At 38.3% G+C, this 144179-nt stretch overlaps 1 protein-coding gene across 1 annotated transcript; it reads right to left on the bottom strand.

Moving 5' to 3' along the window:
* Positions 1–33582: 33582 nt before the first annotated feature.
* SIM1 (SIM bHLH transcription factor 1) lies at positions 33583–127116 on the bottom strand. The gene is made up of 11 exons (XM_063441311.1): positions 126942–127116; positions 92054–92136; positions 90381–90470; positions 89602–89710; positions 89283–89368; positions 87778–87977; positions 86710–86816; positions 84498–84645; positions 63755–63917; positions 41612–42017; positions 33583–34620 (listed from the first exon to the last, which is right to left on the bottom strand). The coding sequence occupies exons 1-11, from the start codon at positions 127114–127116 to the stop codon at positions 33896–33898; spliced, it is 2292 nt and encodes a 763-aa protein (XP_063297381.1). The 3' UTR covers positions 33583–33895.
* Between the last annotated feature and the right edge of the window lie 17063 nt (positions 127117–144179).

The following is a 144179-nucleotide window of genomic DNA, read 5'->3' as shown; positions in this document are numbered from 1 at the left end:
TTGCAGCTTATGATTGTTTGGAGTATAAACTCCATGGGTTACAGTTCCATGAACTGTTCATCAACTATTCATAATAGCAGTTAATAATAATGGTTCATGAGAATAATGCAGTGGCTAGGTAAATCATATGTTTAAAAAAAATCATATGTGCTTGGGGTGTGGCTAGTGGGGAAAATGAATATCCACTGAGCTCCGAACCAAAACTGCTGAAATCAACAAAATTTAACGCTTTACGGTTACCGCGGGTCGGATATCGCCTAACCCCCAACAGAAATCAATAACATTTTCGCCCTCCAGAGATCCCAAGAATACCCGATATCAGGCTCTCTTTCGAGAGACCAGAGGTGGCAGCTCCTTCCAAACAGGGCCGGCCTTAGGGGTGTGCGAGCTGTGCGGCCGCACAGGGCGCCATTGAGCAGGGGGCGCCGTGCGGCCGCACAGCCGGCCGGGATTAAAAAAAATAAAAAATAAAAAAATTATTTTTTTTTTCTTCCAAATTTGCAGCGGGGGCGGAGCTTACCGTGCGGCGGGGGCGGAGCTAAAAGCGCCGGAAAACTGCTGCAGGGGAAGCAGGAAGGAGTCCCTGCTTCCCCACCAAACAGTCACCAGGAGCTGCACTGCCTCAACAATGAACTCCACAGGTAACTGTGGGATTGTCAGGTGAGTGTGACTCTCTGCCTGTGTGTATTACTGTCTGTGTGTGTATGACTGTCTGCCTCTGTGTGTGTGTTTATGACTGTCTGCCTGTGTGTGTCTGTGTGTATGACTGTCTGCCTCTGTGTGTGACTGTGTGTGTCTGTGTGTGTGTATGACTGCCACTGTGTGTCTGTGTGTATGACTGTCTGCCTCTGTGTGTGACTGTGTGTGTCTGTGTGTGTGTATGACTGCCACTGTGTGTCTGTGTGTATTACTGTCTGCCTCTGTGTGTCTGTGTGTATTACTGTCCGCCTCTGTGTGTGTGTATTACTGTCTGTGTGTGTATGACTGTCTGCCTCTGTGTGTGTGTTTATGACTGTCTGCCTGTGTGTGTCTGTGTGTATGACTGTCTGCCTCTGTGTGTGACTGTGTGTGTCTGTGTGTGTGTATGACTGCCACTGTGTGTCTGTGTGTATTACTGTCTGCCTCTGTGTGTGTGTCTGTGTGTATTACTGTCCGCCTCTGTGTGTGTGTATTACTGTCTGTGTCTGTGTGTATGACTGACTGTCTGCCTGTGTGTGTGTGAGACTGTCTGCCTTTGTGTGTCTGTGTGTGTGTGTATGACTGTCTTCCTGTGTGTGTGTATGGCCGTCTGACTCTGTGTGTGTGTGTCACATACAACCAATACACGCATATCACACACTGTTAATACACCCATTACAAATATCACACATAGCATACATATCACACACCGTCATCACACCTACTATCACATACACAGACAACACAAACATTACAGCATACATGGATGACGGGGGGGGGGCGCTGTGAAGATTTTTCGCACAGGGCGTCTAAATGCCTAAGGCCGGCCCTGCTTCCAAAATAGCGTCCGCGGCTCACAGCAAGGGGGAGGCCTCAGAGACAAGCCTCACAAGAACCGGGAGAGCTTTACACAAACTCCGACTTTGATACCGACTCCGCACCAGTCACCAGAGGCGACATAAAACACCTCCTACAAGATATCAGCAAGGTCTTGAAGTTGGACCTCAGAGAGGCCCAAGCTGAGATAAGGGATCTCAGACAGAGATAGACTCCAGAGACCTTACCCGGGAGAACCAAATCCAAGCCACCCAAAGCCAGGTGGATGGCCGGGTCCAACAAGTACAGAAGCTCACTTGCTCTGTAACCATGCTAGAGTCCTGGCAGAGATGGCAGAACATTCGGGTGAGGGGAGTTCCGGAAAGCATTGATGGTGAAAAATTGCTACCCTTTATCCAGCCCTGGTGGCCTCGTTGGGCCTAAAAGGAACTGACACCAAAGAGATAATACTAGCAGCATTCCGTGTACGCAAAGCAGCAACTGCCCCGCATGGAGCAACTAGAGACATGATAGCGGTCACCACATTGTGGTTCAATCTGCCATCATGGCAAGAACCAGGGAGCTGGGCAGAACTCGATTTGAAAACTGCACCGTGTAATTCTACAGGGACTTACCATTTTCAGTGCTGACAGCGAAGAAGCAACTGGCTCCAATAGCTAAGACCCTCAGAAAGGCAGCGATCCAATGCCGCTGAGGGGAAAATGGGACACTCATAGTCCCACAAGGGGCCGAGACCCTCACTCTGCCACCAATGGAATAGACTGTAAGTTTGTTTGAGCAGGGTCCTCTTCAACCTATCGTTCCTGTAAGTTTTCTTGTAATTGTCCTTTTTATAGCTAAATTCCCCCTCTTATAATATTGAGTCAGGGCCGGACTGGGGATACAAAGCAGCCCTGGAAAAAAAAGTAGAGAAAATAGGAAACTTGCCTGAGCTCACCTCCATAGTGCTGATTATTATGCTTTGCTAATTTCCTATAAGGTGCTTTATATTTCCCTAGTAAATTCAGAATCATGTCATGGTAACTGGTGTGACAATCGGATTCTAGTGTATCAGACTCAGATCGAATATGAGTTGGGTTAATAAGTTCCTCTCTTTGCATCGTGCTGGCTTTCAAATATGCTCTAAGGATAGACTGGGATGGATAAGCCTTCTTCATAAATCATTGGCAAACCGAGAGGGATTCTCTCTCGTAGTCGACCAGAAGGGAGCAGTTGTGACGTAACCTAATGAATTGCCCAAGGGGTACGTTGGAGATTAGTTAAGGATTTGTGGACCTTGGGGAGATAGTAAAAAATGCGAATATAACGTGGGGCAGATAAAAAATAACCATTTTTTTATCCAAGGATTCATTATTATAGGCCAAATCAATTAGATCTCGTAATTCTTTGTCAAACTTTTTTGTGGTGTCAGCGTTCAGAACCTGATAGTACTCAACATTCCTCAAGATGTTAAATGCCTCCTTTAAATAATCTTCTTTGTTAAGTATAACAATCCCCCCTCCCTTGTCTGCCCCTTTAATAACTAAGTTATTATTGTTCTTTAGGCTTTTGATGGCTTCTAACTCATTACGATTTAGAGTCTGAGATCCATATCTATTACCTTTACCTTTAACCGAATTGTTACAAAGAATTATTGAGTTTCTGAGGAGCAGCTCATAGAAGGTCTGTATAAAGTGTCGCTTATCTGATTGTGGATAGTAGGCTGAGGGTGATTTCAGTCCTGATGAGATATTAGCATTTATTGCATTGTATGCATCTATTGTATGCATCTATTGTTTGTCCTGTTCATCTAATAAAGAAATTAGGTTCTGGAAAATAATTTTATCCTGGGGATAGATGAAAATATTGGGGTGGTTGTCGTTACCATTTGCATCCTTAATATTAAAAGCTCTAATCACAGTGAGTTTTTCTTACAAAATTATTTAGATCTTTAAAGCAATCAAAAATATTTGGTTTCTTGTCAGGGGCAAAACCTAATCCTTTATTTAATAAGGATATTTTGCCAGGTTTTAGCTTATATTAAAAGAGGTTAAAACACCCATGGTTAAACACATCTCAATTTGGATGGGGTGTTTACCTCATCCTCTTTTTCCCCTGTGGGTGCACCTCTCTTTCTGTTGATCATCTTCGTAAAGAGTGGGAATGTATTGGAAGTTAGGGCTGCCCCTAAAACATATTTGTTTTCTTCCAGTGCATGGTCGTTCCTAGGTTTTCTTGATTTAGGTCTGGCGCCAAGTTTTGAATAGGATTCATCCACATCATAGTCTGTTGAATCCTGTTCTCTAGTTTCTCTCCATCCTCTAGATTTATGTATAGGGACAAGGATAGGATTGCCCCTGGCATTCCTGTGGGAACGAATCCTTAAAGGTCTTCTATCTCTATCATCTCTGTTGGAGTAGGCACTATGTTAGCGTTCGACCTAGTGCGATGAGATATGTTCTTTTCGTGATCTAAAGGTCTTCTCCTTGGAAAATGCTGCTCCTTTTGTTGAACTGGGGATGAACAGTTATAAATATATACAGTGTTCTTTCTAGATGGCTTATAGCCTTTCTTTCGTTGCCAATTCCTAATAGTCCCAGCTTGATAATCCGCCTTATCGCTTTGGAATTTGGCATTTTTATTGGTCACCAACTATTTTTCAATTTTGATTAATGGCACCATCCAATTTAGGAATTACTTCTAGCTCATTACATGAACCAATTTGCCTATGTAGTTAATCTATTTTGCTCTCAGTAGACTGGATTCTCGATTCTCTGTATTTAACTAGAATCTTCATTAGAATGAAAGAACAATTATCAAGAGCTCCAAGCCATTCCTGTTCCACTAGCATGTTATAATCGAAGAATGTTTTTTATCGAATCTCAAACCCCGTGGGATAAACTTATTTTCCAGATATTTATTAAGAAGGATACTATCCCACCAATCCCTCATGTCCAATATTAGGTTTTTCTCCAAACCTCCTTTGTGGATATTTATGTCCAATTAGTAGCCTGAGGGGGCTTCCTCCATTAGGAAGTTGTTCCTTCTTTCAATTCTATCTTTGACACTGTTCAAACTCATGATCACTATCTATATAAGTAAAATAATATATATATATATATATATATATATATATATATATATATATATATATATAAATTCCTAGAAGAAATAATAAAAATACTAAAAAAACAGAAGAAATAAATATTATGAATAAGCAAACATACACAAAAAAATGAAAAAATCAAGGTTACCCAATTTGCGCTTATATAAAAGATGCATGCTGAATAAGAAAAAATGGTAACCGATAAAGACAATAAAAAATGGGCAGCTACATACAAGTAGGCAATTTTAAGCAAATAGATATATTTATATACATATATATATATATAGTGTAGTATAAAATAAAATAATAAAATAAAAGACGTTTCTATAAATAAAAAGAAGATATACCTTTAAAAAAATAACAACTCAAATACTGAATAAGTACTTTCCCTTAAATATAAATATAACCTCTAAATAGGGGTATGCAGTACACGAATGTATCAATTTCCTATAGAAATTGTAACATAAACTTCCCAAATAGGGAAAAAACTGCAACAAATTCAGTTAATACAGAAGCAGCGTGTTGCAGCCCAAAATGGAAAGTTTAGTTAAAGCACAGAAGAGGTCAGAAAACTAAATGTTGCAAATATGTAGGTAGTCTCATTATAAAAGAGTCGATGATATGTGACCCTGATGGTAAACAAGGCCAAACACTGTATGTGTCCCCTCTTAGAGAGAAAAATACATCTGAAAATCATATATACAGAAAAAATATACTAATAAAAAAACAAAAAAAAATGAGCACCGAGCATGGGAAATAAATCTCAAATGAGCCTCACTAATACATCGCTGATACACCAAAGCAGAAAGTACCTGACCTCAGGGGGCCCCAAAAAACGAGGTATACCTCCAGAAGATGAAGAATCGACAATAGCTCTGATGACCAAGTCTCACAGTGCACTGTGTGGTATACAGGTAGATGATTGATGAACTTGCGTTGGACCTCACTGAGTGGGTATGCTGTAGAAATAATACAGTACTGGCACTTATGTAAAGTCTGAGTAAAATATGCACTTTAAAATGTGTAATATAAGGTATTTATGGAATAGATAAAAATCTATTTCTCCTAGTTCAGTCATCTCCCCTCTCAGGTAGAATGTATTATGTTTTTAATGTATTTTGTATTTTCTTTTGTATGATGAGAAAAATTGAAATAAAGAATATTTAAATAAGGAATACAAACCTGTATTAATAACACTCCTACTGCCAGATTTATTTTAGGATCCCTCACCTAGCTTTTTACTTATTGTTGATGTTCACTCCAATGAGCCTAATCGAGGAGCATTGGGGACTGATACGCATGCACAGAATGTGCTTCGCGTATCCAAATGTTTCACACAGGAAAGCACTTAAATCAATGCTACATTAACCCCTTAAAACCGGAGGGCGTACTATAACGCCCTATTCTAAGCAGCTCTAAACGCCGCAGGGCGTAATAGTACGCCCTCCTTTTTTTTTTACTTACCTTACTTATCGCGGTTGGGGGGGACTCACCTGGGATCCCAGGGAGTTCCCCGCGGCAGATCCTTCCTTCTCCGGCCCCCCCAGCCATGTGAGAGTGAAGTCCTTGCGAGGACCTCACAATCACATGGCCGGGTTAGCTGGCTGCTGCATTGCCAGCAGGGGGACTACCTGTAATGACAGTTAGTCCCCCTGCTGGCTGGAAATCAAATAAAATAAAGTAAAAATAAGTGTAAAAAAATTATATACTTAGATCATATATATATTATATATATATGATCTAAGTATATATATACACACATATACATACACACACATACACTGTCTAGGTGTATTTTACTATTAATATATATATATATATATATATATATATATATATTAATATCAAATTACACGTAGACTGATACTAATTAAATATATATTTATTAAAAGAAATATGTAAATACGTTAAAAAATAAAATTTAAAAAATAATTAAAAATAATTAATTAAAAAATATATAGATGTGTGTTATTTCGTTCTGATGTGGAATTATTAAAAATTACTATTGTACTTGTATTGAATTATCGTACTAACTCCATTTTAACCTTATACTGTGACTTCCTCCTCCATTTTGTCCCCCTAACCTGACTCTTTCAATCCTCCATTTTGTCCTCATGACTTAACTTGTTCATTTTAAAACTACATTACGTGACTGAACTTCTCAACCCAATTAGTACAGTAGACAAAGACTGTGTTTTCCTACAAGGACAAATACCAGGAGGTGCTGGTTACTCCTTAAGACTTGCCGGCTACTCCTTAGAATTTGTAAGATAGTATAGTTTGAAGGCCACGAGAACACAGTAGTAATGAAATGTTCTATTCATAAGAGACCTTGCACCTGGACATGAAGCCTGATATCATTGACCGTGTAAAATGACGTTTAGGACCCCCTTATCCCCACCCGTGTCCAGAATAATCCCACCTCTGATGGGTGGGCACGGGACTAACCTTTTTATTTTTGAACCAATAGGTAAGACACTAACACCGACACTTAACAATTAATCCAATTGATGGTGTTTATTTGCTGATATTCTAATAATCAATGATGACGCAAAATGCCTCTTAAAAGGGCCTGCGCGCCCGCTTTTTCTTCACTTGCCAATAAACTTTCTCGAAGTTATTTTAACCTGAACCTTGTGTGTCAGACTTAATTACTTCAGCGTATATACGCAATTTAATTTTACTGATTTGGACAGGAACAGATAGACATTTGAACATTTTGGTTTACTTTCAAAAAGTACCATAACAACTTGGCGCCCAACGTGGGGCATCGGGCTATGTCCGGCCGGTGAGCCGTCCTAAGGAAGACAAGGGTGGACGGAGGAATCCGGGGGGAAGGAAAGGAGACTGATCACCTCCAGGTACACGGTAGAGACTTCTGCAGAGCCACCGGTATGTTCCGGCCCCTTTGATTGACCCGTCCACGTGTCTGTGACTGCTTCCCGGGAGGACATCAAAGACAGGTAATATCTTGCCCGGTGCCTCGTTACTCACTTGTTTACCTGCATTTTAGTCTATCTGTTGCCTGGGTGTGTTTGAATTGTTTGCCTGTTTCCCCATTTTGAGATAAAGGGGGGGTGGACCTGCAGGGGATTTGCCTGGGGTTCTGTCTTGCTTGTTTTCCCCTTTTTGGGATAAAGGGGGGTGGACCTGAGGGGACTTGCCTGGGTCTTCAGAGTGTGTGTCTATCTGTTTGTATTTTACCTCTTTTGGGATAAAGGGGGGTGAACCTGCGGATTCGTTCCTGGGGGTCTTCTGTTGCCTGTTTTACCTCTTTTAGGAACCACGGTGTTGTGGTTGTAAGGAAAAAGGGGGGTTGACCTGCGGATGCGTTCCTGGGGGTCTTCTTTGCCTGTTTACCTCTTTTAGGAGCCTCGTGGCTGTGGCTGTAAGGAAAAAGGGGGGTGACCTGCGGATGCGTTCCTGGGGGTCTCTGTTGCCTGTTTACCTCTTTTAGGAACCACGGTGTTGTGGTTGTAAGGAAAAGGAGGGGTTGACCTGCGGATGCGTTCCTGGGGGTCTTCTTTACCTGTTTACCTCTTTTAGGAGCCTCGTGGCTGTGGCTGTAAGGAAAAAGGGGGGTGTTGGAACTGTGGATTTTGTGTAGACTCATAATTTCCTGTGATCCTTCTTGTGTCACTTTGAGAGCCTAGCTAGCTTCTTTGTGCACATGGTATTTCTGTTTATTTGTGAGGGGGCTTAGTCTTGTGGCAGAGGACTTTGTTTCCTGGGGGGATTCAAGTAGGCATTGCTTGTTTTCCGCATCACGTGGTAGTGAGACTTATAAGTGGGTTTTATAGGGGCACTACGGGAGTGAGGATAGAGGTGGCCACATTCTTGTGGACTGCTGTGTAGAGGGAGGCTGACGGAACTCGGACCGGTGTCAGTTGTTTTCCGTGGCCGCTGGTAGTGAGACTTACGAAAGTCGTTCTCCGAGCAGAGACACTACGGGGTTGAGGGAGGTGACTTTGGAGTAAGCACACGAGTAAAGGAAAGGGATTATTGTTGATTTCATTTGAACTGTGATGCATGCACTGTATTTCAATTGTATTGTTGTCTTGTTTGTCTAATTAGGAGTCTCATGAACTCCTGTGTCTGTCTCTAAGGATTTTCCTTGCCTTTCATCTTTTCTATACTTCCTATATTATTATACTATCCACTCCCATTCCTCTTAAAAGAGAAGTGATTGGTCACACACTTCTCACCTCGCTCCAATCCGTGTCTACCACCCCGGGTAGGCGGATTCAGTGACTAGTCTACGTTTTGGGAAGACGCACCTGAGAAAGTCCCACGGTTCTCGGGTGGCAGTCGAGCATTGTAGACGTTCTTGTTCAGTCTTCTCTCTCTCTCTCTATATCCAGGACGCTGGTATAGGGGTAAAGGGATTATGGGACAGGATTTAAACAAGCCCAGTAAGGGCTGGTTAGCATGTGATTTGGTAGAAAACAGAGAAGGTGAGGAGATGGTTAAAGGTGTTGAAAAGATTGCAAAAGTATGTAAAATTATTATACCAACGGGTGGAAGATTGCAACCAGAAAGTTGGCGCAAGTTACTGGCAGAAATGAAAGGCAAGCTTACAGATAATGGCTTATTAAAGACTGCTGAAGCATGGTACAGAGTAGCGAAGGCTATTCAGCTAGAAGGTTGGGTTGAGGAAGAGATAAATCACAAAGGTGTGAAATTGTTTGTGTATCATAATAACTGTGTTGCTGGGGTTTACCCTCAGCCAGCGCCCCAAAGTGGCGCCCAGGGGACGTCTATCCCCAAGGTTCAGTCAGCAGTAGGTGATAGCCAGCTGACTATGTTCCCCACTCCCAATCCTCCTAACACCCATCCCGTCACCTCCCCTGTCTGCCCGGTCCTGAATTCTGATGGATCTTTCTTTTCCCCCTCCCCGTCTCTAACATTCCCATCATCCTCATCCATCCCTACGCTACCTGCTGTACCTCCCCCTAAAATTTCACCTGCCATTCCTTCCCTACACTCTCTCTCCGTTAATGATCCCCTCCCCTCTTCCTCCGCCCAACTAACCACCTCCTCCACCCTTGCCCCGGCTCCTCCCTCTACACCCACCCCTACCAATCCCTCTACGTTCCCTCCCATCTCCACCCCAGTTCAATACCCCACCTCCTTCCCCTCCCCAGCCTGGCCCTACCCCTTCCCATATCCCATGGCCCTGCCCTATCCCGGATATCCACTACCCATTCCCCAAGCCACTCCCCAAGTTCCGGTCATGCCCAGTCCGGCACAGTCTGCCCCGGATGTGCCCACATCCAACATGGCCGCCACTTCTTCCCTTAACCCTATTACAGTACCCTTTCCAGCCACCAGTATGGCGGCCCCCAGTACAGCCCTGATGCCGGTAATTCCCGGTGACTACCTATCCCCCGGTTATGACTCGCTAGCCACCCCCGCATCTGGGACCCCCGCTCATCCTCCGGTCCTGTCACCTTACCCAGGCCCTGCACGAAAGAAAGCTCAGATCATAGAATTAGATGAGAGAGATGAGGATAGTTCATCCCAGGACTCGTCGGAGGCTGCAGGAGCCGCTGCAGGAGCCTCAACTCATCGTTCCATCGATGATCCCTTTGGACACAAGGGCCGGGGTGAACGGACCCCTCCCAAATATGTTGCCTTTAACCCCACTCAAGCTAGCGCATTAATGAAATCACTCCCTGACCCAGAAAAACAGCCTATGCCTTTTTACCGAGGGATAGTTCAAATTCAAAAGACTTATTCCGCCGCATGGCGTGACTTACTGAGCATTTGTGCTATTAAAGCGGGGGATGCATATTGGCCGAGCATGGCCCGTCACCTCAGTACAGATCTGCTTTCCAGTGATGTTGATTACCCTTCCGGGGTAACCTTTTGCACCCAATTAAGAAAATGGGCTAAGGATAAACTTGCAGATCAGGCTGCTGGCCTTACTGATGTTATTCAAGATAAAGGAGAATCAGTGGAAAGGTTTCATGCAAGACTGTATCAAATGTTCACAGACTTGGGATTTGATCTTACTGACAAAATTCATTCACAAATGCTGTCAGGTGCGTTTGTCCAAGGCGTTAAAGACTCTATACGCAAGGGAATCATTGCCGCACGCCCTGAATATAAGGTTGTTCCCCTGGATACCCTGCTTTTAGTTGCTAGAGGTTTGGAATCTGTTCAGACCCCAAGAAGACCTACTTCAGCTCCTCTCATGGTATCCCACTCCGCTCCAGCCCCAAGAGGTCCCAGACCGGAGGAGGGGGGACATTGCTTTAATTGTGGAGCAAAGGGACACTTTAGAAATGACTGTCCAGAACCTAAAAGGGAGCAAAGGGAACCCAGAAAACCACCCAAGCCTGCCCCGGCTCCCAAAGCCACCAAACAGGTTCCAATAGTTGAGGAGCCCGATGAATAGGAAACTGGCAAGCCTGTGTCTGTAACCCCTGTAATGGCAGTGTCTACAGGGGATAAAGGGGGGCCACTTGCCACAGTGACTTTGCCCATTGAAGGCCACCCCACCACATTTCTTGTTGACACAGGTGCAGCCCGTAGTGTTCTGCGAGAACAAGACTTGCCAGATCCATCTTTTCTGTCAAATATTGATGTCTCTTGTGTTGGAGTGGATGGCCAACCGAGACATAGCCCTCTAACAACTCCACTACGAGTTGGTTCTAGCCTGCTCGCTCGCTTTGTAGTATCCTCCACATGCCCAATTAACCTGTTAGGTGCTGATGTTCTCTCACGCCTGCAAGCATCCATCACTTTTACCCCAGATGGGCAGGTAGAAATGTTTACACCTCTATCTGTATCAGACACTTCAGCCCTGTGCTCCTTGCCTCTGATGCTGCATTTAGAAAAGCCCCGTGAGGAAGCAGCAGAATTAAGGTCCAATTTCCCAGAAGAATTAAAAACACAGGTGCCCGCCAAGTTGTGGTCCTCAGGCCCAGAGGACATAGGTCACCTAAATGTTCCCCCTGTGGTGGTAAAGCTTATTCCAGGGGCTAAGTTACCAAGAAAACCACAATATCCATTAAAACCAGCACAGTCTGCTGCAATTTCTGTCCACATCAAGGCACTCTTGGAGAAGGGTGCCCTGGTAAAATGTAAATCTGAATGCAACACCCCGTTATTTCCTGTGAAAAAGAAAACTCCAAAGGGTGAGCCAGAGAAGTACAGGATGGTTCAGGATCTCCGTGCTGTCAATGAAGCTACCGTCCTGGACACCCCTCTTGTACCAAATCCCCATACTCTGCTCTCTGGAGTCCCACCATCTGCGAAATTCTTCACAGTCATTGACCTGGCCAATGCCTTTTTCAGTGTCCCACTGGACCCGTCCTGTCAATACCTGTTTGCTTTCACTCATGAGATGCAACAGTATACCTGGACTGTCATGCCCCAAGGGGCACAAAATTCTCCAAGTCAATTTGCAAAGGCCATGGGCACCATCCTTGACCCATGGCAAGCTGAGCACCCAGAAGTTGTCTTGCTCCAGTATGTGGATGATTTACTGCTCTGTGGAGATGATATACCCACTACTGAAAGGTGTTCAATTAGTCTTCTTTCCTATTTGGCAGAACAAGGGTGCAAAGCTTCACTCACCAAGTTGCAATTCTGCCAATCTTCAGTGATTTTTCTTGGACATTGCCTATCTCAAGGTACCAGACATCTTACTCGGGACCGGGTAAGAGCTGTTCTGGACATTCCACCTCCGAGGACTTCAAAGTCTCTTCATGCCTTCCTAGGCCTAATTTCCTACTGCAGAGCATGGATCCCAGAAGCCTCTCTGCTTATGCAACCTCTCTATGATGCTCTTAAGTCTGACCCGTTCTGTCTGACCAATGAAGCTCTGGACAATTTCGGTGCTTTAAAACGGGCCATTGCTTCTGCTCCTGCCTTGGGCCTACCTGACTACTCCAAACCCTTCAAATTATTTGTCTCTGAAAGACAAGGCCACGCAACAGGAGTTCTCACCCAAACAAATGACTTAAGAGGCCGCCAGAGGCCTATTGGATATTTCTCATGTCAACTAGACATTGTGGCCAGAGGGACTCCTTCCTGTCTCAGGGCTGTTTTTGCCGCAAGAGAGCTCATTGAAAGAACCTCGGACCTGGTCCTTGGCCACCCTCTGGTTGTTTTGGCCCCTCATGACATTTCTGCTATTATCAACCAAGTCCAGCTCAAGCACGTGTCTCCAGCCAGACACCTGCGCCTACAGTGTCACCTTCTTTTGCCTGACAACATTTCCATCCAAAGATGTCAAGTGCTTAATCCGTCCACTCTTCTTCCACTCCCTGAGGGGGGTATCTATTATGGATTTATCACAGATGAAACCTACATCTACCTGCTCTGTGGATGTATCAAGAAAGTCATGCATCCACATTTGTCATTTTATGAAGATGAGACACCTCTTTGTGAAGGCCCGGATTACGCCTTCTGTACCATGTGGTACAAGCCAAACATTACTCCCGAACCTTGCTATGAAGATGAGCTTTACCACCGGACCGATGTAAAGCTCACTGCACAAGACTTCTATTGTGACTCTGAAGGTAATAGCATGGTCTTGGTCCAGCTACCTCAACAACTTAACTACCTCTACCGCCATTGGGATACCGCTATCCCACATATTCCTGTTACCAAGTTGAAGACAAGGTCATGGAATGATCTTGGGCCCATGGCAAAACTATGGGCCACCATGAATGAAGAACAGCTACAGGAAAATGGTATTGCCAAATACCCAACAACTGACCTTCTGGAAGCATGGCCACGCCATTTCCTGGAAAAGGAATTTCAAGACCTGGTCATAAAGAATGATTATGACCCAGAAACACCTCATGACTGTTTTGAACAGATGAAAATGGAAACAGTGCACTTACCAACTGTGCATGAGAATCCATTACCAGATCCGGATTTTACCCTGTTTGTGGATGGATCAAGATATGCCGATGAAGGAGGAACATATCACACAGGATATGCCGTAACCACAACAGACGAAGTCATCAAATCATCATCCTTACCGCCAGCAATGTCTGCGCAAGAAGCTGAATTACAGGCTCTGACTTCAGCATGCAAAATTTCCGAAGGAAAACGTGCCAACATCTATACAGATTCAAGATATGCTCTGGGTGTGGCACATGACTTCGGCCTAATTTGGAAGACAAGAGGATTTCTTACCACCGCCGGTACACCAGTCAAACACAGCACTGCAATCAAGGAGCTAATGGATGCCCTCCTACTTCCCGAAGAAGTGGCCGTTTTGAAAGTCAAGGCCCATGGGAAATTGGATACAGATGAAGCAAAGGGCAACCATTTGGCTGATCAGGCTGCTAAGTTAGCGGCCAGGGATCTGCAGGAAGTGGATGAAGAAGTGTCCGGACAAGAAGAAGAAGAAGTCCCTATTTTTGCTCTGCAAACTCTTCCTACTGATTTGCGAATTTTACAAGAACAGCAAGCTGCAGTCACTCCTGAAGAAATCCAGAAATGGAAAAAGAAAGGAGCTGTCCAAAAGGACGGAATATATTACAACAACTTCAAATTTTGTCTTCCCAGAAATTTGTATCCAGCAGTTGTCCAATGGGCACATGGGCCTGCACACCTGTCAAAAGAATTGATGGCCGCCCTCATACAGAAGTATTATGAAGCACCTGGAATCACAACATTGATCAATAGCTTCTGCAAGGCCTGTGTCATTTGTGCAAAATGCAATCCAGGAAGACCAGTTAAAGTACCTGCGAAACACCTGGCAAAGCCCATGTACCCCTTCCAGCGGATTCAAATTGACCACATCCAAATGCCCAAGAGTGGGCCCCATGAATATGCACTAGTAATAGTGGACATGTTCTCAGGCTGGCCAGAAGCCTACCCAGTGGCCAATATCACTGCAAAAACAACCGCAAGGCGCCTACTTACAGATATTGTATGTAGGTTCGGACTCCCAGAAGTCATTGAGAGTGATCAAGGCCCAGCCTTTACAGCAACTGTGACTAAAGAAATTTGGACTGCCCTAGGGGTGACTCTAGCCTTCCATACCCCTTACCACCCACAAAGTAGTGGTAAAGTGGAGCGCATGAATGGCACCCTAAAAACCAGAATGTTAAAAATGTCACAAGAAACAAAGATGCCCTGGCCAGAAAGCCTACCAATAGCTTTATTTAGTGTTAGGCACACACCTAGAGGGAAGCATTCACTGTCCCCATATGAGGTTCTATTTGGGACAGCACCCAGGCTAGGTTGTTATTATCCGCAGCAGTTACAACTCCAATCAGATGTTTTAGTAGACTATGTAACTGAACTTGCAAGTGTCCTAAACAAAATACATGCCCAAGTTTTCTCTTCAATTCCAGATCCCGAATTGGATACAGGTTCCCATAACCTACTTCCCGGAGATTGGGTCCTGGTCAAGAAGTTTGTGCGGAAAAATACCCTAGAACCAAGATTTGACGGTCCATTCCAAGTTCTCCTGATTACCGCAACCTCCGTCAAATTGGCCGGTAGGCCAAATTGGGTCCACGCTTCCCACTGCAAGAAATCTCCCGCTCCAGAGGAAGCGAATATCGCACAAACATGTATCTCTGGTACATCTTCTCCTTAATTAGCCTTATGAAGGCCCAGCAAGTAGCCATTACCAAAGACACTAGTGGGTACACTTTCTGGTATAATTCATCGTGCACCCAGGTGGCTACTTATACCTTTGACTACTGTGATATTGTAGAATGCCCATTTCCCACACCACAAATCCAGAGCATCTATAGAGATATCCCTCATTCGAAAGACCCATATGTTTGTGTAGTTGACAGGCAATGGGGGCACAATTGTGACCATTGGGGGGCGGCGGGATGGAATGCCGGGCCTGCCTGGGGTTACAAACCAAAAAGTGCCGTATCTAAAGTAGATGATCATGGTAGATCCCTCCTCCAGAGGATGACTTTGAGAAAGCCTGGGGGGAGTACACCAATGAAATTAATTCTTAACATTGAGCATCCAAGCCCAACAGATGCAGACCAGTATGTGATGGGAATGTATTGGAAAAAGGGTTCCTATAAAAAGCTAGGGCATTTCTACCTCAAAGATATGTGCAACTCTTCTGAGTGGCAAGGGGCCACCCATATGGTCCCTAACCCATTAAAACCTCATATCCAGACCTTTCAAGACATGATGGCCATTGCTAACCCCACTTTTGAAGATACCATGGCCGCTGAAACAGGTTTTAATGATGTAAATTTATGGTTAGAATGGATGAAATATAATGCTAATAAGCATAATAGAACTGCATGTTATGTGTGTGGCGGTGCCCGGCCTCACCTGGGTACCGTGCCTTTAATCCTACCAGTAGATATAGAAGAATGTGTTTTAAGCCTTTTTGCCTATCACTATAATTTTAACAGGTCCATATGTATTGCATGGACAAAGGAGTATCCTCTCCTAACCCAGGATGTCAAACCCCCAGATGGTATTACCGTGTATAAAGGTAATTACACTTGTTATGCTAATTACGATGGAATAGGTAAATTCTTGGGTAACTTTTCCAAGGGGTATTGTGCTACCTACAGAAATGTCTCTATGGACTTGTTGCAGTTTCACACCAGGTCATTAGGGGATATTTATTGGTTGTGTGGGGATTTACAGCTAAGATCCAGAATGGACAAACAGTGGTGGGGGGAGTGTACTTTGGCTAAAGCTATTATGCCTATACATATCATCTCTGACACACACCTCGTCACCCATGGGTCCAAACACACTAAGGTTAAGCGTGACGCCCCAGTGAAAGGAAGTTTTGATCCTCATGTGTATATTGATGCCATTGGAGTGCCTAGGGGGGTGCCCAATGAGTTTAAAGCAAGGGATGAAGTTGCCGCAGGATTTGAATCAATTTTTACCATAGTTACCGCAAACAAGAATTTAAATTGGATAAATTACATTTATTATAATCAACAGCGTTTTGTTAATTACACCAGAGACGCCCTCCAGGGGTTGGCCGAACAGCTGCAGGCCACATCCCAAATGGCTTTCCAGAATAGAATGGCCCTAGATATGATCTTAGCCGAAAAAGGAGGGGTTTGTAAAATTTTGCCCGACACCATGACATGTTGTACATATATCCCAGAAAACACAGGCCCTAATGGTAAAGTTACATTAGCCATAGAAAAATTAAATGACCTGTCTGAAGAGTTAAAAAGGAATTCTGGGATAAAAGATCCCTGGGAAAGATGGTTTGGTTGGATGACAGGATGGCAAAAGGCTTTAATGCAGATTGGTATGGCTATACAAATTTTTCTTTTTATCTTTGCTCTTCTCTTTTGTTGTATCCTCCCATGTCTGAGAAAATCCCTCATGAAGACTGTTGACCAAGCGGCACCCACTTTCACCCATCTCGAAGTTGATGACCAAGAATCCCAAGACATCAATTCACCCTGTCTGCCGCTGCAAACATTCCCTTTTGTTGATAAAGTGCAGGAATTCTAGGAAGGGACTAGCTTAGGGACAGCATCTGTCAGTGAATGGTAAAGGCCCCGTGTTGGAGAAGTGGTGGATTAGCTGCCATGGGATACCCATGGGTGTGAAGTGTTCGAGAGCCATACTGATGGATGAGTTAGCCTATTAGGGTCAGCTCTAGGGACAGACTTGCACTTTGCATTAACACCTAGCTAGCGGCCACGGGGTTTCTGTGCCTTTGGGTTAACACGTCTTCTCATACTAACATAATAAAGTTTTTATCTCTTAGAATCTAACATTTCATAGGGGGGACTGATGTGGAATTATTAAAAATTACTATTGTACTTGTATTGAATTATCGTACTAACTCCATTTTAACCTTATACTGTGACTTCCTCCTCCATTTTGTCCCCCTAACCTGACTCTTTCAATCCTCCATTTTGTCCTCATGACTTAACTTGTTCATTTTAAAACTACATTACGTGACTGAACTTCTCAACCCAATTAGTACAGTAGACAAAGACTGTGTTTTCCTACAAGGACAAATACCAGGAGGTGCTGGTTACTCCTTAAGACTTGCCGGCTACTCCTTAGAATTTGTAAGATAGTATAGTTTGAAGGCCACGAGAACACAGTAGTAATGAAATGTTCTATTCATAAGAGACCTTGCACCTGGACATGAAGCCTGATATCATTGACCGTGTAAAATGACGTTTAGGACCCCCTTATCCCCACCCGTGTCCAGAATAATCCCACCTCTGATGGGTGGGCACGGGACTAACCTTTTTATTTTTGAACCAATAGGTAAGACACTAACACCGACACTTAACAATTAATCCAATTGATGGTGTTTATTTGCTGATATTCTAATAATCAATGATGACGCAAAATGCCTCTTAAAAGGGCCTGCGCGCCCGCTTTTTCTTCACTTGCCAATAAACTTTCTCGAAGTTATTTTAACCTGAACCTTGTGTGTCAGACTTAATTACTTCAGCGTATATACGCAATTTAATTTTACTGATTTGGACAGGAACAGATAGACATTTGAACATTTTGGTTTACTTTCAAAAAGTACCATAACAGTTCTAACTGTATTGTGATATTAATATATATATATTTATATCAAAATACACGTAGAACGAAATAGTATATATATCTATATACATAAATATATACGTATATATCACTATATATACCTATATACAAATAAAAATATTTGTAAAAAATTATATATATATATATATATATATATACATATATACACATACATATATATATATATATATATATATATATATATACACATATATTAATTCTACATATATATTTATGTAAATTTTTTACATAATTAGGTATCTTAATTAATTACAACTAGTGGGACCTGCCTGACAACCCATGCCGAAAGTATAGGGAATTTAATTTGCTAGCACTGTATTTAACCCTGTAACTTTCCAAGACACCATAAAACCTGTACATGGGGGGTACTGTTCTTTTCGGGAGACTTCGCTGAACACAAATATTAGTGTTTCAAAACAGTAAAATGTATTACAACGATTATATCGCCAGTAAAAATTAAGTTTTTTGCATTTCTCACGCACAAACAGCACTTACACAAACGATATTATTGCTGTGATACTTTTTACTGTTTTGAAACACAAATATTTGTGTTCAGCGAAGTCTCCCGAGTACAACAGTACCCCTCATGTACAGGTTTTATGGTGTTTTCAAAAGTTACAGCGTCAAATATAAGGCTTGTGTTTCCTTTTTTTCACATTAAAATTCGCCAGATTGGTACGTTGCCTTTGAGACCCTATGGTAGCCCAAGAATGAAAATTAACCCTATGATGGCATACCATTTGCAATAGTAGATAACCCAAGGTATTGCAAATAGGGTATGTCCAGTCTTTTTTAGTAGCCACTTAGTCACAAACACTGGGCAAAATTGGTGTTTTTTGCATTTTACACACACAAACAAATACTAACGCTAACTGTGGCCAGTGTTTGTGACCAAATGGCTACTAAAAAAGACTGGACATTCCCCATTTGCAATACCTTGGGTTGTCTACTATTGCAAATGGTATGCCATTATGGGTGTAAATTGAATTCCTGGGCTACTATACAGTCTCAAAGGCAACGTAACCAATCTAGCGAATTTCAATTTCAAATGTAACATGCTATATTTGACCCTGTAACTTCCCAAAATACCATAGAACCTGTACATAGGGGGTACTGTTTTACACGTGAGACTTTGCTGAATACAAATATGTGTATTTTATTGCAGTAAAAGCAAACAGTATTATGACAGTTAAAATGTCATGTAGAACTAAAAAAATAACACAATTTCTTATCTGCTCCCATTTTTTTCATATTAAATTATGTTTCATAGCTATTTGATATTAAATGAAAGCCCCGTTTCCCCTGAATAAAATGATATATAATAAGGGTGGGTACATTTAATATGAAAGAGGTGAATTATGGTTGGACAGACAGATGCCAGGTTTTGTTTATGTTTTGTTTTGTTCACAACGTGTACATTTGGCTCAGTCCTTAACCCCTTAAGGACCAAACTTCTGGAATAAAAGGGAATCCTGACATGTCACACATGTCATGTGTCCTTAAGGGGTTAAGGGGTTAAAAGACAGCCACTTCATGTTTGTTTAACCCTGTAATGTAAACATTGCAGTTTCTACAAAATTCCAGTGTTTTACATTGCAGAGTTAAAATTACGGGGCAACTTCACTGTCCCTTTAGGAGATTTATTTGATTTGGAATATTGTTCTCCATGTAACCTGAGCTACTGTGCTTGTATTGAAAGCAGTTACCTAGAAAATAAATATATGACTTCAAACAGATGACATTCAGTAGGCTAAAGACCAAATTCAGTGAATACAGAGATTGCTTTATGAAATTAATATTAATACAGTTTCACTTGTTTAGTAACATTAATTCACTTAATCTCAGTGAAAACGCATCCATATGGTCACTTGCAGTAAAATACCCATCTGTTTAATTTACCATAATAAATCAATATATATATATATATATTGAAAAGAGTAGTAGGTGCACTCGTGGGTCTTTTTCAAGGTGAATCTTTTATTATGATTGCATTTACATTTAAAAAGTCCCGATCAACGTTTCGACCCCTATAGGATCTTTTTATGTCTGTATATATATATGTATGCAAATATAAAACTAATAAATAAAACAAAATTAATTTGCTTTGTATTGAATGTATTTTTAGGAAAAACAATTATAACAATTCTGAACTTTTTATACCATATTTTAAAAATGCTAATAAAATAATAATTAGGGATTTCCATTCACTTTCACTATACCGGGGCTACTTGAATATATGTTTCAGTTTAGAACGTGAATTAATTATAAATTTGCAATGAGTGAAAAAAATATTCTCAAAAGCTGTCCTTTATTCGTGCACATGCATATTAATAGGATCAGGTAGCTGATCTCAGACAGCTGTAGCATCAATCCATTCAGTCTAGAATCCAATCTTTAGCAAAGTTCTTTTTCATGTAAAATAAATCCTACTATCCAATTTGAACAGTAATTTTGATAAGTAATTGAAGATGGAAGACTATTTCCTCTCTTACCAATGCTAAAATATTGCAACAAACTTCCTAAATGTTCAGTTTAATCCCCACAACAATTTAAATGCTTTGGTATTAATTAGGTAGAGGAAATAACACAAAATATATCTGTAAATTTCAAATCACAATAGTAAGAGTAGCATGCATTATACAATGTAAAATATGTGAATAGTACTCTGGACATTACATAGTGATATAAGTTGCAAAAAAAGGCTAAAGTTTAACCTCTCACACAGCACTAATACCGCTGTTGCTCCAAAAATCGGCAAAATATTTGAAGTAAAAATTAGAAGCACCATAAGAATCTATGTGAGCACGTGATGGCCACTAAATCCTCGACTGGGTGGACAGCTCCTAGAGCTCTCGGCCCCAATGAAAACCTTAGGGTCAAAAGACCCTTTTAAGGTTGGAATGGGCCTTATCCATGGTCGTCAAAGTCTTAATAGTGGACCCAAGGTCCTTCACAAAGGAATCCCCGAACAGCATGCCCTTAGCTGCGGGACCTGGTTTCTTAACCGACAAACTAACCTGCATTGGCTCAAACTGCAATACAAAATTGCCCGACGGCGTTCCATGGACAGTGCTGTGATAGCGCCGCCTAGGAGACATATAATACTCTGTACCAAACCAATGCCAGCATCAAACGGATTCCAGAAGCTCATAAAAGGCCAGTAAATCATGGCTAGGCGGACCCGGCACACGTGGCGGTAGTATCAAAGATGTAGTGACTGCCGCAGTGTCGGGTCGGCAAAGGGAACAGTCGTGGCCGCAGCACACGCGGCCGTGGAGGGCATGAGGGAGGGGGAAAACATAGCCAGCCAAGGCCGAAATCCCGAGCCTGTGCTCCCCAAAGGACACAGCACAGGCAGGGAGAGACGACCCGAACCAACGAGGACACAAAGCAGTGGAAAAAAGTCCACTGTCAGCCACATAGAGGGAAAACCCAATACAAATAATACAAATTAGAACTATATAAGTATATATATATATCTATATCTATATAGATATAGATATATATATAAAACGCTAATCTATGCAATTAATCAACAGAAGGAAACTGAATATACTTAGCTGGTCTGAAGGAGCAGCAAAGAAAGAGGAAGTGGAATGCTAGCTCAGACCTTTTATAGACTGTTCCTGTATCCTGATTGGCTGCCCTGTCCCTAGGCAGATTCGTTATATTTATTATTTTATTCATATTATTCAAGTTTATATATGTATTTTCTCTTTGCTGCTGAGGGAAAATAAAGAAAGAGATAGCATAATAGGAGCCTCCATGTCAATAAAATTTCAAGGTTGATCCCTTTTTAAATATGGAAAAAAGTGAGTCTGGTATACCTAATGTAACACACAGAGGAGAGGGAGTAGGACTAGTACTAGGTAGCTGCAAGCTGGAACAATAGGGATTCACTAAAACCTATATAGAAAACTGCCAGGAAGAAAAACACTCGGAAGGATAGTGCAAAGAATCCAGAAGCTAGATAGTATCAATGGCTCAGAATTGAGGTAGATAGTAAAATGGGTATTAATACGGTGCTATTTTAAACTGGTACTGCGCCTTTAAAAATTGAATGTGAATAAAAATGTATATCTGTACTAAGTCTTTAAAAGTAAATAAATAATAAATCAATGATAAAAATAAATGAGATGAAAAAAGACAATAATATTAGAACAAAAAATAGAATATAAGTAGTCAACCAGAGTGTAATAAATAACTGGAAAGGGCACTTATAGACTATCCCTGTTATGATACAGGGTAGCAAATAGTTGCACCAAAATGCTCTACTTTGTATAAAACAAAGATACAAGTAATAATGTAGCACTACAGTATATGGAACTGTATACTATAGCAATAGATATCGCTAAAAGATGCAGGCAATGGTAATAAATTATAAATAAAAGTTAAGTAAATCGTAAGAACCAAATTATTATACAAATGAATAAAAGTTAAAAATTAAAAATAAAAATTTAAAATACACATCAGTCCATAATCAGATATATGTTACCAGTCTAGTGAAGTTCAAAAAAACATTCAAGGACCCTCGGATTGAGCCAGGATGGTGATGGATTGAGCTGGCAGTTTGCATTCTGGAATCCAACTGCCGGTGAGGACGGCTTGCAGATCGGTGCGTCCCAACACAGACCTCACTTCGGGGGATGTGCACAACTGACGATCTCGGTTCACAGGTTAACCAAAGGTCCTGGACGGATAGATACTTCTGCTGGTAGCTACTGCCAGGATCTGTATCTTGATTGTGATGTCTTACGCGTTTCGTGGGGAAATAGCCCCACTTCTTCAGAGACAGGATGAAGACCATTGCTACAACTTTGCTTTAAATACACATTGTGCTAATTGGCAATTGAAAAGTACAAAATATCTTTAAGTTTGGCAACTTAAATTCAGATCTCGATATATAGAAGTACATAGGTTCATAATACATATTGTTACATATGAGCATGCTATCACACATAAAGATTATTGCACACAAAATATAAATACTAATTTCCATGAAAATATGATCGGCATAAAGGATTTGTAAGCATATATTCTGACTAGTGATGTCCCGAACGGTTCGCTGGCGAAAAGTTCCTGGCGAACATAGCTTGTTCGCGTTCGCCACGGATGGCGAACATATGCGATGTTCGGTCCGCCCCCTATTCATCATCATTGAGTAAACTTTGAACCTGTACCTCACAGTCAGCAGACACATTCCACCAATCAGCAGCAGACCCTCCCTCTCAGACCCTCCCACCTCCTAGACAGCATACAATTTAGATTAATTCTGAAGCTGCATTCTTTTTTTTTTGTATTCTTTTTTTTTGTGTGTTTGTGTTTATTATACATTATCCTCCATAGCCAGTAACCTAATAGCAGTCAGTTTCCTTCACACGTGTGCGTTTCAGGGCCTGCCAGGGCACAGTGTCACACCAGTGCAACTCATATCTGGTGTAACAGTAGTGTACATTAAAAAAAACTAGAAATTTGACTGTGAAATAATAGCAGTCAGTTTCCTTCACACGTGTGCGTTTCAGGGCCTGCCAGGGCACAGTGTCACACCAGTGCAACTCATATCTGGTGTAACAGTAGTGTACATTTTAAAAAAAAAAATACAGGGGGCTTGTTGTCACCTTTCAGGGACCCTTGGTGTTGTACGTGACTGGGTGGAGGAAGAGACCTTCAATGACATCAGTGAGGACAAGGAACGGGACATGGCTAGCTTGGTATCCAACCTTGTGCAAATGGGAGTTTGCGGTTGTGCAAATGGACTGTTTGCGGTTGTTTGCGGTGCGTTAAATGGGGAGTTTGGTCTGTCACTGTGAAGCGGGCGTAACCCTTACACTACCTGATCGATACAACATCATACCTGATCTTTTAAAGCACGTTATTCCAAACAATTTAGGAATGTTAGGTGATTTATGCCCTTTATGGATTAAAACCAGACTCTGCATCAACTATGTAATTTTCCATGGGAGTTTTGCCATGGATCCCCCTCCGGCATGCCACAGTCCAGGTGTTAATCCCCTTGAAACAACTTTTCCATCACTATTGTGGCCAGAAAGAGTCCATGTGGGTTTTAAAATTTGCCTGCCTATTGAAGTCTATGGCGGTTCGCCGGGTTCGCCCGTTCGCGAACATTTGCGGAAGTTCGCGTTCGTTGTTCGCGAACGGAAAATTTTATGTTCGCGACATCACTAATTCTGACTTAAAATATTTTGACATAGGTTCATAGTTATTGTATTAATAAATACATAATGTTACATATGAGTATGTTGTTACACATAAAAATCATTGCACACAAAAATAATAGTGTACATGGAAATATGATTGGCATAAAGGATTTATCAGCATATATTTTGACTTAAAATATTTAATAACCTTATGGAAGTATAAAAAAGCTGGAACAATATGAGTAAATAAAAATAAAGTTAAAATAAAATAAAAATTTAAATTAATTAATTAATTAATTAATGAAAAAAATGGGAAAAAATTGAAAATGTTAAAAAGTTAATTAATATATAGTGTTCATTTTCAAATATTTAAACAGAATACATATACTATAAAAGTAAATTCTGTATGGTATCCATGAACATACTCTAGATGCTAACAATCTCTAAAAAAATAATATAATATAACTGCCCCGTAAATCGGATGCATTGCGCAGAAAGGGAACAGAAATAAACTCCTTATGTATCGACGTGTGGTGTAAATAGTGACCTATAATAGTGATAGTGTAAATTTATATGTGGAAGTATGTATAAAAGAGACTCCCATCTAGATGTGTTAACTTAATTTCTAATAACAGGTAATACATGTAAAATATGCTATATGTCTAACAATTGGTTAATAAATTTAAAGGCACAGTACCAGTTTGAAATAGCACCTTATTAATACCCATTTTACTATTACCTCAATTCTGAGCTATTGATACTATCTAGCTCCTGGATTATTTGCACTATCCTTCTGAGTGTTTTTCTCCCTTTTTAAATATGTTTCCTTTTCTCTAGTCCAATTTAGAATGTGTTACAGCTTTAAAAAATGTTAATACTAAAATTTCCCATTAATGAGTGCACAAAAGCTAATTTTCATGAGAAACGAGAATGATTACAAATAACGTTAATTTTCCTTATTTTACAGCAAAAGCACACATTTACTGTTCTGTGTCTTTATTTGTAGTTTTGCTACTACATATATTGTTTAATATTGTATAGAGTATTTTTTAACTTGGTACAATATAGTATTACAATTTTCAGCAATTCTTCATATGAAATTTAGTAATATATGTTTAAGATTTAATATGTTTAACAATATTTACTATTTAAAGAAATTATATAGACAGGTATTTTGTGTAAATCACTTTCCCATGTTCAGAGTTTTTAAATTAATTCATGCCTTAGACCATGGTGTGTGTAATTGTACTCAGAACAAAATAAAAAAAGATGAGCATTTGATTATGAATAGCAAAACACTGATAAAATACAAGTTAGACTGAATACAGAAACTGAAAATAGGAGGAAATTAAAACTAGAGATAAATTGCATTGATATTCATGAATGATGTCCACCTTTTCATCTTATCTAAAATACAATCTAAACCAGTGGATATTCACTATGCCTTCAAGCAACACTTTTCCCAAAGACAACATCGAAATGGATCGGTCCTCCGGGTCCTTCACAGAACTTGTAGTGTGTACAAACAGTTCATTTTCCTCTTGTTATCAGGATAGGTCCTCCATACATTGAATTTCTGTATAATTTATTCCTGAACCTCTTTTGTACAGTTGTGTATCTAGCATAGCTTATTAAATTACAAAATAGAATCTATTGATTCAAAGAGTCACAGGGAGCTGAGAGACAAGATGTAGACACTTGCTAGGGGTGTAGCAAAAAGAACCATAACAAGAGATGTATGGAAGAGGATGACAAATAGGAAAACTGAAAGACGAAGAGAAGGGTGAGAAATACAGTGGAACTCAGAAACTAAACAAGATGTAAAAAAGTCAGTCTCTTGGACAAAACTACTACATTGAAAATTTGAGAAAAAAATATATTTTTAAGACATTTAAAAAGTCATATAAGCATGTTAGAATTTTAAAAAATATATAAAATCTGATTTTAATCTATTGGTCGATTTAATCTATTAAAATAAAACATTAAAATAAATGCTCTTAACTATACTTCACTATTAAAACAAATGAAGTACAACCCCTAAGGCTGGAAGTCACATTCAGTTTGTTTGGGCAGACTAACTACCATAAAAAATTTATATTTTACTCCGACTATCTTTTTCAAGCCCTATTCATCCATTCATTCATCCATCAAGCCCTATTCACCCATGATGATAACTTCCCCCTTCATTGTCATTTTAGCTATTTCCTCAACTAGTAGATTATCTAACTCTTTTATTTGTCCTGGGAGCTATAAATCACACCTACACGAGTTACTGTGCAATTACCAAACGGACTCTCTGTTCAATAACTTTTATTATGCTAGATTTTATGCTATCCTTCACATACAGGGCCGCCCCTCCACCTTTCTTGCCTTCCCTGTCTTTTCTATATAAAGAGTAACCTGGTATTGCTATGTCCCCGTCATTTTTCTCATTATACCATGTCTCAGTAACAACTAAATCTACATTATCAGTTGCCATTATTGTCACAAGTTCATGGATCTTATTCCCTAAACTGCGAGCATTTGTCGACATGACACTAAGTTTATAATTTTTTAACACACTTGCTTCAGGCACTTTCTGTCCTGGTTTCAGGGGGCAATTGGATTGATGTTTTATCACCCTTTTGTCACCCGCACCCTCCTCCCCACCTTAGTTTAAATACGTCCTAGCAAACCTTTGATCTGCTCACTGAGAACATTTGTTTCTCTTTGAGAAAGATGCAAACCTACTTTTTTGTACAGTTTATTTCCATTCCAAACAGAGCTACCATGAGAAATCAAGCCAAATCCTTGCTCCCGGCACCATTCACCAAGCCACAAGTTAAAGTCCCTAATACACATCCACCTGTCGTTCTGATTGTTATGCACAGGAAGAACTTCAGAGAATGAGTGTAGAAGCAACCTGCTGTATATCATTGACAAAAACACTAAACACTTCCTTTACTTTGTAAACCTTACTGCAAGACAAGTCATTTGTCCCTAAATAGACAAGTACATCAAACTCCCCGTCCTGCTTTGCTAGCTTAACAATATTACAAATACGTCCCCTATCTCTGTGAGCAGTAGCTCCAGGAAGACATCTCACAAGGCCACTATTGAACTGCTCAACACCTCTTATGATAGAATCCCCCAACAATAACTGCTTTCTATCAGGCCTCATCTTATCCTTTTTTGTCATTGGCTGCAGTCTTGCATAACTTTGACATAGAGGATGGTGGTTCCACAAACTCAGTGCCTGAGCCTGTCTCCATAACACTATTACACTCAGTGCCTGAGCTTGTCTCCGTAACACCACTTCACTCGGTAAATTAAACAAACTTTGCATTTTTTTTTCTTCTGTATACTTCAGATTACAGAAAACAACAATCAATAGCAAACACCTAGCTAATCAAATCAAATGCCTTAACATTTAGAAAATCTTTGAAAATTCTTAGACAGTTGAAGAATCAGTGAAACTCTCCAGAATATCTCCAAGCACCCACCTTGAAGCAGCAGCCAAGCTAATGACCACAACCCCTATATAACTCCTAAAAGCACCACCCACTAGGAATGTTTAACACCAAATACCTACCAATTACCAACAGGAAATGAAACCTTGTGCAATCAGTAACCTTTTCCTATAGATGACTCTTACCCGTAACAGTAAAAAGAAATCTTAGACAGTTGAAGAATCTGTAAAACTCTCCAGAATATCTCCAAGCACACACTTTGAAGCAGCAAGCTATATTAGCAACATACATAGGAAGCAACTGCAATTTTTTTTCACTTGTGTGATATACAAAGAACAGGACTATAAAACTTTAATGAGATAATATATTACCCACTCGAAACTTCCCCAAATTAAAATCTTTTATAACAACAGATACTGGAGGGTATGCTGTCAAGCTGGAACCTACTTCCACGCATGGTGTACATGCTCCCAGAAGAACCACATAGGTCACAAGTTGCATGTTGGTTATCAGCCTTAAATAGACCTATCCCTTCCGAACCATGGACATTTTTACTTCCGCGATCTAACATAGAATGCAGAAAGTAGCATTTTGCACTAAAGGGGCTTTGGCCAGTAAAGTGAACCAAGCGTCATTGCCTCCTCAGCTTGAAATCTATTGCATCCTCACAAAAGTAGGAGACATTGAGGAATTCAACACCCAACGTCATGACTCTCTCCACCTTTCCAATAATGTCTGGACTTCATGGCTAAATCACCTCACTTTACCTTGAATGAATAAATGGACCTCTCAGGACTTTCTCTCCCTGCCCTCACCTCTCTGTTTTCTTTTTTTTTACTTCTTTCTCACCTCCCTCTACCCTCTGTACTTTGTTTTGGGATGTTTTTTTTAAAAAAAAAAAATATATATTCATGTGTACAGATGCTACAATGATTTATCTATTTATACATTCTGGTTTTTTTTTTATGGGTTCCCTGTTTGGTTGCATTTGTGTGAATTAAGAAAAAAGCTTTAGAAATGAAAAAAAAATTACAAAATAACCAAAACAATATTATAAAAACACGTCAGGCAAGTTTAAGTCATTTTGGTGACTTGTGAAATTGTACTATAATTAATAATTGACTCAACACAGAGATTCAGACAAAATTCAGATTCGTTTGTAACTATATTTTAAAACCAAAGAAAAATCTTCACATAATAATAAATACATTTTATGCACAGTTAACTCAAAATTGACCTCCGAAAGCTATTTACAATATAAATAATTATAAATGGGAACACTTTGCAAGATATTATTGACATCGTGTAGTTTTGTTTTCTACATTACATTCCAAAGGAAAACTTTAACTTACAGATAATATGCTCCAATGTCACTAGAAATATACATTGCAAATGCATGGCAGTTTAGATATTTGCGGCTGTGCTGATCTCATAAATATTTCAATGTGTCTTAAGAGAACAATTATCAAAGCAAACATCGAAAGTTCTGAAACACCCTCATTTGTTACTGTCAATCAGACACCATTTTGTCCCAAACGTAAACACACCTTTGATATTAAAGTGCAGTTAGTCTTCAACTGTGTCCAATGTTCAAATTGTAAATATTTTAGGAAGGGTTATGCAGGCAAGTTTATGCAAAATATTTCGGTCTTACACACTCAGAATTAATTAATTTCATGTCATGTTGTTTATTTGATGCTTTCTTCAAAATTTCAAAATAAAAAGAAAACCATTAATATTTTTCTAGACTAGACATTTAATAACAAAGTTCTAACAAAATCTTACTGTTCCACTACAGATAATTTCACACAGAATTTTCAAAGTGCTTTATTTCAAATGTATAATGATTTATTTAAGGGATTTTTTTTTATCATATTGGGTACATTTATTATTTTTGTTTCTTATTTGTAAATTCAAGTAAAGCTTTAATCTTTCATATTGTGCAGACAGGCACTGTTTAGCCAATTGGTACAAATGGCGCAGCCCTAAGGAGATTTGGTACAAAGATTCATAACAAGAAGAGTGCTTGCTGGCCTAGCCTGTTCAGCATTTACAAAAATAAGTTTCCCAAAACACAGAAGTGATTGTTGAAAATGTGTGAACATTCTGATTTTAATGCACGGTTCCGTATGTGGCATTCCAATAGAAGTGGCTAGTAAAATTCTTGAATTAGATTGTTTGCCATCTGCTCCTTCCCAAATATCAAATTAGCTACTGTAATGTGAATAAGAATGAAATGCAGATACTGTGGATGTATTTCTTTTCAAGCAATACTTTGAAAAATGCACATTAATTTCATGTCTGCCTGAGAGAAAAGGGACTAATAGGCTGATTGCTTTACCTGGGAATGATTTATACACTAATCTAAACACGAATGGCTAACGAAACAAGGAACCAAAAAAAAAAATCATGGTTTCTGATAGATTTGTTTATATATTTGGAGAGGCACAGAAGACCATCTTAAGAAATTTTTTAGATAACCTCAATGTGAATAATTGGGGTATAATTCATTAGTTTTCTTGGATCAAGAGGATGCTCATAAATTATTGCCAACAGGCAAATTAGACTGCTTCTAGTATTAATACTGCTAGTGCATAGTGTTTTTATTAATTGCCATAGATAGACAATATCGGGTACTTAATCTATTGTGTACAAATAAGCATACAAAAATGGATAGACCATTATCATATTGTAAAATAAGCTATTGCAATAATAATTGCATACACGTTCAAGTTAAATTAGGTCAATTACAAGTACAGTGTGTTTTCAGATCTTAAATTAGTCTCCGTCACGAACTTACACAATAAGGCTCCACAAATCTGACTGATATTAAAGGGTAACTACCATGGACATTCCTACAGTTTTTGAAGCAAAAGTACAACATTGGTTATGTTTCCCAATGTTTTTGCCATATGGCTGCCATTTGGAGCAAGGGTAAGTCAGGGGATGTGGTGAAATTGGTATGTGCTTATATTTTATGCATTACAAAATAATACACAATAATAAGATATTATAACAGGTTTTCTTTAAAATACCTGGCTCTAATCAGGAATATGTGATAAAACAATATTTTATTTAAATAGCCCCGAACAACCAAATATTCTTTCAGCATTTATCACTAATCAGACAATATGTACTAAAAGGACAGTAATGTATTGTGTCTGCTAGTTTTGCCAGGTTTGTCCTAGAAGGAACAAGAATATTAAGCTGACATGACTAAAACTCACAACTGCTCTAAAACAGCTCTTCTTATTATAGTAAGGAATTCAATAAGAGCCCAATTGATCATTTAGATGGCAAGTGTGGGGAAACAATTAAAATAAACTGTACAACGAAAACATTTTTTTTCTATTGTACTTTATGCCACATAAAAAAAAAATGTAAAAGATGTAAAAAAAAATAATGGAATATTGAGATAGTTTTATCATTTTATTGGAATAACATAATTTTGGAATAACGAGCATTTTGGGATATGATATCTTGCTGTTAGTTCAACTATTGAATGAATTATTTCCATTGATCAACAGCATTCCATTATTTTGTCTCTGCATTGTGCAACAAATCTGTCTTCATACAATAACTAAGTCTTACAACATATGAAAACACTTTTTTCATGGTAGAGTCTCTTTAAATATATTGTTACCAAGGTGTATATCAATCAGTCATTCCTCAAATGTTCATTTACTAATCTGTAATAAAATTGAATTTAGCAATATTTATCTGCTGCTTATGCAATAATGAAATTAAAAGTGTTTGTGAAATCAGTCTAGAAAACAGTCCCTGTTCAGTCATTGTGGTAAGGTGATTTTATATTGGATAACCCCCAGCTTTCTTGCACCATTATCATGTATCCCTATATCCAAATTAATTATTCTCTATTGCAGCAGGTAGATGGTACATACAAGATAAAGCAAGGTAGAGATCAACAATTTTGCCAGAACTTCTGCAAACAAAATTTAGAGATAATTTTAGATTCTACCGTCAAAGGTTGTTTAAGAGAAAAGATGCCTTTTCATTTCCATTTCAATATCAGTGAATTTCAAAAACATGTTTATGTCTTTTTTCATACGTCAGCTTGTACATAGAACTTCTATTTCTATGACAACTGCATTTCACATTATGATATACAAAGAAATACTTGCAAAGTAAAACAACTTTTACAGTAATCATGGAGGTGTTTCAAACAAACATCACTTGCTATGTTTTAAAAGCTGCCAAAGCTTAACTCGCCCGAAGCTCTTTAACAAACTCAAGCTATAAATGTGGCACATACTAGTCTTTATGTCTAAACATGTTGAAGGTCCAATATGTTTTAATTGCTTTGATAATGTGATAATGTTGTTTTTTCATTTTTTTTAAATGCAAAATAAATAGCATTATCCTTAGAATTTGCAAATATTAGTCGTGGGTTATAATTATGTATGTTAAGGAGTGTTTGTGAAATTTGTTTTGTCCTTTGAAAACAAGGTCAAACCTAGCATCACAAGTTCAGGATCTAGAATTGCCTATATTTACTGCAAAGATGGAAAAACTACAAATAAAATTAGTAGAAACACAGTTTTTTTTTCTATTGCAATAGTTTCAGTAACATAATTAAAGACCGAATGACAGAAAAATTGTCATAACAAACTAAACCTTAAAGAACGAACCTACTTCAAAATATATCTCACTAATTTAACAGTGACGGGGCTGTATGAATTAACAAATGCTAAATTAGCAGCAGGACATTTCATATTAGAATAGGGTTGTTAAAGACAAAATTGTGTTGATGTAAAATGTTATTAAGGTGTTAATATTTTTTACACATAGAAATTTGGTATTCAAATATGAAATCCATAAAAATAAAAAAAGTTTCCATTTCCTTGCTTCAACCCTCTTCTCTATTTGTTTGAAGTTATAGCAATTATAATTACCTCCCATAGCCAAGCATCGATAGCTTGTGGTTATAGTATGAGATGTGAAGATAAAATCTCCAAACCAGGAATAAATCAGAAACTTGTTGATTATTCAGCGTGTATTTGCATCTATACCCAGTGCAAATCATTGACAAATACTCACAAAAAGTACTGTCTCTAAAATACTTTTTAGATCATACTTCTAGGCAATAACAAACAAATAAGTATTCATGAATGTTCTGGATTTAAATGAGATAATCTCTCAATGTATTGAACTTTTATGTCGATAATATAAATTATGTTGTGTTTTTTTTAGTTAGTTCTTACAAGGGTCCTTTCTATAATTCCCCCAATCAATGAAGTTAGAGTGATATTGTGTATTTTAAATGTTGTTCCTAAAATAATGCACGTTAACTTTCTTTGCCATACATTGTGTGATTTTTTTTTTTATCTGAGCACATATTTCCCATCAATTTAAATTAGTAATTATATTTTAAATATTTAGTTGAATGACCAGTATCCCGACACTATATCATACGAATTTAAAACCAATATCATAAGACTGTGGTGTAAACAAAATGAATAGAAATCCAAACCAAACAGGATAAAATATATCAGGATTATTTGTGCGCTGGCATAAATAACATGTTGAGTGCAGACTTTTAAAATAATTAAATATAAAATGTATATTAGTCAAGTAAGTATATTAAAATATAGTTAGGTGGAAAGTTAAAATAAAATAAAAACGGAATTGGGCAAGGCATTTTCTTATTTAACCTTCTGCTTCCGTTTAGTTTCCTCCGAAATGTTCTTTCATTCTTTTTGTACCATAAATCAAACTGAATAAAACAGAATGTGTTACTGGATATAAACATACAAGTATTATGACTTTTCTAATGTATATACAGAAAGGTGTACATTCCACATTGCTGTAAGACCTGGATGCATAGTTTGCCTGTTTCTGTTTGATTATTTTTTTGTTTTGTTTTGTTATGTTTTTGTTTTTGCTTAATGGGTATTTAGTCTACATGCAAATTATATTCATCACCATTACATAATACTTTAAGAACACATACAATCTTAGACCTTCTCATTGACTGCACAACGTTGTTGTAAATGGCCTAAAATCCGAGTCCATTGCAAGTCCCATCGTAACATCCTTTCTAGTGCACTGTAATTTATCGGATGCTGGTAACGTCATTAAAAATGTTCATTTCAATTTCACTTGATAGAGTGTTTGGTGCAATATTTGAAATAAAACCATCAACTTCCATTAGTCATTATCACCGATGTGCCCTTGTGGACTTGAGCAGGATCTTGCTGCATCCTTATGTGAGACGTAACATCAATGTGTGATCCATTGCAACCCAATGAATAGTTTCTTATAGTTTCAGTGTCATATAAGTGTTCAAGGGCATATCCAGTGAATGTGTAAGCATGTTTATCAAAATATTGCCTGTGAGAACTGTAATAGTTTGGAGATGCAGGATGGTCCAGAGCTTGCTGAGGGGAAAGGGTGTTATGCAAATAGTCTTTTGATATAGTAACACTGGTTTTTAAGATTCTGTCTGAATTTGGACTGCTCATTCTGGACAAAGTTGTGGGGCTGTTTTCATATTCATTGTCACGCGGGCTCAATATTTTTCCATCCCTGTGCTGAATGTGATCACAAGGAGATGTATTAGTAAGTGATGGTCCACGACATACAACACCTGTTAACTGGGGCTGTTGATAGTTGGGAAAACAAACCGAGTTTCGTTTCCCGACTCCATTACTAGTAGTTAGTTGGTCAGGACTTGATTTGCGAAGTTGCAACCTATTTTCTTCCTCTTTAATCATTTGCTGTGTAGCTCGTATGAGTGTTTCAATTTTGCTGGGTTCATGGTGGGTATTTTGATATTGCTCAGCACGGTAGCGGTCTCCGGATTCACTTGCAGAGCCTGGATCCGGGGAACTAACAACACTGTCTTCATCCCAATGGTTTCTCCCTGCATATGACAAGAATTAGATAGTATATCATCAGTATCTCATATGACACCATTTGTTGATTTTTTTTTAAATTCATATAAACTCAAAGCACAGTTTGTATAATCTCTTATGTATGTAGGAGATAAGGAATAGGAAACCAAATCTAATAGTTTTAAGTTAGAGTTAAGTTTGGTGTTGGAATTGAGCTTATTCACATATTTACTATTAATGTTAACGTTATAGTTAGATAAGGTTAATGCTTGGTGTTTACAAAAACAACCTTTAAGATACTCTCAGGCTGACATTCGTAATGTATATGGAAACATTGCAGTGAACCCTCAAATCTGTGGGGTTAATCCATTTTAATGTTTTGTGTGAGGAAGTGGTTTGGTTGTTGCAGCAAAACTTACAATCCATTTCTTATGCCAGTAGAATATATGGTCACATTGTTTGGAGTTTTCATCTAATTAAACCATTAAAGGAACACTATACACATCAAAACAACTTTAGCTTTATGTAGCAGTTTTAGTGTATGGATCAAGTCCCTGCAGCTTCACTGCTCAATTCTCTGCCATTTAAGAGTGAAATCCCTTTTGTTTCTGTTCGTGACACACTAGCCACACTGGTTGTGACTCACACAGCCTGCATGAAAAAAATGGTTTCATTTTCCACTAGATCTTAACTTACTTTAGAAGGGTTTATCTACTGCTCTGTAAAGTAAACGTGTTTTACACACAGAAGGCTCATGCAGGGTCTAGCAAACTTAACAGTGCAGAATACAATAAATTTTAACCCATTCAAAAATAAAGTTTGAACATTAGATCTTTCTTTACAGTAAATGATTCCGAAGGATGTGTGAGTCACATTCAGGAAGGTGTGACTAGGGCTGCATAAACAAAATAGTTTTACTCCTAAATGGCAGAACATTGAGCAATAAGACTGCAGGGGCATGATCTATACGCCAAAACTGCATCATTAAGCTAGCTAAAGTTATTTTGGCACTTATGTCCTTTTAACTCCCTAATCGAATGCCAAAAAATATCTTGTCATTAAATCTACTGAAACAGCTCATAAGACAGCACTGTGCAATAACAATTATACTTGTTTTATTTTTAAATACATCAAATGAACAGGAACAATTCTAGAGTCGTTTCACATATCACACAATACATTACAGGATGGCAAGTAGAAGAGTAGAAATAATTAAATAAAAATAAGTATAATTAGCAGTAAGTGATGGTTATCTACCTTGTTTCCTTGTATTATGAATCCATAGAGGTACAATAACTATTTAAAGAAAATATTTACTGTAACAATAGCTGTTAAGTAACGTCTATTCAGGATACCTGTTCAGCTCAGTTAAATGTAAAGAGTAAAAGCATGTCATCTTTATTAGCAATCCATAATAAGTGTCGAACATGTACCATATTCTATGTAGATTAGTGAAATAAAAAGAGAGAAAAAGAAAGTATTTTTAAAAATTAGATGTATACATATATATATATATATATTAAGTATGTATTTTATATATATATATATATATATATCAAAATATATAAGCAATGCAGGTTGTAAAAAAATATATAAGCAATAAAAGCTACAAACAAAAAGAACTGTAGAGAGTAAGGTAATCCAGGGTTCAAACATTATTCCCGCACATTTCGGGTTAACAGCCTTTCGCAAAAATTCTGACACATTGGAGGATTCATATTGGTTAGACCCAGTCTCGTCCTTTTTTTGTTTTGACAATTCTCATTTGCTACTATTTTATGGGTATGTGGAAAACATATGGTGCATGTTGTATAACCTTTACAGATTCTCATGTAACAAAAAACTTTTGTTTCCTCTTTATCGAATTTCGGCCATTTGCTCATTAGTTTTCAGACAAACTTTGGTGATTATTTTTATTTTGGAGTTTCATTCAGACAAATGAAATTCTGATTCGTGCCATGGCTGCATCTTGCAGCTGTTTAGTAAATGTGTACCCATGAGGGATTGCAATATTTAAGGGTACCAAATAAGGGAGCTGTTTAGTAATTAGCTCCTTTTTGGTATCATTATGGCAATCCCACAAGGATTGGGGAGCTTTCTACTAAGGCAAAAATTACAAAGAGCAGGTTGGTGCTCTAAAAATAATAAGAGGGGACACAGTGTAGTGGTGTTCCTAATAACAAGGGTGGTGGAACTATTGACCTAACCCCCAGGCCTACCCATATAATGTATTCCCACAATAGTTTATTTGAATTTATAGTTTAGTATATCTAATAAAAGATAAACACACAAGCTTATACAAGCATGGTCCTTGTTAAAATCTTGTTTCTGCTAACATTTGAAGTAGCTTGCATGTATTGTTATATTTCCAACATTAAAACTGTAAAGTTTTGCACAATATCCTGGTGCTATGTAAACAGCAATAATGGTAATAATAAGATCAGGGCCGCCATCACATTGTGACAACCGACAAAGAATATATTTTATTGAAGGATAGTGATAATATGAAGCCATTTATGATCACATCGTTTTTTGGCTCCTTTTTAAATCAGAATGATGAAAGAAATCACCCAAATGGCCCTGATCAAAAGTTTACATACCCTTGAATGTTTAGCCTTATTACAGACACACAAGGTGGCACACATAGGTTAAGATGGCAATACAATTTAATTTCCAATACCTTTTTAAACTGCAATTAGAGTTTGTGTATAAATAGTCAATGAGTTTGTTAGCTCTCACGTGGATGCACTGAGCAGGCTAGATATTGAGTCATGGGAAGCAGAAAAAAACTGTCAAAAGACCTGCATAACAAGGAAATGGAAATTTATAAATATGGAAAAGGATATAAAAAGATATCAAAAGCCTTGAAAATACCAGTCAGGGTATGGCTTTCGAGTGCACCGGAGCGGATGCCATTCCTCAGAGCTTCGAGCCACAAGTACCTAAAATTCACGATACTGGCTCCATCGACACCTCACTGACATCGGGAAGGGCAGATGAGCATCAGGACGCCCTGCTGCACACGCTGATGCCTTTCTTTCTCACCCCCCACATGGGCAGACAGAACAAGGAGCTAGAGGGCATATACGAGGAGTGGAGTGCCGTGGTGACATTGGACCAACACATAGAAAGCCACACTGCTGTAGAAATGGGTAGAAAGTCGCAAAAACCGACTGCCCTCACACCAAGGGCCCACAGAGACATAGGCCTCATGCTACAGCCACCCATAACTTCCCAGGTGCCGGCCTCCAGGAAGGCTTCACCATCCATGCTGTCTGGGGAAGAACTCCCACACAGCCCGACACAGCCTGCACCAGACCGAGTGACCCTACAGACGATGGAGAACTCTTCACCAGCCACTAAGCAGGATATCCAAACCATGCTAAATGGCCTGCAACAGCAAACGTGGAAGGCAGACTTGGCGTTAATGGCTATGGAAGTACAAGCTGTGACAGAATGTACCCGAGCCACAGAGGAAGATGTCATGGAGCTTAAACAGGGACTGCAATCATTTGGCAACAAGGTGCAAAAAATACAAATGGCACACACTGCCATCACAAGGCAAGTTAATACCCTTGATGATAGAGGCAGGAGCAAGAATGTAAAGATCAGAGGGGTCCCTGAGTCAGTGTCCCTACAAGAACTTCCCCACTTTATCAGACAACTGGTAGCCACCATTCTGCCAACGAGACAAGCTAAACATTTCTACTTTGATGGGGTATACTGCATTGTTAAATCACCCAAGCTCCTGCAACGTCATCCCGGGATATCATATTGAGATGCCAAACCCTGTCTGATAAAATTGCCTTAATGGCAACCCTTAAAGGAAAGACTCCCTTCGAATTTGAAGCATGTACTATTTCCCTCTTTCAGGACTTAAGCCGAGCCACACTGCTGTGGCGCAAGTCTATGCAGCCCATTACGACAGCCATACAAAAAGCAGGACTTCCCTACAGATGGGCAACCCCGGGTTCTCTCCTGGCTACTAAGGATGGGAAAACGTATAAGGCAGCTGATCCCAAAGAAGACCCACTACTAATAGCCTTGGGTCTGGCTGACCACAACGCTCCCTCGACAGATCTGCCTCGGACCCACCAGTGGAATTTGGCAGACATACCACCATTTGTCCCCTGAAACCGTCAAAGTTTTGCAACCTGGTGCTGCAGTGACATAACCAAACGTTTCTAAAATATCGTGTCTTTTTTATGTTTTTATATCTTCAGTTAATGTCCTTTTGGTTTGTTTATGGTAGCTTTTAGGGGTTTAGAACCCTGCTCTACCTGGTGCCCATACACAGGCGAAGCCCTCAAAGGCCATAACTAGTGACATCATATTCAACTCCGATGACATAACCTCCCTGCCCCTCCCTCCTCCCCACACTGTCCCGTGTTATAGGGGCACTACCCACTTTGAAGCCTTAACTTAACCACCCACACAATATAGAAAATCACTCTGTACCAGACAGACCAGACCAGGTATACCTAGCGCTAACGACCTCGCTTCAGCTCCTAGCACACTAACCTAACCACCATGTTTTTAATCCAAAATAGCCTCTAAGCTTAGCACTCTTAGGGACAGGGGACCTATGTAGGCCTCATCAACACGGCCCGGATAGTTCAACAACACCCCAAACGAAACGATAAACCCTATTAGGCACTGATGTGTTTCTCGCAAAGCTTATACCATATGTTAATACTTGTCTAGTAGTTATAAGACATTATCAAGTCTTGACAACAAGGTTTGTATTGGTCCATGAGTGGACAACCCCATCTGTAGACAGATATGCTCTTTGATATGCCTACACTACACATCATATACAAGTTTAGTAGAACCGTGTTTCCTTATATACCTAGTCAGCACAGTATCTCTTGCCTCACAAAGGCCCAAACCAATGGGCAATCCCTCCTACATACAGGTCTCCATCATTGTAATTAAATTATACACAATAGGCTTGTTTAAAAGTAAAAGGTGTACTAACAGGACTAGTCACTACAATCGGTAGTATTTCACGATGACCCAAGCAGGTTAACAATCCCTCCTGCATACAGAAGTGCCCTTAGACACATTCGAATCAAGTGCTGCATTTGCCTAGGAATAATTGATGTTATAAACAGGACAGCTAGTAACTATTGTCTAGACAGCTACCAAAAGAAAATGTGCAATGTTCATTAATGTCACACCTCATGCAGCTAAGACAATTGTCTGCCAACTTATATTTGCCGCTGTGGCTTTTTTTTGTGGCAAAATTGTCATGACTTGCACCAAAAATAAAGAATTATAAAAAAAATAAAACAGTCAGTACTTTTAAATCACTTATTAAGAAGTGGAAAATTCAGGGATCTCTTGATACCAAGCCAAGGTCAGGTAGACCAAGAAAGATTTCAGCCACAACTGCAAAAGAATTGTTCGGGATACAAATAAAAACCCACAGGTAACCTCAAGAGAAATACAGGCTGCTCTGGAAAAACACAGTGTGGTTGTTTCAAGGAGCACAATATGACGATACTTGGACAAAAATAAGCTGCACAGATGAGTTGCCAGAAAGAAGCCTTTACTGCGACCAATGCCACAAATATGCCCAACAACACCTTGACACTCCGCACAGCTGGCACACTGTAATTTGGAGTGATGAGACCAAAATAGAGCTTTATGGTCACAACCATAAGCGCTATGTTTGGAGAGTGGTCAACAAGGCCTATAGTGAAAAAAACACGGTGGTGGGGTGGTGGCTCACTGATGTTTTAGGGGGTGTGAGCTCTGATGGCACAGGTAATCTTGTGAAAATTGATGGCAAGATGAATGCCGCATGTTATCAGAAAATACTGGAAGACAATTTGCATTTTTCTGCATGAAGGTTGCGCATAGGACGCGCTTGGACTTTCCAGCTTGACAATGACCCTAAGCCCAAGACCAAGTTCACCCTCCAGTGGTTACAGCACAAAAAGGTGAAGGTTATTGAGTGGCCATCACAGTCCTCCTGACCTTAATATCATCGAGCCACTCTGGAGAGATCTCAAACGTGCGGTTCATGCAAGACGACCAAGATTTTGCATGACCTGGAGCATTTTGCCAAGACGAATTGGCAGCTATACTACCTGCAAGAATTGGAGACCTCATAGACAACTATTACAAAAGACTTCACACTGTCATTGATGCTAAAGAGGGCAATACACAGTCTAAGAACTAAGGGTATGCAGACTTTTGAACAGGGTCATTTAATTTATTTCTGTGTTGACATGTTTTGTTTTATGATTGTACCATTCTGTTATAACTTTTAGTTGAATATAAATCCCATAAGAAATAAAAGAAATGTGTTTTGCCTGCTCACTCGTGTTTTCTTTAAAAATGTTACATATATTACCAATTCTCCAAGGGTATGCAAACATTTGAGCACAACTGCATGTATATATCCCTGCAGGTCCTGTTGTCTTCAATAAAGAAGAGGGGGCAGGGATACTCTAAGTTCCTCCTTTGGCAGTGTCCTCTCATCAGCTGTGGCTGGCAGAGCGTTGCCTCAGCTTGCCATGACAATGCTCCCCATGCCACGCAACACATGCCATGCTTGCAACATAAGGAGAGAACTGACTGCTGGAGGTGGAAGATGACACTCCTGGGTCCACTATTCACTGTACAAGCATACTGTGCATATGGACCATCAGGGAATCTAGTGTCCCCCTCTCCCTGGCAAAAGGTAAGAAATGAAAAAAAGAAATCAAAAACATCTCCCCCCTTCTCCACTAAACACATGCTGCATCCATGTTAGACACGCACACACTGCATCCACTCTACACACATTGAATCCACTCTACACACACTGCATTCACTTTTATCCCACATATTTCCTGCATCCACTATACACAAACATACACACCTTTCATCCACCACCACATCACCTATGCAAACACTATAAACACACACTACATCAACTTGTGAGCGGACTCAGGGGCCCAGGCCTTGAGCTGTGTAAGGGGCCCCAACAATTCTGATTGCAGCCCTATATACACTTGTGTTTTTTCTTACCATGTACTCTGTGAACTGAAGCAATATGTGGCATGCTGTTCTCATATCCATCTCTGCTTTCTGGAGATGATTTTGGCAAAGGCAATGTTGATCGTGGACCCCACCATTGCTCTCTCCCAGTTTGAGGACTTCCAAGAAAGTATCTTCCAGCTTCACATCTTCCTCCTTCACAAGACTGACTATGCTGGTGTCTATCATCATTTAACCTGGAATGGTCAAGGGTAAATCCAAAACAAAGAGCGCCTCGGTCTGGGTACTGTCTGTATGCACAGGACATGTCATGTTGCTGGGAGCTTGGTCTTTCTATAGGATCAAGAAGTTGTGGTGAAGCAGTGTCAGTAAGGGGGCTACCACCCCATTGGCTGTCATGATCTGACTCAGATCTTTCTGTCTGAAATCCAGTGTACTGTAATAAAAATAAATGAATGATTAAAAATAAAATGTATGCATACGTGTAGCACTTTTACCATAAATTCATCATACTTTCATTTTCAGAATGATGCTTCTTACTTTTTTACCTTCCTCTCTAACACTCTGCACAATCATACTTTTCCCATCATAGTTCAAACCATATCTGCCTGTCCCTTATGCAGTCTCCATGACAGACATCGTTATGTAAAACTGTTTCTGAAACTCCCCACCACCCTATGAAGACTCAACCTTCCACAACTTCAAATAAATTTAAAAACTAGAAAATTGAAATGGAAAACTAATAAGCACGATCAATTATGTGTGAAACACCATACCTATTAATGTACCATAACTAATAAAGTGCACTGAGGTGGTTATGGTGCCACACGTTCCCTGGTGCCCACCCAAAGTAGTCAAATCATTTTGGCCTGCTCAACTTCTCCACTACAGCCAACAGAAGCTCTCTGTCTGAGCAAAGCTATAGTTTTCACTATAAACTAGTGAAAAAATGGCACCATGATAAGAATCAAAATATACTATTTGTAATATCCTGAGGTATTTAATCTTATTTAATTAATGGTAGGCCTTTGTGAGGTAGTTTGAACTAGCACATAATAAAATGCTTCAAAATTAGACATAGCTCCATTAAAGCCATCTATGAAAATTTACTCTTAGCAAGATAAAATTACCATTTCTCTTAAGTAGCACTGAAATATCACAAAATAGTACCTAATCCATACATTGCAGGTATTATTGTTGGAAGATATAGCTGAGCATAATTTGGTTGGTTTTTATCACTGTGGAACACAACAGATTTACAAAATGTCCATCAAAAATGCAACAAAAAATAAATTACCCTAAAATGAAACATAGACCTATCAAATCCATCTATGAAAATTCACACCTAAAAAGCTGAAATGGTGTGTAACAAGATTGAGCCTATGGCAAACATTGGGGTATCATTGTACTCTGAAGATATAGGTAAGCATAATTTGGGGGTTTTATCACAGTGGCACACATCAAATGTACAAAATGCCTAGCAAAAATGCAACGAGACATATGACGTACTCTGTAAATCAAGGCAGATAAATTAATTTATTTTGAAATACTTTTAAGCCACACTCATTATGCACACTTTATTATTGCCAAAACTGTGAAAACAATGTTTTTTTTTTTTCTATTTATATTATGGTTTAGTGTTGTATAAATTATCCAAGAGAAATTAACCATTGATGCAACTGTTTTGTGGCATCCTTAGACCCAAGGTTTTAATTCTACCATTCAATATTGAAATTCAAACCCAGAAATAATAACAGATATGTGAAATTATCATCAACAATGAAATTACTGTCAAAGGATAATATGAGTACTGTTTCCAATTGCTACAAAAACAATACAATTAGCAGTAGAGCATAGAAAAATATGTAATAAATTTAAACACAAATGTACAAAAGTGAATGAATAAAATATTTTTGCACGTTAACTATTTTTACATTGCGCTTGTTTCTTATTTATTTATTTTCATTATATAATTATTTTTTTTTTAAACTCAAGCATAAAACATAAGATCTCACTAAAAAATGTACTTTGTTTTATCTGGGATTATAACAACATTTTCCCTGTTAAGTTGTAGTTGAATCACAAGGGAGAATGCCACAGCCGCCTTGTACGCCGGCCAGATGGTGGCCATTAAATCACTTTTATCTTATATTTTGCTAATGTAAACCTGAAAGTTAAAATATGTTTTTTGCATTGGCTATTATCGTACAGCACAGATGGCAAAAGCCTACTTTAAAGTAACACAATATATCCATAAAAATAACGGGATCCTTGTAATATTCTTTGATTTATTTTCTATATTTTAAAAACTGTCATTAACATAAACTAAAATGAACAAATAACAATGCATATTTTGTTCTAAAGCTAAAATATTTTTTTTACTGTTGTGCGTTAATGTTAAGCATATTGCAATAATTGTTTATCCAAACAGCACATAAATATAAAGTGCTAGCAACAAAAACATAGTGTGCTTTGCATGATTATTCTGATAATAACAGTGATCACTTGGCACAGAACATGATGATTCTAAACCCCAACTATGAAAGTGTTAGGAAGTTCCCATGATTGGCACAGATGAAAATATATATGCGTGCAAATGTTTATATCAACTATTAGGCATTCATTCACACACACATCAATTAATACAAGAATAAAAGCAAAAATGTTGTCTAACACCTTGAAAGTTGGGGTCAAATGTCAGGATATGGTATAATTTTTGGTTGGTTTCTTTTTAGCTTGTTTGCTTTTAAATATAACAAGTTTTTGCTTTGTTTTTGTTTGTTATTGTTTTGTTTTTTTACTAATTTGTTTACTTATTTATGTAAACATTTCTTCATATTTTCTCATATATATAAATTATCTATGAAAACTCCAAGGAGGATATAATTTCTAACATGATTAACAGAAAAATAATAAACATAGAAAGATTTCCAAATTATTCAATAATTTTAGAAAAAAACTTTCCAAATTATTCATCTACACAAGTTCCCATATACTCTATTGGGGACTTCTGTAGATAAATACCGTATTTACTCGAGTATAAGTCGAATTTTTTAAGCACATTTTTTGTGCTGAAAAACCCCAACTCGACTTATACTCGAGTCAATTGTCTGTATTATGGCAACTTACATTGCCATAATACAGACAGGACCGCTGGGCTCATTACAAGCCCGGCGGTCCTGTTGGGGGCTGGCAGAGAACTCTACCTTACCTTCACAGCAGCTCCTGTCAGCTCCCTTCTCTCTCCTCCGGTCAGCTCCCCACTGCAAGTCTCGCGAGAGCCACGGGGTCAGAGCGTTGCCACAGGTTACCGTGGCAACGCTCCGCGCGGCAGTCACACCACGAGATTTACAGTGGGGAGCTGACCGGAGGAGAGAGAAGGGAGCTGACAGGAGCTGCAGGAAAGGTAAGTTACAGCTCTCTGCCAGCCCCCCTCCTACACAGCCCATCCACTGGACCACCAGGGAATGAGAGCCCCCCTCCCTGGCCAGCTAACAAGCAGGGAGGGGAGACGGAAAAAAAATAACATAACATTTTAAATAAAATATTAAAATATTAATAATATTTTAAAAAAATAATAATGTAAAAATAAAATATAAATAATGTAACAAATAACAAAAAATATTAAAATAATAATAATTCAAAAAAAATGCCCACCCCCTACCAAGGCTCTGCATCACACACACACTGCACTCATACACACACACACACTGCACTCATACACACACACACACTGCATTCATACACACACACACACACCGCATTCATACAAACACACTGCATTATATACACACACACACACTGCATTCATTATATACACACACTGTAAATAAATCTTCAATTAATATAATTTTGGGGGGATATAATTTTATTTAGAAATTTACCAGTAGCTGCTGCATTTCCCACCCTAGTCTTATACTTGAGTCAATAAGTTTTCCCAGTTTTTTGGGGTAAAATTAGGGGTCTCGACTTATATTCGGGTCGACTTATACTCGAGTATATACAGTAAATTGGAAAGTTTTTCTAACAATATTAAATGATTTCGAAAGCCTATTTAATTGAGGTCATGATGTTTTGTTCATAAAAGTTGCCATTGGTATGTGGTACTACTAAATGAACCCTACATACCTGTTATCAAGCAGGGAATTGTACAGCTAATGCAAAAAATTATATAATTATACATACACGTCTAACTACTCAGTTGAATGTTACTTGCAGTGAATGATCTGGGCAAATCGATGTAGTATTGGCTTTAACAGTCCCACTTCTTGTAAAGGGGCGGAAGGGGAGCTCCCACCTCTAGCAGTTGTTGGGGGCTAAGCAAAAAACAAAGCAACTCCTAAAATGGGAAGAAATGATCTACTTAAAGAGTCCAGAATAAAAGTTATAAATGCTAAGTAGCACCCCCTGTCCATTAATTAAATTGACCCAAGAGCTTCCTATAAATTAGTCTTATGTGATGTCATTACAGGTATCATGCACTTTAATACGTTTCTATAAGGGCTTTCTCCTAACACTCTCTATTTTTTTTTATAAGCGAGCACATGTGGCCACAATCACTTCATATAATAGCCACATGCAAGATAAAAGAAAAACATAATAGATAATAGGAAAACATTGTGACTTTTATAGCCTTGTCCATATATATTTTGGTCTAATTCTTGAATTACGACCTCAAACAGATTTTGAGTTAAGCGAATTATCTCATCCACAGATGAACTACAATGTCTGTATAACCCTAATGTGGAAGGAGGTATAGGCTGTGCAAAAATTCTCTTTAGGAAACTATGGGTGAAGCAGAGTTTTTCAGCCACCTCGAAGACAGCTGAAGAAACTGCATTTCATAGAGATTAAATAAATGCAGGGATCTCAATTATCCTTTTTTTTTATTATTATTTTTCAATTTTTATTACTATAAAATTTGTACTCCATATTGCACACTTAAAAGTCAACTTCGTCCTGGCATTTCATGTGCTACCTCTGTGGTCTGGTGAATTGCTGCTAAACCAAAAGACTGTTGGAACATTCTCAGACATGCCAATCCTACAATAAACTACTAAAACACTTAGTTGTATTAATAAAGGCTTCAGGAGAGGTTTAACATAGTGTGCTGTTCTAAAAAGTATTAAAAGTCAGGCAATCGCCATGGAAACCACTGGAATCAGCTGACACGTTGGAGTCTCCTCTTCCCTTTATATTTTCACTTCTTGGAACAGAACACTTTTATGCATTTCCTCCACTAGATCGTATTCAAGGCAAACCAAGAGCAATTTTAAGACAAAGTTCTAAATGTACAGCATTTAGCTGAATGACTGCATTAGTTCTCATGGTCATTCGTCTAAAAGCACATAATCCAGAATTATTCCATTTTGAGAAGCACTCTCTCTAGTACTGGGAAATAAAGGTATGAACTGGTTCTTAGACAGTCCTCTACCCTATCCACTCAGTTGCAATACTATTTGGATACATTGGAATAGTATTCAAAAAGAAATCTCTCTTATAACTATGACTTAGGATTCAAAAATGTTTGAAATGTATTGGCTATTACTTTATTTATTTTTTAACTGGATTAGGTTTTTAAATGTCTATTCTGCGATGTGATATTTCCATTATATATTTGTATTATTGTGGGTGGAAAACCCTCTGCCCTTCTTTTTTTTTTTTACTCGGAACCCCTTCCCTTTGTTATTGTTCAAAAAGTTTGAAGAAGTTTAATAAAACATTTTTGAAAGTGTTGCAACTGGAGAAATCACAATGGTAACCACAAAGGATCCTCACTGCTTCATATTTACATTTTCCCCATAATTGCTTTTACTAAAAGAAGCCTACCATGATACAGACCATATATCTCTCTGCAGAATGCAAGGACAAACCAAATAAAATCAGAGCAAACGTTTTGTAAAATACAAATATCGCTAATTAGATATCCCATATATTCTAAATGTACAATTATTATCTATCTGTACACGTAGTTTTCTGTGTGAGCTAAAAATGTAGTAAAATGTTACAGCATTCTCTGTGCCTATATTAAAAGAGGATATATTTACAAAATAACCACATAAAACCAGTAATTCCCAATCGTTTATAACAAGTGAACACTAGATGGTACATGATTATATATAACTGGTTCCTAGAATGTTTTTTATTTCATAATAAAAATAAATCAGTAAAAAATGAATACCAAAATTAAAGTTTAACTATATCATTTAATACTAAATTAGTTGTTTTTTTTTTAAATCACAGAAAAAAATACTCACAATGAAAAACAAGCAAACTCAACTTTAGGCAAAAAATAGTAATAATGAGGATTTCACATACATGCTAATTGATTACAGAAACTAAATGATTTATTGCAGGATTTATGCATGTTTTAACTTACAAGTATATAAACATATCCTGGTATGCGTGTTCTGTATACTTATTATATTATTCTCATACCACTGGGGATAGATGGCACTTTTCTTCCAGGAGAGCAAACTGACTGGAGTGATTGAGATTCTTTTCTACAGAAATACCTTAATCTTCCGGACACCAAATTTGGAACACATTGCTTAAAAGGGATCTATAGTCCAGAAAATAACATTGTAATATAAAATAGTTTTTTAAGGACTATAGGTTCCGTGTAGCACTGTCCACCCCTTTTGTGCCGTGTATTTAAAGTTAAATTAAATTAACTCACATTGTTTCCAGCAATGAGACTCTGCCGCTGTAGCAGCCAACTCTGCCTCCATCGCCTGCTGACTTCTTATATGAACTCATCCAAACCAGTGCTTTAAAGCATTGAATTTTAGATATACATGTGCACACCTCCAATCAAATGCTGCTATCAGCAGCATTTGATTATAAAACCTAGTTTGACTCGGTTCTGGAGAAGAAAGCGCCTCTTGTGGCTGTCAGAAAGACATACACTAAAGGTGTATTTAATCCGATTTCTACAAGACAGTAATATATTACATTAAAGGGTTAGAACTACAAGGCCAGTGCAGCCAGACCACTTAATTAGCAATGGTCTGGGTGACTTTAGTGGTCTTTATATTACTGAAATGTCCGTCTCAAAAAACAAAATAATAATAAAGAAAAAAAGTATATTTTAAATGTAAAGAATTACATGTGCATTTGCATCCCGTTTCAGAGAAAACCTGGTTAATAGTACATTTACTTTAGAATCGCATGCACTGATTAACTCTAGCAACTGTAGCTATCTCTACCAGGGTAACTGTCTCAACTGTACTATTGAACCAAAACAGCTACAAGAATGGGCCTTTTGAACTTAACCTAGAGGCATAGATATACTGTCCCCTTCATAATTTATGGATGAATGTAATGTATGAAAATATTATGGCAGTTCAAAGAAACTGGTTTGAAAAGACATTTGTGACACATAGAAGGTCTTAACATAAGGCTAAATCCTTTAGAATTTACATCCCATAAAATATGTGTTTAAAGTTGATGTAAAGATGAGCATTTATCAAAGGTTTCTGCTCAAGTTTAAAAGGTATTTATTAATCACTCTTTGATATAAATCCTTCAACATGAATGCAAATGTGACGGGAACAGGCCAAGTTTAAACCATCTGATATAGGTTACGGGTGGAATTTAGAAACTGAAATGTTAGTCCAGTCCGTCACCAGGATCTCACAAAACATGTGGAGTTATTTTTTTATTTTTTTTACTAACCATATTTTAAGCTTTGGATTTAAAACTTGTATGCACAACTGATAATAAAGAAACTATTTAAAAACTATGCAGTGACTTCATAATAAATATGTATTTCATATCTATGATTAGTAATTATTATCTCTAGATCAAATCACTATATACATTTTGGTGAATTAATAAATAATAAAAATTGTTTGCACAGCAGGTATGTTTGAAGAGCAAAAGGTAATTGTAATACAATAACATTTTAAAATTACTATACAGCAAAGGTATTACATGTTGCAGGTTAAAACTAGACAGTGATTTTCGAATATTACTTCTAGAAAACAAAAATACAAAAATGTAATAAACCGTAATACTGCACTAATGAACTTATTGTAGCAAATAATTAATACACAAATGTAACAAACTAGCGATCTACAGGTATTTGACTTGGAAATTCGAGCTTTGTTAGTCTTTTAGGTGGGGCATTTCAGTTCAGCTGCTCCTGATGTCCTATCTTAAAGAACGCTACAATGAAAAATCACAAGTAGGAGTCATCAAAACCCCTACCAAACATCAAACCAATGTTCAAAGGAATGGACAGTCAGAAGAAAAACAAATGGGTTTCATGTCCCTCTAATTAGGGGTTTCATGTCATATAATGTTCCTATTCTATACTACTTGCACAGTAGGGTGTAGGTTAATGATAATACACATTAGACTAAGCTGATACCCCCAACTCCTTTTCCATTTTGTGGGTTGTTTGGGTATACTTAGGGCCCCTTAGTGTTCTAAGGAGGTCTGAACTATAATCACCATATTAAAAAGATTATACTGTATCCAATGCCCCGGTACTCTATAACAGGTCACTCTTCTGGAAAGGAATTCTGTCAATGATACTAAACCATGTCCACCTGCCTTTCACTTGTCCACACAAAAATCTAATTCAGTTAGGTAGAAAGTCCCAGTAGATACATATAGACAAAAGAGGGAAATCGTAAAAAGGCCAAATAGTATATGCGTTTAAAAGAATATTAATTTTCAAAAGTATAAGGCACTCTACTATTTGTCCTACTGAAAATCACAGTGCTTGGATAATCCAAGATCAAGATAATGGACACCCCACTCTTGTCTATCCATCCACATTTTTTATACCAAAATAGCAAACAAAAAACAGAAGCAGCATGAACACCTGTTGTTATATTAGCACTCATACTCAGCTGGAAACAAAGGACACGGAAATCTGTGCAGTATAGAGTATGCATCTTATAAGAGAGGAATATGGAGAAGTTAAATCCGCACACCCATGCTCCAAAGATCAAAATGTAAAATGAACTTTTGTAAAAAAAAAGGAACCAAAAAATAATTACACGTGTCACTTTAAGGGGCACTTAGTCATAGGCTTAAGTATTCCGCGTGAGAGGTTATGCCAACTTTTCTGTAGTGGAAGCCTTTTTTGCCTCTCATATTCCTTTTACTATCCGCATGGTTGCCAAAGAAGGGGGGTGCTTGTAAAATCTATTTTGGGGTATATACAAAACTACATAACAATAATGTTGTACTATTTGCATTCATTTGTATTTTTACCCCACTTCAATTAAGTTATTTCTCATTTCTATGGATATTTAAGTATTTTTTTTCAAATTTACAGAGTATATTGCAGTTCAAAATATATCATAGCTTCTTTTACTTTACTTCACATTCTTTCATTTTATTGCGCATTTGTTGCTTGCATCCCGTTTTTAATTATTTGTTTGTTTACTCATTTAATGATTTACGTTTGAGCTTTGTTCTTTATGTGTCACAAGGAGAAGGCTTATCAGTTTATTTATGTTCTCTACACATGTGGCTGCAGGATTTCCACAAATATCACAACTGGTGTTATGGTTACCATATGTTTGCCACTGCAAGTTTCTTCTTTCTTCTAATGTAATGATCTGATACAAGTAGAGTTCTACTAATACTATCGACAGTAATATTTATTTCCTAAAAAAAATATATTCTACAGAACACCACAGTTGGGAGCAAGTTATATCATACCAAGTATAAAAAACAGCTAACAGACTATGCAAAAATGTGCCACTGCACAATATAATATATAGAAAGACAAAATGAAGATTTAAAAAGTACCTTTTGGTCTTGTCACATTTGCTCTAAAATACAGCACTGCAGAGTTGTGCACTGAAGAGGGTGTGAAATCACTGGGTTGGTGGTAAACAGTAGCCCATCTACCTGCTAAAAAGATGCAGGACCCATCAGCTCCGGCTTCATAATTAAAGCAGGGGCTGATTAAAAAAAAACTGTAAAGCAACATTAAAAAACTTAAAAGCAGTACTGTTATACTTACAGAATAACTATATCAGTCAGATTGCTTAGCCCTTTAGGAACCAGCACAACAATATGGATTCCCCTTCTCATGTATTATTGGTATCTCTACATATCCTTACTGTTACAATGTGTAAAGCATTCTATTTAAGATCATATTGTTACAACAGCACAGATTACCATTGGTCCTTTGGAGGTTAATACTTAAAGGACCACTATAGTGCCAGAAAAACATACTCGTTTTCCTGGCTCTATAGGGTCCTTGGGTCCCCCTCACCCTCTGGGTCTCTCCCACCCCTTTATTGATTTTTTTCTTTGCAAACTTTCTTTTTCTCTGACCTTTTCACAGTTCTTGCTTTAAAGTGAATTCATTCCTGAAACAGTTTTTCAGAAAGTATTTGTAGAGTGAGCTCTCTCAGACCAATTCAATCTTTGTAATAAAGTCATGGTTGGATTTTTACACTATGCAATCTAGTCTAGCATGACAGAGAGGGTTTTCTGCAGCTGAAACACACTTTTTTAAGGTTTTTTTTATTCAGATAATATATATGCAGTCTAGAATTATGTGTAACCTGTACGGATTGCAGAAAAAGATTTTGACAGATCAAAGCAACTGTGAAATCCACAAAAATATGTGGATGACAAAGTCAACATCAGGCAAGTACACACACAATGTATACATTGTACAAAGTCATTCTTTCCCCAAAATGTCTCTTCATGGGGGGAGGTGGGGGCTGAACATGACGTTAAGTAACAATCTATACATTTTCCAACTGTTTGGCTAATATGCTTAAAGTGGGCTTCACTACATCAGTTGGAGCCACGAAGAACAACTATTAAAGCTTCTTGTTGCACAATTGTAGAGGTGTAGATGACACCTACTCAGCATATTGTATGGTAGTTACGTGTGGTAGCTGTGGGAGGGAAGAAGAAAGGCGTGGCTAGTGCTGATTTTGGGCATCCTAGCAGACTTGCTCATTTAAATGTAGAATCAGCTCAGGAGTGGCTGTACTGGAGAATTCTGTTCTTTAACAGCTGGTGGAGCACCCCTATAATATGGGTGGGACTGAGAATGTAAGAAAGGTTTTACAGGTTGCGGTGATAGGAGACTCTATTACTCAAAGTGTAGACATATAGACAGATAACCTCAACTGGACAGTTTGTCTCCCAGGTACTTGGGTCCAGCATATTGCTGACAGTGTGGATGGGTTATTGGGAGAAGATGTCCCAGCTGTCAATGTACATATAGGCATTAATGGCAAAGTCAGAGGAAGATGGAAAGTCCTAAAGAAGGATTCAGATAATTATCAAATAAACTGAAGAAAATTACCTCAAAGGTAGTATTTTAAGAGATATTACCTGTGCCACGTGCTACAGGGGAAAGTCTTGGAGCTGAATGCATGGCTGAAGTCGGGATGTAGGAAGAAGGGTTTTAGTATTTTATACACTTGTTTCTTTTTGTGCTTAGGAACAATGTCTGTAGCCGTGATGGATTGCACCTAAACGGAAAAGGGTCTGTTGTGCTGGGGAACAGAATGGCCAGAAAGTTGGAGGGCATCTGTTCTACGTAAGGATATTAATAAGGAACTGGGAAAAGGGATATGGAAGATCTTAATTGTGAAGAAAGGCTAAAAAAATCTGTTTAGTTTAGAAAAATGGCACATGAGGATGAATATAATAACATTATACAAATATATTTGCGGCCTATACAAAACATTGTCTGGAAATCTATTAATTCATAGGACTATAATAGGACACACGATCATTCATTTAGACTGGAAAAAAGAGTTTTAATCCAAGGCAGAGGAAAGGGTTCTTTACAGTAAGAACAATAAGGATGTAGAATTATATGCCTGAAGATGTGGTTTTATCTAATTCTGTACATATTTTTAAGCAACTGGACACATTCTTGCAAAAACATCAATCAGGGATATAATATTGAAAATGTGGGGTACAGTTTCTCAATTCAAGGAGAGATCTGACAGCCATTCTGGGGTGGAGAAGATATTTATTCCTAGTTGTTGCAAAATTGCAAACAGTTTTTTGCCTTTTTTTGGATTAACAGAAGAAACACATGTGATCAACACAAACCTTTTCAGCCTATGTAATTATGTGATCACTGGTGTCAAGTATCACAATATCACTCTTTTTATCCACATTCTTCACAGGTATGTGGTCATCTTGTTCAAGCATTATAAAGGACTTTCTAGATAAAGATCTAGCTATTCAAGTAAAAGTGAAACAAGTAAAAGTTGGTAAATGTGAGAGAGGGAGGTGAGAGGGACTTGATATTACAATGTAAATGGTCTCTAGTTTTGCTTATTGTGCCAAATATCTACAATCAGGGCCAGCACTATTGCTTAGGGCACACCATTCCAGGGGTGCAATGTCCACCAGTCACTCTCTGTAGCGTGGCCTTTGCGGACTCCGGTAGAGAATCTTCTTTATCCTCTACCTGGTTTGCGTTGAAGCTGCTCACTGTGAGCAGCAAGCAGATTCTCTACTGCAGTCCACAAGGTCAAGCTACAGCTGGAGGTCAGACCCAAAATAGAAGGAAAAGGGGAGTAGGATAGACTCAGAGAGGAGGGTCTATGAGACACGCAAAGGATGGGTGGGAAAGGAAAAAGGGGGAGTTTAAGAGACAGACAGGTGAAAATGAATTGTAAGGGGATGGCAAAATGCATCTTCACCTGTGCAGCCAAAAATCATTGCACCAGCCCTGCCTATACTATACAAATCAAATCAAAGAGAATACTGAGAATAGATAACAAGTCAAACAGTGGGTTCTCACTCAGATCTCAAGCTAGTTTTGCTCAACTTGTACCATCGCAAAGAGAATCTGACAAATCTGTATACCAGACCAATCCCACAAAAAGGACAGCCCAGATGTGAAATTTTGACAGACTCTATCTGCACCACCTGCCCCAGATGATTATTTTGGCTTGGTTGGTTCTCATCAGGGAGCTGTGGTTGATATCCCTGTAGGCCTGTAGGCACAGTGAACAAGAGGTTCCATATCCAGATTACCATTTGGGTAGGAACAGTCTGATATGCAAATGAAAGGTTCTCTCTGTAATGGCACAAGTAAGTAAAACTAGCTTGAGACCAGAGCAGGGTACCACACAGGGCACATTATCTGAGTTGTAGTCCATTCTTAATTTTCTCTTGATCTTTTATTTTTTAACAAACTTTATTTTTAGTTTTGAGTTTTGTACCGACATGTAGAAAAGAGAGTACAGTACAGGTAATGAAAAAGTGATATTCAATAAACACATTTTGGTTAGTGATGTCGTGAACATGAAATTTGCCGTCGCGAACGGCGAATGCGAACTTCCGCAAATGTTCGCGAACGGGCGAACCCGGCGAACCGCCATAGACTTCAATAGGCAGACGAATTTTAAAACCCACAGGGACTCTTTCTAGCCACAATAGTGATGGGCCCCCACCCACCGCTCATTGGTGGGGGCCGGGGGGAGGACAATAGGTCCCCCCCTATTGGTATTTAGGGCCCCCACCTGCCGCTCATGGGTGGGGGCCGGGAGGAGGACAATAGGTCCGCCCCATTGGTATTTAGGACCCCCACCCGCCGATCAGGGGTGGGGGCCGGGGGGGAGGACAATAGGTCCCCCCCCCCTTATTTATAAGCCTTGACCTGCCCTGCGGAGCTCAGTACGCGGCGTGCCCTCGAAGGGTGAAGAAGGATTAATTTTTTTTGCGCTCGTTTTTTTTTGTTTTTTTTTAAAGTGCGACGGTTATATTGGCTTTTTATTTGGCCTTTTTGAGTGCTGAAGAAAGAAGATTTTAGAAAAATTAAGACATCTAATGGTAAGTTTATTTTTATTTCTTTACAGGTTTTTAGCTTTATTGACTCTCCCCTCATTATTTTTAGGGTGAGGGGGGTAGGTAGGGGGACCATTTTTTTTGGGGGGGGGAGGGGGTGACTAGGGGTTTGGGGACCCCTAGTCACCTGAGGGGGACATTTTTTTTAGAGCCCCCACCCGCCGCTCAGGGGTGGGGGCAAGGGGGAGGACAATAGGTCCCCCCTATTGGTATTTAGGGCCCCACCCGCCGCTCAGGGGTGGGGGCCGGGGGGAGGACAATAGGTCCCCCCATTGGTATTTAGGGCCCCCACCCGCCGCTCAGGGGTGGGGGCCGGGGGGAGGACAATAGATCCCCCCTATTGGTATTTAGGGCCCCCACCCGCCGCTCAGGGGTGGGGGCGGGGGGAGGACAATAGGTCCCCCCCTATTGGTATTTAGGGCCCCCACCCACCGCTCAGGGGTGGGGGCAGGGGGGGATGCCAATAGGTCCCCCCTATTCGTATTTAGGGCCCCCACCCGCCGCTCAGGGCTGCTCACTGTTTAATAGACATACCCCTACTCGCGGTATTGCGAGTAGGGGCACAATTTACTAATACTAAGTAATTTAGTATTTTAGTAAATACTAGTAAATTAGTAAATTAGTAAATTTGGCTGAATTAAAAAAATAGGGGGCGGACCGAACATCGCATATGTTCGCCATCCGTGGCGAACGCGAACACACTATGTTCGCCAGGAACTATTCGCCAGTGAACCGTTCGGGACACCACTAATTTTGGTATTAGATTCATGTAACAGTAGGCAGCAAGAATGCAGCCCATATTTTGCTGGGTGACACAAGATACTGTATATAAAATGCGAACAAACTTTAGCGAGAACAAGTAATTTGTGCTGATCTTTTAATTTTGTCTATACGTGTTACAGATTGAAAAGAAGCAAAACAAGAATGTATAGATTATTGTTAATGTTTAATTTAACAATTCTTTACTTAAATTTTACATTACCGAATTAAAAGTGTACATCATGGTTTATTTTGGCTTTTTAATAAATTAATTTAGCATAGCAGATTTGTTGTTTGTAGTTATGCCTAATGAGGCATGTTTCCTATTTAGGTATGAATTTTATCTTGTAATAAAATATGAAAAACAAGCTGAGCTATAAATAGAATACATTACTGGCTATCAGGCAGGCAGGAAAAATGTGCAACCAATGTGTATTCATTTTCCGTCCAAGATAATTTATTAGCTAACTAGCTACTATAAAACAACACCTCTCAGAGCTTTGGTCACTTGGAGAACTGCAAGTTAAAAACCCTAGCAACAATATGGCATTTTTAAAACTCATTCATAATGACATGGATACACATCCACATAAACATAAACATTAAATCTATAATCTGATAAATTAACACTGTTATTTCTTTAATAGGTAATTCTTAAACCAAACTAATCAGAGGGCATCCATTACGCATGCTTCCATTAGACTGATCAGTCTTAATAATATCTCATCATTTTCTTCTGTTCTTGCCATGTCCTACCCCAACACCAATAAGTTTGTAAAATCTTCTCCTTAACATAAAATTCAAAGTAAAACTATATATGCATCTGCTTTAGCCTCCAGGCTGCAGTGCATCGCTAGGTGGTTCCAGAGGGGGCCATGGCCCCCCTACATCATGCCGTGTCCCCTCTTGTGCCTTCCCAAATGTAGGCACTGTAACAAGGGCAATGTGTTTGTTTTTGTAATAATCCCTGGTGGAGAAAAATGAATCCTCCACTCAGGAATATAAAAAAAAAAAAAAAAAAAAACACATTGTGGCAGGGTTTACCGTGAGACGGGGATGGGGCCAAATGACGGAAGGGTGGGGCTAAAGGTGCCCAGAAGACATCGGTCGGAGTAACTGCTGCACAGGAAGGTGGAAGCAGCAAGGAGTCCCTACTTTCCTAACATCCAGTACTGCCTCCACGCAGCCCATTATGGACAGAGATAACTGTGCGTGTGTGTGTCTGTGACTGTGTCTGCCTCTGTGTGTGTGACTGTAACTATGTGTGTGTGTGTGTGCCTATGTGTGACTGTAACTGTGTGTGTGTGACTGTCTGCCTCTGTGTGACTGTAACTGTGTGTGTGTGGCTGTGTGTGTGTGTGACCGTCTGCCTCTGTGTGACTGTAATTGTGTATGTTACTGTCTGCTTCTGTGTGACTTTAACTGTGTGTGTGGCTGTGTGTGTGACTGTGTGCCTCTGTGTCACTGTAACTGTGTGTGCATCACACTCTGCCTGTGTGTGACTGTAAGTCTGTGTGTGTGATTTTTAGCACAGGGTGTCTAAAGGCTCCATCTATCCCAAAGTACCCGCATGGATGTCCCCAATGCTTCCTCCTGTTTTGGAGAAAGCAGTTTATGGACCCCCAAGGCGGGAGGCTGTGAGCACATCAGAGGCGGCGATCGAGCTGTAATACTCCTACTCTGCTCCCTCGTAAGCCATTTACTGCCACCGGGAGTCAGAATATGTTGTTATATTTTGGCTCCCTGCATCGGTAGACACGCGAGGGAGCAGAACAGGAGGATTACAGCTCCCTCTGCGCCTCTGATGTGCTCACAGTCGCCCGCCTCACAGCAGCCCCTCTGAACCCCGGGTACTGCTCCACTCCTTTTCTCCTAAAGGTAGGGAGGCTGAGTGGACAAATTAAAATAAAATGTATAATTGTGAATGTGTGTGAGAGAATGTGTGTGTGTCTGTCAGTGAATTTGTATGTGTCTGTCTGAGTGTCTGTCACATCAGTGAGAGTCTGTGTTTGTCATTGAGTGTTTGTGTGCCTGTCAGTGAATTTGTGTGTGTGTGTGTGTGTGTGTGTGTGTGTCAGTGAGTGTATCTGTGTCTGTTAGTGAATGTTTGTATGCCAAATCAGTGAGAGTCTGTGTGTGTGTGTGTGTGTGTGTGTGTGTGACTGTCAGTGTGTATCTGCCAGTAGGTCTGTGTCTGTCAGTGAGTGTGTCAGTGAATGTATGTGTGTGTTAGTGAGTGTGTGTATGCTAGTAAGTGCATGTGTCTCGGAGAGTGTGTTCGTGTCACTGTGTGTCTGTCAGTGAATGTGTGTTAATTAAACAGTGTGTGAGACAATGATAGTCAGTGAGTGTGTATCAGTGAGGGCATGTTGTCTGTTACTCTGCCCATCCCCACTGTTATCCCTGCCCCCCACACCTTCACCTTCCAATACACTACCCCCACACTGTCACCTTTCTACACACTGCCCCCCTGCGCTATCACCTTCCTACACACTGTCTCTCCCCTTCCAGCCCACAGGTAATAAGCAGGGAGGTGTGTTAAGCCCAATTTAATTTAAACAGCTCACCCTCTAGCACTTATCCAACACAACATGCACTACACAGACACTACTACATGCACATTCACTACATCCACTACACAGACACTGCATCCACTAGACATACTGCATCTACCACACAAACACTAGTTACACTACACAAACACAGACACTGCATAGACTACACACACACAATGTATTCAATACACACACTGCATACAATACATATGACATCCACGACATGGAAGAAGGGGGGAGAAAAGACATGAAAGGGTGGAGAACCGAGACGTGGATGCTGGGGGGGGGGGGAGGGGGTGCAAAAAGACACGGATTCTTCATTCCATGGGGTTGAAAAGAGAGTACAGTACAGGTAATGTAAAAGTGATGTTCAATAAACACATTTTGGTATTAGATCCATGTAACAGTATCTAATACAGACAGTGCGGCTACATCTAAGGTGTGACACATTACCTACCTGGCTGAGACTGCAGTTTGCAAGGGGATTAAGGGAGCGTGTGTATACACACACACATACACACAAACATACACACAAACATACACACATACATACATACATACATGTTTTATAACAGCCCCCCTACTTTTGTCCCTGGCCCACCATGTGCCCTCTCCCCCCCCTAAAAATGAATCCTAGAGACGCCACTGCTCCCGACAAAGAGACAAACCTTTCCGTTTGACTACGAGCTATATTTCTATTTTATCATTTTCTCATTGTCTTCTTGAATTTCTCCACTGCAATTCCTATTATGCTGAATTATTTACAAGACTAACACGTTTATGCAGCTTTCAGAGATGCAGTAGAAGGGAGACACAGTTCGCTTTTATTCAAACTTGGTACAGCAGACCTGCATTCATGAAACCCATGAATTAAGCTACTTGTGCAAGCTGCGGTGCAGCATATTGTAGGTGGCTTTCTTCAGAGCTTCTTGAATGCCGTTTGCATAGCCATATATACACATTGATGTCGTTTGATATAAAGCTTTACAGACAATGTAGTAATAAATAAATATGTCCCTTACATCTGTGCTTTCACAAAGTGAAAAAGAAAACGATAAGACAGATTGGAAAAGAATATTAAGAATATTAATATTAAATCAATAATATAAATAGAACATATATAATGGTGCCTTAATTGTTCCTAAAATAAACTATGGTGCAACAATGAATGGACCCAGCATTAGCAAGTGGTAAGCAAGAACTAGCAGTCACATAGCAGTAAGGAGATCCTCTGCAAACTGGAAGATCTGAATGTTCTGTGTGTGTGTGTAGTCCAGACTACGAATAAACTATAAATAGCTTTTATGAGTGCTTTCGTCTGCTCTTAATAAGCTTACTTCCTGATTAAGAGACCTTTTTTTTGTTATATAGTCATTTTTAATTAGTAAAGATTACGAAGAGTAATATGTACATAATTTGGCATAGAAGTACAAAATGATAGAGAGCATTCGCTGGATTATGATTCAGTTATGTAAAACTTTATTTAAAAAATGTGTTAAACAAGGTGACCCGTAGGTTTAAAAAGAGATAATGTGGGTTGAGATAGTAGTGAAGCATGGCATTGTGGGACATTGTGAAGACAGCTAACATTGAGCAGGTTTCTATGAAGTTCTGCTCATCTAAAGCGACTCATATTACACTTTTCATAGTATGTTCTTAGTTGGCTGACATATACATACCAATAAAACATTTACAATGCATATTAGTGAAACAAAGCTGTCTGGAAAATGTGGAATAACAGTGTGCCCTCAAATAAACTTTAAAACATAATGCTTTATATTTGGCCCTTTCATTGAACTCTATTACAAAATTTACGCTGGCGAGAGAAAAAATACCTTTTATTAAAAAAATGAATTTAAAAAAGTATCAACAGAAACAGCTGCAAAATTGGAAATGGACACCAATGATGATAGTCTTCTGGTCTAATGTCATTCTTCCACACAGGTGGAGGGAAACTAATGAAAAAAACATTGTTCCGCTTAGCCCATTATAAACAAAGGAAAACTGGTAATGACCTGTGCCTTTTCTTAACCCCTTTGACAAAGGGGAAGAGTTAAAATCCATATTGGGAAGGCAATTTATGTGCAAAGTTGAGCAATTAATAATATTAAGCTGAAGAAAACTCATGCACACTCTGCCCTCTTCCGATATGCATGAGCTGCAGGGTATACAGGGAGCAAGGGGTTAATAGTACCCCCAAAACCCTCCCCTATACTCTTAACTCCTTCCTCTAAGCTGAGTGATGAGGCAGTTAAAGAATGGGTCAAGTAGTCCAAATCCACAAAACTATAAAACACCTATTTGCCATTAGGGTACCCAGGCCCTCTGGCACAAGCAACTATTAAACCTCAAAGACCCAGAACCCATCCAGCTGGCAAATAATACTAATAATAATACCCATAATCCACATTGTAATTTTCATTCTCCTATCGGTATGAGAGAAGAAGAGAAAAAGACAGAGAGAAATTCACACAGTTGTATCTCTGGAGTCCCTGAGGACAAAAAAAATCCTCTTTGATTCATTTATTTTTCTTAAAACAAAAACGTGAGGTAGAAACAGTTCTTCAGTTTAAAAGAACATTCCTCAGGCATTATATAAATAGAAAATAATATATAAAAATATATACAAAGGCATTTATACTGCACTCTTTACATTAAAATATAAATACACACATAATAAAATATGATTTCTATTTTAGTATGCTCTTTCCTTGCCTGGTAAGGGGTTTGTGTTTTATGCTAATAAAATCACACCTGGTCACTCTCTCCTTTTGCCTTACTAGATTTAAAACGCATAGTCCCATCATGTTAACTGGAACAAGAAAAAAGTGTCTTGTAAATGCAAAATCTGGCTGGTAACAGCACATTGTTTACCCTTGAAGGACCAAATACCAAATGTTTGCAACCACAGTCTGGTCGGCAAAGACTTCAAGCCAACATGGAGTATCCTGACTCTCTAGTATTGGCAGTGCTATAGAGCCCTCATTTATTTAAACAATTTAGATTTTCCATTTTGATATAGGATCCGAAAGTGGATAATTATGATGGATAGATACTGTTATAATGTTTGATAAAAGTATATACTATGAACCAAAATGTTGCTTTTTTGTATATGTGTGTGTGTTTGTGCGTGTGTAAATATATATATATATATTGTTCAAGTAGACATTGTAGCCATATTAGTCCACTGATGTAAATGTAAAAAACAGATAAATGACAGGTTTTCGGGAGAACCTCCCTTTCTTTGAGGAAAGCTTGCCATTAAAAAAAAATCTTCATCCAATAAAAAAGGTATTACAATATACAAATTGTATCTGTTTTTTACACACACACACACATATATATATATATAATAAAAAAAAAGTTGTTGTGGGGAAAAAATTGTGATTGAAAGCCCCTTCCACCTAAAGTAGGAAAAGCAAGTCTTATGCCTTGACTGGTGTGCAGATTTTTGTTTAACATTGTATTGACTATATATATGTATATATATATATATAAAACATTTTCTTTAACACATAGAAAGTAATTATCCCAGAACTGCCAGAGTGGTTCCCTGATAAATGTAATGAGCACAGCATTCATTCATCAGAACCAGGAAGAACACAGGTCGGCTGGGTGAATGCAAGCACTTTATACATGCTGCACTGACCCCGACTAATCAGCTTTGCTAGCACTGAGAGTTAATGTCTCTTTGCTCTATTTATGATGAAGATAAAAAGCACATTGGACAGTTTTCTTCTAATAGCGCTCATTGAAAGCAGTTTTAGTACAAAGGAGATTATGACCTTTCATTTAACTGCAAAGACACAACTACATTCTTCACTCATTATATTCACATAATATATTTTATCCATCTGTTCCACCATGTGATCACCAAAGCAGCCACAATCCATACACAGATCTGCTATTTGGTACATTCCACTTCCACTAAAACAAACCCTACAGACCAGTGATCACTGTTTAATACATAAAATTATTTAAGTTTTGCAAGGGACCTATCAACTAAACTACATCAAAATACAAGTGGCATTATGGCTAAATATTGAATACACAGCAAATCAACATCACTGATATTTGCTTTTATAATAAAATATTTTTTATGGAGGGTTTGTTTTTTTGTTTTGTTTTTAAATGTTTGTAAATCCAAAATGAGAATAAATTCTGTGCATGACCAATTCTGAGCACAGCTCTTAAATAGAGAAATCAACAACAAATTCCTTTGGTTTCCATGGTGATTGATCTAGATTTAGCCGTTTGTTCCTGAATCAACTGTAAAATATATGAACAATCAACTCACGCCGATTCATCATTCAAACTATCCATCTAATCTGGACCAATGTATTTTATTGATGATAATAACTAACATGATGTAACATAATATAACACTTTAACTCACATAAACTCAGCTTCTATCTATTTTGTATTTATTACCAACATTAATGTATTTCAATATAATATTATTTTTACTTATTTTAAATATTTAACAAATATATGTTTGTGCAGTGTAAAAAATAATATTAAATGTAGGTATATACTCCACTCTCCTGGAATTGGTGCTTCCCTATTATTCCCATTGCTATACGTTATGTCCTTTGTATGTGGCAGTTATAGCATAACGAGATAAGGAGAAATTAAACAATTTTTCTACTTCCCCTCTTCATTTGCATTACGAGCCCTGGCTGTGCCTTCACTAACCTTGATTGTGGTGTAATGTGCTACATCTTTTATATAACTTTAAAAGAAAATGGATAATGTGAAATGTTTTATTCAAGAGAAGTGACAGTTCCGCTTTCAAATCATATCTAAACCAGTCTATTAAAGTGTACATCTTACGTCACTCGATTTACAAATAACAAATGTAAGAACATCTGGTCTTACATGCTGTAGAAAACAATCAGCAAGTAGACAAACATACTGTATCACTGAATTATTTCAGCATTGTATGATCTGATGTCTAACAGTCATCTCTGACCGATTGCGGAATAAACATGATATGTTCACCATTTAAATTGGCAGCTTTGCCAATGAGAGGTAAGTGATCAATGACACCTACCTGTGGGTATGGTGATGTCCGAGATTTAGACTTTGAACTGGAGATGCGAGACTTGCTGGTCTTTCTGGTGTCATTTATGGCTGAATTTGAATTTGCATAAGAAAATGAAGGTTTTGTGGTTACTTGATCCAATGACAGCTGTAATCCTTTGTATTCTGTATCCCTGTTTAAAACAGTGGCGTAAAAACGGATAAATCATTCATGAGATAAATAAAATAGGTACAATATAAAAAAATATATATTTTCTGATATTTTGGTTCCTGGAAGATTTTCTAGTTTTAAAATATGATGAATTGACATGAAATATATGGTTTCTTTTAATGTCCTTATAAAGATACTTAGTGGGTTTTCAATCTGCACACTTTAACATTCCTAAGATAAATTGCAACCAAATAAATAAGTGAGTACAGAAAGAGATGTCAGTTTTTTGGCATCTCTTAATATACCCAGATAACTATCAGGTATAACAGGCAGGGTTAATCCTGTGAATTTACTTTTATTAAATACTTAAAATTCCTGAGCTACTTAAGTACTAATTCCTGGTGTACTGTTTTGTAATGCTTTTAGTAAATACCTCTATTTATACAGGGCTTTTGGGAATTCAGCTAAGAATTGCAAATTCTCAACCAAAATAGTCAAATTCTTCAACTTCGCTGGAAAACCGGTAAATTCCATACAATTAGCTGGTTAAGTAAAAAAAAAAGTAACAAAAGATGAAATCATTGGGAAATGGCCGGAAAATTGCAAATTGTAGGCCAATATAGCTAAATTGGAAGGATTCTCCATCTACCACTCCAGGTTTGCAAGATCTGCTTTAAAAATTGAACTCTGGTCTACTTTCAATAATTACAAGGTAAAAAAACAAAAACAAAGGTTTGTAAACAGTTCTCCAATGTAATGAAAGTAGATAAATGATCTTGGATGCAGGCAGAAGTACAAGGCTGCTGTGTCACTAAGTGTCCTGCAATTATCTATTTTTAACTCATCCAAAATCAGCAAGAACCCCTGTCACCAGAGAGATATATGGAGCCCCACACTTTTCAAAGTACCTCCTCACACCAAGTTCACAGAGGGCTACACATATTCAAGGCTAGTCTAATAATGAATCAGTAAAACTCTGTGAATACTGGTCTTTGTGTCAATTGCCAAGCAATTATTTTAAAAAAAATGTAATAAGATGGACAACCATGTTCTAGCAGTACATTGTGGTGATAAGGACCAAACTGCATTTCTAACCTGATTTTTCCTATCTTCCATAGTAACAGTCCAGAATGAGTAGTTTGGTAAAACAAAGGAAATTTTTACCTGGAAGACTAACAGAGGGATAACAAAGGTTGAACAAGGGGACTAGCCAAAACGATTATTTTCAAAGTATTCCCTTAAGGACACATGATGGAAACTTTCACTTCTGAAGCCATGTCTTTAAGAGGTTCTTCTAAGTCTAGTTTGTGTTGTATTTGTTTTGTTTTTTCTACATGTTGGCTTTTTTTTGTTGTTTTCCTTATCAATTTAGAAAAACAAAAACACAAAAAAAAGGAAAGAAATGTTTGCAATCTATTCTCATTTTCCATGCTACAGGCTTACCCGATGCAGTGTAGTACTGGTAGCCCATTTTACATGAACAAAGAAAGATTATACATGATAGATTGCTGAAAACTGAAATTACTGTTCGTCTGTGTTCGTTAATCATTTTTCTTAAACAAAATGTTGTAGAACACACATACTTGATTAAATCTCATCTACTGCCAGTCGTAATGTTTTGTGCAAACAATTGATTCATGTCTCTGATATATTACATTTCTTAGACAGGTTCCTTAATTGCTTTCATTTATTTCTAATCTATTTAATACGTTAGTACAGTAATGCTTGACTAAATATGCATTATACTCTTTTATTTAAACTCCCAAAACAATTTTCTGGTACGCCAAATGCAAATAGCTCTTATACACACAACGAATCACAGCATGATGAATAAAAGTATGCATGTCTATAATTTTGTTCTTACTTTTCAATAAAAATATCGAATTGACAAATATTTTCTATAGAATCTTAGTTATTTAAATATATGAAGTCAGATATAGAGTATGGTGATATGATGTAGAGTCTGTTTCACACGTGTTTCTGCACCAGAGCACAACTTTATTAATCAAAGTTTGAATTGCTGGGAATTCAAAGTGAATTTAAAGCAAATTTGACATTTTAGACCACAACAGCCAAAGTGGAAAAACAGCTATGTTTTCAATTTAGCAATTTTGGCCTAAATTTTGATTTTTTTCTGGAATTCTCAGTGGATTCATGACAATATTATGAATAATATAATATTAATTATGAATAATGTCATATCCTAAATATTTGAAATCCAACAGAACGTACGTCCCTTTAGAACATCTTAGAACCAGAAATAATGTATATGTCTTAATTTTAAGATACAGATTTTAAGATTCAGATTAACTCCAGAATTAATCTATATGTCTTATTTTTAGGGTAAAGATTAAAAATACAATACTATTTAAGTTAAGTAAACTTGTTCCCTTTAGTTGGTGAAACTTGTTCTAGTTTTTCAAGCTTGTTCTCTGGTGTTGTTTTTTTCTTGCCACTTAAAACTGGTCTGCACTTTATTGGGGGGCAATCAGAATGCAGTGTGCATGACTGGTAAGATTGTTGCTTGTATAAACAGCAAGAATTCACTCTAAATGGCAAGAATTACTCTTTAAACAAAAAATCCTTATTCTGGATAGAAATTATTATAATTTAGTATATGGTGAGTATATAGAAATGATTGGATACAGAAATACTGTGTCCAAAATATGTACTTCATCAATAAAATATATACATAGTACTTAGTACCACATACCTGGAAGAAATAAAACTGGAACTGCAGTACATGGCATGTTTACTTACAGAAACACAATGGTAAAACTGCAGTTATTTACAGGGCAAATGTCAGGAGGTGAGATATACTATCCTATGCTCTAAACATAGCTTCAAAATTGGGTTCTTTCAAATTATGCATGATTTACACCTTACAGTTAATTTTGAAAGCTCGGTAACTCATGCTATTTACCATTACTGAATCTGTATGACTACATAGAAACATTGAAACATGTGACGGCCCATCTAGTCTGCCCAATTTTCTTAAGACAATGGCCTTGTCTTAAGACTAGGATAGTCTAGAGATAATGATGTCAATGAAACAGATCACTAAATAAGTGGATATGTTGCTAATGGTGACACACAGTAGAGAATGAATATATGATATATTATAGTATATATATAATTATTTATTTATTTTTTTACATAATTGTTCTCCTTGTTAAGAAATGGTACTACCAAAACCTCCATCTGGGTTTTCCATTCGTCTTCATGTACATTTCAATTCATTACTGCTCACCTCTGTCTTAAGAAAAAATGTTTTAATTATGTAGCTATTAATTTGATAGTTGATGAAGGTTTGTTCTCAGATTAATCCCAGTTTATTTATTTAGTGCCAAATCTTGCATGGGGATAAGTATAAGCATGAATTCCCATTAGTCTTTGTCTCTCTCTCTCTACACTGTGTAGCTTAACCTCACTTGCCAAAGTGGCACATATAAAATTAATGCTCCATTTCAGAAATCCAAAATATATCATGATCCAAATTGATATATTGATATCACTGTATTCATCTGTCAGTTGATATGTTCTTATCTAAACTCATTACTTCGGGATAGTTTGCAATAACTAGCAAATGTGCAAATAAAAGCTTAGAATAATCAACTCTAATTTGCATTTTTTGCAAGTTAACATTCAACAGATCAATTAAGATGATTAGTTCACTGATCTGTTTATTCTGATGAAGAAGATCGATGCTCTCAGTCCTATTTAACTCCCTACAGATTTTTAAATAACTGAACAAAATCATATAGTACACTCAGTATTCCGAAGCAAAAATAGAAGCAACATGGGTCAGGTAAAAAAAAAAAAAGTAGAAAAGGTGGATTTAAGAAAAAGAAAACAAAGTGAATATTATTAAAAACCAAATGAAGTTTGATAAACCTACTGTAACTGTGAAAGAAAGCCAAACTGGTGTACTGTGAATTATCTAATGCCATAAATGCAATAGCATTACATTTTGTAATCAATTGTAATGCAATTTAAAATATACATATAAAATACAAAATGAACCATTTGTAGGATGGCACAGTATATCTGTTTGACTTCCGTGGTCACTTGATATTTTTGTGCAGAAAGACATTCATTGGGGCGTGGCTTGGACACGGAGCGAGCTGGACGTGTTTGCCTAAAGCTCCGCTCCGACCAAGCTAATAAAGCTAATAAGCTAATAAAAGCGTGCAAATTCACGGAAAGAGACACCCAACGTCTCCCACTGACTCTGGTGAACATGGAGAAAAGACCGGTCAAGAAACAACCGAAGAAAGGGGCCGAAACGGGCTCCTCAGTCGCGGAATATTTCGCGGCGCCACGAGGTGGACCAACAGGCTCCCAAAATGGCGGGGCAGACAACATGGACACTGCGGACTCCCCGGCCCAGGAGATACAGGGACCAGCTGCAATGCAACAGACGGACACGGCGCAAATTTTGCAAACACTAGCCGAAGTTAAGTCCTATCTGGCCGGAGAAATAGACCGGTCCACAAGAGTACTACGTGAGAAAATCCAAGCACTAGGGGTCCGCACCTCCAGACTTGAAACGAGGCTGGAAACCTCGACCACGGCGCATAACGCAGCGATCCACCATGTGAACCAACTGTCCTCCAGAATGATAACTGCAGAACTGGCCATAGAAGATATGGCCAACAGGTCACGTCGCAACAACTTGCGCCTTAGAGGCCTCCCGGAAAATGCGGGAGAGGGCCCAATAGCAGAGATGGTGACAGAGATACTAAGGCCGCTGCTACCGGGCCTGCCGGACCAAATGTGGCATATAGAACGAGCTCATAGAGCATTGAGAGCTCGAAGAACAGATATGAATGTTCCGCGAGACATAATTATCAGATTCTTGCATTTCCAGACCAAGGAGGCTGGGGGGGACGAGACGGCCCAATCCACAGGGGACGAGACGGCCCAATCAAATACCAAGGCACCGATCTTACGCTGTTTCAGGACCTGGCCCCAGCTACACTTCAGCGCCGACGGGAGTGGAGGCCCATCACGGAGGCTTTAAGGGCCGCAAACATCAGATACGCATGGGGATACCCCTTCAAACTGATGACCTTTCACAGGGGCAAGACCCACATGCTGCAACCTGGAGACGACGCCAATACCCTGTTCACGGACCTGGGAATCAATGCCCCACCAAGACTTCCATCCACGCTGATCGGCATGACTGCCCTGCAGCCCCTACCCGGAGAATGGCAGACTGTAGGGGAATAAGGTATCGGGGACTATATACATGAGCAGACAGACCTGGGTGAGGGTGGGTGTCTCCTGCTTTTGGGGTGGGGGCTGTGAGGGACCAGGACGCTCGGGAGATATTTTTCTTTTTTTGGGGGGGGCTATCTGACTCCCTACCAACCACGTAGTAGACCACAGACAGTGCCCTCCGGGGCCTAATGGAGAGCGGGGACTGGGGAGGGGGGCAGGGGGGTGGATGGCAGGGGAGCAATATGCAAGCATCACGGAGGATCGCCAGCCTGGCGGACTCAGGGAGGCAATCTACGGCAGCACCAAGCGGACACAGCAAATACCCATACCCCTGGAACTGCCACGGGGGAGCTTAAGACTACCCAGGGACACAAGTGCTCGGGAGGGGGCAGGGGGGGGGAAACTGTGTGTATATATGTACATAGGAGCCAAGGGAACGCAATGAGACAGGGGACAGACGAAAGGACGGGGTGGAAACAATACGGGGCCGCCAGATCGGGTGCAAAGTAGCTAATGGGAGGGGGGATGGGGATGCACGCAACCACAAGCTTCACACGGGCGCCCGTTTCGGCTGCTCTCCACGGAGCAGCGGATTCCCTCGCTCTGGGCCCCCCTATGGAGGGAGGAGATGACCCGGGCTTGGGACCATGCCGCTCCGGTGGGGCCGGGGATGGGTGGCCCGTAGGGGTGAGACGTACCGCTACCCACTCGATTAGATAGGGATCCCCCACCCAGATCTTCTCACCGACCCATTACCCCCATTTGTACTTCCCCCTTCAATAGTACAAGGAGACGCATGACGAGGGCCCCGGGTCTGAACAAGGGGACACCTAACACATGTAGACAGAGGCACACCTATGACCAGGAATAAACCCACACTAAATATAACATCATATTGTAAGCGATTGGCTTCATACACTACCTGTGTTTCATCGGCCACCTGCCCCGATTTAGCTCATTGACTGGGAGCGTTCAATTAACGTTCAAAGTCAAGGGGACGGCCCTGGATCAACTTAGATGGGCTGACAGCCAAGCGCTAATGACATATCCTACCCTCCTGGTGATTGCAACCAGTACTCTGCCAAATGCTAGCAAGGGAGGGCGGCGATCTTACGACAATATTATGACTAGAACAGCAAGCAATGTGATGATTAACAGCTAAGTCTAGTCTATATCTTATTTAGGACACCATGTTAATACTGAGCCATGTACAAATGTATCAATATGTATGTATGTCTATATAACCAGCTTATATCTCCCTATTGGTGAACACCAGGCCACTCCATGATTAATTCTTGGTACCCCTGTTCACGGCCCTGTTCTACCTTGCTCATCCCAAAGTTTTGGAACCCAGTCTGCCCACCACCCAGCTAAAGTGTAGCGGGGTAAACATATGCACACAAATATGAAGGATGGGGCCCAAAACACGTGATCTGGTCCCCACAGGGAAAGCTTCTTAGATATCTAAGACACGAACATGTGAGAATCCAAAGGCTCGAACCAGGGTAGCACACCCCCCCTTCCGCAGCCACCTACCCGCCAACGCTCAGGGGAACGAAATGCCGGGTGGTTACAGCTGCCTCTGTATACATCATATATCTTATATGTCTGCTTGCTAAAGGTCACCAACACCCGTTTCTGCTCAATTCATCCCTGTGGTAGGGAGCATACCCAAGGGTAGGACACGTTAGTCAGCACCGATAGCCCTAGGGTTGGGACGCCAAAGCGAGGTCCACTGTGAACTGTACGAACAGGTCACGACTAACACACCACGCTCCCCCTCCGGGAGGGCCCTCCCGAGAGCGCCGGGACGCGGCAGCCTTATTACCCCACTGGGGAGACCCAATACACTGCACAAATACGCACCACCACAAAGTACGGTGTGGTCACCCCACACTGGACAGGGCCCCACCATCACATCCTCCAACGGAGTCTTGGAGAATGGATTCAGGGACCACACCCCAATCTAGACTGGCGATTAGTAAGTCCAGCCGTCATTTTTCTTTTCTATACTCTTTTCTACCCTATCCTCACTCCTATACTCACCTACTCCCTCTTCCCTTCAATACGTCAAGTCAACCACGACAAGGTATTCAACGGGGATCCCCTGGACCGCTGAAGGAAAGACCCACTAGACGGGAGTCTAGCTCCTTAGACCACGGCAGCCTCATACCCAGACAACGGACATGACATTAAACATCACGTCTATAAACGTTAAGGGATTGAATACCCCCAAGAAGAGGAAACTGATGTTTAGAGAAGTTAAAAGGCTAGGGTCAGATATAGCTTTCCTACAGGAAACGCACATATCCAAGCATACAACATTTCACCTGCGAGACCGTACTTACACAACCTCATATGAAGCTAGGTCCCTCCGCAAGGGAAACGGAGTAGCAATACTTATACATAACAAATGTCCACTTCAGATCCAGACGTCTATACCAGATGAGGAAGGGAGGTATCTTATCCTGTCAGGCACCCTACTTTCCCACCCAATACACCTGGTAAACATATACGCGCCTAATACACCCGTGGCAACCTTTTGGAACCACCTGGCTTCGAAAATAAGGGCGCTCCCTCACGGTATGATAGTGGCGGGGGGTGACCTCAATGCCGTACCGTGTCCTGCCGTGGACAGGAGCTCCAAAGAGGGTCAACAGCGATCACAAGGCAGAGGGAGTCAAGACAAACTACTCCACGAATTCATCACAGATCTGGCCTTGGTGGATGTATGGCGGGCACAACACCCGGGAGACCGAGACTATACATTTTACTCTGCTCCGCACGGGACCTACTCGAGAATTGATTGCTTCCTACTGAATAACACGAGCATGGTGAAGGCGACGGACTCCAAAATAGGTTCTATAACGTGGTCAGACCATGCGGATATCTCTATAACACTGGGGAACCTCTGTACAGCATCCCCTTGGAACTGGAGGCTAAGCTCGAGCTTACTGAATGACAAATACACACAAGCGGAAATAAGAAAAGATATCAAGGAGTATTTCCTCATGAATGAAACAGAAGAACTGACCCCAAGCATCATATGGGAGGCCCACAAAGCAGTAATTCGGGGAACGTGCATTAAATTAGCTACGAGGAAAAAAGCGCATAAGATGAAGACCCTTAAACAAAGCCTAGAACTCCTGAGACAGATCGAACAGAAACACAAGACCGCACCGACAGAGCGACTACTGGAACAATTAAGAGAAACGCGCAGATCTATCACAGAGCTTTTACTGGACGATACTGCTAAAGCGATGGCGCAAACCAAAAGATTCTATTACGAAAAATCAAATAAGATGGACACCATGCTAGCCAGAACTCTACGCCCCAGACAAGCCCGGACTGCCATAACCACGATCACACATACCGACGGGTCCGTCAAATCTAACCCGGCCGATATAGCGGACGTCTTCACAAACTACTACAAAAAACTTTACAACCATACACCCAGAGACCCGACCTCACGAGAAACAGCGTTAACAACTATGCAGGCCTTCATGGACAACCTAGACCTTCCAAAACTCCCCACGGCTGTAGCAGCTTACCTAAATGAGCCCATTACGACCGACAAAGTGGACAAGGCAATAGCGGGACTAAAAGGGCATAAATCCCCCGGCCCCGACGGATTTGACGGATCATACTACAAAACGTTCAAAGAGGACCTATCACCACGGCTAGCAAGGCTTTTTAACCACCTAATGGATGGCGGGACGGCTGAGAGAGAGATGTCTAAGGCGAACATAATCCTTCTTCACAAGCAAGGCAGGGATCCCCTCTCACCTGATAACTACAGACCTATATCGCTAATCAACCAAGACATCAAAATCATGGCGAAAATTCTGGCAGACAGACTAAACCCCCATCTAAAGACTCTGATACACCCGGATCAGGTAGGATTCATCACCGACAGACAACTTTTCGAAAACACCAGAAGAAACATCGACCTTATCTGGAGGCAAAAAGCCATAAACAAGCCAACCCTGCTCGTTTCCATAGACTATCTATTTGGCCTCTTGGATTACCTAGGCTTCCCGGAAAAATATACGGCCTCAATCAAAGCAATATATAACCAAGCAACCGCTCAAGTAACGATAGCTGGCACGCGGCCAACGCCCTTCAATCTAGGGAATGGAACGCGACAGGGATGCCCCCTGTCCCCCCTACTGTTTGTGCTTACGCTCGAACCTTTGCTGCAAGCAATCCGCAAACACCCCCGTATACAAGGGATAAAGATAAGGGGACAGGAGTTCCTCGTCACATATATTGGGGGTCACATATAGCATACCCATGGTCAAAGACCACCTGAAGTACCTGGGGATACACTTAACGAGCGATCCAAACAAACTATACCAAATGAATTACACTCCCCTTATACGCACCCTGATACGGGATTTAGAAAGATGGCAAGATAGCCCCATATCTTGGATAGGGCGCATACATACGGTTAAGATGAATATCCTCCCCAGAATGTTATTTCTTTTCCAGGCGCTACCAATCAAAATACTAAAATCCGACCTAGCCCAGTTGCAGAAAACTATAGGGACCTTCATATGGCAGAACCGACGCCACAGAATTTCCAGGAACATCTTATATAGGCATAAGCATATGGGAGGACTAGGCCTGCCGAACCTATACTACTACTATTTGGCAGCACAATTAGCACAGGTGGCCATGTGGCATGCACCACCGGAAATGAGGAGATGGGTGGACCTAGAATCCCTGCTAACAGGTGCGGATCTGCCGCAGTACGACATGTGGGTGCCCAGGGAAGATAGACCAATGCTCAAGACACACTGCCCAGCTATATTAAACTCCCTGAGAATATGGGATGCCTCAGCGACTAAATTCAAACTGGCCTCCTCGCCATCCCCGTTAACTCCCATTTTAAGGAACAGGGCATTCCCCCCGGGCATGGCAGCAAGGGAGTTTACGAATATGGAAAAAGTGGGAATACAAAGGATATGCCACATGTTCACACAGGGGCAACTAGTTACATTTGAACAGCTAACGTTAGATACGCGTCTTTCCCCCTTTGACTTCTTTAGATATATGCAAATCAGGGACTATGTCCAACAACCCCAGGTAATGCAGAGTGCCAAGAGCCCCCAGACCTTTTTTGAAAGGATGTGCCTTAAAGAAACAGCACAACGAGGCTTAATCACTACTCTTTATACACATATCTGCTCGGAAACAAGGGAATGGGGTACACTGGCCTACGCGGACACATGGGAACGAGAATTAGGGGAGGTACTGGAGGGAGTGGAATGGAGAGAAATTTGGGAGGCTAACACTTCCCTGTCCATAAGTGTAACTCTCCAGGAACAGGCATATAAAACCATGTTTAGGTGGTACACCACACCAGTAAAACTACATAACATGAAACAAACACCATCCGACAACTGCTGGAGGGGATGTGGCCTTAAGGGAACCTATCTCCATATGTGGTGGGAGTGCCCCCTAATACAATCCTTCTGGGCTACAATATCAGACCTGATCAAAAGCATATTCCAAAGGGCGCCCAACCTAAACCCCTGGACTTATCTATTAAATAGGTCGGTGGAAACTTGGACGAGGAGGGAACAAAAATTGCTCAAAAAAGTCACCCTAGCTGCGAGGAGGGCGGTAGCACAAACGTGGCTACAGACCACGCTCCCACCGATCCAGAAGGTCATATCCAATATCAAAGAGGTATATCTCATGGACAATTTGACGGCCCGACTAAAAGGGACTATGTCTAGCTTCGACAAATTATGGGATCCATGGCAAACTAGCGACATAGCATCTGGGGAGACGTGATAAATAGTACACGGGCCAAATAGGACCAGGGGACTCCACACACTTTAAAAGGGAAAAAAAAACACTGACTTGGCGTATAACCATATATCCTTCCTCCCCCCCACCCCCCTTCCACCTTCTCTCTCTTCTTCCTTCGTCTTTACTCGCTAACAGCCAACATCAGCCAGATTAGGCTATACGAGGATGACACCAGTAGTTACCACTAGGTGTACAGATAGATATTACGAACGGTGCATCCTAACACCGACAATACAAAAAGAGTTGAACACAGAGCTCACATAGGGACACGGGTCACCAACCGAGACCCACACTTAGGCTACTCCACAATAAGGGGAAACATTACACCAGACAACAGGAGCTCCTGACACGAAAGTTCCGTTTCAGTTACAGTTACAATGAAGTTGATTAAAAAAAAAAAAAAAAACCTTGACAATAGGCCTAAAAAGCCCATAGCCACCGGTAATGTGATGTAATGTTGATACATGTTGTCATCTTTTGAACCGATGTACATTTATCTGCGATTCAACCCATAGTCACATGATGGGCTTTTGCACAAGCCGAAAAAAAAAAAAGAAACTGTTTTTTTTTTCTTGTCTATGGTCCTTATGTCAAGATGGAAAAATAAAGAATTAAAAAAAAAAAAAAAAGTATCTCAAACCCATCAGGGGGAAAAAAAAAAAGAAAAGAAAGACATTCATTAAGCACATTTTGACTTTTTCCCTTTATATATTTGGCTTTGTACCGTCAATCACTATTTTGCATTTTGTTTACAATTAACTGTAAGCACACCTACACATTACAATACTGTGTCTTGAGCACCCACCTGTAATGCTTCTCGTCCCTTCTGTCTTGCAAAACCCCATCCACCAATCTTCATTTCTCCCCTTTTTCAACCATCCTTTGCTCAATATATATCATACTTCTCACTCAAGCTCTTCCACTACCACACATTTAAATGTAATTACTGGAAGAGGATTGATCAGAAAGTGCTCTCTCATAACCATATTCTGTTTCCTCACAGGAGTTCCTACGTGAACTCTAGTAACAATATTGTTTGAAACTTTATAACACTTTGGCCTTGATTTAACCCCTTAAGGACCAAACTTCTGGAATAAAATGGAATCATGACGTGTCAGACATGTCATGTGTCCTTAAGGGGTTAATATGCTTTTCAAATTATTCAATATTGTTAGAAAACTGTCTAAATGATTTGTCTACAAAAATTCCCATAGACATTCATTGTGACTTCTGTAAATAAATCACTTGTAAAGTTTTTCGAACAGTATTGAATAACTTGGAAAGCTTATTAAATGGAGGCCTATGTTACAGATGCATCATGGTTATTGGCGACATTTCACTACATAACTTCTGAGATGGGGCCTTCGTTCAGCTACTGGTAGCAAGTACTTCTACCAATTCATATTTTAATGGTTTTAATGCAGTTATAGTCTTGGTTTCCTTATTTTACTTAGCAATGTGGAAAATGCACTTAGTTTATTGTTAGTTTACTTGAGTTACTTAATTTATTAGCAATGTTGAAGATGTAAGAGAGCTAAATAACACTACTTCAAGGTAATCTTACATTATGTCCAAATCCCTATCAAGATAGCTCTGTCTAAACTGAGGTTTCTAAAGGTCAAGCATAATTTCAGCAATGTTTTAATGGATCTGGCTTTCTAAGCGCTCAGCTCCATTGTAGTATCATTTGTACTGCTGCATTTGGGTATCCCTGCACTAAAAATATTTTTTAAAAAAATCATAATCAACATAGTTTTTTGAGTACGGGGTACCCACTTACTAACTTGAATAGCACTGGCCAATCATAACTGCAACAATAAAAACAGTAGCTTACTTGCAATAATGATGTGTCATTATGAGACCAGAAACATTACAGAATCATTCAGATTACTGTTGATATTTTGATCAAACCTCTATTCCGTTTTCCCCATCAGAATAAGCACACCATACAATCTATAGGTCTGTCTTGGCAGTTGCTTATGGTTGTACATGCTGCTATGGGATTTACTTGGGTGTAGCTAATTCCATAAAACTTTGTCAATGCCCTGTCCATTATACTTGTATTGTTTACCTCCCTTTGGCTTTGACCATATAATGGAGACAGCCTATAAACTATCATTTATGGATTGTACATAGATAGATTAGATCAACAGATTAGATGGATTAGATCAACAAACTGATTGGGCTGATATGTAGATTAGATCGGCATCAAGATTAGGTCTACAAATAGCTAGACAGACAGACTCTTGAAGGGGGCCGTGCAGCGTGCAACTGAGTATTTGTAGCCATCTAAAATGGAAAGATATATGCTCCTACACACAACAGTGCTTTGGGTGTTGTGAGTTATTTTCCGTTTGTGTACTCCAAATGTTTTCTATGACGTGCAGAAAACTTTAAATATCAAAAGTAAACACTGTATAACGTTCTAATCAAACAAACAATCATCACAGCATAAGACTGGACATCGGTGTAGGCACTAAAGAAAATCTGGGAAGGATCGGCCTTTCCTAGAAATCACAGGCCAGGTTAAGGCACAAACATTAAACATGCAGATCTCTGCAGACAAAATTATATATTAGCATTAGGGTGTCTATTAGTAGAATATGATAACCAACTGTTTCAGCACATTCTTTGTTTTTCTTATGATTCTTAAATACTGAAACATAAAATCTTAAAATTTACAAAAGATTTCACCCCAGTTCCAACACCCGTGCTTCTGGAGTACAAAGTTAAGTTACATCCTCTTTACTTTTTTGGTTGCAAACACGGCTCGCTTCTGCTTACCATTTGGCACAGTAAATCAGACCACATCTGTGCAACTCCCTAAATAAAGGTTGAATTACAGTCACAATAAATAGATATCCCAGAAATTCACACCATAAACATTTATCATAGTCTTAATCCTGGACTGTTGCTAGAGTAAGGCTGAACACGAGATTTATCAAAGATTTAAAAAAAAATCTAATTGAAAGGAATAATATTTTTATTTCATGAATCTGTTGAAAAGTGTCCCCTTAGTATTGCATCGTTTTTGCAGCTGGAAGAGTTTGACTAATAGCCCCAAGGGGAGTATTTTATCAGTCCCCAGCTGCCCTGATCATCATTTGGTTATAAGCATCGCTGAATGGAAATCTCAACTCTCCAGAATCTTGGAATAAATAAAAGATTTTCTAGTTGAAAGGAGCTAAAAATGTGTGTCGCCATCTGCATGAAAATTAATCTTGCAAAATGTTACTCATGATTTATTTAATCATTGGGATCCAGCGAATATAAAATGTAATTTTCCTAGTGTTGACATCCGTAACATAAATAAGAAATAAAATGGAAAATAGACTGAATTGTGAGATTTATGAGATTTGCACATCTCTAAAAATAATAAAACCATTATTAAAATGAATAGTTATTAAATAATTGCAAATTACAGCAACTCTACGCATCTTTATAATAGCTTTAATATACTGGCTGACAAATGCCTATAGAAAGATAGCAGCAAGACAGACAATGTCATTAACGGTGAGAGAAAGACATAAGTTTGGCTATTAGTTTAGTTTTTCCCCACAACCTTGGTGCTTTCATTTATTTTTCTTCTTCTTATATATATATATATATATATATATATATATATATATATATATATATATATATATATATATATATATATAAAACAATCTCAAATAAAGAGATGGAGGAAAAGCTACATAACTTGAGTTCTATATTAAAATAAGTAAAATTCGCAAAACAAAGTAATACAAGAGAAAGAAACATTGCCCTTTCAAATCTGAATTCCCATGAAAGAAAATAATGTGTGCTGCCATTGTTTACATGGGATGCACGTGTGGAATCTTTATTCTTACTGAAGAAGGGCATTGGAGTTATTATTTTATATAGGAGTCAGCAGCTGTATGGCATCGGTAGTGACTCCACAATCTCAGATTGCCTAACTGCCTGTAGTTGTTCGTTTTTCCTCTGTCTTGTTACTGCCCATTCAGTTTAACAATTGTGTGGCCTACTTTACAATTTATATCCCACGGCTTTGTCCAAATATATATTTACACAATGATAGTAATACTACTGCACACAAAGACTAAATCTCTCAGGCTATAGAACTAAAACAAAAAATAAAAAATGGAAGAAAAAAAAAATCTCTAGTATATGCAGCAAATCCTTTATACTGTTTCTAATGTCTACTTTTATATAGACATAACATATTCTCGAGAATAGTTCCAAAAAGAATGTAACATTGTGTTACTCCTGTAAGAGTCATGACCACAAAAGGTGACCACCGTATGGTAAAATACAGGTCCTCAATCATGGATAATGTTTACATTTTTGGTTCTTGACTAGGCTGCTTTTTTTTGATGCCAGTAGACTTGTTTGTCTAGCAGGTTCTTGCTGAGTCTGTCATCATTAAGCACATGCCCTTGAGTTATCCCATTAAAGGTGCAAATTCATACACTGACACGCACACTGTAGTGATTATGGTGTTTGAAGTTCCTTTAAAGGCGACTTGTCATACCCCAAACAACATATCCTCTAAAATTGAGCATAAAATTCTACCTATACAGTGTGCTAGCAGTTATGTTATGAAGAGTAACACCCACAAAGCTTGAAGATGACAGCGATGTAATGGAGGAAATGTGGGCAAATCTCTATATTTTATATTAAATACATCATGTATCTTTGTGACATATGGTGTGTTCAATGCATATGGGAGTCATTTCACATAAGTTAATTTTTTCTCAGAACAGGTTCACTTTAATTCTGGTAAGTGCAGGGTTTCTAGGTGTATATATTATGTACACTACCCTTACACTGTCGTCTTCATCCAGCTCAAGAACATCTGGGCTTCCAGAGAGCTAACCTTGACCACCAAGATCCGATTGTTCAACTCCAATGTGAAGTCAGTACTGTTGTATGGGCTGAAACCTGGAGGACAACCCAAACCACCAACAGAATAATCCAGGCATTCATCAACAGCTGTCTAAGAAGGATTCTCCACATTCGCTGGCCAGACACCATCAGTAACACCAACCTATGTGAAAGGACCTGCCAACTTTCAGCAGAGGCAGAAATCTGGAAGAGAAGATGGGGCTGGATAGGACATACCCTACACAAATCACCAACCAACATCACCAGGCAGACTCTCAGATGGAACCCCCAAGGAAAGAGGAAGAGAGGTCGTCCATGAAACACCTGGCGTAGCGACCTCAAGGCAGACATCAAAAGGATGGGCTACACCTGGAGTCAACTAAAAAGAATGGCCCAGGACAAAAGTCTCTGGAGATCTACCTTTGGCAGTCCATACCCCAGGATGGGATGAGGGCATAAGTAAGTACCCTTACACTGTAGGTCACCCCCTAAGCAGTTTATTTCAACAACTTAGGACATAAATGTACAGTGTTCATAACTTGAAAAATTTGTGGGATTTAATTCTCTGCATTTAATGTGTTTTGTGGTTGTTTTGTCTGTAAGCTTTATATAAAATAATTTTACATTTTTGTCCATGAAGATAATCCCAAAGTGGATTTCTTAAAATAGGATTTTATCTCCTCGTGTAGACACATCATGCATGTTGTATTGTATAAAATTATAAAGCAGTATATATCACTAGTCTCCTGTGGAATCTTCAGTGAAAACATACCTGGGATATAACTAAGCACAGTGCTATCATATGGAAACTATGTTAATATATGTTAGCTTTCTAATTCAGCAGTCACTCTTAAAGTCTGGTGGTCTGTAGGTCCCTAAAGAAAGTCTTCAAATCATAAAAACTATTATTTTTGTCTGTATCTGAAGACACAATGAGGGTTATATACATAACCAACAGAGTTTGACTTTAAAGGGAAATAATGGGATACAAATAACCTTCTAATTTGAATGCATTATATAAATAATTAAAAATAATGTAAAAAAAAAAAAAAAAAAAGATTTTTGCTACCAAACAAGCATTCATAGGAATATAAAAGCTGGTGACTCTCACCATACCATGAACATGCAACAAGCTCGTCCAATCACGTGAATATTCCAACTTAAACCTTCTACTTGCTGACCTTTGTTCCCCAATTACACTATGTTTCATCTAGAGATGTTTTTTATACTTTCCCCATTCAAAGGTTCTAGCAAGATGTAGCATTGTCCAACTGAGATGTACACTGATGTGAACTGCATTAAAGACAATATGGGAAGAATACACCATGGTTGCATTCTGGAGCTGCAAATAATAACAAAAATAATAGAAACTGCAGCTAGTTGCAAATGTTTCCATATTATAATGCCCCAGTGACATTGGCTCAACTGACCTTTGGCAAACAGGATCCTAAATATAAGCAACCATTTGGTTTCCAATTGAATTTGGCTTTAAAATTACATTCCCATTGAAAGCAAAGGATTTCAACTCAGCAGAATTCTCTGAAATTTGTTTTCAATTTGGCAGAACGTGTTGAGTAATTGTCATGTTAATGATCCTGAATGCAACAATAAGACATGCGTTGACTATTTGGAGTAAACTAAGGATTGTCAGACACGCTGCTGTAAAAACACATTGAGTCTCTTTTAAACTCTTTGGAACATGTGTATCTAGTTTTCAAAGTGCCAAAATAACTCATGCTCCTTCATCGGATGCACAGTTTATGTGATTTGTTTGATTTTAATCTCTCTGCTAAAAAAGATTATAGATTCTTCTTCCTCGAAAGCAAAATAGCTTGATAAAGTCCTGATAAAGACCCAGTAGGGTTGAAACATTCATGCTTTTGCCCCAATAAAGCTGCTATTATTTGCTAGTTTAGAGTGCCTGGACAATTACCTATTCCACATATCTAAAATGATATCACTGACACATGTAATTCTGCATGTCACTGTGAGTTAAAGTGAGCAAACTGCCTAGGTATGGATGCCAGAAAATATAGTAAGATTGCAGACACACAGGAAGGTACACACTGCCTGTGTCTGTTTAAATACATTGTAGCCAAAATACAGTAAATTTGAAATCAAAATATAGATAAGCTACAAATAACTCCTGCTGTCATATGGCAAACGGATGTAAATAGCTGGTTGTCTTGAATATACATTTGTTTCATTGTAAGTCAGCTTTGAACTATGGTATTGAAAGAGCATCGCCATTAGAAGGCTGCTAATAATGACATTCTAGATATTGAACCCCTGTGTTGCACATAGAGTAACCAGCTCGAGGGTTGTATTATTCATTTCAGATGCCTAGAGTAAATTAGCTATTTGGCTTAATCTGTTGCTTGTGCTCGACATAGTTTTCTCACAATGAGGTGATGACTGATGATGTCATGAGACTAGCACAGCTAAGAACTATTCCCTTTAATATGCACTCAGCAAGTGCCTGGATTATGTTAAATGTGTATGCTATTTTATGCATTCTCTCGGATACTAAGAGCCACATGTCTGACTTTCAACACAAAGAAATGTTGCAGTTTAAAAAAAACAAAAAAAGCTGGATGTATGAAAAATCCAACATTATATGTTTGAAGACAGTACCATTTTTACAGTCATATAAGATCATAATTAATTAAAAAATAGACAGACAAAAGATATTCCTGCTGTTTATGTGCGTAAAAAATGATGTTTTACATTTGTAATCTAATATTTGCATGCGGATGGATGGATGGATAATTGGAAGGATGGACGGACAGGCAGACAGACTGTCTACTCATTAACTATTGAGTTGTGATAAGTTACCAATTAGTATCATTATTATTATTGGTATTTATATAGCAACATCTTATTCTACAGTGTTTTACATTAAAATAGACCAGTATAATGAATGGCAACAGAAGAGTTGGTTTATTTGATAAACATCAAGTTACGTTGAGTTGATAATATTAATTGTAATAAAATATGACTTGAATGAGAGAGATTTTTAATTTTTTTTAAATCAATAATTGTGTCAAGTCATTCTAATTGGTTGTCTTCTTACCATAGCTCACGGCTTGCTGAACAGATATCTAGAGAAATATTCCTCAGTGGGGCACTTAGTAAATACATGTGTGTTACAGTGGTATTGTTTGCCCTTCCACAGTCATGTGAACAAACAAGGCTTGCGAATAATCCCAGCAAATTGCTTTAATTTTTAGAACAAGACGGAAGGGGGTGAAGGTTCTCTCTCAAAGCAATGAGCTAATTCACTGGGGTTTCCTAAAATAGTAGAATGCATTAACGACCACAAAGCTCCCAAGGAAGAGATTAATGTCAGCTATGAAATTGCCTGCAGACAGATACATAAGGAGTTGTGTATACAGGGAGTGAGAAGGGGTGGGGGAGAAAAGGACAGAGGGGTAGATAGAGAACATGGTTGAAAGGGGCTGAAGGAAACAGATGGGGAAAAGAGGCAATTTAAAAATAAATGTATTTCCTTGTATTTGTTACAATTAAATGAATAAAATTATTTATTTCTTTTTAGTAGATTTGTTATGGGAGTAAAATGCCCATTTTATTTTGAATTTAATTTTAAAAAAAATAGTTTAACCCCTTAAGGACACATGACGTGTCTGACACGTCATGATTCCCTTTTATTCCAGAAGTTTGGTCCTTAAGGGGTTAAACAACTGAAATTGCTATTAAAACTTGATGCAGCCCAATCTGCCAACAGTGCAAGTTATCAATCCTAATGACTATTGTCCAATCAGACGTTTCTCATAGAGAAGCACTGCAGACACATGATGCATGCTTGACAATCACTGTGATTCACCGGTCCAATGTTTCTCTATTAACCCCTTAAGGACACATGACGGAAATGTTCCGTCATACTGGACTAACTTCTGAAGCTGTGTCCTTAAGGGGTTAAAAGCAATGTATTAAGAGCCTCTCTATAAGATACAATAGCCGTGTGCTGGGCATGAAGATGCCAAACCAGAAGTCTTTTAAAAATCTAAAGATGTGAAGGAGCAAGTGCCTTTAGTGGATGCCTGTCTGATAACCAATAAAGGAGTGTTTTGACAAAATTAAAGATTTATCAGAAACACCAATATTTTACATTACCCCAGAAAAAGAATACAATCTACACACCAAACCACTACATTAAACTGCAGTGGGTTTTGATGTTAAGTGTATCCCTTTAAATTTACAGCATACGCATGGTCTATGTTCTGCTCTGTGTTCAAGGTTGAGTTGTATTTGTTTTATAGAGAGATCTCATTGCATTGCAAATATTCCCATGGAAAAGCCTCTCTGTCAACGTGCCACTATTCTCTCAGGAGCCAGATTTCTGCTTTATAAGTGCACATCAATAGCTCCTTGCTTCAGCCTGTTGTCATAAATAAGTAAGAGATTAAAAAAAAATACCACATCACTTTTATTTTATATAGATTTATTGGCCAATCTGGTTGAAATTAAGACACTCAAATTCTGATGCTGAGAAGAAAACCAGATGTCTTGCTTGTTAAGTGCTGTATAAATATCCCACTAAGTTTTAACGTGTGAACCACAAACAAGCACATATGAGTATTTTTTCTCAGTGCAATGACCAAGGCCCAGTGTCATATGCCATTCATTTGTCTGCTCTATAAAAAAAGATATGACGTCTGTTCTTACTCACGTGAGGACGTAATTGACGCTGACAATGCAGTGAGGTCTGGAGGATCTGCTGTTGTGTACAATAGTTGCGTAGCTCTGCACCCACACCCAGCCGCCATGCTTGGCCAGAAAGCGATAGTATTTAGTGGTGACCTGTCCTTTCACCAGTACTGCCAACACAAACATATGCATTATTTAGCCTGTTGATCAGATTAAATCATCAGTAAAACATCAGAATTATGTTAACTCTAGCTTCAGGGATGCCATCAGGGGGTAACAGTTGGTACTCCATTACAGGGCACAGCTGTGCCCTGGCGCCCACTAGTTCTATGAAGTGCAGTTGAGGAGATACACACATCTTCCATAGCCAGACCATATTCTGAATTTGAGGTGGAATGGGCCCTTTCATGGGCTGTATTGCTCTCCTGTGCAGCAGAGCTGGTTTGAAGTGATGTCTGATTACTTCATCCCCTGGTGCCAGAAGGAAGCTGTGAGAGAGGGCAAGAAGACTCCAGCAGTCCACATTGGACCACAAGCTCTGTTTTAGCCAACCTCCGCTTTGACTACCTTGGTGCTGGAGAAGGATAACTAAATCAGAGTTTGATTTGTGTGTGTGTGAATCAGAATTCATCAGTGTGTGTGTGTGTGTGTGTGTGTGCATGGCATTGTGTCTGCGTAGCAGTGTTTACATCCTTATGCATTTGTTTATGTATGTGTGCATATGTGTGTCTGTGTATGTATGTATGTGGCAGTATGCACATGTTTAGCAGTGTGTATGGCTCGGTGTATCCGTACGTGTATCCGTACATGTGTTCTATGTATATGTGTGTATCTGTTTGAGTATAGGTGTGTATGGGCAAATTTAAGTCTTATAAGGTGCATAAAAGTCCCACGCCAATAGTTTTGCAAGGGGTCTTGAAAGGTCTGGTGGCAGCCTGGCTATGAATGGTGGCACATTAAAAATAGTCATAACATAGGAAGTAAATAACGTAATGGAGTTTCTTACTGAACGGGAGTTATTTAATCCGAATAAAATTTTTATTGGTTTCCAATGGAATGTAGATTACGCCATTTTTTTGAACAACCACAGCGAAATTAAATCTGATCTCAACCAAAGATACCGACAAGTTAAATCACTAACACCAATAGTATCATAATTTATCAAGAGCAACTATGAAGCAAAGTACTAAATGTGAAGTAGTCACCAATAAATAGAATGCTGCTTATGACTGGTACATGTTTACATCTTTGCTCACTATTGTTCCAAAAATAACCATACAGGTATATCAGACTCACTTACACACACCATCAAGCCCATCACCTCCCATCCACAAATGAAGAACGTGTGTAATATGATAATATGTCTAGGGCTCACGGAATTTAACCAGCTCTGCCAAAAGCTATTTTAGTGGTGCTGATTTAGGGGTATGTGATGACTTGGCCCATATCATCGAAAACTAGCAAAACACATATAGAGGTGATTTCCTGTCCATTATTCATAGTTTAACAAATATCACTCTGAATATCTCAGAAGCTTACTAAATAGTAATATTGCAAAATTCAATTACAATTAGCATCAAGCATTCTACAACAGTAAATTGTGAATTCTCTTTAATTTACTAATTTCTAACAGCAGAACTAATTGACACTTATTTAAAACTATGGAGTTACATGGGCAACCAGAAATTAATGTGGAGTGTTAATAGGCTGATTGAGTGCAGAAAACCTGTATAGCCTATTACACAGATATATTTAATACCAAACTGCTCAAAATTCCAAATGGATAAATGTGGATGAGCTCTTATAGGGGACAGATGCATGCTACCAGACACATTTTATTTATTTATCAATAATAAAGGACAATACAACATTGCACACTGGTAGCTAGTTTAAATGTGCATACACACGCATACACAGGCACAGACGCACACACAAACTCCTTTCACAATTAATGGGCAGCCAGAAGCATTTTTGCAGCAATTCCCATGTACAGTGCACTCCTTACAAATGTCATACAGAAATATCCATGTCTGAGTCCTATAGTCATTGTACAAGTGTACGTATTATGATTAGTTTTTGTATTCGATCACTACACAGAATGGCCAACAATAGATAACTATTAACATGCAATATTAAGAGACTAATATGTGCTGTAAATATTTAACCAGTTAACATCACACAAATAATGTTCACAAGTCTAAAAATGAAGTTAAATGAACATGTCAAGTCCTTACACAAGTGATGAGCGCACCGCAAGTGAAAAGTGTCACACCCATGGACGTGATGATATAAGGTCTTTTCAATCAAATCCTGAGGTTCATAGCCAGTCAATTCTGCAACTCTGAAGGAAAAACAAAGAGACATTGTGAGGATACACACACTGTTTATTAAAACACTTTGAAATTAGAAGCTTGCGTTACAACTTAACTCTCACTATTAAAGCATTATATATCACACATGTTAAAAAGGTAGTGAGGTACTGATCAATGTAAGAAATTGTTGTCACAAGAGTTACAGAAAAGGGGAAACATTCCCAACATCAAATTACATTTCACATATCGCCTAGAAATTACCCTAGCACTTCATAGATATGGCTCTGGACACTCTATTTCTCACTTGATTAAAGAGTTTATTAGCCTAGATTCTGGTGGTTATGGGTATCCCTTAGAATGGAAATTAGGCTACGAACTCTTAGTGCCAAGGTCACCCTCAGCACTCTACTAAATTGAGGACATATATTTTAGGTTAAAGAATGAATAAAATTAACCCATACTCTGATACTCATAGCACATGCATTGACAGATTTGGAAGGAAATCAAGGGCGCTTGTGCTAATAAAGGGTCCTAGGGACCCTGAAATTAGATTTTTATCAACACAAGTGTGGTCATACTTGGGCAATTCCAACTATAATTTTCACAGCCTACTAGATTTGTAACACCCTTTTTCACCCACAGGTTGGTGGAGAGTGTGAGTGAAAGGCAGCAACCTAACATTATATTGCTGAGTTATTAAATTGTTGAGCTGTTTGTTTTTTTGTCCACTGGTTTACCTACTGGTTGTGCCATCAAATCCACCCACAACTGAAAGTCAGGACAGTTTGAATTATTATACTTTTCATGCATTTCAGACATTTTTAATAGCTACTGCATTTCTCCTTTTCTCTCCTCCTTTCCATTATTTTCTGCCTTTCCATTCAGAGACATTATGGCCTTGGGATGGGTGACAATGGATTTGCAAGATGCTTATTCAGTGTGTATAATATTTGAATAACATTTGCATGACATTCAGATTATAAAACTCACCTTGAATCGAGAAATATGAGTTTCATGTCTAGACTGGCCCTGAACATGAACATATTGCTGTGTAGTTTAATTTCCGTCACCGCACTAGGGGGTAAAGAATGACCAACAGCCACTAATCCCACGTTCTGGTAGCAACCATCAAAAGGTGACATGTCCAGACTGTACTGCCGGATTTTCAGATAGCCACTGCAATGTATCACCTGCAGAACATATTGAACAAAAACTCACATACTTTGAGCAAATTGGAATTATAACTTACTCTACTGGCTTACCCACAGCACCTTAGTCAATGTATTGTGTATTACCCACTCTGATAGCATTACAGAATTCTAAATATAGATTATAAATCATTAGATTTTGTTATGTATTGTCATTTGTGAACATTTTTCACCTGTAGAACTACTCAACAAACAGATGCATAGTGAATATATATGCATGAACTATAATATATACATAGAGAGAGAGAGAGAGAGAGAGAGAGAGAGAAATTTATTTTTTCACCCGACCTGGGTGACATATTCTTTTGTGTGTTTGTGTGTTTTCCTCATTCTTGGGTCCTCATGGGAGTCTAAGGGTTCTGCGCAGTATCTTAGCTGTTCCTAGAACTGCACTCTTCTCTACAGTGATCTTACATGCCCTACCTGTAATCTGATGAAGCCACTCTCCCAACTTGGGTGTCACAGCCCTGAGTGCGCCTATCACAATTGGGACTACTACTGCCTTCAATTTCCACATCCTCTCTAGCTCTTCTTTCAGTCCTTGGTATTTGTCCACCTTCTGATGTTCCTTCTTACTGATGTTATAGTCACTGGGTATTGCCACACCCACCACCACTGAGGTCTTCCGTCCGTTGTCTACCACCACATTGTCAGATTGGTAGCCACTTCTTGCTTGTTTGTCTGGATAGGAAAGTCCCACAGGATCTTAGCTCTGTCATTCTCAACTACTTTTTGTTGTATCTCCTATCTGGACTTGGACAGGTCCAGTCCATATTCTGTGCAGATAGTTCGGTACATAATCCCAGCAGCTTGGTTGTGCCTCTCAGTGTATGGTGTCCCTGCTAACATCTCGCACCTGGCTAATTTGTGCTGGATTGTTTCAGAAGCCTATTTGCACAGTCTGCACTATATATATGCACAGTCTGCACTATATATATATATATATATATATATATAGTGCAGACTGTGCAAATAGGCTATAGTCTGCACTATATATATATATATATATATATATATATATATATATATATAGTGCAGACTGTGCAAATAGGCTTCTGAAACAATCCAGCACAAATTAGCCAGGTGCGAGATGTTAGCAGGAACACCATACACTGAGAGGCAGTAATGGAGAGGCAGTAATATAATGGATATGTAGGATAAATATGTAGGCTATATATATATATATATATACGAAAGATATGTAGAAAAGATATGTAAGATAGATAGATAGATAGATAGATAGAGACACTGATGTTTCTAAAGACTTTTCCAAAAGGTAAAACTTACCTTATACCCACCACACGTCAGACCTGCATTCCTCTTTGCTAGAACACATTTCATCCTCAGAAAGAAAGATCGTTCAATTTCATATTCTGTAAAAGAACATTTCCATTAGTATAGCTCCTTGCAGCGTTTAATCTCTGGCTCCACAGATCAATGCTGAAGGGCATTATAAGACTCAAAGGGTGACATTTATAAAAAGCCACTCCGAGCTTATTGCTAAAAATTTAGCAATAAACATCATAATGATGCATAAATGCACAATAATTGCTCGTTATAAATATGACCTGATGAGTCTCCACAAAGAGATAAATGCTTGCTTTACCCTGAACAAAATGAGAATGGTAAGGCTGGTGGGCCGTTAACACTGCAGTCATCTCATCATGGTCAGCTGGGTGAATATATTCAAATATGCTATTACCGGTCAGCTCTACCTGTGATTTAAAAAAATAAATAAAATAGAAATATTACAATAAGCAAAAGTAATATTTATTCATAAAAATGGGTATTTTATCTATAGGGCATAATAAAATAATAATGACGTCAAAATTCACCTTGTATATAATCTTCAATATTCCAAACATATATTTAATAATAAGATATATTAAATATTGTACCATTATATATTTTTGAACATTTCTTATATAGTGAACCTATCCTGGGTGAATTACAAAGGGTTGCATAATTGTTTGAACAAGACAATCATCAATTTTTCAATAACAATTTGTTTGTCACAACATATTTGTTTTTGTTTTACGCATTTATTGAAAACAATAAAAAATTCGGAACTCATAAGGAATAATATATGATAGATAAAGAATAACTGGGTGGGCTATGGACAGCTCACAGAGAACAAACAAAACAATTTCTTAAATCATTATGAACCTTACAGGTTATCTGGATATATTTACATTTAGATAAAGAAGAATGGGTCACGTAGTACATAACGGAAGACGTAATGAATATATGTGGACACCTTGCAGGTGGGGAGCTCTGTCTCTCTGTTATCCAGTCTGCTAATAATTATCAAACCTCCATGCATTTTGTTATTCACACCTCCTTGGGTGAGTAATTGTACATGCACAAACAATCAGACAAGCCTACCTGTGATAAGCCAAGATGAACTGAAGCGGTTTCTGAGATATACATGATTTTCCCATCAGGGGCCACCACGAAGATGAAACCATCCAAGGTCTGAGTAGAAAAAGTAGAAGAAGTACACTAAGCTTTAAAATCAGCTAACATTTATCTGTATACCCATAGTGAAGCAATTTAAATAAGATTTACATTTTGAAATCACTTGGGTGGCCAGATGTCCCTTCACCTCAACTTTAAACATCTCATTGTTGAATCAAGCATGATCTTAAGCAGGGAGTGCTGTATAGGGAAAGTATTTAATCTTTCATTGTTCAACAAAACACAGCTTATCACCTATAAATACTGTGATGTGATATGTCTCTCCCAGCAGGGATAGTGGTGTTAAGCTCGCACAACGCAGAAATCGACTTTACAGAGCAGTCTGTCTCTTATTTCAGTGATGGCTGATAAACAGTTCAGACAAGTAACAACAGGGGACTACATTTCTATTTGCCTAAACATAGGGCAAAAAAAAATAATTCTTTATCAAAATCATCCCTTATGTTTTACTACTCAGATGGGGAGAGTCTAAGGAAATTGAAAGTTGGATTTACTCAGGTAGCGCTATGATGAAAATGATTATTTAAAATAAATAATACTTTGCGCTCTAAGTGCCTATTTTATATTATGGAATTCAGGCTTCATATCAACATTGTCAAAATAAAAGAAAAACAGTAGCAGGCAGAAAGACAAATGGACAGGCAGACAGAAAAAGAAAAGAAAAAAGACAGGAAGATCCAGATACAGAAACAAAGAGAAAAATACACAGTTACAGACAGACAGGAGGAATGAGAGAAAAGAAAAGAAAAAGAAAAGAAAAGAAAAAAAGGAAAGGAAAGGAAAAGGGAGAAAGAGAAAAGGAAAGGAAAGAAAGAGAAAAGGAAAGAAAGAGAAAAGGAAAGAAAGAGGAAAGGAAAGAAAAGGAAAGGAAAGAAAGGCAAAAGGAAAGGAATGAAGAGAGAAAGAAAGAAAGAGAAAGAAAGAAAGAGAAAGAAAGAAAGAAAGAAAGATATATGAAAGATATATGAAAGATATATGAAAGATATATGAAAGATAGACAGTCGTTGTGTTTATGGTTATAACATAAGTATAAATAAAAGTAATAATCATTGAAATAGTGAGATCTCAGCAGCTGATCGCTGACTTAAAAAACTTAAGACAAAATACAAGAACCAGGAAAGCTCTCCAATTTAAAGATGTGTTATGTCAAATATATTTTTTAACTGTTCTAGCTCAGTCTGTATATTGCAAATTGCTCTTCCATTTTTTCAACTCTCAGTTTACTGTATAAGCCCCTTTGCATTTGTAATTAGATAAAAAAATATCTACCAAAAACATACAGGCAGTATGAGTAAAACAGACAAAAGGTGAAAGAAAGGCGTTTTACACATTGATGTTTACACACATTCCTTGCAAAGGTGCTTCATACACAGATCTCAAAGAAATTAGCAATTTACAGTGACACTGGACTGTTTAAAGGCAATAAATGGCAAGTATGCTTTTTTTCCCAAAGCCTGTGTGGTGTTCTTGAAAACTGTAAAGATTACCAGTTTTACAGGTGGGTAATTAAAGGTTCACTGAAAGGTCTGCATTTTTTAATCATTAATAGGAAGTTGTCTTTTTTTAACAAAATGTATTACCTGTAGAAGATGTGATCCAAGCTCTCTACCAACATTATCCAAGGAGCTGGGACGTGTTGTATGACCCCAAGCTTCTCCTAGACCTGTTTAGATATACAGAAATAAAGAGTGATGAGAAGACTGGGGACCAGTTCCCAGACCAAAGCATCGTCTGTCGCATTACTTATTGCATTTTCAAAAGATCAGGATTTGTCAAACGACAGCTGAATGAATACAGAAGGGCACTTGGTAGGATTATATACTAAAAGTGTTAATTGTTGGGAATTCAAAGTGAATTTCGAATTTGAAAAAGTAGCTGTACTAAAAACAAAGTCATTTCCAAACTAGCTGTACTGAAAACAAAGCTGACTTGGGGAATATTTTCAATTCATGCATTGTAGCCAAAAAAATATGAAATTCAAAGTGAATTAACTTAAACGATTATTCCCTAAACTTTGAACTTTAGAGAATTAAGTCCGAAACTGTAAAATTTAAGCCTGAAATAGTCAAGTTATAGCTACAAGCCAGTTACAGATATTTTTTCAGAGCACCTATTTGTAACCAAACTTTGCAATTCGAATTTGATTCGCTCAAATTCAGAGTTTAGTAAATAACCCTGTGGGAATTCACTACAATTCCCACACTGTAGAATGGTTAGTCATTAAACAATATTAGGGTTCTATAAAGAACTGAAAACATTTGAAAGAAGACATCCATAGAATAGCTATTTGTGATCAGAATATCTTAAAGGGACACTATAGTCACCAAAACAACTTTAGCTTAATGAAGTCATTTTGGTGTATAGATCATGCCACTGCAGTCTCACTGCTCTATTCACTGCCATGAGTTAAATCACTTTGTTTATACTGTCCAGGTTACACCTCCCTGCATGGGACTTACACAGCCTTCCTAAACACTTTCGGTAAAGAGTCATCTAATGTTTATCGCAGAGTCTGTTTAATTGAGGATTTCTTATCTCCTGATGTGCCCATAGCTTGCTAAACCCTGCAGGAGCCTCCTCATTGTAATTCAATTTCAATTTACAGAGCAGGAGATAAAAACTTTAAAGTCAAGTTAACTGATTGAATGTGAAACCATTTTATTTCCATGCAGATTGTGCCAGTCACAGCCAGGGGAGGTGTGGCTAGGACTGCATGAACAGAAACAAAAGTGATTAAACTGCCAAATGGCAGAGAATTGAGCTGTGAGACTGCAGGAGCATGATCTATACACCAAAACTGCTTCACTTAGCTAAAGTTGTCTCCAACTCAGATTTTTCCAACTTGGCTATTAAATAAACTCCCTTTGGTAAATAAACCTGTATGTGAATTGTGATTATATGATATATGGTTTCTTCTGTTCACGTAATCTGTGAACCAAATGCTACAAGAATGCACCCATCAGTGTACCACAAAATATAATATTTATATTATGTAGATATTTTGCAGTACACTGCAAATATATTCGGGGCCAATACAAACCATTGTGTAGAAATCTATTCACAAACTGGACTTTACATAGGACACGAGGTCATGAGTTTAGACTGGAAGAAAGAAGATTTTGTCTAAGGCAAAGGCAAGATTTTTTTTTTACTGTAAGAACAATCAGGATGTGGAATTCTCTGCCTGAAGAAGTGGTTTTATCAGAGTCCATACAGATGTTCAAACAGCAACTGCAACTGCATACTTGCAAAAACAGAATATTCAAGAATATAATCTTTCAATGTAGGGTAATAACTGCTTGATCCAAGGATAAATCTGACTGCCATTCTGGGGTCAAGAAGGAATTTATTTCCTAGTTTGTTGCAAAATTGGAAGTGCTTCAAACTGGGTTTTTTTGCCTTCTTTTGGATCAACAGTCTCTTTTCAGCTATTTAACTATGTAACTGGTATGTGCACATTCGCATCATTTTGGCTTGTCTGGATAATTATTCCTGAAATTATCGCATATACAAAATTTGTTCAATCTGAAAGCCTGCATGAACGACACTTGATTCGCCTAAAAAATAATTTTTCAGCTAAACCAATTTTATGTGTTTAATGTATTGATATCTAATTGTATTGACATAAGAAAAGTTTATTTAATGTATGTACTTTTATGATAGCAGTGTTTTACTTTGATTATTAAAAGGTTACAGTTGGGCAAGATGTTTTCAACACTTTTCTATGGAGAACCTCACACAACTCATTGCCACATAATATCTTGAGTCTGAAAAGAAATTAATTTTGTAGAATCGAACCTGTTTAATACCAGTGTAGAGGAAGGCCTGATACAAACATCTCTGGAGATCATAGGGTTAAACAATTAACATTATAGATATTCTTGACTTAATATTCACCCAACAGACAATTTATAATGTTGCCATTGGGCAGTAATAAGTAAGATTTTGTATCATTTTCACACTATAGTTAATCGCCCACTATGTTCCTGAAACAGTTAACAGGGTTTGTACAGTAGCCAACAGTGGTTATGGGAATAGAGCTTTGAGCATTCTTTTAACCCTTTCAGTGCATTCCAGGCACCTCTAAATCTTCTGATATACATACTGAGGGGATTAAATCCCATGCTTACGCTTTGGACACTCTGATTCCATTATATTTCTCTGCTTTTAGATAAATGCATAGTTTGAAGGACTGGGATTAGTCTGCAGATCACATTGACTAGGAATATGCTCATTGGTGCTGATACAAATACCAATATCACATTGACTCCATAAACACAAGGCTATTGCTTCGCTGTCCTGCTACATTATGCTTTAATATAAAGATCAGTACAAGACTAGCACAAGAATACATTGCAGAGCATTCTGTGTGCTCGCCCCCTCCTCCTCTCTATCCCGGTGACCTCCTCTGACCAGACTCACACAGGGTTTTAGCCTGCACAGATTCCCACTATCCATTATCCAAACACACTTCTTTTCACGCTGCCATCTGGCCTATACCATGGCTAGCTTTATCTCCCAGTCTTTATTATCCATAGTTCATCTACAGTTCCAGATTTTCACATTTTTCACGTTTTGTTTCTGTGTGGATATTGGGATGTTCAATTGGACCACCTATACTGATGTCCTTAACAAATTTGTACAATCAATTTTCCCAAGAAAAACAAAAGTTTGTGTTTAAAATGTTTAAATCTAAATTGATATATATATATATATATATATATATACACAAATAAGTAATATGAAAAGGTTTATATTCTTCACAAATAAATGACACTGACATTATACAGAGAAAAAATAGATTGAACTAAATCACTAGACTGCATTACACAATGTGATAAGTAAGTATTATCCATTACAAGGCTAGCACTGTAACTGTTAAAAACATAAAAACATACAAACAGAATTATTTTCTGTTCCAAAGATAACACTGAATATAATGTGCGGGGAGGGTAGTTGTTTATTAATCCTAGGTGAGAACTTAATTAACTCTGATCATTAAGACAGGAAATAAACTTACAGTTTACAGTTAATAAATAACCTTCTCACATTACACTTTAACAAGAGATCTGGTTTGTCCCTAATCAATTCTTCATGCAGAGATGGTCTGCAATTATGCAATTAATAGTTAAAACGAATTATTTAAATTTGGGGTACAGCGTTTAACCCTTTCTGTCATTAGCTTTCAGCCACATCTGTCAGTGAAAGGGTTAAGTGCACATCTGTATCCGTACATAAAATTCTCTCTCTTTCTCTGCAAAAGTCTGCATATACTTAACTTTTTCCTTTTATGCTGTTTTTATACTGTTTTTTTATTTTTTTTGTTGCACTTGACCTACCGCAGCAGATTGTGTAAATCCTTTGATTAACTCTATTTAAAATAAATGGAAAATCACTACCCTTTTCATCGGGATTACAGTGGAAATGAGATCTAAAGATTCCCTTGTAATTTGGAGAGGCTAGGGTAATAATGGGCTCCAAACAGAAGCTAGTAGCTAATTGAGGGAAAGAATAACTAACCTAGTGGCAAAGAATTTTCCCAGCCATGGTGTACAAAAGCAGAGCGGCAGTGAGGCTTCCAATGCTCTGTGACACATTTAAAAAATATATACTTATATATATATATATATATATATATATATATATATATGTAACCTACATAAAAGATGGATAGATAGATAGATATGTACCATAGCAGCTCTTGCCTTAAAGATCTCCCCTTAACCCTTACATTAACTTAAAACACTGTTCTACAAATTAACTCTTGCACAGCCCTTACATGCTTTTCTACAAATTAACCCTTACAGAAACCTAAACACACTATACATTAGCCTCTACATTACTCTAACACACTATACTACATATTAACCACTACATTACCCTAAAACACACTGCAATACAAATTAACTCCTACATTACCCTAACACACTATTCTACACATTAACCCATATATTACCCTAACACACTACACAACAGTACATATTAACGCCTACATTACCCTAAAACGCTATACTATATAGTAACCTCTACATTGATACGATCACTAAACAGTAACCCCTACATTAAACATTAATTGCTGCACTACAAGAAAAACAAACATTAACCTGCGGAGTACCCTAACACTAATCATTAACAATAATATGTCTTAACACGCTCAGTAACCTGAAAATATCATGTAATATAACATTCAACTTTCAGTTTATTATATCTCCAAAACTGCTTGATCACATTATTTTCACTGTCTGTTATGTATTGCATTCACACCCATGCACACACACATAAATACACACACACAGTCCAATCAGACACATGTAAGTTTAATTTGGAGTAAATGGAGCAGCAGTCTCCCAGTTCCTATGCAATGCTAGTATTTGAGAAATCTATTTCCATCTTAACACACCTTGACCCCTGGATTACCTCAATAGACTAGCTTCCTGGTATTTGTAATTTCCTGAAAATGAGATTTCGATTTCTAAAACAAGAAACCAATTAGTAACCAAATGAGGCGGAGCAGATCCTCCACAATTGCCCTAATCCCAGAGGCATCATTTAGAGCAGTAGAGGGAGGATGGATGATGAGCAGTGTACAGCCAAGGGCTCAAGGCTCATCCCTTGTGCTCTGTGCTGCAGTACAAATTGATCATTCTACTTCACAATGAATTCCTTACTAGGAACAATATGGATTTCATCTCTAGTTACATACTCTTATAAGCCAATTCATTAGCACCTCATCCAAAGGATATTTCCATAGCAATATGGCTGTAAACAGGGCGCACAGCAAGGTCTGTACACAATTACACAGTATATATACGTTCTTATATATACTATACATACATACACATAGCAATAAAATGGTTATATATTTTTATGCACACACACGCACGTGCATAGGAACACTCATACACTTTTTGAACACAAAAAAAAAATATAGACATTAATAATTGTTTGGATTAATTTGTATTTTTATCATTGTGCCAATATTAATGGGCAGAGAACACAGCTCTGTCATTGTGAAATAGTGGTGTGAGATTCCGGGGCGACAAATAGCCAATCTGTCTCTAGCCCAATACATTGAAGCAACACTGAAGAATCCACAGGTTCAATATGATAGGTATATATATATATATATATATATATATATATATATATAGTCTCATCCTCTCATTCTTCAGGCCCAGCTCCTCTTGCTGGCTTGACAGATTTCAAGGGCTCTTTGAACATTGAGGGCTTATCACAACTCTCTCTGAACCTCCTTTGGGACTCATGGGCCCCTCGCACCAGACGCAAATATATCAGTGCTTGGAAGAAATGGTGCCGCTAGTATCTTTAACTTAAAGCTCCGGTCAGTTTGATTTTAAAAATGTTGTCTCAACTTTTTCGGTCCCGGATCTTGGGCTTTTCGAAGCCGATGCCTTTGTTTTTTCACGTGCTGGAGTCAACTTAATGGTGTCTTGTCATACAAAGTCCAACATATCTCTTTTCTTTCCTTACTAGCCTAAACTTTGAGTTGTAGTTTGTTTGTCTCACTATCTGGACATGACTACGCCTATACAGTCTCCTTCTATTAGCCAATCTTTGATATCCTAAGTGCTTCCATTTACTCCTGTCTTAGCCTCTACTTCGGCACATTGGATCCGTTGGCTATTTTTGTTGACATGTGTTGTCCCTTGTTTGGGGTCGCATCGGAATCGGGTGCTGCGGCACTAGGAGTTAGTCTCTATGATATTCTACGTTGGGGTGGTTGGTCTTAAGAGTCGACCTTTCTGGCTGTTTATTTTCTCTCTATTTCTCACCCTGCATTTTCTTAACTTTCTCAGCATTAAAAATGCAATGCCTATCTTAAAATTATAGATTATTACGAGCCTTTCCTCCCTCCCTTTCATCCTTTATGGAACCTTCCCTCCTTACTTTCTCTCATTTGTTTTTTCCTTTAGAGATTGTTCATTTTATGGATATGTCCTTTTCATTGTATTGGGCGTTATTACTTGCCAGCTATTGATGTATATTTATTGGCTTTCCTGAGTTGCATATTTTTTGATAATGGCATTAATATTGTTTGTAGTTTGAGTATCAGTCTATTTCCCGGTTATGTTCACGATTTTTCTGTTCTTCGAGTGTATTGCGCCCGTGACCTGTGTTTCTCTTCTGGTTGTTCGATTTCCATTGTTGTTTAACTTGATCCTGTTTGTTGGGTTGCATTGGACTTGTTTTTTCCATCAAAGAAAGAAGAAATCTGTGGGAGGGACTGGCATTTATATACCTTGTATTTCTGTTTTTCTGTTGGTTGTTTGGTTTATTATTTGCTGCTATTGGAGATTTCAGTAAAGGAAGTATGCAAAATATTCTCCTCCTGTCATTAGTAAAATTCAGAATATTTAATACCAAGGCTTGAAATAATCTACAAAGATTTGAGCAAAATAGGAGATGAACTAATAAAAAAAAATTGTGAGCTGCCCCAATATTCTTACTATATGAAAGTAATTAAGAATAACTATCAATCTCTTGACACAAAGTCTGTTCAGGGAGAATAACCCTATGGTGGGTTTTAACATAAATCAATCACTATCTTCATCCATTTTTGGCAGATAGAACTTTTTTTTAACTGCTGCTGAATTAAACCACGTAAAAGCAGCCTCCATCCTCTGATATATTAGCTGTTGATTTGATTCTTCGGAATTTGCTCCCATCGTTTTATACCAATGTCTAGCTATAACTACTTTTGTAAATAACTCCCTTTAGTAAATAATCCTAAAAGTAGAGTTATGCTCTAGCAAGTCCAGCTTCTGATTTTATTAGGCAGAATGATTGACTCACTGATTGACACAATTAAGTCTGCATATGTCAAAACTACTGTGTTTGCTGAGCAAACAAGTAATTTGCATAAATATAGACCAAAACTGGAAATTTGAAGGAAAGAAATCTCATGTAATTTTAGTTGAAATCAGCATATACTAAATTTAAAGGGATCCTATAGTAGAATGGGGTGACAAACAAAGTCATTTTCCTGGCACCATAGGGTTAATAGGTCCCTTCCCCACCCCTCCCTTCCACAGGGCTGAAGGGGTTAAAACCCCTTCAGCCATTTACCTGAATCCAGCGCCGATATCCCTCAGTGCTGGGTCAGGCTCCGCCCACGCTGACGTCGGCAGGTGGAGACCTAATGCGCATGCGCAGGAATGGCCGTGAAGACGTCCAGCGCCAGATAACTGGCCAAAAGTCTGTTTGCATTCTGGAAGCCCTCTAGTGGCTGTCTGGTAGACAGCCACAGAAGGCAGACTTAGAGCTGCGAAGTAAACATTGCAGTTCTTTGGAACTTCAATGTTTTACATTGCAGCACTAAGTGCAAAAGGGTCACAGCACCCATACTACTTCAATTAGCTGAAGTGGTCTGGGTGCTTACAGTGTCCCTTTAAGGAAGCCGGAGTCTTAAAGTGGTTTCATAAAACTGCCTAGGTATGGTTGCTAGGAAATTATTAGGAAGTCGATATGTTTTGTACTTTGCAGGCTATGGATACATAACGGCATTTGTGGCTCCAATGTGCTGCATTGAAAATCTATACAGTTATTCGCTAAAGTGAGAACTCAAAGTGAATGAATGAAATGGTCACCTGAGCATGTGTAGGCTAGCTGTAGGTGGCATATCATTTACTTGTAAAAAAAAAAAAAATTAATTGTAAACTATACGTGCACATGCATGTCAAGTTACCACCACGGACTACTACACAGTTGTATAGTAATTTTTTGTTCATATTATTACTTGTTGCCCATGTAGGCACTATATTTGTTTGACTGGCAATGTATTCATCAATGATTTAAAGTATACCTATCATTATATAGCATAGAAAATAATCTTTGATTTTTTTTTTTGGTAGCGTTACTGTGCTAAAAACGGTATACATTTTCTTAAAATGTTATTTAAGGATATTTTCACTTCCCCATCTGTTGATAAATAATGTCCATAGAGTGCTATGCCACCTACAGAACTCTCCTTCTGTTAGATCTATTGCTCCTATCACAGTATCTATATATTGTAGTTGCTGTGATTTTTCTGCCAGTGAATACATTGATATATATGGAATATAGTAATAAGATAACAAGTGTCACTGCATACTGTTGCAGGTTTACTAGCCATAAAAGCAATGTCTTATAAGAGCAATACCTGGAGACTGTTCCAGTGTAGGTGCTGGACAGGACACATGCATGATGTGGGGTTGGCGTTAACATTAGTAAGCCTGTGTGATGGCAGTGCTGTCAGCACTTGAAAGAACTAAAGTAGTTAAAAGCTGAACTGAATATAAATGTATAATTTATCAATATGATAAATTATATACTGATTGCTTAAGGGGCTGCTTGCAGTTCAAGTAAACCTGTCATGACAGATTTATTTGACTGAGAATGTGTGCACATGCATGATGTGTGTGTGCAAGATCTATAAATCTTGCTTTGCAGTGAATGTACCATTAGCGAAGTGATCTAGGCAGTTTGAGAGGGACATTCCATTTTATTTTTATTCTGCCTTCATTTCTTTCAACATGCTACCTGCAGAATGTTTTACTTTATGTTTTCCAAAATATAGGGATCAACTTCTTAAACAGCAAGCTGTGAAGACTTGAGAAATGCCATGCCACATTTAGGCTAGATTAACAGTATTAGCTTGGTGCTATAGCATTTAAAGTAGGGATACACCGACATTTCGGCTGGGGGTCAAATCTGCAGAAAATCGGGAGGACGCCCGGCGGATTGCCCTGTGTGCCGCCGGGTGCAAGACCCCTCCCATCTGCCCACAAGAGCCAGCACAGTCCTGTTTCGGTCCAGAATTTTAATTTCAGTGCATCACTAATTAAAGTGTATTTGTCATAGTACATGCAAGTTTATTAAATGTAATCTCTACTTATAGAAGAAATGCTAGAAATTGGAATTGAGAAAAAAGTCGATTACGAAATAGGTCCTTCCCTCCCCTGTCAATCTAGTAGACCTCAGTGCCAAAGAATGAGCTAAAAGAGAAACCAGGAAAACCCTCTTACAGGTGGACCATGTGTTCCCTGCCATAACAGTTGCAGTGCTAGTACCATACTTGCTAAGGTTACACCAGAGCCAGCTCCTTTAGTCAGGATAGGATTATGAGCCTACCAATAACAGAATGTAACAGACAGAAACTTTAAAACAGTTAAAACATGTGTGTAAGACATCTGGAGAAACAGGCACAAAGGACCCACAACAGTGTAATAAATGTATTAGATTAACATTTGTAAAAATGACAAAGTACTTAGAAGCATTTTTTAGTTTAAGTGATATTCCTCCTATTATCATACCACCATCCGGTTAATCAGGATTCAAGCTCAACTGAAGATTGCTGTTCTCAGATCAATACTACAATGCACAAAACATCCCTTGCATGCAATAAGTCAGCATTTATATATAAAGAAACTGACTAAGTCAATAAAATTTATAGAAAACAATAATGGTGGTCAAATTCAAACTTGCAACCAATCAAGTACAGTTCAATCATCAACATTAAATCTCATAACAAACTGTTAAATCTGTGTCATATCTTGTCTGTTTTTGTGATTGCTAGGGCACCGAACTAGACACAAAAGCAAGGGAGAAATTACTTTATTGATTATAGATCATTGCATAAAAAATACACTTTTGTAAATATCACATAAACACATCAATACATTTAGATGGACAACACAATTAGATTTTTGTTACCCAACGCATTTTATAGATTTTTATTTATTTTGTTATTTTATTTTTTTTGACAGTGCAATTGTTTGAAAGGAAGACAGAGAGTGTGAGTGTTTAAGGGGGAGAGTGAAAGGAGAGGAGTATAGGTGGCCGGAGAGGAGGTGAGGAGATGCACTGGAGAAAAGTAGAGGAAAGAGGGACAAGAAAGAAAAGGGAGTGAAGGAGAGAGTAGATGGCAGGAAGACCACATGATGGGGAAAGGTAAAGAGGATGAAGGGATCAGTAGATGAGAAGGAACAGAAGAGTATGGACACTTTAGAAGTGTGTAGGCTAAAAAGGGCTGGAGAGGATCCTATCGAGGTGTTGGCACATGAGGTCATAACATAGAAAAGGGATGGAGGCAGGCACATCCATACAGACAGAAATGACAGTCAGAGAGTTAGGGAAGCATTATCCAGTCCACATATGAGGGGTGGAAGGGGCACATGTTGACCAATATTGAAAACATATTCATGGTACAGACCATTGCTGCATCATATGACACCCTTTTCACCAATGACAATAGAGGGGTTTTTGTTGTTGTTGTTGTTGTTAATAACCTATAATCTATATAATCTATATAAGTTTAGCGTTACACTGGACAAAGTTATGAATCTGAAAAAGTATTGATTATTAAGTCATTTACAGTACAAACACCTGCATTTATCTATCAGGAATAGATTGGATCAACACCGATCAAAAAACACAGTCGCAGAAATAGAAAGGCATATTACCAGACCAGGTTAAACACTTACAGCAGATATAGTAAGTAGCATAACTAGTATACTGACTCCAAGGCCAGAAATACTAAATTTGGAAAAATTCAAAAGCAGGAAAAAATAAACAAAATCAGGGTTGGAACTAATCAGGTAAGGACTAGTCAGGTCAGGGATTCCAGAAAGAACTAAGCCTAGTCAAAACTAGAAAATCAATTAAATAACTACAGTAGGGCAACAAGAACCACGAAAGGGAAACAATCCAAAAATGGTTTTGACTTAAATGGGATCAAGCCCTGATGTCAAAATCCTGCATCACTTTGACACTACGGCAAAGGATAGAGAGAAACAATAAAACCCAGCACCTGAATCTGAAGTATTGGCAAAGACCAAAAACAACAAAAATGTGTAAAATAAATTATGCAAATGATGCAAAATTGATACAAAGGCATAATGTATGGTACTTGGAACAAGTGGCACAGCTGACACAGAAGCATTATTTTTGGTGGATATTCTTAAACTTTCCCAACAAGCCTTGGCCGGGGCAGCCTTTCTTGTACAAGAATATGACCACTCCATCTCCCAACAATGGAGTGGAGTACAACACCAAGCAGTACTGGCAACCATAGCAGGCTGCAATGCAGCTTCTTGGGATCATATATACAAACTTCGGTATCATATATGCAGGAGGTATTAAAAAAAAAAAAAAAAGGAGATCCTTGATTTTATACGTCATTGGCACACATATACACCAATTTCATACTCTCTACCACAGCACCTCCAGAACCACTAGCGATTCCATCACCTGTATCACCACCAGGAAATTCTGCAGGTCCACCTTTAATGTTTGCTGCTAGAAATGTGCCTATTGCATTAAAATCCACAAACATCAGATTCCCTGGTCTGCATATCCAGTGTCCTCAAGACCTTTTTGGAGTCAAATATGGCCCAAAACCAGCGATACGGTTACAAGTACTTGGCAGCTGAGCTTACAGTGGTAACTGCTATAGTGCAGGGATTTCCATCCGAGTCCTCATGCTATGAAAATAGTCCAGGTTTGGCAGTATCTCATTGAAACAGTAATAAACAAGAACATTCCTAAATCCTGCACTACTGGTGTACCTTGAGGACTAGATTGGGGATCACTGTCCTCAAAGTGAGGAGAGATCATTAAGCACTTAAGGACTGATCCAATTGTACACGTTGTGATCAAAACAAAACGTAAACAAAAACTGAAATTTGCGCTGTATGTCTGTTCATCCATAATTCACCTCTTTCATATTAAGTGCACCCACACTTATTATATATAATTTTGATTAGGAGAAACAGGACTTTCATTTCACATGAACTATTCATATATGAAAGATAAGTTATTCTGAATAAAAAAATTTGAAAAATTAAGATTTTTTTACATTTGTTTTGTTCTGCGTGGCATTTTAACTGTGAATGTCATAATGCGGTTAGCTTTTACTGCAATAAAATGCACATATTTGTATTCAGCAAAGTCTGACGAATACAACAGTACCCCCCATGTACAGGTTTTATGGTGTTCTGGAAAGTAACAGGGTCAAATATTGCATGTTTCATTTTTCAGTTTATACACATTGAAGTTTGCAAGACTGGTTATGTTGCCTTTGAGACTGTATCGTAGCCCAGGAATGAGAATTACCACCATGATGGCATACCATTTGCAAAAGTAGATACCCCATATTGAATACCCTGGGTTATGTCCAGTCTTTTTAGTAGCCACTTAGTCACAAACAGTGGCCAAAGTTAGTATTTATATTTGTTTGTGTGTTAAAAATGCAAAAAATAATTAGGATTGCTAACTTTGGCCAATGTTTGTGACTAAGTGGCTACAAAAAAAATATTGAACATACCCCATTTCCAATACCTTGGGTTGTCTTCTTTTGCAAATGGTATGCCATCATGGGGGTAATTCTCATTCCTGGGCTACCATACTCTCTCAAAGGCAACATAACCAGTCTGGCAAAATTCAATGTGCCGTTTGTGTGTGAAAAATTCAAAAAACTTCACTTTCACTGACAATATCATCATCATTGTGATATGCTTTACTGTTTTGAAACACTAATAAACAGTACCCCCCATGTACAGGTTTTAGGGTGTCATGGAAAGTTACAGGGTTAAATATATAAATTATCTGGACTTTCGGCCTGGGTTGTCAGGCAGGTTCCTCAAATTGCAATCGATAAAATTACTTAATTATGTAAAAATATTACATAAATATGCATGTAGAATTTAAATATATATACATATTTATATATTTGCAGTTTACGTGTATATTTATGAAATTATTTCTGTACTTATGTATATGGATATATATATATATATATATATATTTCATATTATTTTTATATATTTATATATACATAGATATATAATCTCATTCTAAGTGTGTTTTGATATAAATATATATATATTAATAACAAAATACAATTAGAATAAAATTACATATATATATGTATATATATATAATCTTTTTTTACATTTTTAATTTACTTATTATAAAAATATATATAGTTATATATATTATATATATACACATGTGTAATTTAATTCTAAGTGTATTTTTATATTAATAAAAAATACACTTAGTATGACATTATATATATAAGATTATATATATACACATATTATATATAGATATAATATATGTTTATATCTCATATATATATATTTTTTTTTTTAATTTACTAATAAATATTTTTTTTATTTTACAGAAGCAGGGAGACTGCCTGACAACCCAGGCAGTCACCCTGCAGACAGCACTATGGATGTCTTTCAGAGCGATCACATGGTCCGCGGGGGCTTAATTTGCCAAGGGGGGACTGTCTGGGCTGTCAAGCAGTCCCCCAGACTGGGAGCAACAGCGATCGCCGGCGGGGGAACGGCGGCAATCGGGTAAGTAATAAGGACAGCGGGGACGTTCTATGCTGCCCCCGAGCATTTAAAGCAACCCTAAAAAGGACGGCATAGAACGCCCACCATCCTTAAGGTGTTAAAGATCAAATTGGTTAATTTTGCCCTTAAAGGGACACTATAGTCACCAAAACCACTTTAGTTTAGGAGATAGTTTTTGGGTGTAGCTAATGAACCAGCAGTCTCACTGCTTAATTCTCTGCTATTTAGGTAGATCACTTTGTTGATACAGCCCTAGGCACACCTCTCTGCATGTGACTTACACAGCCTTAATAAACACTTCCTGTATAGAGTCATCTAATGATTACAATTCCTGATAAAAGTTTTAAACCAAGTTATATCTCATTTAAAATGAAACCATTTTGCTTCCATGCAGGCTGTGGCACTCACAGCTGGGGAAGTATGGATATGGCTGCATTAACTGAAATAAAAGTAAATTAAGTCCTAGTTGGTAGAGAATAGAGCAGTGAGACTTCAGAGGCATGAGCTATACACCAAAACTGCTTCATTAAGCTAAAGTTGTTTTGGTGACTATAGTGTCTATTTAAGCATTTGAAAACACTTTACTGTTCAATACACTATACTACATGTGCTCGGTATCACTAGAATTTTTTGCATGCAATAATGACATAGACCTGCTCTTTCCAGATTCATCTCCATGCAAAATTAATCAGATTTATCACATTGGGAGAAGAAAAAGAAAAAAACATGTGCAGTCAACTAATTGTGATATTACACCCACTGGATTCTGTGCAGAAAAATTTCCGTGATAAAGCATCAGACAAAAATGTATTCCACAAAAAAAGGGCCTTTGTATTGGTAATGGAATTAGGAAAGGAAGGCAAGGAAATAACAGATATTGTAATGTTTTGCACAAGAAGGCCCTGAATCAAGCACATGCTAATGATACCCTGCAGTCTAGATATTCTCAAAGTATTTGCTTGCGGAACATTGGTTTTGTAATGTTTTCAATTTCGCAAAGCAATCTGTTTTTTTTCTTTGTTTTATATCATTTGGAGCCAGGGGAGAAAATGTACCCACTGAAGACTAGCAAATAACTATGAATTTTGGAGAATAAATCACTGTTTAATCTGGAAAACAATAGTTTATGCTATATGAGATTTAATAAAAATAATAATAATATGCAGAGGGGATATGAAATTACCCTGGAAGAATGTTATCTAATATGAAAAGCTTCAGAGCTGACAAGATGTAACCATGTAAACCTTATAGATGACCCAGCTGAAACATTTGCAGGGAATGGTGTGGAAAAAGGCATAACAGAAAGAAAGATGAACGTCCAGCCAAGAAAAAAACATGCAGAGTTTTTGACAATAGACTCAAAAAACTACAAAAAACAAATTTCTATACAAAGTCAGCTGAAAGACAAACCTGAACAAGTTGTAGCTAACCAAACCAGTCACTTGGAATATGGACAGCTGGGAAGATTTCCAGTAATATTGTTGCAGTTACAACCTGCTGCAGAAGTACATGATACAACAAAATGCAGTGCACAGAAGTGTACCCCATGTAGTAGATTTAGAGTTAAAGTTAGGATTATAGGAAGTTTGGTGTCAGGGTTGTGGGGTTTAAAGTGACACTATAGTCACCAGAACAACTACAGCTTATTGTATTTGTTCTGGTGAGTAAATATATTTCCTTCAGGCTCTTTGCAATAAACACCGTCTTTTCATAGAAAATGCAGTGTTTACATTACAGCCTAGTGATAACTCCACTGGCCATTCATCAGATGGCTACTAGAGGTGCTTACTGGGGCAGTGCTGCACACTGTGCAACACTGAAATTCAGTGTCTCCACCCTCTGCATGGAGACACTGAACTTTCCTCATAGAGATGGATTGATTCAATGCATCTCTATGAGGAGATGCTGATTGGCCAGGGCTGTGTTTGGCTGGCTCTGCCCATTATCTGCCTCCTTGGCAGTCTCAGCCAATCCAATGCTTTCCTATGTTAAAGCATTGTGATTGGCTCAGAGAAACACTTCTGATGATGTCAACCAAGCAGGCAGATCGGGGCAGAGGCAGCAGCTGCAGACTTGAATACAAGTATGATTTTACTATAATTAAGGAGGATGGGAGGGGGGGGTGTGAGGCTAGATTGTGGTTTTAAAACTATAGGGTCAGGAATACATTTTGTGTTCCTGACCTTATCATGTTCTTTTAAATTAAGGTAAGTAAAGGTTAGCAAATGGCTGAAAATCATTCAGTCCATAGCTTATTCAAGGCAGGAATCCCTAAACCTTTGTCCCTTTTAACCCTGAACCTATAACTGTAAACCCCCAAACCCTATCAAACCCTAATGTGAAAGACCCACTAATCTTACCACCCTGCCCATTAACCTAGCAGTAGATGCAATATTGTAATAAAGGTACCATTGTAACATTTTTTTTTATTCTTTATTTTTGCGTGCACAAGACTTATACATGGTGCAACATATGCAACGTTTGGGTAAATAATGCATTTGATGAGTTTTAGCACAATTTTTTTGTTTAGTATAACATGCGTAAGATCCTAGGTAGAGGTTGGGGTCGTATAGGGGTTTAGTCGTGCAATTCGTCTGCGGGTGCGGTACCTAGGTCATGGGTCAGTGTCGGAGGCGTGACCCTATAGGTGTTAGAAAGTAGTTGCGTGGAGGTGCGTAGTGGTGCTAGGGCCCGTGTGGGTGCACTGGGTGTCGTTTTGTCGGTCAGGTAGTCTGGTGAGTGGTACAGGTGCTCATTTCTACTTTCTGAAGTGGCCTGTCGTCTAGTTCCACTGGAGACCACTCGTGAGAGGTGGTGGCCCTAACCTAGGGGCTGTCGGGGGGGGGTAGGTTTTGGCTTAGGCTATGGCTTGTGGTCTGGTAATGAGGCATCGCGCCAGCGTCCTCACCGGCTATCTCCTCTAACTTGCGGTAAACGGGTAGTAACGTAAACTTCAGCATTGTATTGCGGGGAAGGTGGGGAGAATACAGGTTGTGTTAGGCAAGGCATATGGGTATTGCCGTTGAGCGGGCATGGGTAAGAGACCTCTCTCCCCCTGTCCGTCAGGTGGCTTGCGTGTCCATTCTCTGCCCTCTTGGCACAAACGTTTCCGAGACATCTGGATTCCAGACGTGGGGAGTGCCCGGGTTGGGCAAGTTTTGTAGGCCCAATTTTGCAAGCAGTGTAGGGGCCTCAGTCCCTGAGGTGAGTTTATGGGTGGTCCCCTGGTGGGTGATGAGCAAGAAGCGAGGGCTTCCCCATCTATATGGTATCCCCGCTGTGCGTAGGTGGCCGGTTAGTTCTGTCAGCGACTTTCTCCACTGGAGGGTGGCCTTGGATAAGTCCTGATAAAAAGTCAGTTGGGCTTCCTCAAAGTCAAGCGGGGTCTTACCCCTGATTGCGCTCATGATGTGCCCCTTGTCTTGGGGTAGGATGCAACGGACGATGACGTCTCCGGCAAGCGTTGCTGCTGCTCTGGGAGGCGTGGGTAGGCGGTAAATCCCTGCAAAGGCAAGTTTCTTTGTTACTGCAGTAGGGAGTAATGATTGTGTGAGTCGCCTCACGTAATGCGGTAGATCCTCTTTGCTCACTGATGCCGGGATGCCTCTAATTTTGATGTGGTTGCGCCGGTTTTTATCCTCCTGCGCCGCCACTTGTATTGCTAAGTGTTGCTGGTCGTGTTGTAGTTGGTGGAGCGAGTCTTGTAGCGTAGAGATTTCTCCCTGTATTGTTTTGACTTGGTTTTCAGTGGTTGTCACTTTTTCTGTGATCTGTTGCATGCTAATTTTGAGCGCAGGTAGGTCTGCTGCCAGCAGGCGTTGTATATCCTGCAGCATAGTTTGCATCTGCTGCAGGTCCTGCTTGGTGGCTGGGTCTGTTGTTCCCTGTGGGGGTATGGGTTTAGTGGTTGTGATCTGTATGGGCTGTGGGGTTCTCTGAGTGTCCCCCTGAGTGGTTTGTGCAGGTGAGGTGTCTGCCTGTGGGGGGTCTGAGCCCTGGTCGGGCGCCATTTTGGCTGGGGTTTGTTTCTGTAGCAGTGCCTCTATATCAGGCTGTGCTGTGGCAGTACCTTGGTGTGGTCTTTGTGATCTGCGCCCCATCTCCTCATGGGATTGGTCGGGGTCCTGTGGATGATCGTTGCTTGGGTCTCCCAGGCTCTCTCCGCCCCACAAGTACTCCAGGCCGCGGTAGTTTGGCGTGTAGTAGGCCCGGATTTTCGTTTTGGGCTTTGCCTGCCTCGGATTGTACTTAAATGGCATCGGGCGATGCAGAATGATCTCCCCCGGGCAATGCAAGTATTTATTTGCGTGGATGGCATGTAGTTTGGGTGATGTTTGACGGATTCAGTTTGAGTCGCCCAGAGCTGCTAGAAATGGCGTCCGTCTCGCTCCGCCGGTAAGCCCCACCCCGTAAATTTATTTTTAAAACACTGTTGAATCTATCTTGTATGGTGCGATATAGGACTTTGCAACTATAATTTTGCATAAAAAGCCTATGACATTTCAAACTATTAAAAGAGGTTGCAGGTGTGTTGCTAAGACTTTGTCTAGTTATCAGTGATGCTTTCTGAGAAACACAAAGTATGATACACTAGACTAAGATCAAGAAATTAAGTGCCTGCCCTGTCCTATTAAGTGGCTAGGCTCAATACAGGCAATCACAGAAATTCCCCAGGCTATGTAAATCCACATGATATACTAGAAAAATTTTGACATAAATATTTTGACTTGGTATGACGTTTCCTAACTTCACCATTTTTCACGTTGTTGGAAATGTATTCTTTAAAGGACAGAAGACCCCAAAACAGCCATTGAAAAAAATGTCACTTAGCACAAAGCAATGCACTTTCCTTCCAAAAGAGTAGAACATTTTAGACTTGGAGATCCATTAAGTTCCAAACTGCACTTTGTCTGAATTTGGTACGGTGATCATTTCAATTCCTAAACTCCAAGTTTAAATGTAACCAAATCATGCACCAAAAATGATTACTCCAAAAAACATCACAGCCCCTAAACAGTTATCAGAATTATTGGGCAATGGGTTACAAGAGACAAACAATGGTACTGTGATTGGACAGAAATTTAAAAAGCAATACATATGCAAAGACAGCTAAATAGTTTTATCACAATATCATATGGAAAACTGTGTGAAGTCGATAGCTATTGTATTATTACATATCATTATGTTTATTCTCGTTAAGTTATTAGGACACGGTATTTACTTTTGTTTGTGAGAAAACATTCAGCAATATGTAATATAAATAATCTAAATGGAGGTTTCACTGAATAAACTGTCCCTGGAACATTTGACTCATGTAATCCAGAATTAGTGAAAAGTCTCTGAATCTAAAGGGTTATTAGTACATTCCCTGAGTTATTTGCAAACACATCTACAAGGGGTATAAGAAGATGGCCCTGTTAGATTTTGCCCTACACCTGAGCTTAAGGATCCCTCCTACTTCATTTTGCCTACACTCCCTGCATGTTGAAGGCTAGAATCTACAAGACATATGCATTTGTCTTATACTTGGATTGACATGTCTAATGTTTGTCAAAAAGAGAACTCATTTTCCATTACCAGAGCTAGGTTTATCTCTTGTAATATAATCCAGCTCTTTGTTTGGGAAAGAGTGGACTCTTCTTCTGGTCCCCTTTTCTTTCCGTGGGTGTCTTGAGAACTCGAAAGTTCAAGTTTAATACATTCATATCACTGATAACCTATCCGAGTATAATTTTAGATCATTACATTAATGCTCTAACCTGTAGTTATATGGCACTAGTATAGTGAAGTCTAGTTGTGCAGTAAGGCAGGGCCCTTTCTCATGTTTAAAGTGGTTCAGGGCACACAAACAGTTACAAGTATTTGTCATGAAGTTTTCACTTTAGCTGAGGCAGAAAGGATGTAATGAGATAACGTATTTTTCGGAGGCTGTGTGACTTTCTATGGATATTTTTTCAAGTGAGTCCGTTTTTGCTTTTAGTAAAGTGAACTTGCACAGTCAATAGCAAACCAGAAATATTAAAATTGAATGATACTGACTGTGTTAATGCACTTTGCGTGCAAAAACATTGAGTCTACCATGAGCATTTACTAAGTGGATACAAATAGGCAGATTGCTGGGTGATTCTGTAATGTTAAACACAATGCTAAATGTTTGTTCTTCACTCAAGTGTTTTTGGTTTTATTGCTGCTTCCACTTTGCCTAAAATATTGTCTTTAAAAAAAATAAAATAATCAACTTAAAAAAAAGAATTTTAAATACTAGTTTCTTAACAGTTACATGTACAGAATAGTCTGTTGTTCTCAAAGCTGTAAACAATGTGTTGTAGATATTGTTTAGAAACACATAAGCTGAATGTACAAGTGTAAAGATAATATAGCCGAAGTCTCAAATAGCTGAATGTGTATAAGGCAAAGTATTCCTGAGCTGCTAATTAATCCGTTCATGACAGTGGGATTAGCAACATTACAACACTATATGCGAATTTATGCGTGCTCAAACTGTGTCGGTGCAATTCAGTGGGCCTACATGTGAGGAATCCTGGAATAAAGATGTGGGGGCTCCTGAAACTGGCAAAGCTACAGATGGTATGTACACCATCTATTTCTACATATTTCTCCTTCACAAGTGCTGGTGTTTCAACTTATTAAGGTATTGACCTTTTCCCTTGTGAGTCAAAAAGAACAACAAAAGTTTATTAACCACGTCAAATCCTTTAGGACTTGTATGTTCTTTTCCTGCATCTCCTCAATTCCTGTTCGTTTTAACTCTCTAACCAGCCAGGACCTTATCTGCTTTTGAAATCCGAAAAAGTAAAGGAGGTGATCAAGATCATTGGAAGTCTCTACTAAACTGAATAGATACTTTATATTACTTATCCTGACACCTTTGGGCCTTTCACCCAGTCTCCACTCCTTCAAAAAAATATTTAAAAACACACTTCTTCAGGAAAGCATATAATCTAAACTGTTAGCAGGTTTTCATCCCCTCTCCCCTATGACTCCTCTCCTGCAACTGTCAAAAATATTACTTTGCAATCAACCTATTTCATTACCCCTACTTATACCCTTTGTGTCACTATACCCTACTCCCTCTAGCATGTAAGCTCATTGAGCAGGGCCCTCAACCCCTCTGTTCCTGTGCATCGATTTGTCTGGTTACAATTACGTGTCTGTTAGTCCACCCATTGTACAGCGCTACGGAATTTGCTGGCACTATATAAATAATAAAATAGAAGTAATAGGGGTACCAAAGCCTGAGATATTGATCTTTACTGCTGTACTCTTTAAATTATGGAATTATATGTATATTTGTATCTTGAAGAGCTACCCTAACCAAAAAAACTGTGTTTTAAGATAACACTGTTTTTGCTTAGACTAACAATTCCTAGTCTTGTGCCCCTCTCCCCCACGCTAATAAACATACCTCTATTAAAGCACTAAGGCAAAGTCATCCCTGCAGCCCAATCCTATACGGTTGACATTACTTCCCTTTGCCATAGGTGGAGGGAGAGCAGGGAGGGTAGGCTGAGGGGAGAAAACGGTTGCCAGCATGATGTGAGTGGTCATGCTGCTTGGAGAAACCACTTAACATATATTTCTCTATATTCAGTGTTCACATATTCCAATAATTTATAGACAAGGTTTTTGTTTAATAATGATAATATTGGCTGTGGTATTTTTAATAAGTAGCTATTATGGGGTCTTTGTCAAAGATGTGCTAAAGATATATTACAAAATATGACCAGATGTTTTGCCTACCATAGTTTGTGTACAATAAAATCCATCACGTCTGTCCTAGATGGTGCCCTAAAATCTCCTAATATAGGGTTCCTTAAAACCTAGAACCATAACAATTTAAGATTTTGTGTACTAAAGGTCATGTACAACACCACGCAAATCACTATGCGAGCAACAAGGTAGGAGAAACTTTTTTTTTTTTTAAAAATCAACAAATAACAATGTTTTTTTATATTAAACCTATTTCTTTAACCATTTTATAAAAACTAAGTTAGAAAGGAAAAAAATACAGCAATTTTATGGTTTACGAAAACGCACTTACAAAATTTTCAGACATACAAGTTTCCCCAAATACCATACATAAAATACTGTGTGAAACTTGAGATGTTGTTTTCAGTAAGCTTTTTACTTGAGAATTCTGGGAGTATATTCACTAAATTGAAAACCGTGATGACAACAGATTGTAACATTTAAACCAAAATACAGCAGATCTTTTTTAAATTAAGCTGAATTTTGCCAAATCTATCTTGCACTAATGGCCCTTCAAATACTGTAAAACACTGTAAACCCTTCTCCAAAATATATAAATAAATAAAAATAATAATAATAGAATAATTGTATAAAAATAATTAAAAGTTATACTTCAGGCACCAGCATAACTTAAAGGAACACTGTATTCACTTTAACAATGTCTTCTTATTGAAGTTGTTATAGTGCCTGCAGACCTATTCACCTGTCCTTCCCCCATCACCCATCCCCTTCAAATCCTCTGGGTACGAGAGCCGGGAATCTTACTTCCCAGCTCTGATACCGTAACATATTGTGGCGTCATGCACATGTACAGATGGAATACAATAATTCTGTATGGAGGAATCGTAGGCGCACTGGATTCGCCTGTCATCCTAGAGGCACGAGAGAAAAAGTTAATAATTTATTTAATTTTAATTTATTTCATTTTTTTAAAATGTATTTTACACATGTGGGGGACCTAATTGATAAAGGTCCTCAGGACTGTAGCGTTAGGAATACAAATATGTATTCCTAACAGTACAGTGTTCCTTTAAGTGAATTTCTAAAAAAAAATTTAAAAACGACAGCTTTTTACAGCATAAATCCACCCCTCACCTCCCCTTTTGATATGACATTTTAATGATCAGACGTATTGCAATGTACTACACTGCTTAGCCCATGTAACAAACAGTATGTGCTTAGCTGACACAACTCTACAACACTATCAGTCACTGCTACTCTTATCTATGTAGTATTTAAAAGCCTCCTTCACAGTGTTAGGTAAAAAGGGAGCATAGCATCTTCTGCTCCTGTTTGTAAGTCCACCAAATGTACAGCACTGTGGAATTTGTTGGTGCTATATAAATAATATGTAACAAGCACACATATTTTCCAATGTAGTTTTTGCCAATTGGCTTCCTGTAAGATATAGGGCTCAATTTAAGATTAAATTAGATTTGTGCTTCCTTACAAATCTCTACGTAATGCTGCTCCAACCTACCTATCCTCCCTAATAAACAAGTAAGTCCCGTCTAGGCTCCTGCGATCTGCCGAAGACCTACATCTATTCTCTGTCCGTACTCCCACCTCTAATGCTCGCCTTCAAGACTTCTCCAGGGGTGCTTCTCCGTTAGACTTTCACCCAGTCTTTACTCCTTTAAAAAATCATCAAACAGTTAAGAGCTTTCCCTCCTCTCCTGCAACTGTCAAATACAACCTACTAAGCACAAAAGAATACTTTTATACAGTGGTGTATTTTGGATATGTGCTGCCCTAGGCATGAAAAACTCAGGCACCCCCCAATCTAAATTTGCCCCGCCCCTACCTGTTTAAAGGGATACTATAGTGCCCTCTGTCTCCACCCTCCCTGGTAAATAAAGGGTTAAGTCCCCTTTATTTACTAATGAGCAGACCACTCTGACGAGCGGGCGCTAATGCGCATGTACGGCAAATGCGGCACGCACATCAGACATCCCCATAGGTAAGCATTGGATCGTTGCTTTCCTATGGGGAGTGATCTGATGCTTGGTGTCCTTATGCAGAGCGTGAGGACATCCATCATCACATACAGGACCAAAGATCCGTTTCAAACTAGAAAGCCCTCTACCTCTAGTGGCTGTCTGTTAGACACTGTGCTCAGACGTTTCTCTGGAACTGCAAGGTTTTACATTTCACAACTAAGTACAATAGGGACACTGCACCCAGGCCACTGCAATGAGCTGAAGTGGTCTGGATGCCTACAGTGTCCCCTTTAAGAGAAACATGCAGTTTGACTGACAGACACACACTGACACACACACTCACTGACAGGCACACACTCTCAGATACACATACAGTGGCATACATTCACTGACAGACACACGCATTAACTTACAAACACACACTCGCTAACAGATACACACTCACAGACATATACTAACAGACACACATTGACACACACACACATTCACTTACAAACACATACTCACTAACAGATACACACTCACTCACATACATACACACAGACACAGACATTAACTTACAAACACACACTCACTCACAGATATACACTCACTCACTCACTCACAAACACTCACAGATATACACTCACAGACACACACATTCACTGGCAGACACTCTGGTACTGACACACTCAAACTCATTGTCTCACACTCACTTACAAAGTATATATATATTGTTTTTTATTTTATTTTAATCCACCCAGCCTCCCTACCTTTGGGAGAGCTGGAGTGAATTCTTCCCTGGGGTCCAGTGGGGCTTGCTGGTCTGTCTGCTCCAGGGCTGCGTGCTGGCAGGCTGACACACAGTGGAGGTAGCGAGGGTGCTGTATTCCTCCTGCTCAGCTCCCTCGCGCGCCGCTTAGTGATGCCATGAGCCGGAGTTACTTCGAGGGAGCTGAGCAGGAAGAGCTCAGGGGAGAGTACTCCCTCGCACCCCTCCCTCCCCTCCACCCGCATATTGAGCATCTAAAAGCCTTAGGGGGGCCCAAAAGATGGCAGGCCAGCCATCTCTTGTGCCCCCCCTTGAAAGAGGCTAACCGCCTGGGCACATGGTGAGCGGCAAAAAATGTGCTGCCCAAGGCATATGCCTTGTTAGCCTCGTAGGAAATACAGCGCTGCTTTTATAGCAACCTTCTTTTCTACCTCTACCTTTACTCTTTGTGTCACTATTACCCCACTCTATCTAGCATGTAAATCAAACAATTGTACAGCGCTACGGAATTTGCCAGCGCTTTATAAATAACATAAGATAATAATAAATAGTGCCCTGCCTGTATGCAATTGGCACGTGCACAATTTGAACAGCATACTTTGTAGCCTCAGGGCCCTATTTGCAGAATCCCCTTACATTTTATTATTTATAAAGCACCACCAAATTCTGTAGCGCTGTACAATTGGTGAACAGACACATAATTGTAAAATCCCCTTACATAAGACACTTGTTATAAATATTGGTCAAATGTGAATTCATGTCTTTAAACTGTTTGTTAGAATTTAGAACTTTTGTTATAAAATACAGAAAACTTCTGGTCTGGGAAAATAAAGATATCAAATAAACCAATCAGAGTGGAGACTGTCCTTCAGCAGTATTCCTCTCAGTAAACACAGAGAGAATAAAGTTGACAAAGGAACCATTACTAGGTTTCGCTCCATCAAGCACCTACAGACTGTCACTTTATACAAAGGGTGTTTTTTTAACCGATTCAGGGCTGAAGAGATTTCAAAAAATGTGCTTAGGGGGAACAGCGTCCTTCATTCAGTAAGAGTTTATACAGGATGAATCTACCAACCCCCAATAATGCCTTATCCTGCAGAGATTAGTATGCCTATTCTTCATTGCAACATTCCAAGCAGGATATGCTAAGTCACAGCGTGGAATAAGCACAGCCTATGCATATGTAGAAACAGACAGTTTTATGACCAGGAACAATTGATAGGTTCTATTGACTATGTTAAAACATGTAGGGAAACTAGACTGGCTTAGAATTGATTATACCACCTAAAATAAAGGGCTTATATTAATATACCTACCACATTCTACAAACAAATAGTACACTATGCTGTGTTAACATGGATACCAATTGCCATTTGATTCTTGTGTAAAAATAAATGTGTAAATCATTAAACTGTGAATGGTAATGAAATGCAAAAGGAAGGCAAAAAAACTGATTTGGAAAATAAATAAATGGTTAAGCTCAGAAACAATCAATCAGTCATAACTTGACTAATTTAGCCCGAATTGGGTATTCGGATTTTAATTCGATATTATTTTAAGATTTCAAAAAAAACAAATGTCAATAGGTAATCATCAATGAATTCAACAAATACTACTCTAGGGATGACCGGACAAAAACAACAAGGAGATTCTATTTTCGTACCCCACTATTTTAATTTTAAAATCTCACGATAGTTCAAGTCCTGTTTAGTGAATAAACCCCTAGACACGTTTTTATTTTATTTTATTTTTATTTTTTTAAAGGGGGGACTAAGCTGATATGAACATTGACATCTTATGGATATCGAAGTCCTGGACCTGCTCTATGTCATAACAAGAGTTGAACAGTTGCTAAGCAACAGCACAGATTGAGTGAAACACCAAAAGGGCAAGTAGAAAATAAAATGTATCACTGTAGCTAGCTAGGGCACAGTAAAAAAAAAAAAAAAAATCTCACCTTTCAGAAAGCAGGTATGGTAATTTAAAGCAAATTATCAAAGCAAAAACTAGGAGGCGTATATATGTATTTATTTATTTACAAATAGCATGCGCTTTTCATCTCGGGAGGTCACAAACTATTAATAGGAAAAAAGCATATGGACCTCAACAATAATTTGTTCACTTGGCAAAAATACACGTTAGGCAACGTAACACATACATTTTATTAAAGGAGCCAGATGCAAAACGTAAACAGAGATTTTTTTAAAAAAAAAAAAACACTTCCAGTTTTATAAAAAATGGAAACGTTGTCACTCATGTTGTAATGTGAATGAATCCGACTTTAATGTAACGATTGGGAAAAGTCTAACAGTCTAACAGTGAAATGAGTGCCCTCTTTTGTGTTTGCCAACACTAATGTAAATACGACCAATGAGATAATTCAACATTCTATTCTACTAAAAGCTGGGTGGCTGAGAGTGTTGGGTGTTCCAGTGTTTGGGATATGCGTCAAACCTGTCATTTAGCTATAACGTGGGAAGTAGCTAAATACTTTGCCTTTATTCGGGTCACCAATATAGCCTAAGGTTCTCTCTTTTAAAATAATCAAAATCATTTAAATTGAGGCTCTGAGACTTTTTTTTTTTAATCTGGATGTAATATTCGATATTTAGCAATGGTTTACCTATTTCTAATTAACTTCGCAAAAATATCTTAATTATAAATAACTAAATTAAAAAAAAAAACTTGAGAATATTTCTTCAATAAACTATTTTATTCCTTTGATCACTTGCAACAAATACAGCGAAAAGTACGATATTTTAAGATCTGAATGCAAGCTTGTAAATGTTTGTCAAAAACATCCGAGGGGGATAAACAATCTCCAATTCGGCCGAGTTCAAATATTTCGGAGATCGGTTAATTTGTTGGTAGAAAATCTTACCTTGGTATAAGAACTCGCAGTTTAGTGAATTAACTCATATGATATGCCCCCTCCCTGAATACATATAAGACAAGTTCATTCCCCATAGGTTCTCTGTCAATTACAGTTTTTCAGAGTGTTCAATCGATTTTAATACTAATGTCACAATGTAGTCCAACAAAAATCTTTGAAAGTGGTTAGGTCTGCTAGTAATGCAACAAGTAACGAATAATGAACGAGTAATGAATTCAATAAAAATGTGTCTAATTGAGCTAATTGTAATTACAGTACTTTATTGTTGTCATTAAGGTTTGCAAGGGGAATCAATCTGTCTTAATATTGGGGTATGGGATAACATAAATTATATATCAAAGTAAAAAATATGGCATGGTGTAGCATTAAATAGAAATGCAGTATATGTCTTATATATCATTAATACAGAAAGAGGAATTTGAAGAGTCCATTTGAGCCTCCATAATTTTGTTTTTTGCAAAGCTGTGTATATTTCCCTGTAATAGACACATATATTGGAGTTCACTGTATGGAAATGATAGTGATAGTATTCTGTATTCAGAATATATGATCCCCTTAAAAATGAATACATTAAAAGCTGTTTTTAAAATGTGTACTTTCATATATAAAAGATAAATGTGATGATCTTTGATTTTATATCCCTGTGTTCTATAAAGTAAATATATAGTATAATATTAATATAATATATAGTATATAGTATATTAAATATTAATTCTAAAAACAAATACACATAGGGCTTTATTGACCAAGCGGTGATCCTTTTAATAGAAAAGTGGTTCTGCCAAGGCAAAATAGTTCAAAAGAAAACACATTTTCTTTGCTAGAATCTTTCAAAATAAAATGATCAAATTAATTTGTAAATTAAGCGGAATTTGCTGGGGTTTTTTTTCAATAAATAAAATACATAGAGGTGTATACCCATGTATAAAATATGAGACATTTATCTGTCCTTAAACCTTTAAATCTCTAAGACCCCAAATTATTTCAATAACTTAAAATAAACCCATGTGTTTATTGCAGCAGCAACATCCAAGTATTTGCTTTGCATTGTAAAAAGTAATGGAAACTAAGCAAAAATATTTTTACGCATAAATTAAAAAAATAAACACAATAATTTGAATTTAAAGAAGATTATTTACTATGCTTGGTGTCTGAAATCACTTTACTATCATATATGTAGCGAAGTATGTGATTAAAAGTAGTCTCCCATGTCAGGAGGAGGCAACCTTTTGCACTCCAGATCATTTGGACTACATATCCCGTGATGCTTTGCCAGCACTATGGCTGTATGATCACTATAGGAGATGTAGTCTACAATATCTGCAGTGCCCATGGTTGCATAGCCCTGCCCTATATAATACAGGGTTTAACGTCATTAATAACAGCTCCATCTCCCAAGGTGTTTTACTGAACCCCAATAATGTATTTACATTGTATCTCAACAAGTCAGATCCATTCAAAACCGTTTTTTTATGAACTGGAGTGATGGCTCACAAATCCCATTTTGAGAGTAAAATCTTTGTTAAATGAATCGCCGCAATAAACCTATATTAGCTGATAATTACTTGAGCGAGATTCTATAGAAACATATTGTGGGTTATGTTAAAAGTGTCCAATCGAATGCGCTGATTATCAGTTGTGTAAATGGGAGAATATTTTTTAAATAAATCATCTTGGCTTAACTGTTTAAAGGGAAAGCAGCCAGTAATGTGTTTCACAAAACAGTCAGATTTGCAAGGTGTAATTTGAGCAAGGGTTGCTCTTTATTTCTGTATACTGTGTACACTGTCACCTTAAATAGATACCACTCAAGTGGTTAAATGCTACAATAATGACTAAGTTGCAGAGTCTCATTGAGTGCCAGAGAAAACAACTGATCATAATGAACACTATGAGTGTTAACAGCAAAATATGGACGTCTTTTCAGATGTCAGTCTCTAGGTTTGTATAAGTAGGATGTACTAATAAAGCTGTGGAGAGATCAAACATGATAACATCGCCCAGAGATTTATACAAATTTTAAAAATTACGGCTGTACATTATCTACATATCTCAATCAGGTCCTTGGGTTGGACACATCTATTCTAAGTAAATATGTTTCCACAATTTCCCCAGAATTCCTCTTTCAATATGCAAATCGGAACAGAAAGGCTTTGGGTTTCAAACTTCGCCTAGCCTTCCTGCAAGTACCATAACCAACTGAGAATTGTCCTAAAACACAACTTTTTAAACCAAAGCATAAGCTGTGACCTTAAAAGAACTAAAATACAAACATGATTTTTTAACTTTTTGGTGTCATTAACATGGTGATTAAGTGTTTATGTCAATATAAAAGTACTAAAACAAACACATGTGGTAAGGCAAAGCACTGTGAAACTCTACACCTATTATCCAAAATGGAGAAAAGCACCTTGGACACAGTAAGTCCAAGAACACATGGTTCCAGAATTATACCAGAAACCCCAGTTCAGAATGCAAATGAGAACAGACAGCAATATTCAGCAATGTACTGACTAGTTCCAAGAGGTCCAACATTTTTGGGTTTGCTCCAAAGTTAGTTTCTGGTCCCATGATTTGGCCAATCATGATTTGGTTAATCTTAAGAAGATGTTTTTTAAACAGGATTCCATTGCTAAGGGTGTTTGCAAAATACATGAGGAAGTCTGAAACTGGATGTCTATCTGTGCTCATTTGCATGTTGAGCTGGGAATTCTGGGAGAATTACAGAAACATGATTTTTTTTTTTTTTTATATAACTGTGTCCAGTGCTGGCGTTTCCCAAGGTCCGACTTAAGGTATGTAGATGATGTACAACAGTAATTTTATATATTCTTTTAATATTTATTCATATAGCAATATACACACACATATATGCATGCATATATACACACAAAATTAATTTAGAAAAATAAAAAATATGATTATAGTTTTGAGAACTTGATTGTTTGAGAAAACCGTTTGTTTCGAATCATTATCTATTAAATGATTAAATGGCTTGGTTTAGCTTTCATAAATAGTGGCATTATTTCTTTAAAACTAAATTTTATAAACAGTAATACATCCTCTGTGTCTCTCAACATATATTAACCTTTGCTATCCTAACCCTTAAGGAGATATTTAACAAATACCTATTATAAACTAACAATCCAGATTCCAATATACAACACAAACACACAGTATATCTTACAGGATATAAAAATACAAAGAGCCATTTAATCCTCTGTCTAAACTCGAGTTCTCCCTATTTCTCAGTAACACTGGACAATAATAATTTCATATATTAGCATCTGCGAATATAAATCGCAGGTTTAATCTCATGGCCAAATAAATGTATGTACGAAATAATATTCGTAATGACAATAAGAAAAAAAAAACGATACACACACTGATGTATACATTCAACAATCCACAAATCTTGAACTGGTGTGACAAGGAATACATTATGACAAAGAACTGTCCGCTGTAGATTTAGGGGCAAATGTGGTTAAAGAAACCAAGCAAGAATGAGGGGGTTGGGGGAGAGGGCGAGAGATAGATAGATAGATAGATAGATAGATAGATAGATAGATAGATAGATAGATAGATAGATAGATAGATAGATAGATAGATAGATAGATAATTTGCAACGTGTCACTTTTACTTTTTATTGTGGCATTGTAGAATATTTGTAAAATAAAAGAGACAGACAAATTGATGGACACACAAACAGACAGGGTTTTCTAATTGAAACTGATGAACCTGTTGCAATCAACATACACATACAGCAGGGTAAGTAGGAACAATACACATTTAGAATGTCTGGAAGCAATCTAGTCACCTGTAAGATGGAATCTTTCTTAGAAGTAGTAGTCTCTGTGTGTCCTTTTTTTTTTTTTCTCAAAGCTTGGCTATGTAAATCACTTACTGTCTTTTACGGCTAAGATGCTGGTCTTGTGTACAGTTGTTAAGCTAATTGTGATGTCACGGCTACCCTACAACTCCTACCTGTAGAGCTCTCACATTAACAAGCCAAACAAGAGAGTCTAATTTACTAAAGGGCGGGGATCTACTCCACTGTCTCACATCGCCCCTTAATAGTATTATGCTTTATTATCCCTTCTGCTTGCTCTCTCGTTTTTCTGGCAATCTTAACCAGACACCATGGGGTTGCAAATATCTTAATTTATTTATCTCATGATATCTCACGTTATTTGCATTCGAAATAAAATTCTGTTTACGCTGTATGACCGCGGTATCTGAAATCAGATGCAAATACATTTAGAAAGTAAGTGTAAAGGAAATATTGTGGCATTTGGACAAACATATATTTTAATAGAACACCCAAGTAAAGTGAGATAGCAGACAAGGAAGACTGTATAATTGAATAGATATGAAATAAAATGTATATTTATCCTATGGGACAAGAAAAGGGCAAATGCGGGTTATATTTTATGATCAAGTTAAGTAAATACATAGAACATAAATCCAATTTACAATAACTTTCATCCGAGATAAATGTGTGTATATATATATATGTATTACACATGCATCTGGTCTATGCTTCATATCACATAAATCTCATATTTTAACTGATCTATTAGACGTTTTGGTTATGCCCATCAATTTGGAGAACTGCATCAAAAGGGGTATTAGCACAGAAAGTAAACCTGCTCTAATCTTAAAGGGACTGAAATAACTACTAGTCCTGTAACAAAAATAAACAGTGTAACCCAACACGACTCTTGTTCACCTTCCTACAATTTGCAGAACAAGCACAATAAAAGTGCAAGGACAATAAAAATGCACGTGGGAATAGTGTTTCAATCATTGACCTTTTTTTTTTTTTTTTGGAGGGGGGGGGGGGAAACCCAACATTTGTTAAAAATTCTACAATGTATCCAGAGAACAAGCATGTATACAGTGATACAAGATACAATTATTGTAATTAAGTTCATGCAATGCCAACATACAAAGAATCTTTAAAGAATATTAAACCATAGACGGTGGTGCAATATTATTTTCTCATAATAAATTCGGTATATTGCAATCATATGCAGGTTAATGATATAATGAGAATTATTTTTTTTTTTTAATATTTTATATTTCCACCAGAAAGATTAGACATTCATATTTTGCAAGTACAACAAAATAATAATTATTATATATATTTTTTTCTATATGGGAGTTGCTATATATATGGCATTGTGGAATAGTTGTGTGTATATATTATTATTTTTTTTTTTCTGTAAATGTTATGACAAAAGTAATTCCATCACACGATCACACGCGCTTTTTGTATAGCAGTTTAAATGGAAAAAATATATAAACAATACAATTATATATTAGTAATATTTTATCTAGTAAAATGTTCATATTCAGATACAATTAAACCGACACTGTCAATGACGATATTTATCAGCTCGCCACCTATAACACCTACGTTTGTGTTTTACTTATTATTTAAATAAATAAGTAAAGATAAATAAATAGTGAAAGCGGAAAATCCCAGGTGAAAAATAGAGCAGTTTTTTTTTCATTTCTTCTCTTTCTTTTCATTATAATATATTTTAAATGTCCTCCCTGATCCCTACATTAGAATAGGTTGATTTAATACAAAATAAATAAGGCATGTTTGTATATCTCTTTAAGGGATTTGCTTAGTATAGTTTATAAAAACAAAAAACCATACTGTGGGATTCACTATGCACAGAGTAGTTGCGATTTGAAAAGCGAATTTAAAACACATAGAGAAAGAGCACATATGCGTATTTTTTGTTTCCTATTTTGGCTATTTTGGACCCCAAAAATAGACGTCATTTCTGACGTCACCACAACGCGCATTTCATTGAAAATACATCAAAATATTATTTAAATGAGGAAACCCATAATCTGATTTTGCCTCAATTGTTTTAACAGACACGTTGTATTTCTGCTGTCAGCTGTCCCACCTTGCTGATTATTGAATAAATAATGACATGTATATGTACGAATGATAATTATATAAATGTATAATACAGTTTACCAATTGTGCAAATTTACAAATTACCATTAATAAAATAAAAAGTAGGTTTTTGTTTCCCAGCCATTGTCCTATGCTGAAGCACAGTGTTTCTGAATCTCTGTAAAGTTTATCAGATCAGACTGTACATGATTTTATTAGTATTTATTAGGTTTAAAATCACCGATGTGTGTTATGTGTTAAGGTTATGGACACAGAAATAGGTGGATTTTTTTTTAAGATAACTTTCCATCAACTGTTTTAAGAGTAGACTAGATACAAATGTAGAGAGAAAGTGAGACATTGAAACAGACACAGACATATATTTCTATAGTCTGACTATATAAATATCTTGATAGATATCAGATAGATATTTTTATAATCTGTCTAGATAGATAGATATATAGATAGATAGATACATCGATAGACAGACAGACAGATATTTCTATAGTCTGTCTATAAAAAGATAGATAGATAGTCTGCCTATAGATAGACAGTCTGTGGCCATTCCCAGGTGTTGCTGGCTTGAATTCTCTCTTCACCCTGTGAAGCTGTTTCACTCCTGGTCCCCTGATTACCCACAGCCCTACTGGTTGCACCATATGTTTCTACTGATCAAACAAGCAACTACACTGGCACCAATAATTGACAAGAACTGCTGGAAATCACGCAGAAAGGCAGCCTACTGAGACTGGGAGAGCTGGCAAATCACTGCTAATAATCCTGCTAGGAACAGTGCTGCTTTTGGACTTTACAATAGCTTTATCTGGTGTTTTTTATTTCATTTTTTTTTTTATCAACTACCAGTTTGCAGAACAAAAAAACAAAAAAACCTTAATCTCTCTCTCTTATTTTTTTTTCTAGATTTGCTATTTGAATCATCCAAATCCCATCAATGGTGCTTCTTTCCATTTCGGTTAATTTACTTTCTCCCATTAATGAACTACCTATTTATCTGTAGTTAATATCAGCACTATGGGGGTAGCACGATAGATAGACAAACAGACAGACAGATAGATATTTCTATAGTCTGTCTATAAAAAAGATAGATAGATAGATAGATAATTTCTATAGTCTGTCTATAAAAAAGATAGATAGATAGATAGATAGATAATTTCTATAGTCTGTCTATAAAAGATAGATAGATAGATAGATAGATAGATTTATGAAGCTAGTAACATGCAAAATAAAAACATACCATGTAGATTGTGGACACATTGATTATAAAAGTAATGAGCTAATTATGTAAGTAACTATGCAAATATATTTTATATGTAAATCACATGCATATACAATGTAATATAGATGATAGACAAAGACAGATAAATATACAGACAAACACAGATAGACAGAAGAGAATAAAAAATATAGAATGCTTACTTTAAGTGACAATTTTACATGATTTAATTGTGATTTTAAACAAAGACTACGAAAATGAAAGAGGCAGATAGACAGGTACATAGTTGTAGTGCCTTTCTCCACACTGGGCATCAACCTCTGGATATTGGGTGGCATTTGTGTCTTTGACATGCAGATTGTGCAGAAAGTAAGTCGTGTTTGCCTAAGTATAAACGTGGCTTGTGCTCAGGGCTGTAGACAAAGGCAATTTTAAGTCCCAATAGCTGCCAGTTATGTAGAAAAGAAATCCTCAGGCTTAGACCTTGTGGGATGGGACCCACTACATTGGAGAAATTGAAACACATTTGTACAAGGTTTATCAGATCAGCTTGGAAGTGAAAGGAATGTAAACACAGAGCGTCAGGACTTACCTTCAGGAAACACCACTCTCATTTTTAAATAGCTGGTTGTCAATCTGATTATAGATGCTTTGTCCAGCTGGGAGGTGATGGCAGAGGGCAGGGGTAGTAATTTAGCCAGTTCATAAAACTCACTGTTTTCTTTCTCCCTCCTAGTCCGAGCAGCATTTTTGGATTTTTCTTTCATGGTGGTTTTTTAACCCTTTATTTTTACAAACAGAAATCCCAAGATTCATCAAAAAAAATGACAGAGAGAAAAAAAAAAAAGCTAAAAAAAACAAAAAAAAAAACCTAGTATCTTCAGTTTAAGATCATTGTTTAAAAAAAAAATATAAAGAAAAAAAAATAAAGAACAAAGGGATAAAAAATAAATAAAGGGCTGCTGATTTTCTGCTCTCGAGAAATTAAAAAGAAAATGAAAAACACGATCACAGGATTAGTTAAGGAAAGATATTGTCATCCACATCCAATCATGTCTGGAGTTCAGAGTTTGGGGAGATTTCAATTCAAAACGCAGTGTGTTCTACTTGTCTAAAATGCCCACTCGTTTCAATCCACAAAAGGTATCTGTTAAGTTGACATGGACTCTAGAGATGATCCAGAATAAAGCAATGGGTCCCTGAGAACAAAACAGTGAAATCCAGATCAGTAGATGGATACAATTGCTGTGATAGTATAGCAATGTATGAATACACACGTTAACATGTGTGTGTGTCTGTCTGTGTGTGTGTGTGTCTTTCTCTCTGTGAGGGGTGGGTGTCTGTGTGTTTAAGATTGTCACATATAAACATTTGCCATTTTTTAAGGCATCTAAAATTTAAAAAATAAACACAAGAATATAAAATATGTATAATTATATGGATAAGCACTGAAACAATGTTGCAACCAGTAGACTGATCTATTTATGCCACACACGTTCACATAATATTACATTTAATAGATTTGAAACATAAAGAGAAATCGGCAACAAGGGGGAACAAATAAAAAAATAAATGTATGCACAAACACGAAAAATTAGGGGACGAATTCTATGTAAATAGACCCAGACACAGAAAAAAAGAAATAGATGTATATAAACACATACGCACGCAAAAGACATAAATAATACAAACACACACACACAGCAAAAAATAATGGACTATTCACTAAACAATAATCTGATTTATTAGGGTAATGAGGATAAGTCGCAATATTACGTTAAAATAAACAAGTTGGTAGGAAATAAATACATCTGGGCTGGGGAAATTTTCTAAACCGCCTCTTTTACACACATTTTGCAGATGTATACAAATATATAATACGATCTATGATTATCTACCTGAGATACATATCTTCCCCCATTCCTCTCAATCACTTTACACTAGCTGCACATTTACAAACATGAAAATAATACACTCTTTAGGAGGCACTCATTCACAGTCACATAGCAACATACATACATATATACATGCCCACGCACATTATATACATAGATATTTTTTTCTTTTATGTGTGTGTATTTGCGTGTATATAGATATATAGATATGTATATATAGATATAGATATACACACACACATACATCTACATATATATAAATACAAACACACACACAAATACATCTAAACACACACACACACACACATATATATTTATATAGATAGATACACACACACACACAAATACATCTATACACACACACACACATATTATATATATATATATATATATATATATATATATATATATATATATACACACACACAAATACATCTATATATACACACACACACACACACATATATATATAGTACAGATAAACAGACAGACAGTCATATTACAGACATGTCTGATGATAGTTATTATGAAGCTCAGTCAGTATAGGAGCGGTACCCAGGACTCCTCACCTCGCTGCGTGTCCCGGCCAGTGTTCGCAGTGTTCGGTAGGTGTTTCGGTAGAGGCTGTGTTCAGGAAGCCATTAACCTTCCCGGCTCTCTCTGCGCGTCACTCGCACCAACTTCATCCCAGCTCCCGCAGCCCGGCTCCCACCCTTAATGCCGCTCTCACACCGGCGCGCGGCCCCATTGGTCCACACCTTCCGCCAGCCGCTCGCTCATTGGACGGCCGCTCTCGTGACGTCGCCGCGCTGGAACACATGGAATTGGGGCTCCGGCCTGTGTGACCCCTGACAGGCTCCTGTCTGACAATGACCCGGGACTGTCACAGCGGGGGCCACACAACTCCCAGCCAGCCTGGCCCTGCCTGAGGATGCTGGGAGTCACTGTCCCAGTATGGAGTGTACTCTTATTGGACTTGATTATTTTGGTTTTCAGTTAATTCGTGTTTTCTTCCTCTATTAAAATATTGTAAAGCCCTGGGAACTATGGTGGTGCTTTAAAAATATTCACTACAACAACAGCGACAAAATAACAATAACAATCACTAATACGGAGTTATACATGGACTGGGTTAACACAGCATATCATTCCAATTTCTAAAATAAACACTACATGGATACAGTAAGTATTAATGCTAATAGTAAGAACAGAGCTAATAGTAATGAAATATTAGTTGTACATATTCATATAGTCACAGTTCTCTGTATGTACTATTAAAATATCAAACTGTTGCACTTCATTTATTGCTCCAATAATTCGAGGAGTTTAGATGGATTAATGCATGTGATAAGCACCTGATAAATTGTATCTATCGTAAATTGAATCTATCGTGAAGAATGTTCTAAAATATAAATAAATGGAATCTGAAATAAACATGTAATTTGTAAATGTGTAAGCTTGCAAAAAATATATAGATAGATAGATGATAGATAGATAGATAGATAGATAGATGAGCAAAAAATAGATAGATAGAAAGATGATAGAGATAAATATGATTGAAATATAATTATTAACACAAAGTGATCATTTTACACTAATTATTCTTTAAGATTTATAGAATTATTTTAATTTACAATTTTTGTGGAAAATTGAAAAAATAAAATAAATACATAGATACAGAAATATATAAATATAAGTGTAGATAGATACATAGTTAGACAGACAGACAGATAGATAGATAGATAGATAGATAGATAGATAGATAGAAGAGTGACTTGACATCCTAAATAGTCTGATTTAGAAACCTATACAGCAGCACAGCATAGTATATTCTTGGCTCAGATATGAACTAAATAGGAGCTCCAACTGACCATGGAGCTGTGATACCCAGAGAATCCCAGTTCCCCCATTGCTGGCTGTTAAAAGCCTGTCACTTCTCACTCAGTGACCCTCCCAGAAGTGAGTCCATGCAGGTAATGGTGTCAATAATGGATGTGACAGAGCACGTTCCATACATCCTGTCCCACTGATACATTGAAACGCATTCTGTGGCTGGAACGCTGCCCGCAGAACGCTCTCTGCTATCACTCATTAGCAATATCTGGAAGAAAAGATAGCTCAACTGGAAATCGTTTTAAAAGGCAACCGGTTTACACTCGTTTCCTCACTAATATTAAAATTTTCAGACAGGATATTGATTTCACGCATTGCCAAGCTTGTATTTGAAATCCACACCTAGAAATGTTTAGAGCAGAATATGACACATGGTAAGCACAGAGTCTTAATAAACGATTAAACCCTTAACTTCCAGATCGGAGGGCAATGCCCTTTAAGCCCCAACGGGTTCCTTACGGTTAATACCATGTATGACTCTGGACAGCAGAAGTATGGAAATAATTGATAGGAATCCAGATCTCGCTGATTTACATATTCTACAGACGAATTAATTGGGAGCAATTCCTAAATACTCCCTAAATCGGTTGGATTCACTGTATTCAAGCCCCGTTACTAGGTAACACCACATCAAGTGACTGTAATAAATAGGTAGGTATCATTTTGGATTTACTTGGAAATGGATCATTGCCCATACCTGCCTAAACCAATTTACAAGTCACAACTTTAAGTGCCTCTCATCATGTTGCACATAAAGAACTAAGCCTAATTGAAAAACTATGGCTAAAAACAAACAGGCTTCACCTGATATTTTGCAGTATATTCAATTAAAAACACTTTGGTCTAATTATATTGTTTGTAAATAATATTAATTAACCCCACCGTGTTTTTTTTCTCTCTCACATATACTTTAAGATTGTCTAAGTTTATTCAGCCTCTCTCATTTAAAGACATTGATGATTACACCTGCATGGGTTGCTGATTCCTATGGCAGGGGTAGTGAGACCATGAATTGTTTAAATAGGGGATGTCAGAAGTGGTTCTGCACACATAATGCTCTATATACACATCTAATCAAACCACACAGCTATCCCAGATGTCACTTTACAACCAGATATGCCTCATATTGCTGTGCAGTGGAACATATTACTCTCAAAATAGGTCTTCATCCATTGGCGAGGAATAGGTGTAATGAATTCTCCCTTTTTGGTCATTTTAGAAGTAGCATGATTTCCTAGTGCATGTTAAGTGGTTTAAATCAATGCTTAACGCTTTGTTTTTGCTCAGAAGCTGCTTTGAAGACACTAAGCAATTTAGAAATATTATAGAACACTAGTCAAATAAACAAAAATGCCAACACTTCATTTTAAAACACAAATTCGTTAAATCAGAGAAGGAAGCTTAACCATATCAAATATATTAATTGTGTGCAAAGAAACAAACTAAACAGGCATACAATTTGATATTTTTAAAGTCATTTGCAAGTTTAAATCCAAATATATTTGTATCAAAACCAGATTTTAAGCAGTGTTGACATAAATCTGGAATTATTCCAGTTTGAATATTATTGATTAAATGGGAGAATCCGAGCTGGTGATGACAATGGACTTACATTAGGATCCTGCTGCAATCAAAGCTTTACATAGCTTGTTTCTAATAGCATTAAGGGATCAGATATGGAGAAATACTTGAATATAATTGAATTGCAATGCAATGTTTCCATTGAATGTTTGGCACATTAGTCTCTGGTAATGACTTATTAATACACCATTTAGCATGATCTCGCTGGTGTATGCCTACGCATTAAACACTGATATTTGCTATGAGAGCAAAGTGCTGTGCATTCAAGGTCCAGTTTGACCAGTGGAATACTGGGAATCAGAAAGGGTAACATGCATAGCTAGAACTGGACATGGATAGAACGTTACACACCTTCAAAGGGTTAATGGAGCAGCATTGGAAAAATGAATATACCGAAATGCAAAAAAAAAAAAAAAAATCCAGAAAAAAACACTTTTGAAAAGTGTGTAGTGATATGGAGAGAAATTAATATATATATTTTTATATATATATATATATATCTTGAAGGTATATGTGTAAATATTTGTTTATTTAATATATATATATATATATATATATATATATATATATATATATATATATATATATATATATATATATATATATATATATATATATATATATATATATATTTAAATATAGTTAGAAAAATAATATATATATATTTATAATTTGTATTTTTTTATTTTAGTCATTTATTTTTTATTTTATTGTTTTCATTTTTTTCTTCGTTCTGTTAAGGGTACATAGTCACTGTTCCAGAAAAAATAGATATGCGTTTTGGAGGATTCATTGAATAACCGTTGAATGGCTGTTCACCTGCATGGATGGCCAAATGCAGATAATTAGTCTGATGGTTTTTACCGCACGGAATGGACTCGTTATTGTCACCTTGAATGAAACGGGACTCGATCGGTAATTAGTAAAGTCATAATGAAAATAACAGCCAGCTGTGCTTTTAACCCTCTGTGCGCTGCATGGGGTACACACCAAAACTTGTCTGCCTCTGATCTGCACTCAAAAACACTTTAAAGAAAATAAAAAGAATAAAAAAAAAAAAAAAAAAAGAGAAAAAAACATTTTCTTTTATTGTTGATTTGGTCCTATTATTAAAATAACCACTATAGGTTTATTAACCCTTTGAGTGCGCGGATCCTACCTCTGGAGTTCAATGGGTTACAATGACATTGCTGTCACATTGTTGTTTATTTAGGGATATGTGTTACAATTTTACAGGCATTTAAAAAGAAATGACCAAGCAGCAGGCTGATCCATTCTGTATTTGAGCAATATCTGAGTCTACTGATCAGTAATAGGATAGTTGCAGGGAGCCTGTGGGATACATACATTACATTTGTCATTGCACCACATGGCCATTTCTATTTAAATTACCTTAGGAAAAAAAAATCCTTCTGCACAGCTTCTTGCTATATGAAGAAATAAATAACGAAAAAAAAAAAAAAATAAATGATAATAATAAAGAGAAAAAAAAAATCTCTCCAACTTGTCAGCCTTCCTGAAATTAAAATATCAGGAGCCATTGCCTGCCATCTGCAGACACCCACATGGAGGCTGACTGCGTGGATACAGAGATTCTCTCAGCTAAGGACATATTAGGATGCACAACCAGCTTCCTAGCCTGGGTGACTACTTACATATTTGGCACATTATCATAGCTGTCTTTGTCATGTGAACACACATGCCTAGCAGCAGGTAATCATAATACCAATGTTAAAATACTATTAATTATTACACTAAGATTTTTTTTTTTTTTTTTTAATAGACACTGAATTCTTAATACTAGTACATATGAATAAATAGCATGTTGTAGTTTAATATGGTGGTGTGACATTTTTATTCTTGTTTTTTTTTCTTGTATTTTTAATGGAAGTCTATTGAAAAACAGAGAATTATGATGAGTTGATAACCGATATAACCGATATATCAATATATCTTATTTTTTTTTTCTAATTCTAAATTAGTTTTTCCACTTCTCAGCTTTTACAGTTTATTTTTCATTATTTTATACAGTGTTTCTGAAATTGGTTAGCACACAATGCAATGAAACATTGCATCATTTTTTTTTTTATTTTGCATCAGTAAAATGTTTTAAGTGTGTCGTCACCTATTAACAAATTGACAATAATGTATTGCAGTCATTTTCATCTCTGAGTTTTTTTGTTGTTTTTTTTTAAACAAATTACATTTTATAATGAATATTTTATATTCATCATATTTCATTGCAAAACATACACTGAAATGGCAATAAAATACATTCTGGTATTACACATAATAATATAAATTTATAATAATAATGATAATAATATTAATGGAAAATCATGTTTAAAAAGTAAAAGAAAATTGTTTAACAGGGGCTGTGGATGTATCCAAATAAATCCCAACTGCTCTTATAAATAATGGAAGAATTGTTCGTTTCATTTATATTTTCATCAACTTTTTGATAATAGGAATAGCAGAAGCCCAAATTGTATTAGAGAGATGGATGATATTTTAGATTAGTTGACATCCTTTTACATGTTCTAGATACTTGTGGATAGTTCAGTACATCATTAGATGTAGGAATCAAGTTGCTATTCATTCCCTAGTAATACACGGTTTACACCAATGAGCATATGTGTAATAATCTTTTCTGTTTTTTTATTCTCCCCAGAAACATATCAAGAAATGCCCACTTTGCATTGAATGGCAATTTAGTCATTGTATTACATCTTCTTCCCAATATCTTAAACTTTCTGGGGTTTTCCACCAGGTGTAACTATAGTTTATTCTTGCAAAAAAAAAAAAAAAAAAGTAATCCAATATAAATTAGATATATTAGAATACACATGTATGAGGAATAGAGATAAAACATTCATCATGACATATTAAAAATAATCGAATTTCAAAAATACTTTAAAATGGTAGCACATCTGGAAACCAAACGTGCTCATTTATTCAACATTCTTCATCTGTTATTTTCTCTTTTTCCCCCTTCTATTTACTTTCCAATCTGTTGATGAATAATTGTTTTGTTCCCATATGTTGAAAGGTAATATGTCCACAATATATCAAAATTACTCGTTTAATGCTTGGTTCTAATGTAAGTATTTTTTTTTTTCAGTTTTACTTAATTTATAACCTCATTGAAAGTCTGGATGTTGTTAAGGTTATGAATAATGACATATAATATAAATATTTGTAATATATATATATATATATATATATATATATATATATATATATATATATATATATATATATATATATATATATATATATATATATATATATATATATTGTTAAATACATTTTAATTATTACACAATAATAAAATCACAACATTCTCCTTAAGCATATTGAGTTTATGCTTCTATGTACTGTTCCAGAAACAAGGGCATTTTAAATGTGAGTCCTTTTACATTATAGTGTATTTCAGTATCCAAAGACTGAGACATGATTAATGGAGCCACTGCCAAATTTTCAATGCCTGCAAAATCAGCAAAATATGACTGATCACCAATTTTTGAGTAGAAAAATGTAAAATGGGAGGAGTCACCAATGGGATTTGTTTGCTGTTTCCCCTGGTTTCCATAGTGATTATCCCACTTTTCGTTTAGACCACATATTAGAATAAAACACTTTGATAAATTCCCTATTTCCTTTTAGAAGGAAGAAGCGAAGAAGCATACCACTTGCAAGAACTGATTTTTGTAAGCATGTTCAAGTTATTGTTTTAATACAGAGTTGAATATCTTTTTTCTTTATATATATATATATATATATATATATATATATATATTTTTTTTTTTTAATTATTATTATTATGATTGATTCATCATAAAAAGAGTACATGTTTCAGTACCACCAAGGGGACTTTCATCTGGACAAATAAAAATATATATACATACACACAAAATAAAAAACAAAAGGGGTGCATACTCAGGACTTAGGCAAACCATGCTTTAACCCCTGAAGGACCAAACTTCTGGAATAAAAGGGAATCATGACATGTCACACATGTCATGTGTCCTTAAGGGGTTAATGTAACAAAAACATATATATAAAGCATATATTCCTGTGTCCAGTATCCCCACACACTACAGCATTTTTTTTTTTATTCTTTATTTTTTGTTGTGCAGGTAAGTACATTGTATAAACAAACGCCACGACAGCGTGCGCATAGTGTGCAGGTGAATCAGTGGTGTGAGTACATGCACAATTTTTGTGATAGTTGAACAGGCTTAACATGAGTGTACATAACAACTTACGGTATATATGTTGAGTTGAACACAAAATACACTAGGGTTATGTCAGGTAAGTCTAGCTGAGGTGAGTAGCGTATAAGGTTAACCATGAGCTCGGGTAAACAGGCTAAAACAAGTTATGTCTGACAATGCAAAGGCATCAGGCGTTATCAAGGCATACTGGGTAGGCTGAACTTAATACCGTCAGACAAATTATGATTCCAGTGTAACACGTTAATCTTTAGTTTGTTCTGTCGCTTAATATCTGCCGGGTACTAGTGCTAGGGATGGAGCATGTTTAAGAAGCAATTTGTGGGTTGTGGATTGAAATAGCATGCCCACACCGAGCTTAGATGGATCTGCGGCTGTGGGAGTGGAAGCTGTCGGTGAGGCCGGTGTGCTCTGGGATGTTTGCCTCCTAGGGAGGTATCTCGCCTTGATCAATCTGGCTAGTGTTTCCCAGTGTGTACGAGCTAAGCTCTAGTCATGCTGTGGGAGAAAAGTATTGAGCACTACATTTCAACAGTGGGGCATAGTTTTGCTGCAAAAGGCATGTTTAGGCAGTCATATCTTATGGATTAAGACCTTCAGGCTCGTCTCACACAGGTAATATTGCATATTTGCCATCAGTAGTTATGTGTAGAGAGTAGCATTTTATATTAACTGGCATATAAACATTAGAGTTGGTAAATTAAAATTAAAAGTTCCCCTGTAATCAAGCCCGTTCGGCACTGAGCACAGGCTGTACTCCAAGGGCTCTTTGCTCTTCGTGTGGGGCTGCTTATCCGATGCCCGGGCTGCTAGGACTGAGACACCCAAGTCCATCACTCCATACGGCAGGTGGCCACCAGCCCCGAATGCCTGTGAACTCCCATCCCGTCCCAGCCGTTGAGCAACTCAGTTCAGATATCTGGCTAGGGCCTCTGAGTCCTCTCTGGGCTCCCGGTCTGCGCTGCCAGGTGGGAATCACCCGACGGAGCGGCTTAGTCGAGTGTTTTCCGCTTTCCCCAGGGCGCCTAGCCGGCAAGTAGTGGCGGGACGGCAAGGCAGTCTTACTGTGGTGTTGTGTTGTTCTCCTCTCCGGCGCCTTGTAAGACCTCCGGTGTGACTTTCGGTATGGCGGGTGCGCTCCGGCGTCGGATCTGCGGACAGCAGTTTCAGCTGCAATCTTCTGTGTAGCAGGTAAGTCCTGGGGGGTTGGTCTGCGTTCCAAACGCCTCCAGAAGTCTTGACAGATTTGATTAAATCGGGCCTCGAAGCTCTTTTTCCATGCTTGTATGTCTGACCCCACTCGAGATTGCTCAGGTTGGGATTCGGCGGCCATCTTGGGCTCGGCCTGCAGGAATCGCTCCGGCAGCGGTTCGGAGTGCTGTAGATATGGAGGTTTCCCCAGCGGGGACCGGGATAACCCCCACCGGTCCAGAGGGGGGGAATGCGGGGTATCAGCAGGGCCACTGCTCAAAGTGGTCCACATGTTGGGAGGTTGGCCGCCTCTCCCTGTCATGAGGTCGCCTTCTGTGCTAGGCCGCATGTGAGGAGCGTGCTTTATCTCTTCAGAAGTATTCAATGCTTGTATCCACGAGCTCCCACTCGGTTCACTAATAATCAGTCATGGTGCAGGGCTGTAGAATTAACGATTATGGCCAGTAATTGCCAAGTTTTAGCTTAGTTTTATCAGAGACACAGAGACACACACATCTGGCCAGCTCGGCTGCTAGGCCCCGCCCCCCCCCCACTACAGCATTTTTATGAACCCTTCTTGCTTATCCATGGACAGGGAGCGCGGCAATTATCCGGTTCTTGTTGTTCTGTGGGATGAGCTAATGGTCTGCAGATCCTGCCTGAAGTGCAGACCACAAGCTCCCTTTCTGTTGCAAGCATGTGCTGGTCTAGTAAGATAGATCCCTCCTGACCCAGGCAGGGTGCCCCCTCAAACCTGGCATTTTAGTGGTTGCACCAGCTCAGATTTGTTATAAAATCAAAATGAAAATAAATAATTAAATAATTCTAGCGTACCTTGGAAATCATGTATACACTGTCTTGGCAGCAAAGGGGTTAATAAGTGTCAACATTAAAACTGAGATTTCCATCTGGTAATTAAATAAAACTAATAAGTTGATTTGGCTGAAGCAGACATTATCTCTTTAGTAAGGCTTCAAATAAACATGACATTTATAAACTGCTGATGAAGGTGAAAACATAAACCAAAACAAAACAGGTGTGCTTTGGAAAGATGTCCCTCATTGAAGTGTGCTTTGGTCTAAAAATGGTTGTTACCCACTGACTTCTTGTATAATGTTCATCTAGATGAAGTGGGAGAATGCTACACTTTAGTTTTTTTGCTGTATTCAATCACTCATTGTCATTCCATAAAAAAAAGTAAATTAAAAAAAAAAAAAGTCAAAACAATTTAAAATATTTAAATAATACAAAATATATAATTATCTGCATTTTTCTAAGGGGTTTAATTCCACGATAATGTGAGAAAACACAAACCTGATATTAAGTTTGCTGTTATGATTCTATATATATTTATTTAGCAAAACCAAAAAGGTTATGGTGGGGAAATAATTGTGATTGAAAACCCCTTCCACCTGAAGTCTGTGAATAGTTAAAGAGACACTATAGTCACCCGAACAACTACAGCGTAATGTAGTTGTTCTGGTGAGTATAATAGCTCCCTTCAGGCATTTTCATGTAAACACTGCAAGACAGTGTTTACATTGCTCCTAGGCACACCTTCAAGTGGCCACTCCTTAGATGGCCACTGGAGGGGCTACCTGGCAGCCCTGCCGTAAGTAGCGCTGCCGTTCAGCGTCCCCACGTTCTGCATGGAGAAGCTGAATTTTCCACATAGAGATGAATAGATTCAATGCATCTCTACGAGGAGGTCCTGATTAGCCAAAACATAATTTGGCCCCGCCCCTGTGCCAATTTTAGCCAGTCCAATGCTTTCTCTGTGGGAAAGCATTGGATTGATTGGCTAAAAAACGGCCATTTTGATGATGTCGCAAAGGGAGCGGAGCCAGCACCAGTGGACTTGTGCGGCGCTGGAAATAAAGTGAGTTTTAAACTTTTATAGAGGGGCTGAGGGGGGAGGGGGGGGCAAGCTACCTAAATGGTGGGTTTAGCATTACAGGGTCAGGAATACATGTTTGTGTTCCTGACCCTATAGTGATGCTTTAATACAATGTTAAATAGAGCAGTTTTAGTGTATAGATCATTTCCCTGCAATTTCACTGCTCAATTCACTGTCATTTAGGAGTTAAATCACTTTGTTTCTGTTTATGCAGCCCTAGCCACACCTCCCCTGGCTATGACTGACAGAGCCTGCATGAAAAAAAAAACTGGTTTCACTTTCAAACAGATGTAATTTACCTTAAATAATTGAATCTCAATCTCTAAATTGAACTTTAATCACATACAGGAGGCTCTTGCAGGGTCCAGCAAGCTATTAACATAGCAGGGGATAAGAAAAATCTTAATTAAACAGAACCTGTAATAAAGAAAGCCTTAATAGGGCTCTCTTTACAGGAAGTGTTTATGGAAGGCTGTGCAAGTCACATGCAGGGAGGTGTGACTAGGGTTCCTAAACAAAGGGATTTAACTCCTAAATGGCAGAGAATTGAGCAATGAGGCTGCAGGGGCATGTTCTATACACTAAAACTGCTTCATTAAGCTAAAGTTGTTCAGGTGACTATAGTGTCCCTTTAAATAAAAATCTGCACACCAGTAAAGCCATAAGATTTGCTTTTCCAACAGAAATGCTACATTTTGCAGTGATGTTAATACCACAAAGGATTCTAGGTGGGCATATGCAAATTAGTTTAACAAAGAATCACATTTTTGCCTCATTCCATTTTAAACATGGATTCCTTTGAGCCTGTGTTTGCTGTATACAACAGCTTTGAAACACAACTTGGGTAAAGATGCAAAGCCAGTGAACCACTCATGGACAGCTGTTTCATTGTTAATGCAAATCATCAGCATGAGGTTGGTTACTTGATTCCTATTGAGGCTTGGTAGTGCTTGGGAAGCAAAAACCAAAAAGGTTATAATGGGGAAAAAATTGTGATTGAAAACTACTTCTACCTGAAATTTGTGGATATTTGATACAATGTTACACAAAAATGGGCACACCAGTCAAGACATAAAACTTCCTTTTCTCACAGAAATCACAAATTTGCAGTGATGTTACTAATGCAAAGGATTCTGGGTGGGCACATGCAAATTAGTTTAACAAAGAATACAATTTTTGCCTCATTCATAGTAACATCACTGCAGATTTTTGTTTAACATTGTATTAACTTTATTTACACAGTCATGGGATAAAGAGAGTACACCCTGTTTGAATTCTATTGTTTTACATATCAGGACATAATAACAAATATCTCTTGTTTAGCAGATCTTAAACACAGGTAAATACAACCTCAGTTGAACAACACATGACATATTACACCGTTTCATGATTTATTTAAAGACACTATGGTCACCAGAACAACTACCATTTAATGAAGCTGTTCTGGTGTGTATAGCCTGTACCCCGCAGAGAAAAAGAGAAAAAAACAGTGCTTACATTACTGCCTAGGAACACCTCTAGTGGCAGCCACTCAGACGGTGTGCAGCACTGACGTTCAGTGTCTTCACGCCCTGAATGGAGGCACTCAACATTTCTCAGATTCAATGAATCTCTATGAGGAGATGCTGACTGGCGCAGAGCAGCATTTTGCAGCGCATTTGCAATAGCCTCCCAATGCATTTTTTATGGGAAAGAATTGGATTGGCTGAGAACATTAAGTTTGATGATCTCAGTCAAGGAGGCGGAGCAGGGGTGGAGCCAGCAGTAGCAGACCTGCGCAGCAAGGGAAATAAAGGTTAGCATAACACTTAACGGGGTCAAGGAAGGTCGGCGCCTAAACACCAGTATTAACACTATTGTGTCAGGAATATATGTTTATTTCCCTGACATTATAGTGTTCCTTTAACAAAAATAAAGCCAAAATGGAGAAGCCTTATTTGAAAAACTAAGTACACCTCATGATTCAATAGCTTCTAGAACCACCTTTAGCAGAAATAACTTGGAATACTCGTTTTCTTTATGACTTTTTCAGTTTCTTACATTGTTGTGAAGGGATTTTGGCCCATTCTTCTTTATAATGTTGCTTCAGTTCATTGAGGTTTCTTGGCATTTGTTTATGCACAGCCCCTTAAGGTCCTGCCACATCATTTCAATTGGGTTCAGGTCTGGACTTTGACTGGGCCATTGCAATACCATGATTTGTTTCTTTTTCAGCCAATCTGTTGTAGATTTGCTGGTGTGCTTGGGATAATTGTCCTGTTGCATGATCCAATACCAACCAAGCTTTAGCTGTCATATTTGACTCTAGAATACTTTGGAATACAGTGGCGTTCATGGTCGACTCAGAGTTCCCAGGTCCTCTTGCTGCAAAACAAGCCCAAATCATCACCCCTTAACCACCATGCTTGACAGTTGGTATGAGGCGTTCATGCTGACATGTTGTTTGGTTTTTGAAAAAACATGGTGCTGTGCATTATGGCCAAACCTCTAATCTTTAGTCGCGTCTGTTCAAAGGACATTGTTCCACAAGTCTTGTGGTTTGTTCAGATGCAAGTTTGCAAACCTAAGTCATTCTGTTCTTTTTAGAGAGCAGAGACTTTCTCCTGGCAACCCTTGCAAACAAACCACACTTTGCTAGTCTTTTTCTAACTGTACTGTGATGAACTTTAACATGTAACATGCTAGCTGAGACCTGTAGGGTCTGAGATGAAACTCTTGGGTTTCGCAGAGATCACAGAGACAACGACGCCAGCCCCGTCGCCCCATGGAGACCCCGCGGACCCTGCATATCCCGGAGAGAGAGGACAGGACCACAGGGGACATGATTGACTGCCGGCCCCAGCCCGGGGGTGGGGGAAGCAAGGGTGGGGGTCTGGGTTCAGACCTACTTACCTTCCTCTGACCTTCATATCCCTCCCTGTCTGACCTTGAACCTGCTTCCTTCCTCCTCCATCTTTCAGACTCTCGCTCTGTACTCAACCACCCCCCCTTCCCCTCTGTCCCCCCTCCTCCACCACCCTGCAACTCATAACACACACAATCCGCCACCGACACGACAGCGCAGAGACATGAACTACCCACACAAACAACCCCCCCCCCTCATCGACAGCTGCTCAACATGCCCACACACATGACCCCACACGGTTCGAACAACAAAGGGCCCAACACCAACTGCCCTTCCTGGGATACCTGGAAGTCCAGTGCACAGAACCAACCACAACGCAAGGCATCAGCCATGCCCCCCGAACCGGAACGCCCCTCACCCGACAGTGACCCCCCCGACACCAAACCCTAGACAACAACAACGAACAAGACGACCACACAATGCTTCAGCAACACCCCAACACACCCTCCGGACAACCGGAAAGGGAAGACATGATTGCCACGACTCGCACGGCAACCACACACACACGAGACAGTAACCCAGAGAGAGTAATCCCGGCCAGATTGCACACCACCCTCACAACAATCACCTCTCCGACCCCACCCACCAGACTCCGAACGGACGCACTTACGGAGGACCCCCGGCTTGCATCTCCCTGCTGCCCGTGAACTTCTCCTCCTTACCCTTGAGCATCAAGTTCCACCTTGCACCCTCTACATCTCAGCCCACACCTTAACAACACTGTGCATTTACCTGAAGCCGCTGCTCACGGCTAACCCTCACCACACACCCTAACCCTGTAAAACACTCAAACCAAGGTAAAGTTCGATACAGCTGATATTGTTAGATATATGTTCTGCAACGCATAAAATGTACATCTGCAAAATGTAACTAGAACTGTATCCAATGCTGGCCTGCCCAGCAATGCAATCCGATCTGTCAACGCTACATTTTACCTGTATGTAATGTCTACCACTGATAAAAACCTTGAATGAAAAAAAAAAAAAAAAGAAACTCTTGGGTTATGGGCAATTTCTCTGAGCATTGCACGGTCTGACCTGTAGGTGAATTTGCTGGGATGCCTACTCCTGGGAAGTTTGGCAACTGTCTTTAATGTTTTTCACACACACTCTGACAGGCACACACTCTCTGACTGAGACACACACACACACACACACACACACACACACACTCTGACAGACACACTGGCAGACAGACACAGACGCACACTGACAGACAGACAGACAAACACACACACACACACACACACACACTGACAGACACACATATTTTCTCACACACTAACAAATTAACATTTTTTAATATCCAAAGTCCACCCAGCCTCCCTACCTTTGGAGCTGTAGTGAATCTTTCCCTGAGGTCCAGTGAGGCTGCTCTCTAACCTTCCTGCAGTTCCTCTCTGCTCCTCTGCACACTCTCTGTAATGATTTCGGTGTCAAAGTGACATCATTACTAAACAGTGTGCAAGGAAGCAGAGAGAAACTGCATAGAGGGACTGCAGGAAGATTACTGCTTCCTCCTGCACCACCTCCAAATTGGTGGCCTTCAAAATTCCTGTGGTGGCCACCTTCAAAGTTCCTCCTGGCGGCTGCCTCCATGCTCCCCAGGGCAGCTTGCTTCAATGTTCCCCTCGCCGGCTGCCTTATCTAAAGGGCGGATAAATGCTGGGCCCCAGGGCGAAATGTCTCACATAAAGAGATAGCCTTGGCAAACAATATTAAGATAAAAAGAAAAATGCCCTACACTTAAACTCACACTTTTTTCGGGCGGCAGCTATTGCTAAGGAGCAAAAGCAGAAAAGAGTTAACTGCACTCTCTTCCAAATCTCTATGCACACTTAAGTAACAGAGTAACAGAAGTTTCTAGTGCCACTGAAATGACCAAAAGTGTTAGCTCACCTGCCTTGTCAGGGCAGACATCTTAGGTGAGTCCTTCACTAATAATTCACCTTGCTGGTTTCAGTCAAAAGGCAAAATCTCTAATAAGACAGACACAGGTTTTCTATTTGTTGCACCTTTGTTTTTTGTTTTTTTACTTATTTTGTAGTTTGTTGCATCACAGTTGCTTCTTCAATTTGTCTCCAAGTTGAAATAAAATAACGAAATGTTAACCCACCATCACAAGATGCCATCTTTCCAGTATTCATTTGTTTTACTCCAGTTTCTTTGGTACCTTTTGAGGATGGAAGTAAAAATCTAAATTAAGAATTGTCCGGAATTCATAGTGAATTTTA

Source organism: Pelobates fuscus, chromosome 2, assembly GCF_036172605.1.
Source record: "Pelobates fuscus isolate aPelFus1 chromosome 2, aPelFus1.pri, whole genome shotgun sequence".
In the NCBI taxonomy this organism is placed as follows: domain Eukaryota; kingdom Metazoa; phylum Chordata; class Amphibia; order Anura; family Pelobatidae; genus Pelobates; species Pelobates fuscus.
Note: the sequence above shows the minus strand (reverse complement) of the source record. Positions and strands in the feature narration are given on the sequence as shown.

Coding starts and splice junctions, on each gene's coding strand:
- SIM1 (XM_063441311.1), bottom strand. CDS start 127,116: ATGAAAGAAAAATCCAAAAATGCTGCTCGGACTAGGAGGGAGAAAGAA. Junction 86,817..87,777: donor CTCATATTTCTCGATTCAAG/GTGAGTTTTATA, acceptor TTTTTCCTTCAG/AGTTGCAGAATTGACTGGCT. Junction 34,621..41,611: donor TTCAGTTCACAGAGTACATG/GTAAGAAAAAAC, acceptor TGTCATATGCAG/GGAGAAACCATTGGGATGAA.